Source organism: Phoenix dactylifera, chromosome 15 (assembly GCF_009389715.1).
Source record: "Phoenix dactylifera cultivar Barhee BC4 chromosome 15, palm_55x_up_171113_PBpolish2nd_filt_p, whole genome shotgun sequence".
Taxonomy (NCBI): domain Eukaryota; kingdom Viridiplantae; phylum Streptophyta; class Magnoliopsida; order Arecales; family Arecaceae; genus Phoenix; species Phoenix dactylifera.
In genome coordinates this window covers 10,359,665-10,496,546 of record NC_052406.1, presented here as the reverse complement: position 1 = coordinate 10,496,546, position 136,882 = coordinate 10,359,665, and the positions used below count along the sequence as shown (strand labels likewise).

Sequence of the window (136,882 nt, the reverse complement as noted above, 5' to 3'; positions counted from 1 at the left end):
AAATCAAGGCTAGCGTTTGACGCACTGTCCTTAATACAGATTTCGTCCTCCACACAGGTGTTTTAGATCACTTGAGCATCTGCCTTTCAGGATACAATGATCTTCACAAACAAAAGAAGCACACTAATTTATTTGTACGGTGAACCAAAAATTGAGTTTTTGTATTCTCTTTGAATGAACTCACTAATGCTATCTAAGAACTCTAGAATGAGAGAACTAGATGAATCGAAATTCGGTGCATAAAATGGTGGGAAGAAGGCTCTATTTATAGAGTTCATGGTGACTTTTCAGAACAGACACTAAGTGAAGAGACAGATCTTTTCTATTCAAATGAATAGACGCATCCCTTCGAATAGTCATGTCTTTCATACTAACAGTCATGTCTTTTAAATAAAAAGACGCATCCATACAAAGATGCAATGAAAAGATGCAACCATACAAATGAATAGATATATATCTTTTGATGCAACTCTTTTGAAGAGACACACCTCTTCTAAAAAGCAACCTTTCAAATGGGTCACTCTGAGCCTATTTCCTCATTTACCTCTTATTGTCTAACAAGTAATACTCCTAAGAGCATAGTAAAATATTGATGTTTCTATAAATTTTCGTATAGATATGTCTGTAAGTTCACAAATATATTCAATCAAAAATCACAGAGATCGTCCGGTAAAGACATAAGAAAATGACCCGGTGTCGAAATGGCGATTGATGATCGGACTAAGACTTGAGAGGGTCATCGCTGGGTTTGTCATTGTCATTGTTAGTAGCTGTCCTGTAAATGTTGGGTTAAAAACAAATGATGTGGGCCTGTTTCGATCCCTGAGTCGGCTAAAAACGCGACACTGATCGGAGACTCTAATGGGCATTGGCATGGAACTAAGCAGCGCTTGTTTATCATTTTTCTATTACCCATAAAATTTATGTTCAAAATTTTCACCCCATTCAGGGCACAAGATTAAGGTTAGAAAACTTGATTGGTAACCTTTTTTTAGGTGCATAGCTAATAGCTAGTGATAAAATCCCATGACGTATCTTGCGCCTGCATGGTTTGTGATCATGTTCTCCGTCATCTTCAGCAATAAATCCAATTCAATTTCCCTGAGATGAAATAATATCTAATAGCTAATAGCCAGTTGCTATTTGCCTGGCTTATTCTATTGCATATTTAGCATCCAGAACTAGAAAATGATTCGAAATAATAAGGGATGAGATTTCACAAGATCCTTGTATTGGTTAATCGATTTTCCTCATGTTATCATTCTGAAACTTTGTGCAAAAATGCCTGCACTCGAGGAAGCAACAAAACAAGATTAATTTAGAAATTAGCACCCCACTCATTCAATAAGAATCATCTCATGCATAGAAAAATAATATAACAACGCCACCTAACGAAAAAAAATGGCCTCTCTTTTGTTTCTTACATCAGTTATCGTGTATGTTGAGAAATATATGGTGGGCCATGCATACCTAAGTACAAGCTTGATATCTGATATATTATACTGCTGCAGATTAATATTCCATATGGGCATCCTTCTGAGATTTTAATTCGATGTTCTATTGGGGCTGAATATCTCTTAAAGACAGGTTCCACTTCACCTGCTACTTATTGTTCTGTTTCTTTATATCCCAAACATTCTAAATATCACAGTATTCCTGGACTTATTCAGGAGACGTTATCGTGATGGGCGGGCTTATTCATGATGGGCAGGCATTGGCCTTCTATTTCATTCAAAAAAAAAAAATAAAAAAAAAGCATGCATGATATACAATCTTAATTGCTGAATAAAAATGAAGGCTTGTTTGAAATCTATGGCCTGAAATGTACTTCTTCAGATTATCAACACATCTTCCAAAATCTACTGCACCCGGCTGATGTAAAATCAAATACCAGGACTCTAGATGAACAAATGATTACTCTGGGATAATAGCCAAAGTTGCGCATTTGTTATTTAAGGGGTAGCATGTTCATCTCAGTTTAGCCTTCCCTTTTCTGTGCAACTTGCTTATTGGTTTTGGGTCCATGCATTGTATCTGCACTTTGTTCCAGTGGAGTGTAAATCTATACTTATTTTTTATACCGGTTCATTACTGATATTCGATACTGGTGGTGTACCGACACTCGATACACCAAAAAAATTTCACACCATACCATACTGATACCGTGCTAATATGGTACCAATATGGAATATGGTACTAAGATAGCGAGTCTTGATTGCAATTATATCCATTTCAGATGGACCCTGTCATCTAAGCATCTCAAACCTCTAAGTGCACAAATTCTTCCGCAACTAAAAATGATTAACAACAAAATGACCATCACCATCCACCTCCTCCTCCGTTCTTACCTCCCATGCCATACCCACTCCACTTCTTGAGCCCTTGCCCCAGTGGAAAGAGGCGAAGCAGTAAAAAAGTAATTAAGAAAATCATCCTTTTGGATTCAAGTCGTTAAATTATAAGAAAACCAAAACATAAAACTGGTACAAGAGGCTGTAATCATGATTGGTGAGAGTTAAGATGGGTGGATTGAAAGTTCAATCCAAATAGATGTGATGGGAGGCAAAATGGACCGTCCTACTCTAGCGTGGAGCCACTCAATTCCGGTCACGCAGTCCTCAGAGCCGAGCAGGCTAGACCTCGGTCCCGCTAAGAACTAGACCGGCCTCAGACCCTGCCGAAGGCCGAGTCGACTTCGGCTAGAGGCCGAACCGACTTCGGCCTTGTCAATCTTGATTCCATCGAAGATCCCGCAGATTCTTAGAATCTATATTCAAACAAATATGGAAAGTTATTTCCCGAATCCTCCACCCGCAGGATTGATCTCCATGATTCGCGCTGCCTCAGCTAATGGCCAACTAATCACAGCTTGGTCCGAGATTTCAGGTAACGAACGAGACCCTCACCCTATAAAAAAGGGTAGGGAAAGGCTCTCGATAAGCTATTAAAAAGTAATTCAAAACACTCAGAAATCTCTCCAAAAATACTGCTAATTTAACCATCAGAGGAACTTTGCCGGAATTCCCGACCAAGGCTTTGTGCAGGTACACCAGAGCGCAGGAGGTGGCTCTTTTTCTCCGTCTCAACCAACGGCTTCTCGGCTTCCTCCGGCGTGATCATCCTCAGGCCAAATTTCAACCACAACAAGATGTGTTCCCATCATCTCTTTAAAATTTGAGCTAGGTCTTTGCTGCTACCACCAAGCAAGACTTCTTTGGTAAGCTAAGCCGGCAGCTTCAAAGATTATGATCATTGAATTTGTTGAGTGAAACCTATTTAGGGTCATAAGTATGGACAAATAGTATTACAAACCCAAATAGCACGCTGGGACTAGAATATCGATCGTACGAAGGCGGCCATCTCGATATCATTGATTTGGGTGCGTGTCTCTAGCTAACCAAAAAAAAAACAGATCTATAATTCATGCATGCACCAAACCCAGGTGCATTAGGTCCAAGTCTTTGGTAAATATTAAAAAATAGAAAAAGGGACGATTCGTATCAAGACTAAAAGACAGACTTTATGACTAGACAAAGGTGGCATTTTTTTAAGGTAATATTTGTGATTCAAATCCTACTCGAGGTAAAGATAGCAATTTACTTGGTCCGGCTGCCCGATCTGATCAAACCCTAATAAAATGAATTTTATCCAATCTATTGAGATTCGATGGTGGGTATCCGATTTTAAAAATGGCAACTAATTCTTTGCCTTGGTCACTTCAATTGCCCATATTTTTTAAAATTCATCTACATCCCGACGAAGTAGCACAATTCAACCTCGAATATTATAATAATAAATAGAGAACAAAGTATTATGATTGATCGCGAAAGTGATAGAACATGTGAAAGGCTACATGCTAGCATTTGGCTTTCTAAAAAATTATATTTTTGTTTTTTATATTTTCATTATTATGAAAAATTTAGTTTGTTATATTTTATGCTCTAAACTTTGATTTTCTTTAATATTAAGGTTTATGTTTATATTCTATTTATTTTTTTGGTTTATATATAGAAAATATTTTTTAGCTTTATTCAAGCCAATCGATTTAAGCCTACCCACCCACATTTTCCTACGAGAGGGGTACAAATATATAATTCCCAATTGTAAGATAGATGTAAGTAATAACCTATCCGATTCATGTCTTATCTATTGCTATCTCTAATTTAGGAAGAAATTCTTAATAATGAGATGCACCATGTCAATAGTTCGTGACTTACAACTTAAATTTTTATTAAATAAATTAAAAAATAATTAAATTCGATTTATTTATTAAATAAGCAATAAATCACAAACCGTAGAACTTGTTTACTAGAATATGTAGAGTTGAGTTTGGGTTTATAATGATATGTTAACTTGATGTCACGTTGATACCTACAGTCTCAAATCGGTTCAAAACAAGTTAGTAGGTTATACTATCAGCTATTAAAATGATCAAATTAAATTTGACATGCCAAAAGTCTAAATATAAATATAATCCATTTGATGAACAAAGTAGTTATATTCTTACGATACAAACTGATGTACACCAAACCCAAACTTGTTCACTTAGGTAGGGCATATAAATATATATATATATATATTAGATTGACAGGTTATCAGTGACAAGATAGGTGGCCTTGACATTTTTCCGTTCAATTATCGCTGCCTAATCCATTACATCAACGGGTCACATGTGGGCCAAGCTGACTTCAGAAATCGTGCTTGGTGCACGATTTATCCATCATATTAAATTAAATATGTTAGATTATATATTAATTTATTAATTTTTAAAAATTATTTATTTTAAAAAATGATTAAAAAAGAAAATTAAATTTTATTTTATTGGTTGCTGAAAAAATTACTTACAAAAATAGCAACCATATAATTACTATATTTGGTTGAACACAGTCTTATATAAAAATATTACTAATTTTTAATAATGTTTTTGAATAAATAATTTAAATAATATTTTTTTAATTCTTTTATGGCCCAATATGAGATATTTGAGCATTAAAATAGATTTACTCATCTAATGGGAGAAATGAATTTGAGAGATTTACCAAAAAATGGTTAGCTAGTATTATATTTTGAGTTGGAAATGTTATGGTTTAATAATATTAAAAGAAAGGGTATTTGCAAGTTCTAGATGTTTCCATCAACTAACAATTATTTTAGTTTTTCTTCAATAATCGTAAATGGAAAAAAATATCACCTTCGTATTTGTCTCAATTTTTTTCTCAATAAAGTAGCAGAAAAACTCATCACTTATTTTATAATAAAGTACCATTGGCGGCGATGGATCTCGTATAGCTTACCGATCACCGAGAGGAGGCAACGTTCACTCCCAGGCTTGCCAATTGTCCATAACTTTTAGAAACTGGGTGACGTGGCAGATAAATAGCAGTTCACTATTTTAACTCGTACAAGAGCTAAGACACTGGATCCAAATAGGACAGAAGCGACTCTCGCCGCCTGCGGGGACCACCGTGCTTCTGCCCCTCGTCGTTGCCACGCGTCCCCTGACACTCCCTCTGGTTCCCACCCATCTCTTGCGCTCTTCTTCTATAATAAGCGCCAGCATCGCATTCTTTTCACCACCTTCCCCGCCCGGGCAAAATTTTGGTCATTTTTTCCCCTCTAAATTCCAATTAATGGCGATGTGGAGGACGGCAAAGCACGCGATTCGGTCCCTGGCTTCAACGGTTCCCGATGTCTCTCCTTTCGTGAGACAGCTCCATGTAATCCTTTTAAAAGTTTCCTTTTTTTTTAAATTTTTTTTTTAGCTATTAATCGGACTTGTTTTTGGTGATTTCTTTTTGATCTCACTGTTTGAAGTGTTTCAACGAGTTCCAGTGTTTTCGATTCACTTCTCTTTGTGCCTTAAATCTTGTTTGAAAATCAAGTTTTTAGTTATTTTGTAAAAATAATCCATAAATTTTCCATTTTTTTAATTGGTTTGAAGAGCTACTTGCAGGAAGTTTCGGGTCATTTGCTTCAATTCTCGCGATATAGAGTTATTTGGAGTGTTAGATGTTTTTGATTTATCTTGCTATTTCTTTATTATGATACTACTAGTTACTTTTTTCTTAAAAACATGTTCCTTTGGCTTTAAGTAGTGCATTTTTTTTTTGTAGAAGTTAAACTGCGAGTTTTCCATCTGCAGTGATTCAGAGGAGTTCTAAGCGTTTTTTTCATTTTCTTTGCTAATTTTCTAAAATAATACTGCAGAGAGTGCTAAAGTTAAGTTTTTATTCTTAATGATGCTCTTCAATTTGTATATAAAGCGATCTGCTAGGTTATGTTTCCTTCTTTTGCTCTCTGGCTTTCTCTCTATTTCCTTTCCCTGTTTTCTAGAAAAAGAGAACGGAAAACTTTGGAGTTATACTGAGTATGGTCTTGATGGATGGAATTTTTTCTTTCGTGTGTCATGTTTATGGAATCGAAGAATTTGGTTTGTTGGGAAAAAAATTTAGCCAAAATCATTCTCTCCTAACTAAATATGTAACTTGTAATTTTCTAAAACAGTTTCCTGTCTTAAATCTTGTCACTGCCACTACGTTTCCTGGGATTTGAAGTGAACTTCTTGGATCATTTTTAGCCATTTGATCACCATATTGCCTCAAAGTACAGAATTGGTTTTTGATTTCTTAATATCATGCAGGCTTCCCCTGGGAGCAAAAAGATTGTTGGGGTGTTCTACAAGGCCAATGAGCATGCGGCGATGAATCCTAACTTCTTAGGCTGCGCTGAAGGAAGCCTGGGCATTCGGGAGTGGCTGGAATCTCAGGGCCACCAGTACATTGTAACTGATGACAAAGAAGGCCCGAACTGTGGTTGGTATATGACGATTTACTGATTCTATATATAAGCTTTAGATTTTAATGTTTAGAAGTTAGTTGAGTGATATTATGCATCAAGATCAACAAATCATTCCTTTATGAATAAATTTAAGCATAACAAGCATTTTTCTGTTCAAATCAATGCATGGATAAATTTGTCAAATACTACTTAGTAGAGCTAGTTACATGGAAGATCAGAAGAGAGCTAGACTTGGAAAGGGGCCCGCATGGATGTCTGTGATAGGGTCCGTGAGCTGGATGGATACATAAGAAAACCATATTGATGCAGGAAAGACTTGACAAACTAGGGTTTGATCATGGATTTAACTCTGGATAGTTGATAAGTGAAAACGGTACAAAAGAATTCACCAAATTGACTAAAGTTCATGGCCAGGGCGTTTGATTGTCACATGGATAAAGATAAAATCATATAGGGATGCTGTAGCTCCCTTAGCTAGTATGCACTGTTTAGCTTGTTTGGATTCACTCAATTATGAGCGAGCACATTTTTTTTTGGGTTTGAAATTGCCTCAGAGTTCTGCTGCACTGGACTGCTTACTTCGATTGTATTACCTTCCCGAAGAAGTAACACTGTTAAACAAAAAAAAAAAAAGAAAAAGAGGGAAAAAAGAAACCATTGACTCTCTCATTGGTTTATGTTCTTTTGCAATAATCTTCTGCAGTTTGTACTACAAATATAATATGTCGACTTTGAATTTTACTCTTTATTCAGGCGAATTTGGTGTATTCATGAAACATTTTACAATGTAAAAACAAAAGTGAAATTCAAACCTTACAAACATTATATGTGGTTCCAAATATTCATGAATGATACATTGTTTTAGTTTCATCTTTTTTGTGATTTTTTATTGAGTTATACGTTTCGTTTTCAAGTCATAAAATTATATATATGTATTTATAATTATTAATCCAAAGTTCTCTTTGATCGGATATTACAATACTAAAATTTTTGTATTTTCTTACCCAGAGCTTGACAAACATATCCCTGATCTGCACGTTTTGATATCCACCCCATTCCATCCAGCCTATGTTACGGCAGAGAGGATCAAGAAGGCCAAGAACTTGCAACTTCTTCTCACTGCTGGGATTGGCTCTGACCACATTGATTTGAAAGCAGCAGCTGAAGCTGGACTGACTGTTGCTGAGGTCACTGGAAGCAATGTGGTCTCGGTTGCAGAAGATGAGCTCATGCGAATTCTCATTCTTGTTCGGAATTTTTTACCTGGTTATCATCAGGTGGTTAAAGGTGAATGGAATGTTGCAGCCATCGCATATAGGGCATATGACCTTGAAGGCAAGACCGTTGGGACAGTTGGGGCTGGCCGCATTGGAAAGCTTTTGCTCCAGCGTCTGAAACCTTTCAACTGCAATCTACTGTACCATGATCGCCTCAAAATGGAACCTGAACTGGAGAAGGAGACTGGAGCAAAATTTGAAGAAGACCTTGATGCTATGCTTCCTAAGTGTGACATTGTTGTTATCAACATGCCTCTTACTGAGAAAACGAGGTATGTTTTTCTTCATCTATCTAGATTTCTTTATTATGAATTTATTTTTTTCAATGTTATTTACTCAGAATCCTTAAGGTTTCTATGCAAAAGTGACAACTTAAAATTAAGTCTGTTCAATATGAAATGGTCCATGTCTCTAGAAAAATTGTTTTGACATAGATTGCTCAGGAAAAAATTACTCTAGAGTCAATTTATCATAAATGGTAGCTTTCTAGAAGCATATGTAGGAATTATAAAGTTATAAAAAGTGGCTAAGATTACTTCTTGGTTGTTATGGAACTGTAAATAGCACTAACCAGGATGCTGGTTGCCATATCTTTCGTATAACTTGAGTTATATACTTCATGACATTAGCTTTTCTCACTTAGTTTTATGGTGACAATGAATCACGCGACTGAAAGATATGGTATGCTGTTTATTTTATATCTACAGTTTTCATTTTCCATTTGGCTTCCACAAAGTGCTACTCAGGGTGATGTTGTTATCCATTTTCATGCTGGAACTCGTGTCTTTATCAGCATAGGAGCATCTATCTCTGCATTTTTTAAGGTTTTCAGAGCAAAGGTATTAAAATTTGCCTGCAGTTGAAGTTCCAAAAATATTAAACTTTTCCTCAACAACAAGGTGTCAGGATAACCATTCATGTAATTTTTGCAACTCCTCAAGTACACTATTGGTATGGATATTACCTATTCAAGATGCTTTATTAAGAAAAAATAATTAATGCTACTCTGTTCAGGTAAGGTTCAATCTCACAGTGCCGATTGAGATTGAACTTGTTAAAATTATAACAGAATGGCGATGATCATAAAATGGAGCTGCAAATTTAGTGTCACCAGGTGTAGCAAGGCTGTGATCATTGAACTTTAGCTATTTTGCATCGTCTGTCCATTGATCAGGATATAGACTTGTTCACAATCTTTTGAAAATCTGTTTACACATATCCTATTCTATTAAATCTTCATCTTCTTCACTATGTAACTATTCTTTGTTCCAGAGGAATGTTTGACAAAGATAGAATTGCAAAGATGAAGAAGGGAGTACTTATTGTAAATAATGCCCGAGGAGCAATAATGGATACTCAAGCAGTTGCAGATGCTTGCTCCAGTGGCCACATTGCAGGTATTTTTACTAGTTATCTGCCGGTTTTGCATGAGGAACAATTGAATCTCCATCTGAAATTCTGCTTCTCATCTGTGAACATTTACTTCTTGTTCATTATGGACACCTGATATGGTCTTTTATGATACTCAATCCCAGTTTGGATCTGGATGTTTGACGCATAGCTTTTAAGTGGAGTACTTATATAATCTTTCTAATAATGCAAGGTAAGATTAGGAGTGTAGAAATTTATGGAGGATTTAAGTTACAATGATCAGAGCACTTCAAATTGTTATTCCTGCACATGAATGAGTCTGTCTTAGTAGTTCATTGAAAAACCACTTTACTGTGGCCATGTGGTCTTTGAAGCCGGACCAAGCTGGTTTTGCTTGTTAAATCTTCGTTGTTTAATTTTGCACTGAGGTTGCTGTCATAAACTGATAACACAGCTTGTCTAATCATTATATTGCTTATTTTAACTAAAAGTGAAATTTGGTTGGTCTTGTATGCTACAAACACCTTAAATTGTTGGGTAGAATGAAATTAACTGGAAACAATAGGTTAAATTATGAAGAGATGATGTGAAATTATATGCGGATCTGTCTGTGAATTATAGACAAGCAAGTGTGAATATGGGATGGTCCATTAATAGGTGTCAAGAATGATAATCAAGTCTCATGACAAGGATTTTGAGACCAAACTAAATTTGATGTGAATAAAACGATAATGCTTGGCCTCAAAGCTGTAGAGATGTGAAGGCAGCAATGCATAGATAGAGGCCTATTATCTGGTGCAATGATATGGCCTAAAATATTTGTCAAGCATGTGAAGTAAAATCAATTGATGTGATTTCGTTAGGGCTGCAACTTGGGCAGGTTAGGTCAGGTTGAGGGCAAACCCAAACCCAACCCGACCTCTAAAACACCAATCAAACCCAACCCAGTCTCAGGTTGGGATTTTTCTAATTCAGCCCAAGCCAAGCCATCTTAAGCTAAATTGAGGCCTCAATAATTGGTAAATTTGAATAGTACACTTAAACATAATATAACAATATTAAAGATATAATTATATAAATATATAAGTAATATATATGAAATATAAATACAAATTATTTGTTTATCGGGATGGGTCAGGTTAAGTCAGGTTCAGGTTACGTTGAAGGTCGACCCTAACCAATCCTTCTTGAGGTTAGGCTGGATTTTTGAGTACAAGCCGAACTCAAATTTATTTTACCCAATAAGCAGGTTGGGTAGGCAGGTTCGGGTTGAGCCCAACCCAAGTTGCACCTCTATATTTCATGAGTAAAGCAGTGATTTCTTGAGCAGAGAACAATTCAAACATCTATAAAGGATGCTTTACAATGAATTTACAAGGTAATGCCGTGATGCATCTGATATAACAACAAATCCAAGCAAGGAATGTCGGAAGTTAAAAAAGGAACATATTAGATTGCTAAATCACCTAGCAAAAGAGCATGTAGGGTCAGAGGAAAAAAAAAACTCGAGAGATGATGGGGGCTAAAGTTGAAGCTTTTGAGTTAGGGCATGGAAAAAAATGATGTTTGTAGAATGTACCATAAGTGCTCAATATAATGCATAGAACAAGAATTGAATGTCCAGAAGGGGATGCGATTGAGTTTCAAAGTTCGAAAATAAAACAAGAAGAAAGGGGTTGCAACAGTTTGTCACAATCCAAATCAAGGAGTAAGCCTGAAACTATCAAACTAATACAAAAAGATCTATAGTTCGCTGGAAGAAGGGGTGGGGGTGTGGCAATGGGAGAGAGTAGAGAGAGGCTCAAGCTCCAGGGTCATTAAGAACCACCAATGAAGCCATGTTTTGATCGCAAATGTAATTTCCAAAGCAAAAGAATATGGAAGACCCTACTCAAATAAGTTTTGGCTGACATGTTTCCTATTGACTGATTGGTTGAGAAAAAGAATCTCAATAATTACAGAAGGATTGTTAATCAAATTTTAAGAGGTAAGTAATTAAAAATCAACTTGATTTCTTGATCCCCAGTAAGAGTTCCCTTTTAGTAAGGATTATGTCGAAGTGACCCTACACACTGAAAATAGTGCTCGATTTGCATGATTATAGTGGCCGACTGGTGATTAAATAGTGGATGTGCACTCCTCCCAACAAAAAACACGGTAAATATTAATAGTTTGACCTGGTTCTAGCAACCCGCAAGGGAGGCTCAACCAAGATTCTAAACCCTGGTAATGGACCCATCTTGGTTTGCTTCTAGGATGGTGTGGAGTTGGGACGGATGGACTGAAATAGTCAGTAACAACAAGAATAAGAGGAAAAATAATAAAGAAAAAACTGCATCCCATCTGCCCTCATCAGGGTGCACCCCACGTATCGCGACACAACTGGGACTTACGACCTGTTAATGGACTGATGTCCAGCAGGTGTCCCAGGTGCCAGTTTTCTATCAGAACAGTATAGTACTGTTGGTTTCATCCTCTTCCATTGAGATCTAAATCCTTTTCAACTGAAAGTAAGACCTGTTAAAAATTTCTGCATGACTTATTCTAAAGTTTCAATTCAGTCTATTCTTTTTTTCAGAAATTAATATAATGAAATGGTGCTCTGAGTTACTATTTTTTTTTTTAAATCTTCAGGTTACGGTGGTGATGTGTGGTACCCCCAGCCAGCTCCAAAGGATCACCCATGGCGATACATGCCCAACCATGCAATGACGCCTCATATTTCAGGAACTACCATTGATGCCCAAGTATGCCATTTGATATTAGCTACGTATACTTCTGCTCTTTTACTCTTTCTGATGGATGGCCTGATTACTAAATTTAAACTGAAATCATGCAGCTGAGGTATGCTGCTGGAGTGAAGGACATGTTGGATAAATACTTCAAGGGAGAGGACTTCCCTCCACAAAACTACATCGTCAAGGAAGGTAAACTGGCGAGTCAGTACCTCTAATCACACTTCTCTTTCATTCCTGAAGAGGGACTTCTTTTGTATGAATCTGCGAGCTGTTCTGTCAGAAATCGAAATAAATCCTACAGTTCGCTGTATGGATCTGTTCACAAGTCTTCTGTTGAAAGTAATGATGTTGTCATTACACTATGTTGGCTAGCAATAAAATTTTCTTTCAGCTGGTTGTGCGTTGCGGATGAACGCGACAAATTGATTCATATCATGGTTGCTTTGTTTGCATCAGTGGTGTGTTTTTCAGCAGTCTGGTTGAGTTTCTTGGTAGGAGTTTGATATCATTTGTTTTAAAATTCGGGAATATTGTACCATGTGCATGGAGAGGAAAGGATCGGCAGAGATCATGTTGGTAGATATTATCCATTCATAAAATCCAATAACCTACTGCCTCACTGAAACTTTGATGAGCTAATCTGGAGATGACACTTTAAACCTCATGGCTGATGAAGTTGCTTGTGAGAAATTGCAGGAACATCCCTGGCAAATATAACATTCCATGCGTTTATGAGAAATAATGATACAATCAAGGTTCACCGTCTCGGTACTGGCCTTCATATCGGTGCCACTCTAGTATAGTGTTAGTATGGTATGGCACAGAAATTTTTTTTACGTATCGAGTGCTGGTACGCCATCCGAATCAAGTATCGGTACCGAATTGGTATGGTAAATTATGTATTCTACTGTTTGGTTCGGACCAGTACGACGTACTTTGGATATAATAGTAGTATTGTTAGGTGCTTAACTAAAATCAATCGAAGTGAAGCTTCTTAGATGTGGTAATGAGAGGCAGCTAATTGACTCTCAAAGCAAGGCATTGATGTCATTGGTCATCTCCAACTGGTTAATTTTCCCTGGCCCTTCATCTTGGCTCAAATTGGTTGTTTTTGACCGTTTGATTAGTGCAAGCATGCAGCCTGTTGCATTCTTGAAGAGAGGGAGATTCACATAAGCATGAAGTGTCATATTGTGTGCGCGTGCGTGCATGCACGTGCGTGTGCACGCTTGGAAAAATCCCTTATTTCTACATGTACCATGGTACTTACGCGACATGATTTAGGTTCTATATAGATGCATATTGTGAGGACCTGTGCGGGCATGTGTTTAGTCCCACATCAGTTATTCGCTGGGTAGATCTTGAGTACTTATACAGGATCAAGGAACCCAAATAATAACTTTCGGCTAGCCATTTTGGGTGAGATCCTGGGTTGTTACAATGGTATCAGAGCGGACCCGGCCCATAACTTATGTGAACTAGGGGACACTGCAGCACGGATCCATTGGGATTGACCACGGACCGATCGTAATGTTTGTGATTAGATTTGAATGGATTTGAACCCTTAGCCTGACGAGGACGTCAGGGCTTGAACGGGGGGAGTATGTGACGACCCGTGCGGGCGGGTGTTTAGTCCCACATCAGTTATTCGCTGGATAGATCTTGGGTACTTATACAGGATCAAGGAACCCGAACAATACCTTACGGCTAGCCATTTTGGGTGAGGTCCTGGGTTGTTACAAATGGTATCAGAGCGGACCCGGCCCATAACCTATGTGGACTAGGTAACACTGCAGCACGGATCCATTGGGGCTGACCATGGGCCAATCATGGTGTTTGTGATTTGATTTGAATAGATATGAATCTTTAGCCTGACGAGGACGTCAGGGCTTGAACGGGGGAGTATGTGAGGATCCGTGCGGGCGTGTGTTTAGTTCCACATCGGTTATTCGCTGGGTAGATCTTGAGTACTTATATAGGATCAAGGAACCCAAATAATACCTTCTGGCTAGCCATTTTGGGTGAGGTCCTGGGTTGTTATACATATTGAAAGCTATTAGATTTTAATGGGACATTGTCTTGGCATTTCGAGAGACTTCATCTTCTCTGACCATCGTATCGCAAGAAGCATACTAAATAAGATTTGAACTTTAACAGGTCTCACTCCATGAAAGGAAAAAGAAGCATGGAAGGACAAAAAACAGATTGTGTTAGTTTTGAACTTGTAGGGGGTATCATTGAATAAGATTCATTTGAAAAAGAATTAGGCTCCAGCTCAGCTTGCATGCCAGAGAAATAAGGCTGTCTGGCAAGCCAAGTTAGCAGGGTTAAGCTGAATATATTGGAGGAAGAATGGAGTGTTTGAACTATTTTATCCTTTCAAGCGTATAAACCGTTCTTGTGTTAAATTGAGCAATTAGGAATTTAGAATAGAAAGATAAAAGTGAAGCATTTATCAATTAGCCGAGAAGTCACTAGTCGAGAAGCCAATTAGTCAAAGAGAACAATCAGCACGTATCGACAAAAACTAACAGACACCTTTGACAGTCCGCAATTATGGCAACACCACAGCCTGCGTCCAACTAGTGCTGCATTTCGCCCATGCGGACTGGTTCCTATGCCACGACCGTACTACCACTGTTGCTTGGCCATTAGTGTATACCACATCAGCTCAGGTAATAACAAAATGAGCAACTTTATATAAAAGGGCAGCTCAGTGGACCTCAAATATGACGATGATGAGATTCATTCCTCATAGAGAGCTACACTGTACCGAACTCTCTCTCTCTTACACACTGTTGCCACTTTATTCTGACTTAGACATCAAAAGATCTCCACTAGAAATTTTTCCGCAAACGGACTTTTTGCAGGCTATCCTTGGAGGAGACCAGTACCTGACGTCTCAACCAGCATGCTTAACTTATCTCCATTTGACCTCAAGTCATCCAAGCTACGTTCCGACCTTGATCTGAATTCTACAAACATTCTGCTTTTGAAGCACCTGCAGCCTATAATGAGAAAAATGAGTGAAGTTTGAGCTTTGAACGAAGCATGGAGCTCAAGTTGCAGTTAAAAACAGACCATGATTCCATTTGGGCATAGCTTGACACTACAGCTATTTTCTATATGCAAACTATCAGTCATCAAACAGATTTTGTTGTTTCCAAAAAATAAATTATAAATTAATAATATATATTTGTATTATAGAAAACATAAAATTATAAAATTAGCACCAAACATACCTTCTAGGAAGAAAAGGGTCACGCTTGGTACAATCATGTAACTAACTCAAATTTGGAGGGCAATCATGTACTAGGAATGAAAGCACTCATTCGCTCGTCACAGCCAGGTGTACGGCTATGATCTTCTCAGATCGGACGGCTATAAACTAGTCTCCGATCTCTCAAAAGCCGAGCTTCCCCTAAAGTCTCCGTCTCTCAGATCTCCCCCTCTCTCCAGAAAAGGAAGAAAAAAAAAGATCGCGAAAGGGGAAAGGGGAAAGAAACGCACCGTAAGCATTAGAATCCCTGGTTACTCCGATCATAGCCATTCTCTTCCAATCCGATGTTTCAGTTCGCTGTCGAATCCTATCGCTCATGTTCTCCAGCCGCGTCGTAATTACTTCCCTTTTGCGACGATTTAGGGCTTCCGTTTGTTCTCCGTTTTTTTTTTCAAATTATCGGTGTCATATTTGTGGAGCCAAGGATTGTTATTGTTTATCTGTGGATTTGGACGAGAGATTATATTTGGATTTGCTTCTGTTTAATTATGAGATATGTTTGGTTGCGATTTTGCTTTTTCTTAGGGCTTTCTTTGTGCGGATTTGTTGATTGCGTGTGAAATCCTAAAAAGTGACGAAATGGCGATTCAGTATTTATGTTGTTGATTCTAAAATTGTTTATCGTGATTGGATCGGAAGTGGTCTGAATTGGATCAATGGAGTTGGTATAAATTGTTTATCATTTTTTTGCCGTGATTGTCGAACAAATTGAGAGGAATAGGTAATGGAGTTTCCTTTGGGGTTCGTTTTATTTATGGTAGTGTGGTTCGTTTCATTTATGGTAGTGTGGTTCGTTTAAAAACAATAAAGGGAAAAAAGATCTAGCTTTATGTCTATAATTCAAAATGCTTCATCATATGATCTGAAAGAATGGTACTGTATAGCAGCTATTGTAGCTTTATAATGGCCTTACAGTTCCTTGTTATGTCATAAATATAATCATTAATTATTGCTTTATGACCATTTCTATGACATTCATGGTCTTGTGATTTAACGATATCACTGTTCAGAGAGCTTAATTTTGTTTGTTATGAATATCATTAGCATTTTCAAGACTATATTTTATTACCACTTTTCAAATGAAAAATTTTACTATTCAAATGCGACATACTTAGATAGCTGTTATGTTTCCTGTTGTTATAGGTTACGTGCCATTTACAGGAAAAACTTTTGGAAAATTAGCCAAATAACAACCTACTGTAATGTTATTATGGATGATATTGTTTCAGCTTTTGGCCATTATATACCTATAACAACGTTAAACCCATCATTTTGAGAGGCAGTTCTGCTTATTATATTGTAAAAGGTTCAGACTGTCCCATGGTGATTTGTTGTTTTTTTGTCATCAACCATGAAAACCCTCTGTAATGAAGATGGTTGTTCTTCCAATCCAGGTGTTTTTCAGAAATGGCCGAATCAAAGCCCGGATTGAGAAAACCTGTGTTTATCAAGGTTGATCAGCTTCGACCTGGCACCAGTGGGCATACCCTGACAGTGAAGGTGGTGGACTCAAAGATGGTCTTGCAGAAAGGGCGCCCTGATGGGCCTCAAGTTCGACAGATGCGTATTGCTGAATGTTTGGTTGGGGATGAAACTGGAATGATAGTTTTTACAGCCAGGAATGAGCAAGGTAAGTATTACCTCAAATAAAACATATTAGGTAATGTTTTATTAGTGGATTGTAGATTGAATTCTTTCAACTTTTTTTTGTTTGTTAATATTTGTTTGTATGGTACACATGGAATACATGTATGATTTAATTGTAGATTGAAATGTCTAAATTTGTAATCATGATGGTACTATGATATTCGGATCTCTCTTTTTACATAGATAGTGTGCATTTATCCTTTTAAGAGTTTCATTTGAGCTTTTCCCCTCTGTTTATGATTCGTCATGATGCTGCCTTTGCTCCAAAATGCCAAACATTTTACTGGTGGATGATAGAACCTAGAAGAAAAGAAAATGGCTGGCTTCAGAGAAGCGATAATTAATCAAAACTATTAGGGGGAAAAACTTCATTTTCTCATGAACTCATTACTTAGCATAGTGAAACAGACCAGAGTGATGCAGCCAGGTTTTAGAAGGATCAAGTATCTTGCCATTTTGTCTAGTACACGTGATCTTAGCTATTCTGAGGAAATGTTTTGAAATCTAGAAATATCATTAAAAAACTGTTATAGATCTTGAAGTTGTTATTTAGCTTGAGGTCAGCTTCTAAGAAAGCTGATTGACATCAGATCATCATTTTTGTAGACAGAACCAGATGAACGTCCTTGTCCTATCTATCTCAAATGGAATGCTTTTATTGACAAGAAAAGATTGATCAAATGTGAGAAGGTGCAGTTTCTGCATGTTGTTATCATTGGAAGCTATTCCCTTCCACCGTCTGTAGTACTTGCTTCTCCTCATTTTTCTCAAACGAATAGGGGAATAATTTTCCATTTTCTGTCACTAATACTAAACCAAAATAATTTACTCATCATATTTAATTTGTTGTTTTGATTATTGCATCATACCATGACTTCATCTTTAGTGTCTGCTAATCAACATTTAGAATATATGCATTCTTAGATTGCTGAGATCGTTTATATAAGTTGTTTTATGCTTCCATGTCTTTCTCGCATATGTTGCTTCACTTCTGGTTGAACGCTAAAGGTCTTGCTGGAGGCATTCACCTCATCAAGTTGCCGGAAGCATTTACAGAGGCTACATTGTTTACATTTTGGTCGATTGTCAATGTTTTGGCTTAAAGGATCAATGATTCATCTCCCTTCGTCTCATTTTTCTATTCTATTTGCCCATATCTGAAACCATGGTCCTGGTTTCTGAAGTCCTATTCATCATTATTCGTAATTATAAGCAAACGCACATATGCACTGTCACGTTCACCCTCCTAGATGACCAAAAGAGTTCTATAGACATCTATTTGTGCGCTCATAGACATGGATGATATGCACATACAAATATTAAATGTATCTACATGCATCTATTACAATTTATACTTTCATTTGTAAAATGTCTAGATGTGTATTGTATGCTTCTGTCTTTATCAATGTCTGTATTTTCATGTGCATGTGCACACACTCATGCACAGAAACCATTTTTTAGAAGTTCTTGTTGGAATATTGACTTGATTGTTGAGTGCCGTATATTTGTTTTCTTTTATCTTTTTGATTTACTTTACCATGATGTCTTTGTGAAGCACTACTACCCTTTGCTCTCAATCTGCTAGGTGCTCCTTCCTGCAGCCTACTTTTACAAGTAATTTTTCTTTTGTTCTTTTTGTACATAATTCTCATGTATAGTGATCTGTGACTGTATGCTGCATTCTGAAACATGCACTTATATATTAGTCATCCCATTCCAGGGATTTTGTATGGTTCAACTAATCAATTTGTTAATAAATTATTTTAAAATTTTAAAATTTATGGTTAATCTTCATGTTCATGCATGCATGCAGTTACTAATGCCTTCCTCTAAATGTGACATGTATATAATTTTTCGCAGACAGTTTTATGAAGCCGGCATGCTTGTACTCATATCAAATTGATTTATTGAAATTGCATGAGCTTATTATGTAGATTTCCTTTTATGCCTGCCACATGTGCACTTGGGATTCAAACTGGACTTTTAGTCCGCATCATGGGAGTAACTGACTCCAAAAAATGCACATATGTATTCCTCTCTACCCATACATATTGCAGGTCTTTGTGCAATCTTAAGTGCTTATAGATCTGATCAAGTAGCTACATACTAGGTAGACCGAACCGGGCCTGTACTGCGCCGATCTGGTGGGAAACCAAGTCGGTTTGCCTATTGGAATTGGTTCTGGCTCCGAACCGATCAGAATCAACCGAAAAATGCCCGAACCAGACCGAATCGGCCGGTTCTGTTCGAACTCAGTGCAAACTGTCTGGTTCACACCAAGTCGACCCAGTTTGGAATTGGGCTCTCTCCCCCTCCGTTTCTTTTTTTAAAATGAATTGTTGGGATTCCCAACAGTTTTTTTTATGAAGTGTGTTTAGCCTTGAGATGGCTAAACGACTTCCTCTTCTCTCCAATTTGCGAAATCATACTGATTCAACGCGATTGAAGGAAGATTTAAGTCTAAATAAGGTGTGCTTCGTCTTTTCTATCTCATTTTCTCTATTTTTTTCTTGAAAAAATAGCTCAAAATTTGCAAAATAAAGAGAGATCATGCCAAAATTTTTGATTTGGTATTGATTTTATTATATGTTGTGGATCTATGGATGATCTACACGATAACATAAAATTTTTAATTTTTGGATTATGTATAATTTTTAACAATTAAAAATATATTTTTGGATTAAAAAATAAAGAAATAAAAAAAGTAAAATTCAAAAAAAAGTAAAATCATAAATATATTTAGGGGCATGCAAGCTACTCTTCAACAAATTTTAATGTCCATTTATTCAAGTTTTGATGGATTATGCGCATAGTGGCCTAGGCCTAAATTTGAAAAAAATTAAAGAATAAGTAGCCTTTGATGCATGCCCATGGGCCTAGAAAAATATATGTAGCATTCATTGTTGGATTTTACATGGATCTCAGCTGAAATTAACTTTTTTAAATATTTATATTTAAAAATTATTTTTAAATTTAAAAAATAATTAAAATATAATTAATACCAAAAATTATGAAAAATTAGTAGTATGTATTATCCATTGTTGGTTTTTACATGGAACTCAGCTCAAATTAACTTTTCTAAATAGTTATATTTAAAAATTGTTTTTAAATTTAAAAATAATTAAAAAATATAATTAATATAAAAAATATGAAAAATTAGTAGTATGTATTAAAATATATAATTATTTATAGCCATAGTAGAGCCGGTTACTACATGACTTCTTGTCCGAGACATCTTTTCAGAGATATGATCAAGAGATATTTAGACGAGGCCACTATGCTACCTGGTTAACTCGGTCAGGAGGGCGACACATTCTTCCAATATAGCCAAATAGAGACAGGCATGAAGGATAAGCAGGCAGAGAGTAGTACGAAAGATAAGCGGGCAGCGAGTGGCACGAAGGGTAAGCGGACAACGAGTGGCACGAAGGGTAAGCGGACAACGAGTGGCATGAAGGGTAAGCGGATGGCGAGTGGCACGAAGGGTAAGCAAACATTTTGTTGCCCTATGCAGCTCGGAACATCTTACATGTCAGATTTTGTTGCTGGCTTATTCGGATGGTCCTCTTCACAGTCGTTTTATCAGTCAGTTTATCGGTCAGAGGACACTTCTCAGAATTAGAGCTTTAGTGAGAGATCCGAGAGTACTTATAATCCGAAGCGCATTCATTATGGGATAAACATATAAGACTACAACGCCACTTGGTTAGAGGGGTGGGCTGATGTGTTTTCTGACTATGCTAGTGATCTAGATATCTACAAGAGGTATTGCCACTCGACAAAATTTTAGATATCGATATGTATGTTGTACTTTAAATATCTGTAATTGATTATTTTATTTTATATTTTCTACCTCATTACTTGATTTGAGGATATTTCATTGCATCTATTATCTCATTAATTATTTTATGTCAAGGTTCACCGTCTCAATACCGGACCCCGTATCAGTGCCACACTAGCACAGTGTTGGTACGGTATGGTACGAAATTTTTTTAGCATACCGAGTATCGGTATGTCATTCGTATCGGGTACTGGTATCGAACCAGTATGGTACAGTACGTTCCTTACCACCTGGTTTGGGCCGATACGACATACTATGTTTTATGTTTTGTATCATTTTAAAATAATAAGATGCATCATTTAGGTTACTGAGATCATAGAAACATCAAAAAATATCAAATTAGACTTAAAATCATTAAAAAAGTTTAAAAAGATTGATACTAATTAAATCAACTTGAAAAACTCTAACAAAAAAAAAATCGGGCAAGCATACCATATCGGTACGATACCGATCCGGTACCGTACCAACCCGTCTGCCGACTGATACGGGTCCCGTTACCGGTTCGGCGGACCATGCTACATAGTCCACTCGAAGCTTTTCAATTTCATGTATCAGATGAAACCAATCTTGATCACTAGTTATGTCCATGCATATGATCTTTGTTTCTTATGTTCTTGTGACAATGTTAATTGCATTTTATAACACAGCTGTCTGCTTATTCCTTGTCCATTGGCCTGATCTCTGTTCTCTGCCTTTTATGTGTTGATATATAATTAATTGCTTTTCTCTCGATCAACACTAGACCTCAGCTGTCCATGCACTTCATCAGATATTCCCTCCCAAGTGCAGCAAGTTCTTGTTTCTCTTCTTTCCCTCCTCTTGGTCTTCCATGGACTTGATTTTATCTTCTTTTTCCTGTGGTTACATTTTTCTGTGCTCTCCCTTAATTGTATTTATCCATTGACTGATCATCAAGCACTATGTAGCCCACTGCGTAGGACTAGTGCGCAAATACATGTGTGTGTGTGTGTGTGTGTGTTGGGGGGGGGGGGGGGTGCTGTTTGCAAAACTAAATTGTCTTATAACTTGTTCCATTTCAAATATCTTAAGATTTAGTTTATTGAGATGTTTCTAATAAGAAGCTACTTATGTTCTAACTCCTGTCATTGATATTTAAGACACGTTATACCTAAGCATGTCTTAATTTTTTCTCAACTATATACTAATTGTCATAGCATGAAACTTGCACTTACATCTTGATCGTACTATCTTTGAAACACTTTCTACTGATATAGGTGAATAATTTTATGAATATAGTTAACTTTGTAACTAAGCCTTAATATCTTATCATCATTTTTCCCTTAGCATCTCTACATGCTCTTCGACACCTTTTTCTAGCAAACTATGCTTTCTTACAAAATGTTGCAAGAAGTCTCTGTGCTAGTTCATTTGAATCAAAATTTTCACATAGTGCATAAGCTTAACTTGTTTCATGCCTGTTATATATGCATATTTGCATCAAATGAACTTTTTTATGCTCACGGAATATTTGACCAATTTTTCCAAATGTTATGCTTTCCTGAATTCAATTATTATGAGCTTAATCATGATTAGAGCTAGTTTTATTATTTATCTCCACTTCACATTTGTATTCTACACGTGTACAAACTCCAAACACTATACAGATGGCATCAGCAGTACAAAGTAGCATAACAATCTATGGTTCTATTATCCCCTCTCTTTTTTTCAGTCATGTTCTATCTCCATCCATAACTTGTCGATTTCCAGTGGACTTGATGAAGCCAGGGATAACTGTCATACTTCGAAATGCAAGGATCGACATGTTTAAGGGATCCATGAGGCTTGCCGTGGACAAATGGGGCCGTGTGGAAGTCACTGATCCAGCTGATTTCACTGTTAAAGAGGATAACAACCTGTCTTTGGTGGAATATGAGCTGGTGAACGTCGTTGAAGAGTGACCAGTTGCTACAGGGCCAATATGATACCCAAGCAACGAACAAATCAGGCTTGATGTGGTATTGTTTGTTTTCGGAGATTGGCAAATGGTATTTCCGTTCCCCCAAGCAGCTTCAACTCATGGAGCTGCCCAGAAATGTGGTTACGATTGCAAAGAATCTACAAGCAGGAATCTAGTTGAACCTTGCTACACTGCAGCTTGTTGAAGCCTCCAGCCAGCAAGATGATGGTGATTGCACCTCATAGGTTCATTATGTAGACTTTGTTTGGGTTTTTAAGAGTTTCTCGTAGTGTTTTTTAATGTTTAATTAAGTATCGAGAATGTTTATCTGGTCTTTGCTCCTGGGCTATAAAACATTAAAATATGTCAATAAGTTTCTCTATTTTTATACTGCAAGATTTTAATCTGCAACCTTTTAAAGTCCTGTACATAATGCTAGTTTTAACATTTTTCTGCTTCGAGAAGTCCTAAACAGATCCATGTTTTTTTCAGAATTTTTTTTTCTATATATAGAATAGACACAGATATTTTTTTTTTTTTTGCTGCATTCTCAAGGTACAACGTGAGAGTTGATTGGGGTATCCCAGCCAGGTATTATGTGGGGCCTCCAAGAAGAAATTATACCCTGCACTGCAGCCATGTTACCGTGCACACCATTTGCAGCTGCTCATTCTCGTGGGCTTCATTCATCGAGCGCTCATCGTAATGCACCACTGCAGGAATGAGTGGCTGGGATTATTGGCTTCGTGTTGGAATTTCTTGCCTCCAAGAGGAAAAAACCGCACGGTATAAGATTTTCAGTTTGCATTCAGAAAGAATTACAATGTCAACGTAGGGTTTTCTTTTTAAATACAATTGGAGGTAGAGACGAAGACATTCTGCCGTGATTTTAAAATCACTTTTTTAAATGAGGCTGCTAATATGAACTGATGAGATCATTTTAAAGTGAGGTTGCTAATCGTAAACTGCTTGTTTCGTTATTTATATCAGCTGGAACTCATCAATTGAGCGTGCAAGTGTTATTAAGAACATAGCACCCTTGATTTCTGAAATAAATCTTTTAAGTAATACTAAGGGCCTGTTTAGCATGGTAGTTGTTTTTCTATTTTTTGTTTCTCTACAAATCAGTAATGTATCATGCGGAAAATGATGTGGAAGATAGCACTTACATCAGAACTTCTGCTATTCCATTCATTTTTTTTTCACTTATTTTTGAAAGCAACAAATTGTTACTACCGAAAGCTCTGTTAGTTTTACAAATGATTTTTTTTTTTTTTGAAAAATTGAGTTTTTCATCATATATGGTGTTCGGTTAGCTCATTTTTCTTCATGGGTTTTTGGATATAAAAGCAGAATACGAGCTATACCAAAAGGTCCCCAAGTTAAAGATGTGTTTCCAATTGTTACTTTGAAGGGTGTGCTAAGCTCGTGTATGGTGAAAAATAAGAAAAAGCCTCCTATATATAGGGCTTGTTTGTTTCGCGGAAAGCATTTTTTTCTCCTAAAAATATAATTTCTGGAAACATATTTCTGAGAAGAGGATGTCTGATAAAGTACTTTTGGCATGTTTGGTTGACAATGGAAAAATGACAGATTTTCAGAGTGCTTATGTTTGAGTGACCATCCACTTTTCTAAGAAAGTTATGTGTAATTTTTATTATATCCTTAATAAAAATTAGATCTTTAATGCTTTTTTAATGCTGAAGGATTTTTTGAAAAAAAATAAAAATGGAGTGATTTCTAGCTCACGGAAAAGTAACTCTCCCATATTTTTCATGGGAAAAACATCCCATGAAACGTGGAAATCATATTTCCATGATAATATAACTTTTTTGTATTTTTTTTTAAAAAACTCAAATTAAATAAGAGGCATCTCATTACTTTTTTATTGACTATACTTTTTTCTCTTTTTTTTTTCATGAACCAAACGAGCGCGTAGTGTTAACTACCAAAGCCCTTTATTGATACGAGTCCTTTCCCTATTACTCCATTAAATGCACCTGAGACCTGGGTAATTAGGACAGTCAAGATTGAAAATGAAATGCTTAAAAAGGATTTGATGGGTATTGCAAGTTAATAGATATTGATGTTGGAGGGAGACCCGACTGCACCATAACTATCTAGATCCATATTTTTCGAGATGAGCCATCCAAGAATCAAACCCACAATTTTGACTGCTAAGTAGAGAGTTGCGATCATTGGGGCAAAATCTCTACTATTATAATGCAAATTATTTAGGGTCTGTAGGAATACTCGTAGTTCGTCATTCTACACAAAAAACAAAAGGAAAAAAAAAAATCTCAAATAACTTGCTGTGCACATTCTTTGAACATCCTCCTAGTTTTGTGCACATCATATGATAATTGAGACATCCCATTGTATTCAATCTAAAATGAGCAAGGATGAGAAAGAATACACAGAGAGTAAATAGATAGAGCTAGTCAAAATTTTGATGGTTTTTTTTTTTATGAATACCTTTCTAAAAACTCAAATTTATGTGAATACTCTCTTAAAATTTATATTTATTTCTGTACCCTTATAAAATACTATTTTTGCAAAAATGCTCCTAATATAACCGTTTTTCTAACACCGGCAATAAAAACCATATTTATTTTTATTAAAAATAAAATAGAGTTTTGAAATTACTTTTTTTATCCTTCACCGCAATCACCTTATAAATGTTTCTTATGGCACATATACCCATTAAGAGTATTTTAGTCATTTTAATTTGAAACCGTTAATTTTTTAACGGTGTTAGATGGTAAAATGTAGAATAGCAAAATAAGTATTTGATGAAGGTATACATGCAATTATCAATTTTGGAAGGATATTCATGCAAAATTCAATATTTAAGAGGGTAGTCATGCAAAAAGCCCAATATTGATTAGTGAAATCATGGTCATCCACCAAATGCTCTCATACGCGGCAAATATTAATACCGTTAGTTGACCTATTTATAACAAGATCTAAGGAAATCTCCTATATCTTTATACTAATCTATCGGGCAAGTAACTGGTACAGGGGATGGTGACATATTAAGGTCTCATCTAAAAGTCTTAATGCTATAAAACCATTAAAATGGGAACGCAGGGCTCCAACGTGTGAAAGAGAGGAAGGAACACACACACAAGAAAGGGACACTGAGAGCCAACACGTCTGCCATCAGGAGTGATCTCAACGACCAACCAAAATTTGAATGCAAGGGCTGTGTGCGTGCGTGTGGACTGCAGCAGAATCCACTTACAGAGTCCGAGTGTGTCATCTTTGAATTTTCTTAAGAATGGAGGTCCATCCTATGTCTCTGTCATCCAAAGGTGCACGCGACGAGGTGGAGAGCCGCCCTGTGGGCAAAACTGTTGTTAGTCGAGCAGCAATGAAGTTTTGGTTGAGTTTTCTTAGTTTCTCTCAAAGATGATTACGTATTATGATTTATTTGAAGCGTTCGTCGTGAATCGTAATTTTTCACTCCAGTGTGATTCCATGCATTCATGTAAACCATTAGTTGATGAATTTGTGTTTGTCTCGAATGAACATCGCAATCCATTTTGCAGTCTATTTCTCATTAGTTGTATTTTTTGTTTGGTAAATCAGAAAAAAAAAAAAAAACCATTCTACTATAAATATATTCATGGGAATCAAAAAATAAGATCCTCCATAAGATAGTTCCGTAAGATGCCGTCCAACCTGCTGCACTGTTAACTTTTCTGTGGATATGAGATGCTTCAAAAGAAAGTAAATTGTATCATCCATCGGCAATCTTGTAGAAGAGCACAAGAATTGATCTCTATAGAAGGTGAATCTGATAACTATCCGACAATTAATTTTACCATGTGCTAACCAAACTTTTGCTTTGCCTTAAAAGTATTCGCTTGGTTGTTCCTTAGTCCACATCAATGTGATTTTCTTCAATACCATTTTTGTCGCCTCCTTCAATCATGAGGTGAGAACATGTGCTTCATTCTTCACTGGATTAATTCCCTTCTCCCTACGGTAGAAGCCTTGGAATCTAGCAAACGGTCACTATATTGCTCAATTCATTTCTTGCATTGAGTCTAAATTTAATTGTGTTCCTAAAATAGAAAATAATTTGAATAAATTTATACACTTTCCCGCTTCTTCCTGTTGATCATCTTGCATAAGTTCTCAGTCTTCTCCTGAAAACTTTTCTGAAGCAGATTTTAATCAGCTATCATATGTGGTTTAGTTGAAATAGAAGATCTCGAGAGATATTAAAATTTATGTGAACTATGATGCATGGTCTAGCAAGAGATACATAAAAAAGAAAGGCATCGATATTTAACAAGTTAATCTAAATATAGCATACAATCAAGATTTTATTATAACATCATATTTAGCAATTATATTGACGTATTATCTAATATAATGTCATACTATTTCAAATTGGTAAAAAAAGAAAAGTGAAGATGAGCCTTGGTACAATAGTAAGATTGCAATAGTAGGTTACGAAATCGAAAGCACGTGGGGATAAGACTATATACATCTGGCCTATTTCAGACCCCACAATGATGTTTGTGCATGGAGATGAAGAAAATATATACCCCAACATTTTTGTCTTTTCTTCTTGATGGGAAATGGAGGATATGAATTTCTTCCCCCAGCTTTATTGAGATGAAAGAAAGCCCTAGCATTTTTGTCATTATAAGGGAGGCTGCAACATGTGACATGTCATGTAGAAAATGGCAAGGGTACCTTTCAAACACATGCAAAGATATGTCTTGATGTACATTGGAGAGGCCCTTCCATCACCATGCAAGCTTTATCTTCCTGTACCTGTCTGAGGTCTCATGATTCCCTTGCATGGGTGGAGGGTGTCTTTTCCATTGCACTTTCTGGGCCATCCCAATATCTTTTTCCAGATGGGTTGCCTCCACAGCAGGTTACCTGTCTGTGGCTTGTACTGAGCTCATTCAATTAGTTAATAAGTGGAGCTAAAGTTAAGCTTGGCCAGCTTGAGATCAGGTAAATTAAATTCAAAATATAAATAAATACATTATATGGTATTAAAAAATGACTCAAGTTATACATATGAAATGGTTGAGGAAGCATGACCAAGTTTTGGTGCTCCAATTGATTGGTAGCCCTCTATTACAATGACTTGTATGTATGATGGCTTGTATTTAAGGTCAGTTCCAAATTTGTCATTGCCACATACTTCTGCAGACATTGCAATGCCAATCAATCTGCATAGATTCTTTAACCATATTCGGGTGTGGTACCAAACGACCAATTTTTTCTTTAAATTTTTCGAAGATACAGTTTTATTGAAGATGTAGGATGTTTTGATAGTCTTTTTAGCATTGACCTGTATTATCCTTAAATGATCATTCTAGTCTACCATCTTTCACTTTTTCTACTTAAATCATCAGCCATTTGAGATTATCGCTCTTCTTATGCAGCCAGTTAAATATTATTTGCGATCCAAGATCTTTACTTGCAATCCACAATGAGACCTCCTCTCAGATAAAATGATAATGAGGCCATATGATCATTTTCCACCTTTGATGGTTTTGAGCAGTGGTTTCCTGTATTTCCTTTTCCACATTTTCCTTTGCAGATGTTTTTGTAGTTCTCTTTTTTGATGGAATATAAAGGAAGTGAGAATCTTCTCCCATGTTATATTATTAAAAAGGATATAAAGAACTACATAGAAAGAGAGGTTAGGGAAGTTAGGGACACAACGAGGACAACTTGGATAGGACACCCTTGTGGCTATCCAGCGATTTAGCCGAACAAAAATTATCCCACAAGGCGACATCCTACAATGGTGGTGATCGACTGAACAGAAAGGAGAAGAAAAAAATAATTAAAAAAAAAGCAGGGGAGGCTCTGTTTCTCAAAATTTGGCCATTAGCCGGCTTCAATTGAGCTAGCAATCAATGTCTCAGAGGGCTCGAGAGAGCAGTGAAGGCTAGCCCAATCTAACGACTGGAAACCTACGACGACGGTGGACAGCAAAATAGGAAAAGAAAAAATCCGAAACAGGGCATCCTTCTCACAGCTAAATCCGACGGCTCTAATCAGGCCGTCAATGATGGTCTTGGGGTCAAAAAAGAAAGGAAGAAGAAAGTTAGAGACAAATACCTCAACTCCGGCGAGGTACTTGGCTGCACTCCCCGGTGAGCACGATGGCTGAGATGCAGTAAGGAGGAAGATAATGCGGCGATGGTTGATTAGAACTCGCCGACGAGGTGATTCAAGGGAAGGAGAGAGAGGGTCATCTTGTCATAGTCCTTGCTTGCATTTTATCCATTTAACAGGAGAGTTTGGTTTTGAGGGTAACAATTTATCCTTCCAACCGAAGCTGATCTCGGTTCTACAAGCCCAACGACTTCTTAAGAAAGGTTGTGAAGGATTCCTAGCTTCTATGATTGAAACCCAGCAAAAGGAGCTTAAGTTAGAGAGCATTCCTATTGTGAAGGAATTTCCTAATGTGATTTTTGATGATTTGCTAGAGCTACATCCTAATAGAAAATGAGTTCTTCATTAATTTGATTCTTGGTACTAGTCCAATTTCTAAGGCTCCGTACTAGATGGCTCTTGGTGAACTGAAAGACCTGAAAAAGCAATTGTAGGAGTGGTTAGACAAGGAGTTTATCAGGTCTAGTATGTTTCTTTGGGGTGCTCCTGTATTATTTGTAAAAAGAAAGGATGGTAGTCTTCGGCTATGTATAGACTACCGGAAATTAAACAAGGTGACAATATTGAATAAATATCCTTTACCAAAAATTGATGATTTGTTTGATCAATTGCAAGGGGCCTAAGTTTTCTCAAAAACCGATCTTCGTTTCGGCTATCACAAATTGAAGTTAAAAGTTGAAGATGTACCAAAAACAACATTCAGAACCAAGTATGGACATTATGAATTCTTGGTTATGCCTTTTAGATTGATGAATACGTCGGCTGCTCTTATGGATTTTATGAATCGAGTATTCAAACCCTATTTGGATCAGTTTGTAGTAGTGTTCATTGATGATATTTTGATCGATTCAAAGAGCTCACAAAAACATAAGAAACATCTAAGGGTAGCTCTATGCTGAGCTATCAAAGTGTGAGTTATGGTTGGACAATGTTACCTTTTCCAAACATGTGATCTCCAAAAAAGATGTTTTCGTGGACCCAAAAAAAGTGGAGGCTCTAGTTGAGTGAAAAAAGAGCTTCCAATGTATATGGGGTATGCAACTTCTTAGGAATAGCGGATTATGACCCAAGATTTATTGAGGGATTCTCTCCTATTGCCCTGCCTTTATCTCTCTTGACTCAGAAACGAATAAAGTTTGAATAGGCAGATGACGGAGAGCAGAGTTTTCAAGAGCTAAAAAGATGGTTGGTGATAGCTCCAGTACTAATTATGCCATCTGGAATAGAAGACTTTACCATCTATAATGATGCATCTCGTGAGGGACGTGGGTGTGTTTTGATGCCGAATGGGAAGGTGATAGCTTATGTCTCTAGGCAGTTAAAGTCTTACGAGTAGAACTATCCTACACATGATTTGGAGTTAGCAGTTGTAGTTTTTGCTCTGAAGCTACAGAGGTATTATTTGTATGAAGAACACTGCGAGGTTTTTACAGACCATAAGAGTTTGAAATATATGTTTATCTAAAAGGAGTTGAACTTGAGACAAAAAAGATAGCTGGAACTATTAAAAGATTATGACTTAACTATCAGTTACTGTAAGAGCCATTGATGCCATAAGAGTAGCGAGTGAATCCAACCACACCATTTAAGAAGATTTGAATTTATGGAGTGACGAAGAGGGTGACGTAGCAAATTTCTATTTGTATATCATTTAAAGAATTTCTCTTTCCACGTGCGCCTAAACTTTGTCCCCCTCTACTTCTCATCTACCACACAAGTTTGCAATTGCTCCATGTGCTCAATGTTTTATTATTTTTATTACATTTCGTAAGTTGCTTGTGGTTCTGGGAGTTGATACTTTTTTTTTTCCCATTCTTGTATACATCCTAAAACCGCTTGGTGGTATGAGAATTTTTTACACATTGCGCTGTATAACCTAGTCGGCATACTCTATCAACTAATCCTTAACATTTTTAATGATTACTTATCATGTTCTCATCAAGCGACAACTACTAGTTTCACAGAGCTCCAGTATTAATTATTCTTTCTTTCCATGGCAATTTAGGGTTGCTACCTTAATCCTCTATAAAAGCATTGCTTTATATGATTTGGACCTTTTTCAAGTATCTGACCAAATTGATTCTGATCTAGGCCACCCTCAATACAATATCATGCACGACGACCAAATGACCATTTTTTTTTTATATATCACTAGCGAATTTAAAGAATTTGGTACACGGAATTTTTCTATCTATCAAAATCGAAGCGACGATGATGATTGGGTGTTTTTTTTGTCCACATTGAGGAACAAAAATTAGGTGAAAAAACTAGGTTTGTTGGTTAATTTAAAGCACGAACCCCATCTCGCTCCATGCTGATTTTGTGATTGCACCATGTGATCGATATCGTATATTTCTTTTCTTGATTTGCTTGGAGTCATAGGTACTGTTTTATATTTCAATCCTTTTCTACACACAACAACAACGTGAGGGAATATGAAATTTTCTATGTACTTAGCCTTGTATAAGCCCTAGGGATATGCTACCGTCCACGCCCAGCAACCAACAATTACATCCATGCATGGAAGCCAAGCCTTTGACTATTCTTTGTTTCTAGCACGAGCTTAGGCTGAAGGGCTTACCCTTTTGTTTTTTGGCACATATATTACCTATTTTTTTTCTTGTATACAAGCAAAATTTTAAATAAGCTAGGCCTTTTGCAACCGACAGCCAGCTGACGTAGTTGGGTCTGAACTAGGCTTGGCATTAGCATGATTTGGTTCGTAGACTCGTAGTTTTATTACTTCCTAAATTGATAGCAAATTGGAAGTCCGTCGTAATCTAATTAAACAAGTGAATTAGGAGTATCAATAATTCCTTAAGGTAATACTTAAATTGTGTCTTATATAGTTTTTTTTTTATTTTTTTCTCTCAAAGTCTTTTTTAGAGGAAAAAGTTGCATTTATTCTAGAGCAGTGTGGGCAGCCGATGTACCAATAATAATAATAATAAAAAGGGTAAAGTATGTAATGGATTATTGACTTGAGAGCCCAAACTAAATGAGCTAAAAGGCCAAGCAGCTATGGATGTTAGCAGAATAAAGGAAGGAACAATACAAGGGAGGCCAAGAGAACCGAGATGCCTTCTATCTCTAACCAAAATTGAGTCATGCCATTATCCAAGTAACAAGGAATGACACCATTCGATTATTTATAGCCCTATTCTTAGCCACAGGAAAAAAAAGCACCTGGATTGGTCTCCTCCCACGGCCAGGGCTAAAAAATTGAAGGCGTGGTCGGTGTAAGCGTAGGAAAGAAGGGGATGGCACCGTTCGTCGTTACTCAGTAATAGCCGCCTTGTCATCGGAGATGGTGCGCGTTTCCTCCGGTAAGGATAAGTTTGGTCACACTAGCTCCTCCGTCCGGGTCCCACACGTAGACGCGGTTCATTTTGCTCTTTATATACGCGAAGGCCGTTGCTCTATCGGCCACCCAAGACAAAGCCTCACCTCCTACTCCTTTGCTTTAACCTTCCATTGTGTGGTTCCAACCCTTTGAGCAGTGGCTTTCTCCTCCTCCCTCCATGAAGAGTTCTAGTGGTGGCTCAGCAGCTAAGATGGAGAGGAAGACAGTGGAGAAGAACAGGAGAATGCACATGAAAAGCCTCTGCATGAAGCTCGCCTCTCTCATCCCAAAAGAACACATAAGCACCTCCAAGGTACCATCACATCTTATGATTCCAAATTCTCTGTTCTTTTCCCTTCTTCCCACCTTGTTTTCAGGGTATTGCACCTTATTTGAAGTTATAGACACGGATTGCTATAATTCTGATATCAGCTTCATGCTATTGGCATCTGGTTCCATCCGGTTAATTAATTCGGTGAAAGAGTGAAGCTGGAATCGCTGGCTTTTACTCTCTAATCATTGCATGAATACAGGTCTCCATATTGTTCAATAGATTGGGCAGGTAGGATGAATTGCCAGGAGCTTCTTATTGTCCCCCCTTTGATCTATACATTGGGGACTATTTGCAGTATTTTTTTTTTTTTAGCATCTACGTTTCTATCAAGACCTTCCTTAATTATTTATTGTTTTCAGGTCTTTTCGTTTTAGTTTTCATTTGAATAACATAATAATAAATCCAATAAATTGAGATTTTTTTATACTAAATTCCAAATCCCCACGTGATGTGCTCTATCATTGAGCTTGGCTTCTTTTTTTTTTTCAAAAAAAAAAAAACTTTTCAAATAGCTAATAAAAACATCCCACATGGCATGTATGTTGGCGTCGGACCAAGAAGTAATAAAGAATTCAGTTGGAGATTCGGAGAGATCTTAGTAAGAAAAAAAAATATAGTCGTGCTCATCTGTGATGCGAGACATCTGTTATTTTTATTTGACGATAAGGTTTTTGTGCATCTGAGTGGGCCAAAGTGTGAGCAATTGGGTCGAGCATGTCCTTTAACAGGTCATCACCTTAACTTCATGCAGATGGTTCTGGCTTGTGTCCAAATTGTGACGTGGACTCCAATTAGGTCAGGTTTAGACAGCACAGAATTGCATCAAACACGGCCGGACTCGGATCAAACCTGATAAAAATATGCTAGAGCGAATCAAAAGCACCGGCCGAGAGCACCTAGATTGGATCGAATTTTAAAACATTTTCTACATTGATCATAGTGATCCTCTTCCAGTAATAAAAGCCTAAAAAATATCGGCCTTAAGTTTCATGAATTAATTATGTCTAAAAGCACCTTTAGCTTTTACCACCATTTGAGTGGGTCATACCGAGCAACACTCTGGAGATGCTCTTTGAAATTTCTCAAGTTCTTCTTCAAGAAAAATCTGAAAACAAAGTGGGATGCTTAATGATTCAATAAATGATGCATATAATTACATAATATATTTCCATAATATTGTGAAAGCATTTACACAATATATCTCGCATTCATACCAACTTTTGGTTGTGTTGTAAAATCTTACAACATGTTCATAAATTCTTTTGAGAAGCATCATGAGAAAGCGATTAGATGGCAAGAGAAGCAATCTGCATACTAGCTAGAAGTTTTCAGAATCGAATCTTTCTGCTAGATATTACTAAATCTTCTCTCTTGACCTTTTGACTTGTTTAGGATGTTTTGACACAACAAGATCACTTGGATGTGGCCACATCGTACATTAAAAAGCTTCAAGATAGGATTGAAAACTTGAAGCAAAGGAGGGAATTGCGAACAAGCATCGATGGAATCAACAACGATATGAGCAGTGGGATGACGATAGGCATTAGGCTGCCCGTGATTGAAGTAAGACATCAAGATTCGAACTTGGAGGTCGTTTTGATAAGTGGGCTTGACAAGAGGTTCATGTTCCATGAGGTGATCAGTATCCTTGAGGAAGAAGGCGCAGAAGTTGTCAGTGCAAGCTTCTCTGCTGTTGGTGACAAGATCTTTCACGTAATTCACTCCAAGGTAATCTATCATAAGTTGCCTTCTTTCTCCTTATTTGTCACTTTAATGGAAACCTTTGCAGACCTATGAAGGAATAATAATAATAATAAAAGCCAAAGAAAAGAAAAGAACCCTCCACATAATAGTAATTTGCAAATGCGTCTCATGGATTTTATGCACTGCACAAATCATAAGGCAACCACATGCCAGGATCGAAGAGATCCGTATGCCTTATGATTCGTGCAATAATACTTGGATCCACTTGCAGCACCAAGATAGGCTCTACCCTAAATGTTAGAATGTTTTGAATTGGCCATCTTTGTTTTTGCTCAATTAAGTACCCGTATGGGCGTCGTTAGCCCACCAACTCCTTCGGTAGGTAATGATCAAGGCATTTAATCAGGAAGCAAATTTAAGAGTCTTGCTGAGTTAAACTTGGTTTCTAGTAGCCATACCTGCATGAGTTGAATCTGACAAGCCTCAGAATGTGCCCATGGGCTTTAATTCAGAATTTAAACAAAAAGAAAAAAAAGAAAAAAACAGAGAAATGGGGGCAGAAGAACAAAAAAAAATCCAGAGGATGGTTATAATTTTCTTTTATGGTTTTGCCTAAAATACACATAATGAGTGCAGATATAATGAAGGTATTCTTGGTTTGTGCAGGCAGTTAGCTCTAGAATCGGCTTGGAGGTTTCAAGGGTATCTGAGAGACTAAAGGAGTTGGTTCAATGATCAATTGTAGATCCTCAAGAAGCTGCAACCCTAGAAACCAGATCGAAAAGCAAATTCGATAAAAGGGGAAGGAACACATTGAACAGAGTTATGAGTTATAATTTCCCTTGAAGCATGATTCTGATGGCGAAATGGGAAAAGATCGTTGACAACTGCAGTCAATAGCATAGAACATAGAGAAGGGATTACTCTCTTGTATTGGTAGCTGTGGCTTTGATGATGCTCAAAAAAACTTCTCTTTTCGCTCTTTAGTACATGGGTATACTAGGAGGTTTGTACCTTGCTCTGGAGCAGCAATGGGTATTAAGAAGCTCGAGATATAATGCCAACTTTGAAGCTCTTTAACTATGGATATGGCATGATAGATAAATTGTTAAAGCAATTGCTTCAATTGGACATGGAGAATGATCATGTCGTAATGTATGCATTAGCTGAGGCATATAAAATTATGTCCATGAAACTTATATTGGAGATCAATAACATACACTCGCATGTGTGCAAGTAACAAGCTTTTCCATGTTGATGTTGTTATCTACGTGTGAAGTAATGGCTTTTGTGCAACGTCGAAAGGGTCTTATGTAGTAGGATCGTTCGGATTGTTACAACCTCTAGCAGATGGTTTGAAATTGATTCTAAAAGAACCTATTTCACCAAGTAGTGTTAATTTCTCCCTTTTTAGAATGGCTCCAGTGGCGACATTTATGTTAAGTCTGGTCGCTTGGGCCGTTGTACCTTTTGATTATGATTTGGTATTGTCGGTTACTTTATCTGTTTGCCATATCTTCGTTAGGTGTTTAAGAAATTATTACAGTAGGTCGGTCTATAATTAGCGGGGGCAGCAGTTCGGTCACCTATAATTGGCGGACCAATTAGTCAAAAATGGGTTTGTGCCTTTCGATAGAGGATAGGGCATATCCATAATCTTAATCATTTCCACCCAGGCTCTTAGGCTCTTCTCTTGGTTAACATGAACTTCTTACTTTAAGGCCATGACTAACAACTTTGTTTTATTAAGAAATGTAATATTCATGCCATTTATAATTGTGAGCGCTAGGAACACATTGTGTGGTAGGGTCAACCTGATTTATGCTTTGACTTATATTAGTTCGACTCCATTCAATAATTCTCATGTTGGACTAGGAGGCATCTAATTTCATAGAGTAAGGTCTATATTCCATGATAGATTAGGTCCACTTTAATCGATATGTTCCCTTGGATTTGGTCTTGGAGGCTAGTCGATTGGGTTGAAATTGAGCTCCAGCTGGCTTTGCATGCGATGACAAATGTCTCATCCTCTTATATTACAAATTATTGTTAACAGATAAAATAAAATTAGGAAAAAAGAAAAAGATGATATGTTACTTTTAAGATGCTATTGTTGCTGAAATTAACCTAGAACACTTTGTTAAATATATGTAAACTCTTTTTTTTATACGACTCACAAGAAGGTTAGGATGCTGGTATGTAAAAGGCTTTAGGTTGCCACAAGCGGCTAGAGAAACCCTCATACGGTCATCCTTTGTGTATGTCACCTTACTTACTCGAGGAATTGATAAGATGCATGGTGTGCATTGGATGAGATCCACATTCCTCGATCTTTTTTCTATCATTTGATTACAATTGTCAATTTTGGTGATCTAAATCACTTTTGTTAATTTGCAACCAAGACACTAATTTCAACCATTGTGGCTCCTAAAACATTAAGATTTGCAGCCTCCTACGGAAATACAATATTTTTCTTAAGACAATTATTGTTATTGAGAAGAATCCTTAGGATAGTATATCACAATCTTGTCATTTAATGAGATTTTAAGCCAAAATGGATTGCAGAAAAAATTATTTCAAGGAAAACCAAAGAGTCTATAAGCTGTGCCGGGGCCGGTCATGGACATCCGGAGACGTTCTCACATATTTCTTCGTGGACGAAAAGGCCCCTGTCTTTGTTTCCACGGACCTTCCAACGCTGGAGGGCTTTTCCGTCATTTTATTCTAATCCGTTTCGCTTGGAGAAAATTCGACCGTTGCTGCCCCAACGTTCCAATTTTGCAAACCTTAAAACGCTTTCCTTCTTGCTCCCCTTCCATGCTTAGAGTCGATCAACTCTCTCTCGCGCGCGGGCGCACCCATTCCTTTCTCCTCTCTTCCGGCGATATTTAGCGAAGTACGGAATTCTCAATCGAAGTCTCCTTGGTTTCCTATTCGTTCTTCTCCCCGGGTTCTCGCTTCTTTTGAGGATTTCTTTTTCGCTGTAACTACTTGATCAAGGTTTCATGGCCTTTCTGGTGGGTACTTGAGCCGGGTTTTTGATCTCTATCAAGAACTCAAGAAATTAGGTAGCTTTAGGTTCGTGGATCGAGAACAGGGGAAATCGGCTCGCGTTCAGTATATATGTAGATGGATCTTCTTTGTTCTTGGTATTTATTTATCGTTTCAGATCTTATCTCTCGAAGAGTCAGAGCCAGAATAGTCCATTCGACGAGTTTTTCCGAACTCTCTTTCTTGTGGGATTTTCAAACTCTTTTTCTGATGGTACTTGGACACCCCATCGGAATTTTGTCCGATCTGGTTAATAGCAACCATCACCTTTCTGACAAAAATTCACGATTCTGGATTTTAATCTACTTCATATTATGCTATAATTATTCTCAGATTGATAGTTTTTTGGGGGATTTTCTTGATTGTTCTTCTCCAATTCTACTGTGCTTTGCTCACACCGTTTTCTTGATAGGCTAATCTTTTGCTTCATATTGCATCAGCTTCGATTTTATTAATTTGCATCTAAATGCTGGAAATGAGAGGATTTTCTTGCATTCTGATGGTTGTTTGATTCTTCTCGTCTTCTCCAGGCGCGCGATGGCGACACTGGCACCAGGGATTCTATTGAAGCTTCTCGATGGCATGAACACCGGAAAAGCTGCCAAACTAACCGGGGAGCACCGAAATGCTCTCTTGCAGGTGACCGACATCGTCCCAGCGGACCTCGATGAGAAGGATCTCTGGCCGAGGCACGGATTCTTCATCAAAGTATCAGATTCCTGCCACTCCATCTATGTCAGCCTGCCATCCGATCAAGATGACCTTGTGCTCAGCAACAAGCTGCAGCTTGGCCAGTTCGTCTATGCCGGCAGCTTAGAGCCAGGATCACCGGTTCCAGTTATCATGGGAGTGAAGCCGCTCCCCGGAAGACACCCTCTGGTGGGCACGCCGGAACCCGTCGTCGCAGCGAAAGGCAGCCACCGCCAAAGAGGCTCATGGGGGCCGGACCAAAACCGGACCGGCGGTGCTCCCTCACCGGAGGTCGTCAAGCCGACCGCACTGGTATCCGCCGGGAAAACCCCTGTTAAGGATCGGGCACGAAGTACTCAGGTTTCGCCGCTGGTTAGCGGAAGAGTGGCCCCAAGATCGTCAGTAAGCGGAGCGCTTCTGTCCAAGATGGCAGACTTAAAGGAAGCAAGCTCAGCTTCACTAAGGAAAAGCTGCGTCTTCTCCAAGTCCTCGAGGAGCAAGACCCTGTGCGAGCGCAATCCTAAAATCCCGAAGAGTCTCTTCCCCACTGTAGGTATTTGAACCAAACCCCGGTTTCCAAAAATTTTGTGAAGTTTATCATCCGACTATATAACAAGTTCTCTTTTATAGGAGAAGAATGCAACAACTTTCACAACTAGATTGAGAAGCGCTGCTAAAGCTGAAGATTTCTCCTCAGCGTCTGATGAGCAACAAGAAGACAATTCAGTGACATCTAACCAAGAAAGCTCGGGAAATCGCTTGCAATTACCTAGAAAGCTCAGCACACTAGGAAAGGTGAAGTGCTTGACCTCCTACTGCAAGCTAATTGAAGTTGTTTTTATATGTTCTAGTTCTTGAAAAAGGTTGCATGCATTTTGAATCCTTCAGGAGGCGATTCAGCGCAAAGAAGCAGCTGGGAAGGTAGCTCTTCAAGCGCTGCGAGATGCTTCTGCCACAGAAACTATAGTTCGGATCCTCAAGTAAGCTGATGAAGACTACTACTTTTGAGACCCAAGTTCATACTGTGTGCACTCTTTCCTTTTGAGGGGGCAGAGGTTTCAGATTTTTTTTTTTTTCTTGGCTGCTTGCAGGATGTTCTCAGACTTGAGCACTGCTGCGAGACCAGAAGCTCCAGCTGCTTGCTTCGATCGGTTCCTAAGCTTTCATCAAGAGATTGTGCAGGCAATGACTGACCTGGAGACGATTCGAGCAGCTACTTCAATTAGCGAGACAAATAAGGAGTCGACAGCAGTGAAACCAAGCGAGAAGGATGATCAAGCCATAATCCTGCAAGAGAGAGCACATAATTCAATCAACGGAGATGGGCAGGAAAATATGAAATCCAAGAGAAGAGCAGTTGTTTCTAATTCAGTTTCATTTGGCCCTGAAACAAGTGAGTTAAAAGTAAGCCTCGTCAAGCACCGGAGATCGAGTGGGAACCAAAAGACTTCTTCAGGTAGGAAAGGAGTGGATGATGGCATCGATAAAGATGAGAACAAAGCACCGTCTCCTAGCTTGGGTGGCTCGATAAAGTTGGCGAAGAATATACGAGATGAAGCTGCACTTTGGTTTATGGAGTTCCTGGAGGCGGCATTGGAATCAGGCCTGAAGAAAACAAGAGGTTCTATGGGTGTTGGTGGACGGAAGTCTGGATGCTGCCCGCAGTCATTGATACTGAGGGTAATCAACTGGGTAGAGGTGGAGCTTCCCAAGAATCCAGTCCATCCTAGAGTAACACAGATAGCAAGAAAACTAAGGATAAAAGCAAAGAATCCTTGATTCAAACGCAATTGTTATGCAGAGTGGAATAGGTCTCCTAGATCCCACTGTTGATTATGTAATGATTTGAGCCTATATGTATATATGTGTATGTTGTGTGTACATTTCATTCGTGTGTAGAATGGATACTAGCAGTTCTTTTACGATTGTCATAAAAATTAAAATTTTAAATTCTGTAGAATGGAGGTGTCGCAAATGAGATGCCCCACTATCCTGTCCTATCCCAGCAACGGTTCCAAACCTACATTCTAGTAGGTATCCTCCATCTTTCTCCCGCTTATTCTTTTCTTTCCTTCTTTTTTTTATCCTTCTTTTTTTTTCTTTTCTTATCTTTATCCCTTCCTTTCTTTCTTGTTTCATTTTTCTTCTTTTTCTTTCCTTTCTTTCTTCTTTCCTTTCTCCTTTTCTTTTTCTTCTTTCTTTTTTTCTTTCATTTTTCTGCTTATTCTTTTCTTTCACTCTTTCCTCATGTTTCCTTCTTCTTTTTTTTCTCTTTCTACTTCTCCCCCCACATAGATGGATTTTTTTGGAGTCCTAACCCTATCCCGGTTCCATTTTCTTACAAGAACGAGATGGGATGTCAAGACGCCCTCCATTCCATCGGAATTTAAAACTCTGGTAAAAATTATTTGTTAACTGTTCGAAACCTAATTTTCGAAAAGAAAGTGGGCAAAATAGTGCATAAACTTTTTAATCAAAAATGAAGATGCAAAGGGCAAACTTGTGCAAAAAAAGAATATTTGAGTTCAAGATGGTTTCCTCAAAAAAAGAAAAAAAGTTCAGGATGGATTTTTTGATTAATATTATTAGTATAGGACCTATTTGTTATCACCGTTGTTTTTGTGTTTCTGTTCCGATGCAAAATAATGAAATATCATACAAACATAGTATTTATACAAAATTTCTACCATTTGTTCCTTTTATTTTGATTTTTTAAAACAACAAAACTTTGCTACCAAAAGCTCTAAATTTTATTAATGATTTTGAGAAAAATAAGAAAGTTTTATGATACATGTTTTTTCTTCACTCTAGTTCACTCTTCTAGTATTTTTGAAAACAACAATGAAAAAAAAAAACAGGCCCTATACTAAAAAAAAAAAACAACAACAACAATGAAAAAGAAAGGTAATGCCAAACCGCCCCATACTTTTTACCTTATTGGAGTTTTAAGTAGAAGGTTATAAAATACTGAAATCACCATAATCTTCATGATGATTTTATTGACAGCTTTTTTTTATGAAGGTTGTGATATTTATGACTAGTAGTAGATTTTAAAGCCAATTTTGAACGCACACAAAAAAAAATAACTAAAAATTTCTGAAAATTGTTCTCATATTTCTTTTTCTTCTTCTTGATTATCATCATCCAGTTCTTATCGATCACAAGTCCGTTAGATTGAGCAAAATTTAGCAACCAACTACGAACTTGACATCCATCATCTAATAAGACATACATATCACTGTAGTTGTTGCTAGCATGCGTTTAGACTTGCATCGGTTATATATTGAGAAGATTTAATCTTAGATATTTATAAAAACTAAGAATCCTAAATAATAACTTTCTATATAATTTTTTGCATAAAGTCCTAGACTATTACAATGATAAAGTCAATTAGAGTTCGAACGGGTCGCTAGGTAATCAAGACTATGGTAGAAGTATTACCAGCTTTGCGAAATTTGGCAATCTACATATAAAAATGGTAAAAAAAATAATAATCTGATATCGAACCTGAGATACATGGAAAAAGTCCTGTTATTTTTGTAATGGTCTAAAACTTCATCCAAAAAATTAAGCTTGAAACTCGTGTACTTCAATAAAATGTAAATCTAGCTATATTTAAAGAACTAATATAAAATTATTAAATAAGAGAGTTAGCATTTTAAATATTTCACAAAATAAAAAAACAGTTAGCAATCTATAATAAAAGGTCTAAATTTTTAAAGCTACTAAAATTATAAAAACAAAGGAGATGAGGACGTAATGGAAACAATCACAGCCAATTACTCCACTCGTTTACCAAAATGAATATTCTTGGGCGATGATGGTAGTGATAGGGGTGACTGTGAGATTAGCGGCAGCCACGATGGTGGCCACGATCACCCTTGTTTCTCAATGTATTATAATGGATTTTCTTTTTTTTTTTTCAGGCTACAAAAGTGGTGTCTGATAATGGACATTGTTTTTTATTTTATTTTAGTAGCTAATTTTCAAGAGAATTTTTTCCCTCCATAATATTCTCTGACTTCCCAACTCTCATATCATTGAATCCTAAAGTAACAACTTCTTGAAGTAATGGGCTGCTGCATCAGCTGATCGCTAGAGAATCTTCCTTCTCTAGAAATTTTCTTCTCTTGCTTATATGAGTTTTTCCAATACTTCCATGTTAGGATTAATTACTAGTTCTAATTTGATACAAATTCATATTTTTTGGGAACTAGTGGGAATGTGTTCATATTTATTAATAGGGTTTTGGTTCACACGGCCGCAAGTGCTTGTCAAATACCCAGGCAGGGTCTAAACCTCGTCTTTTTGATTATGCTGAACATCCATCTTCATATCTCCAATTGTCACCTGAACCTTGGCACAAACATCTCAAGCCACAAAGGAAGAACAGGTAACAAGAAAAGAGTGCAACCATGTAACGAAATTCTTTTGCTCCATCTTTCCTCTAAGTGTCCTAAAAAAATATATACAACTGAAGAATCTTAACTTGTAATCAATGACAGTGATTCTTCCTTAAATGCACTCTGGAATAAATCTATTGCCATCTATTAAGCATCCAAAAGATGTGATATTCAGCTTAATTTCAAGCATAGTTGGCTCAGCTGATGTATTTCGTTCAAGTTTCCATCTAAACATTGACAAGAAATGGGGCATGGAACAGTTTCATGTGTGGATAGTTATTGCACCAGAAGTCTGATCACTGGAGGAGATTGAGGCATTCCATTAGGGCATCCGTGTGCTCAGGTTTTCCCACAGAAACACGAACATAGCCCTTTAATTCCTTGTTATTGTAGTGGCGAATCATCACACCCATCTGGGCAAGGTCTTCCTGAAAGAACTTCAAGAAATGGTAAGGGCACGGACAGAGCGAAAAGGAAAAGAAGGAACATAAAAATGATAATCTTTCCCTTTCATAGTTTAACATGTGAAGACTTTTGTGAATGCTATTTCCAACAACTACCGACATTCAAGATAAAATGGATTTGTCAAATTTATCATGTGCAATAAAACATATATTGAAGTATGCTTGATGCCAAATTGAAACATCATCTGGTAGGTTATCTTCATGACTACATGTACAAACATTAAAAAAAACTCCACTGCATCCAGTAAACAAGGAAGAATGATATCTCATCTTGAAACAAAAGGATTGTGCCAGAAAGCAGATCATGAGAGTTTCCTAAGATGATTTTATTCTAAAAATTACTAAAAACATGTTTCCATATTTTCAGATATAGTACTTCTATAATCCTACACCCACCTACTTTGAGTGTGAGTCCCGCACCTATATATATATTAAAATAATATTTCATAACAACTCAAAAGGAAGCTAGATCATATCGAGGACATGCATACTTCAAAAAAGCTAGGATCACCATGTCCAATGAAGCAGAAATAAACAGAAAAGTTCACACATAAACCTTTAATATGATTGCACCTTCATTATGGGCTGAAGGCTTTTGTCAATATAGATATCTAACACTTCTTATATATGATATAGAAGATCCGAAATTATTTGTGGTCTGAATTTTCTATGCACTTAAATGCTAAACTGGTAAATAGTGAAAAAGTTATATTCAAGAGTTTGGTCCTACCATCCCATCTCTACTTATTAATCCTTTTCCAGCCACAGATGACCACCATGTCTGCCAGGAAGGAAAGAAATCTTCTCATAGTTGACTAGTACAGATCTTTCCGTATCTTGAGTCCCTTCTCACTTCTCATACCATCCACAAATATAATTCTTACAGCTCTATAAAATATAATATTCAAGTACTTTTGACTGAGTAGGTCTTGACTGTGAATAGTGATGTATTTCATCAGCAGCTGAAAATGTGGCAAGCTCATTAAACCAAAGAAATATGTGCCTGCTCTTTAGAGGTTCTGCTCTGCTTGCAGAATCCACAAAGTATCTAACCTAGATCTGTGGCAAAGATGTTTCTTCTGTTTTGCAGAAATCGCACAAAATCTAGCCCATATTCATACTGTAAGGACTAACTGTTCAAGGTATTTTTGTTTGTTGATTCTAACAACATTTTCACGTCCTCCCATTTTCCATGTGAAGTTGCATTTCTTTTTCCGTCTACCTAATTTTGTGATTTTTATTATCTGAAAGTCCTCCATAATCCCAGTTTAATGCTCAAACATTTATGCAGTCTTATGATTGTACTCTGAACAAAATATTATGATCCATTTCTATCTATACATAATCAGATGTTGATATAAATTATATACAAAATTGAATTCAGATTATATATCCATTATCTAGAGTTTTATCCATGCAAGATAAAGCAAAATAAAAGCCAAATATTTATATTTCTTTAACCCATTCTGATTACAATAATCGACAGCTCTAATTTATATTTCACAAGCTCCACTTCTATTTATTTGGACATTGGTGAAAACATCAACCAGAGTTCTCGTTTAACCTTTCTCTCTTCACGAAGCCTATATTAGACTAATTATATTCTCAACAGACATGAATATTTCTAATATTCAATGCACAAATAGTTATTTTTAATATCCACTAACATCCATCTTCTATTCATATCTATCAAATGAGGAGAAGATACAGATATAATCATACACATAATCTGTACCAATACACCCACTACATGAAATTTACGGGCCTCCTCTCATGGTAAAGACTTCAATCATCAGGAATCCCACAATGTATCATAATGTAAGTTGTGCACTTGTTGTACGCTCCTAATACATGTCTTGAAAATTGTCCTAAGTCCCGTTCTACATCCCTTTCTCATCATCCACCATATAAGATATCGGTACTTTATCATTAGCTTTTTACAAATTGCCTTTTTTACAAATTGCCTAAACCATGTTTAGGTCATTTTCTACTCTTTTCTTTTTCCTATAATTGCCTAAGCACCATGTAGAACCTGGTTATCTAAAGAAGCATTTATTGTCCTGTGCAAAGTGACAAGATCCATTGAATACCCAAACAGCCATCTTATGTAGCATATGCAAGGCATCAAGTTAACCAGCCAAAATAATGTAAACAATTTAGGCCCAAAAATTCAATACCACACAAAGAGATAAAGAGAAAGATTTAATTTAAGTAGCCACTAGTATGAACATGAAACATTTTCTAGCAAAATTAGCGGTCAATAATTGCTAGTGCACAACTATTGGGCAATTGATATCTATTCGCATGCCAGACAGAAATGAAGTATCAACATTATAAAGGAAAATACCATCCAGATAGCTGACACATCCACGCACACACACATATACATATATATGCATATGCATATGTATATGTATTTGCATATATAAACATCGAAGACATGCATCATATTATCGTTAAATCAGATAAGATGTCTCCAAAAAGTTTATGATAAGTTGAGGAGTAGAAGTTCATGTATGCTGTATGTTATAGTTACAATCTAAAAGGGAAAAATGGTTGCTAAGATTGTCCGTTTCAATTAAAATGGCATTTATCTCGTCAAAATGGCACTGTCTCTAATGAGCCAATTTTTCCATGTCTTCAACTTGGTGTCTTTAGAAAACAGAACTGTGAAAATCAGAGAACTGACTAACATAACTAACAAAAAAGTTGTATTGCTATGTACCAACTGAACAACTTTTAAAGATTTCACATCAACTTGTAAATAGATAGGGAAAAGCAACAATTAGCTAGCAACTATTAGTGTAAAACTTGTTTCAAAGATAAATTACCTTCAGTTTCTTAGCATCCTTTCCAGATGTAACCTCACAAAGAATGAAATTTGAATAACTTGGATATGGCTTCAGGAAGGGTACTCCTTTCAGAAGATTATACAACCTTTGCCTTTCTTGCACAAGAGAATTCTTCACTCTCTGGAGAAAAAGTTGAGATGGAATATTGATAGCATGGAGGATTAGGCATAGTCACACTTTCAGGATAAGATCAAATAAGAAAGTACAAGAGATATTTCATAGGACAAAAGTACCTCCAAGTAACCAGGGTTCTGCAGAGCCGCACATGCAGCGACTTCTGCTGCCACGGACACATTATACGGCTGCTTTGCCCGCCACAGATATTCAATAATGCTAAGAGGAAATGCTCCATATCCAACACGAAGTCCAGCTAAGCCTGTTTCAATTTCAAGCACAAACTACATCTTTTCACAGTTTTGGCTAATGAAAAAAAAAAGGTAAGGAGAACTATCGCTGCTGAGGTCTTAACCAGAGCAAGAATCTCATGTCCTCTGTAGCACAGACATCACTTTAGGCAACAAAAAAATTTAGGAACTTTCATAAATCATAATAACCATTGAGCATGTATTCATGCTGAATCATATACATTTTTAATTTGATCATTCCATTTAAGTGCTCCCTTCAGAAGGACATTAAGAAACACATATATGACCTTTCTTCCCCCCCACTGAAGCGACAACAGAACAAGCAAAAGCCTTTATAACCTTACAGCCATTTGCCCGTAATATGCACTATATGTCTGAATCATCTAGCCATCCCAGCAGGCGCTCTTACTGAGCCAAAAAAAATTCCAGCTTTTAATATCAGTAAAATGAATTATTTTGGGGATCTAAAATTTTCATTTTCCTACAACCTTCGCTTTGATAAACAATTTAAAGGCATACTATTTTTACTTCAGTAATTATTTTACCTTAGTCTGCACCTGCAATTATATTTCACACTATTTTACCCCTCTTGCACTCTTATTCTTTTCTTCTCTGTCAAATCCATAGTCCAGAAAATAGTTACAAGCACGACCTCTTTTAATGGAATTCAGCCCCCTGATCACACACTCCAGTACACTCTCACAGTACCATTGATATTCTTACTTATCATGTATTTGTATATACAAATTGTATTCATGGACACTTGAAATCTAAACACTTGAATCTCATATCAGGTGGCCAAGCAACATTACAGCGAACCTTCATACTTTCTTAACCACTTCACCCCATCTGCCTTAGTCTCCACCTGCAATTATATTTCACAATATTTTACTTCCCTTGTCCCTTATTCCATTCTTCTCGGTCAAATCCATAGTCCAGAAAACAGTTAGATGCACTCAATATCATTTATTGGAATTTTCCCCCCAAGAACACACTCCAATACACACACTCTCATAATCTCATTGATATTCCTCATTCTCATGGTTTGCCATACCAGCCCTAGCCAGGCGGTACGGAGCGTATCGTACCGATTCAGTACTGGTATCCGGTATGGAAGGCGTACCGATACTCGATATGCCAAAAAGACTCCGTACCGTACCGATTCAGTGCTAGTGTGGCACCGATACGGAGTCCGGTGCCGGGACGGTGAACTTTACTCATTCTCATGTATAAAAATCCTCCATCCTCCATATAATAAATGTTCACAATTTGTTTAAGAAGTCTCTGATGTCCAACTACAAACAAGAGCACAAACAATAAGGTCTAAGGTTGGAACTATACAATTTCAAATCCTTAGCTTAAAAAGTAATTGGAGGAATAAAAAAAAGAAGAGATAGTAAGATATTTTCTTCTTTTGCTATTTTATTATTATGAACAGCCGCTCGATGATATCTTTCACGTTTCCTGCCTTCCGTCAAAATTTCAGATCTATCAGCATCTCAGAATGGGGATCTAGCTACTTTTATACGTCTCAGTCCAAGCTCATGTCCTTTGCAAGTCATTCAAAGATCACAGTGCTTGCTAGGTCTCCACTTTAACGAACCAAATTGATAACATGAAACTCATCTCAAACAAAGCAGAAACATTTTCAAGCCATCCACTCCAAAGTCCAAAGCTGTCTCCAATTGACTCTCTGTAGTCATCAAGTAAACATATCCTCCATCCTACATCTCAACCATGGGTCTTGCCAGAAAAATTGTTTTGACTGCATAGACCTAAAGATATACATAATTCCACTTTTGTTTGTCCGCAGCTGATTGCAGATCATTCACAATGAAAGATCTATAATAAGTTCCTGGTAATACCAATCCCAACAAGTTAATGAATGCCAAGTTGGTCAAGTGTTCAAGCCATTGTTTTTAACAGATTTTGTAACTTTATCGGCTTTCCACATGTCCTAAATCTATTGTTTTCTACCTTACAGTACAGAACATACATTAAACATAATGCAACAAGGAAAACCCACAGAGGATTACAGATACTTGGACTACATAAGAAACTACTGACTGAAGCATTCCAGAGTTAATGGAAGAAGAAATACAATTCAGATATGTAACAATTATGACTGTGGTATTAAGACGCCATAAGAAACAAGCCCATCTAAAATAATAAAAGAACATAAATACTAATGTCCCATCAAAGAAAATGAAAGTTCTAAACCACTGGTAACATTCAGATTTTTTTTACATATATATAATATACAATATGAGCAGCATGCATGCATATTTTCAACAGGCACGCATGCCAAGATCAAGGACAATGATAAGCAACATACAATCTCCAATAGATAAAAGTGTGCAAGAATTGGATATTGAAAAGTACACAAAGCATTTGAGGAAAATAGGTTAGAACAAGAGAGTGAAGATGTCAAACGTATTGCATCCACACCACAGCATATGAAGCCCTAGATAGAAATAAGAAGCAAAGAAAAACATTTGCATACCTGCTCGTTTGCTAAATGTTCGGAGAACAATCAAATTCTCATGCTTCTTTACCCAATCCATCCTCGATTTCATACCAGAGAATTCAATATATGCTTCATCCAGCACAACCAGTATAGGCAAATTAAGAATCTCTAGGAGAGCCTCGTCATTGATTATACTGATACAGAAGATACACGATGACAAGGAAATAACATTAGATGTTCTGAAGAAAATGTTTATGCCTCAAGCATTTCAGGAAAAAGGAAAGTTGCATATAAGTTTCTAATAAATCAGACTATGCAATTTCAACCAAAAGTTCAAGATGAGTTTCTCATAACTTCTCAGTATATATACTGGTTTCTTTCATTGCTGATGACGATATATTATGAATCAGGAAAGGGAAAATACCTTCCATCTGGATTGTTTGGAGAAGTCAGGAAAATGCATTTTGGCTTTTCTTGTTCCACCACTTCAACTATCCGAGGGATATCCAAAGTAAAATCTGACAGCCTTGGGACTGCAATGCAGGAATGGCAATGCACATCTCAGAATATTTTAATAGTCAAAAGATGAAATTTGTAGAAGATCAAGTAACAGTGGTTTATCTTTTGTTTGGACACAGAATTATCCAGCAAAACTAGTCAAATATTAAGAACAAGAAGACTTGACAGATAATAGACAATGCTTGATAAATGAAGTGGAGTATACAAGTCTTTTAAGAAAAACAGCGGTTAAATAAAAGAAGCCAGTGGTATACCCTTAATGACTAGAGCCCCATTCACTGCTGCATCAAACTCATACATTGTAAATGTTGGAGGGCAGTCCACGATTTTGTCACCTGGATCAAGTACACATCTGTAGGAATGTTACAGAATAAACAAAACATCAAATGTGCTGATATCCCTTAAAGGTAAAGGAAACATCTCTATATTCATAAAATAAAAATAAAAATAAAATAAGAAACTGGAGTTTCAAGTTTTAACCTCATGATTAAGTCAATGAGCTCATCTGCACCACACCCAGCAAGTATATAATCAGAATCTAGGCCTGAATCTTCAGCAAGAGCAGCACGTAAACGGCGACTCTGAGGGTCAGGGTATACATAAGGAAATCTTAAAGCTCCCAAAGCATCAAGTACCTATAAAATATCTGGAGTACATAGTTAGATCTTTATACTGTTAATAGCTCTGAGCAAAATATATGGTTCTAATAAATGGTAAAATCCTTTTCCCCCTATTTTTGCACTGTTTACAATTCATTGGTGTACTAAAATAAAAGGTTGCAGTGCCAGTAACGAAGATCAAGTAACATGCCATCAACTTATGGACTATTATATGTTTTCAGTGGAAAAGGATTACAATCCTTATCATTAGAGAAAACAGAATAAAGAAGGAAAAAAAGGAGCTTTAGGTGTCAGGTCCAGCATGCCTGCACCAACACAATTTGAATGTTTATGACTGCACATTTCGCATAATGAATTATGATGCCACTCAAGTAAACTAAGAATGGCCTGAAGTTAATTATTGAGAAGCAAACTAAACTTCATGCCGAATGCAATTTTTTATACTTCAGCATGGTAAACTTCACACGAAAATTTGGGTCCGCATACGGCATCAAACCAGAATATAAGAATATATCAACTCATCCCCTCTATTTGGTTGTGCAAACATGCAGAGCTTAACTTGCACTCCATCCATATATGCCATAAGGTGTGACTTCGGTTGATAACGCATGCACCTCATATGAACCTTCTAATGTGATAAACTTCAGGTCATAGAGTCTCACCAATAAGCCTTAAGGCAATAAAGAGTTTTGGAGAACCTCGCCTCAAGGTTTGAAGGAAGGTGAGACAAGCCTCAAATAACAAGTGAGAAATAATTGCAGTGAGACTGGTGAATCTACTTATGGTATGCCTACTACATGGTAGTCCATAAGTAAGTACTCAAGTGAGGAGAAAAAAAGCCTGAACTTGCCTCTGGAGGTGGACCATATGGATTTTCATTAGCATCGAGCTTGATTATGTCCTCGGGTTTTCTTCCAAGGCGTGTAGATAATACCTGTAAACAAATACAAATTTCATGCATGCTAGTCCCACAAATAGACTTGGAAACTATACATCATAAATGGTTTAACTAGTGAGGATAAAACATTGTGATAACTTTTTACATATCCCAAAATTTACACATACATTCACGCACATAAGTAGTGAGAGCATACATTATTAAACATATTAAGCACTTCCAAATCCACACTAAGTTCAGTCAAGACAAGATTATGTGACATGCATAACATGCATAGCTACTCACAAAACATTGACCAAATATAAGACGAAGGAACTGAATCATGCTAAGTTTTGATTAATAGAAGTACAGCCCGCTAACCATCATCAATAAAACACTGTATCATCAACTCATTGAATTTCTTTATTGTTAAAAGTCAACGACAACACTTATCAAAAGCTCCCTTCAGAACTGAAGGGGGTAGACCCAAAATTTAATATTCGCTGCACCTTTAGCGCCAAAACTACAGAACAAGTTCCCTGAAAAGGAAAATCTAACAAACACTTCACACGTACCCAACAAAGTTACCGACTTTCTTCACCAACTTACACTTGAAAGGACAGGAGACATTGTGGAACTTCAGATAGTTATGTCAAATGGCAGGACTAGGGTGATAATCTAACAAACACTTCACGTGCACAATAAAGATCCCGACTTTTTCGAAGTAGCGCCACTAGAAAGACGCCGAGTTACTTCAAATGCTTACCTCAAAAGGCAGGATTGGCTGGTAGGGAGATAGCTTCTTGAGGTGAAGACGGATGAAGGAATCGCCCGTCACCCGATTCCGGGTTCCGTCGACTTGCTCCGTCGGCAGAGAAGCAGCCATGAAACGCCCCGAGTTTCTTTTGGAAGACCGGAATCCGTGATGGATTGTGGCGATCGACGGAGAAGGGCTGGCGGCGATTCGAATCACACCCATCAACACCTGCAAGAGCGAACACCAAAGAACCGCATTCATCAAAAACGAAGGAAAGAAAAGGGCAAAGATAACGATTACTACTAGACTTCTTCTTACACTTACCCTTTCTCTCTTCGGATGCTGCCCTGGAAGCGCGAGAGGAAAGGGAAGGACGGAAGAACAGAGGGGAGGGGAGAAGGTGGCAGAGAATGGGATGCAAAGAACCCTAACGGTCAATGAGGTCAAATTTTTCTATTTATTACTGTGAATAGCCGTTGCTCCCCGTCTCCCCTAGACTAGAGACCGTTTGTGTCGGACCGAGCGCAATTGGCTCAAGTGGTGGGGCCACGCCATGTGTGTTTATTTTTGCAACCGGAAAGATGGTTTTTTTAGGAAAAAAAGAAGTGGCAATACTATGTTGATATCGTTCTGATTTGCAGCTATTTATTTTAAAAAAAAAATCATCCATGCTACAATTATTTCAGTAATGGAAATTACGAATGGTAGAATTATTCATAGAAAATCTATTCATGCATATCATTGATTAGTTCGGTTTCTATGATTAAGTTACTTTAATATACTATAGTGTCACTATATAATTAATATTATTTATAAATTTAGTATAATTTATATAATAATATTATTGTAAATATTGATATTACAATTGATTATTATGGTGGAAAATAATGCAAATAATTATAAATGTAAATTATATTTGATAGGAAAAAAATCATAATAATGTTTTACTGTATGATAAGATAATAATATTTGTCAATAATATATTATAAAATAGAATATATTGGTGATATAATATATAATATTAAATACTAATACTAACAATATAGTAATAATAATTATTATGAATGTATTATATACGTAATATCGATATAATTTCATATTATAAATAATATTAACATCGTATAATATATGTGATATCATGATATCTAAAATAAAATAAGTTATGGTAATATATTTTCAATAAACTAACTAATTAATAATATAAAGTATATAAACTATTATTATTTGGGTACGATGTTCTAGATTGGAGAAAAGGATACCCAAGCTCTTCTTGGGGTATGGTTTTATCGTTGGTTAGTGTGATTGGTCGGGACCATTTCGATTCCCTTTAAGAAATGTTCCACCGAGAAAGAAAATTAATGAAGAAAAAATAAAGTTGAATGAGAATTTAGAATATTATAAAGATTTAAGATTCTTTATTCAAATTGGGATATAAAAAATAAAATAAAAAAGTACCGTGTTCTCTTAAAATTTTTATTTTTTCCACAATCTCATGTTATGCTTCTTATAAATGAATGAAAAAAGTTTTGTTTTGTTTTTTTATGGATATCTACAAGCGTTATGATCATGTTCAAAGTTTCAGATAGTAACGCCCCTCTAAATTTCAATATTAGAATTATCTATTCTTATGGATATTTCCTCCATGCATCCATTCTCAAATACAAAGTGAAATAAAAGTCTATCTTTTTCTTTTAATAATTTATGATCAATTCTTTCCAAACAAAACTATACCTCATCCCTCTTCTGGATACCTTACTTATAACTGTCTTCTTTTCATTCAACTTTTGCATTCATGCATGCATGCAGCATGGTCTCCAAACGTAGCTAGAAATTGTAATGGTTTCACACATGATGACTGATGGTCATTGTTTCCCAGCCATCAAGAACAATCAGCATGCAACATGATGATGGACTAAATAGTAGTCGTCCATATGTATGTGCATAACTTGGAAAACGTTGTGCGAAAAATATGCCTCTACATAAGAATAAGATTGGAATATCATTTAGCGATCAAGTACGTAAAGCAGTAAATAAATGGCGAGGTTGATTTTCTAAAATTAAGCAGCCCACGAGTATCAGTCCACGGCTCACAAAGTAGAAAGCGGAGGAGCGAACGCAAAGCTTCATTAAAATTTTATATTTACGTGCCCTCCGCCATGAGCTTATCATTCCAAGGCAAGCAACCACCTTCCGAAATCAAAGGAGTAGGGATATATCAGAGAAACTTGCTCTCGAGTCTTGTGACGATGCGCTCGAAAAGTGTTCCGTAAATAGATAGAGACCAGAGAGAGAGCAGTTCCATAAAAGATTTGATTGGAGAGAGAGGGAGGACAGAGATCCATGTCGTCATATGGATCATAGAAGAGAGAGAAACAGGGGAAGGGATGAGGAGGGGAAGGGATGAGAAGGAAACAAGGAGCGAGGGGGAGAGGAGCGCTAAAAGCATTCACGATAAATAGACAAGGAGAGGGGACAAGTATAAATAGGCGAAGAACGGAAGAGACGAGCAGAGGAGAAACCCGCCAAAGACTCTACCTTTTCCCTACTTGCTCTTGTCCTCTTTAAGCCAGAGACAGAGAAAGAGAGAGACAGAGAGAGAGGCCAACGACACCACCTTTTTAGCTTCCGTTTCTTGAGCTTTCTCTTGAAGCAGAGTGAGTGCGGGAGAGCCGAGAGATGAGGGAAGGAAGGGGAGATGGGTTCGTTCGGGCGGACCAGATCGATCTCAAGAGCCTGGACGAGCATCTGGAGAGGCATCTAAGCCGGGCATGGACGATGGAGAAGAAGAAGAAGGGGGAGAGGGAGAGGGAGCGAGAGGAGTGGGAGATCGACACCTCGAGGCTAGTTATAAAGGGGGTCATCGCCCGGGGAGCCTTCGGCACCGTCCACCGTGGGGTCTATGATGGCCAGGACGTCGCAGGTGAGCCCGAGACGACGAGAAGGGGTTTTGGATGCCCTTCTGTGTTCTCTTCTTGAATTATAATGCCTTTTGGTTTGGTTTTAATGCCGGGAAATCCCTTCTTTCTTCTATTTTAAGAGACCCACTTGCGTTCCTTTGTCATTGAGAGGTAGCTTCTTAAAAATCTCCTCCTTTATTTTGTTGTAGAATTGGATTTCTCTTGATTGTACCAAAGGGAGTTGAGGGAGGAAAAAGTAGAAAAAGGAATCCTTTTTTGCTAACGAGATGAGGAGGGATAGTTTTTTAATTTCTTTTGCATCTGTTCTTGATGAACATTTGGTCCTTTTTAGGTGCTCTTGTTTTAGGCGAGGAAAATTAATTAATTTCTTTCTTTCGTTCTTTCTTTTTTTAATGGCCATTCAATTTTTATCATAATTCATCTGCTTGTTGTGTGCTCAAGATGTGGAAATATATATTCTTGTATCCTTTAATTTTATGTGTGATCACTTCAAAGTCTCTTTGCTTTTGTTTCGGTTTAATTTTCTCTGCACATATTGGTTCCTCCAGAAAAAAAGAAAAGGATTTTTGTTAAAAAAAATCCCTGATGTGAATGCTACCAACTGTCGTTCTTCCAAGTCATCTAATACTACGCTCCTTTGCTCTTGATGACCTGTATGCTATTTGTGCTGAACTGGTTGGAAGTTTTGAAATAGGAAAGTTGGTGCAGTCCCCCGGTAAACGGTCTATTGGTCTATCCATTATTACTTTCTGATTTGTGTCTGCAATAACTTTGACCTTATTTTTTTCCGGAAGGCGGCACTTTCAAGGCGTCCGTTAATCACTGCAAGACCTACTTGAGGCACTTGAGGGGTTTCGGGCCTAAGAAATTCAGGGAGAGCCAAGCCTGCGCAGGAAGCAAACAAACTTGTGCGAAGGACGTTTTCTTCTCTGCCCTATCCTCTCTTATGGAAACTAAATACAAGTTGACTCCTGTCTATTGGTTGGGACACCCTGCATTCAGTCGGTAGACAAAAGGGCTTCCCATATCCCTTCAGCCGAAACTTTCCCATTTTGCGAAAAAATATCGGACAAATTTGAGATATTCCATGATATATAATGCACGCACTTCATTTAGATTTGAGTACATTCCAGTTGCAGTTATTAATGGTCTTATCTCTTTGATATATCCTGATGGAGGCCCGTGAGTTTCACAGGTTCAGTAAAGTCGTTTCCATGACATTTGGAGTAGCCTTCTTTCCCTTGAACTTTCATGTGATCCCAACTAACCATCTATTGAGATGTAGTGTGTCGCCATCATTTGTCTTGTGATATCTTTAAGTTGAAGGATGGAAAGCAAGAATGTTACTGAAAAAGCACAAACTAGTTGCAAAAAGTCGCATCTAACTTCTAAGGGGAAACAGGGGAAAGGGGGGGGGGGGGGGGGGGGGGGGGGGGGGGCGCAGGGCGTTAACAAAAAGTTAGGCATTTGTATCTGCCTAACAATTAATATCTTTGTTCTAGATAACAATTAAAAACAATTATTTTTTTCTAGATAATATCTTTGTATCTGCTCCTGAGGTTAAAGCCGTCGTGATCTGATTCTGAGTGGGAAAGTTGCGACTCAAAAGTCAAAATTACTCGCTGAACCCATCATCTTTGAAGCATCTTTATTGTTAAATATCATTATTTGACCTAACATTTGTTATGTCGAAACATGCACATTAAAAAGCAATTAACTCTTTCTAGATAACATCTGCTCCTTAGGTTAAAGCCATCATCTTCATGATCTGATTCTGAGTGGGAAAGCTGCGATTCAAAAGTCAAAATTACTAGTTGAATCCATCACCTTTGAAGCATCTTTTTTTTTTTTAAATTTACCAAGCAAAGTATGCTAGAGTCTAAGCAGTATAAAATGGTAGGTCATTATAATGCGCATTCTTCTTGAACATGATTGAGGAATTATGTTAGTCACTTGTTCACTTGCTTCTAATATCAATTTGCAACTTAACTATAATTCCTTGCCACTCAGCCATTATGATCACAATTTCTCTGTAACTCTTCTTGTCATCCTGTTGTTATGAAATCATGTATCTATCAGTCAAACTTCATGGGTATCTTGGCCCTACCTTGTAGATGTACAAGCTAAGTCTGAATTTGTTTATCAATCAGATTTGGAAATGTTGTGTGTTCCCTGATATGTAGTTTTATTACCATTGAAGCATCTCATTGTTTGATGCGCAAGCAAACTCCACAGAAAATGATTATGCAAATTGCTGCCATTTTCTTACAATACACTCCTAGTGAGGTAATTAAGCTTGTAGTGCCTTATTCAGACTTTAAAAATTTTTACATATCATATCATTGCATGTACCTGTATTCTCTTGTAAAATAAATAATGGTAAATAGGCATCTACTTCACGCCTAACTTCAACCCTTTTTTCTATGAATTATCAGTGCATTTGTGTGGAATTGCAATATCTACATCATTCTCCTATACCACTTGCACTGAACTTATGATGGTTTACACTAAGTAACAACGTGCAGTTTCTCTTTCTGCCAGTAATTTAAGCTGAAAGCTTCTACATAACGTGTAGTTTCACCTCTTTATATCCACATTCACATGCTTTTCAGATTAATCTACTTGAATCTTCATCTGGTGCCACCATGTTTTCATTAGTATGCTCCATTACCTGTTTACTTGGTTTAAAATGTAGAATGGGTTTTCACCTTTATTTCTACACATGAATAGAACTAGAGGCGGATATTGACACATGCACTATCTTTGATCCTTTTGTATAAGGAAACTTATGGAACTTATGTAAGGATTCATGCGGGCGTGTATTTAGTCCCACATCAGTTATTCGCTGGATAGATTTTGGGTATTTATATAAGATCAAGGAACCCAAATAATATCTTCCGACTAGCCATTTTGGGCGAGATCCTAGGTTGTTGTAAATGGTATTAGAGCGGACCCAGCCCATAAACTATATACATTAGAGGACACTGGAAACAGATTCATTGGGGCTGACCACGGGCCGAGCGTGGTGCTTGTGATTAAATTTGAAGGGATTTGAATCCTTAACTTGACGAGGACATCAAGGCTTAAACAGAGAGAGTATGTGAGGAATTGCGCGGGCATGTGTTTAGTCTCACACCAGTTATTCGCTGGGCAGATCTTGGGTACTTATATAGGATCAAAGAACGTAAATAATATTTTTTGGCTAGCCATTTTAAGTGAGGTCCTGGTTGTTACAACTTACATCCTTTTGGCTTCTTTTTCCCCCCTTAACACAGTTTAATTTGATAGAAGTCTAATTATGTGCAACTTGCACTTGGATTTCTTCTTTTTTTTTTACATTGAGCTATTAGAAGAACTTGTTATATTGAACATGGTATTGCTCTTTTAGGTATCGTTAGCCTCAGACATTTCCTTGTATTGCAGTGAAGTTGCTTAACTGGGCCGAAGGGGGAAATGGGACAGAATCTGAAATTGCTGCACTGCGGGCAGCGTTTACTCAGGAAGTTTCTGTTTGGCATAAGCTTGATCATCCCAACGTAACTAAGGTGCACTTCTTATCACATAAAAGTGTCACTATGTTGTAACTAGATTTCAATCAACATCACTTAGCTCTACCACACAATTGTTTTCTTTGCACTATTTATTGTAATTTTCTCTAGTTGTTATGGAAATTATCATGTTTATGTAGTGAAACAGTTCACTGATGATAGGTGCAATTTGACTTAACATAAAATTCAGTAGTAGGGTAATAAAAAAAAATTGAATGTCGATGACCTTTTGAGTGTTGACTGATCTTTCTCCTTCATCCTTGGTCCATTCAAATCTTGGTTCTGTCAGTTTGATTTAGCAAGTTTCTGAAGCAATTAGAGTCACAATTGACAACATGAGCTTTTTATCTTATGGTGAGTCAACAGCTTTTTGAGTACTGATTGATCTTTCTCCTTGATCCTCAGTCCATTCATATCTTGGTTTTGTCAGTTTGATTTAGCATGTTTATGAAGTAGAGTCACAATTGTCAACTTGAGCTTTTTATCTTATACCATATATATACATCATATATGAAATTGTCTAAGAATCTCTAAAGGTAAAAAGATACTTGTGATTCTGTAAATTGTAGCATCACTACTGGGTCTGCTGGAGAGAAGCTGAACCTTAAATGCTAGACACCTACAATGAGGATCAAAATGTAGATTCTCTAGAAAGCTGTAACAAGTTTACTTTTAGTTATTATTAGTTTCTTTTTACTGCATACCAGCGAGCTATTTTGCTTACTTCACAACTGTTCTTTATAAATTTGGTTCCATATTTAAAGTCTATATTTGATATAATAAGCCAACCTTTGGTTGACCACTTATAGGCACATTCGTGCCTATTTCTTCTCATAAATAGAAAAGGGAACCCACATCAACTAGATAATGAGTCCAAGCAATTTTGCTCTGATTCGGTTGAGCACATCATCCTTTTATCATCATTTCTCTTCCCCATCTATTTGCCACTTTTCTCTTTGGTATCTCACTTAATCTTCAACTTCTTATCTCTTTTCTTTTCTTTTCACTGATTATGCTTTTTCAAGACTGGTTGCTATTCCATTTTGGATTTTATTATGGCATTGTAGCACAAAATATTTTCAAGATCGGTTGCTACTCCACACCTTGGAATTGGTCTATCTTCAACCTTGTTGCTCCTGTATTGTTCAACATCTCTCTCTTCTTTTTAGATTGAACCAACAAATTTTTCGTTGTCAAGTCTGCAGCCTTCTGCTTTTTCCCAGTATCGTGTGGAGTCCACATGGATCTAATGGTCCTTTACTCAATAACCTTATCTTGATTCTGGAAGTACGAGTACTGTTGAGAGGATTTTTTCGTTCTCATTCATGTGGGATGTGTTTCCCTTGCTATTACCATTGAAATATGTGATTCTCTGGTTGAAAATACTGCTATACATGCTTTACTATTTATATGATTTTTGTTGTTGAACATATTAATGCATTTGGTACAAAGAGGGGCCACCGTCCATTGTAATAATAATTATCGTTGTCCTTCTCATAAACCAATCTTGAGATAATTCTGCCTGCACCATTTTAAATGTTCATTATTAGACTTAAGCCTTGTAACTTCTTATTAGGCAAGGATAAGTTATATGCATGATGCATATTGAATAGATATTTGCAAGATATTCTTGGTTCAAGGGATAAAGACAAAAATCTTTTTGCTTTCTTTACTCTTTAATTTTTTCAATCTGGAAAGGTTGTTTAGTTTCCAAATCATAAAGTAATTTTGTGGAGTATAATAAACTCAACTCTTTGTACTCCTTTTGGAGGTTAGCTTAATTTCTAAAATTATTGGCTGTTCTTTTTAAAGTTCATCTTGCTAATTGAGCCCGTCTACAAATGTGTTGATAGTTGATACGTTTCAATACAACTGGTCTGGTGATTATTATTTTTTTTTTTTGGCATACACTTCGCTTAGTATTCATTAACTCCATAGCTCCAACCTATTTTCAGATCTTCACCGCTCAAGTTGGAGGTATCTTGTTATGTTTAACTTATGATAACTGAATCATCGCCCACAGCTTTGAGATTTCAACTTTGGTGTAATACCTGCATATTTAAAGCCAACATCTTGACAAGCTTGTTTCAAACTAGTTATGGATCTGAATATTAGAGAAATTTGGGAAAGCCATGACATGTGCATTAAGAACTTATAATAATTATAAAAAAAAAGAGCTGATGTATCATCGTGTCCAAGAGTTCTGTTATGTTCTCTCTGCACGACGCACATTTGTGGAATGGTCTTTAAGAATTTTACTGCTATTGCAAATATAAAGGTTAATCTTTTGATACCACAAACTATGAATTTTGAACAAAAAGGCATCCAATGCCTGCATTAGTTTTTTCCCCAAATTTGAATACATAATGTCAATATCTGCTTTTGCTTATTCCTTGACCATGCTTCTACATGTTCGGTAATGTTTTTACTACATTTTCTTAAACAGAACTATTAACATTGCTTTCATACTTCTTTTGCAGTTTATAGGGGCGAAGATGGGTGCAAGAGATCTAACTGTGCAAACAGAAAATGGTCAACTTGGCATGCCAACTAGTGAATGCTGTGTTGTTGTTGAATATCTTCCTGGTGGTGCATTGAAGTCATATCTGATAAGAAATTCGAGAAAAAAGCTAGACTTTAAAGTTGTTGTCCAGCTGGCTCTTGATCTTGCACGTGGGTAAGCATTGTGTTATTATTTCTTCAAGAAGTGCTGTTTCATGAAGTACGTATTTATTTAAATTTCATTCGCACTTCTGAGTTCAAAGCTTTTTGGTTTCTAATTACCTTGTTGGGATTTCAGCCTTCCAGAGGCTGTTTGCTAGCTAACCACTTTTAAGCGATGTTCTTTTATTTCTGTAGGTTGAGTTATCTTCATTCAAAGAAGATTGTTCACAGAGATGTGAAGACAGAGAATGTGCTTCTTGATCGGACAAGGACTGTAAAAATTGCTGATTTTGGTGTTGCTCGTGTGGAAGCTCAAAACCCTAATGACATGACGGGTGAGACAGGAACCCTTGGTTACATGGCACCAGAGGTATACAATCCTCTTTTTTAATGTGGAAGTATATTGCGATTATTATACCTTTTCTTCCCCTGCTCTTTTATTTTTAACACATTTTTTCAGCAGCTTAAGTTGTTTGTTCTTCATGATTTACAAACTTTTACTTTCTAATGTCATTGATTTGCACAGATATTTCCTTCCTTGATATCACATGCACAACGATATTTCCTTCCTTGATATCACATGCACATCCTTTTACTTTAATTTGCAATAGATCTTTTTCTTAAGATGCTGACCTTGGTAGTCAAAAATTAATAAAATCACTTTCTTTTGTAATGATAATAGTAATAAATGCCTTGATGTATGGCATAACAAATAGTTGCTCATAAAGGATTTTTGTTGCTAGAAAATGGAGCTTAGCAGATGGCAGATGACTGCCAGATGAGTCCATGAAGTTGGTTTTTCATTGAACATATCGAATATAGGTAGAGATAGATATTGATTGCCTGCTGGAGAGGGGAATTACCTTTGAAAGTTCAATAAATGAAAATGGTTCTGGTCCGGTTGTAAAGAGCCTCTCCTGTAGAGGAATGGTGGTTCGAATTCTACTGTGTCTGTGTTAACTTTTAAAAGAATAATGTTTGAAAAAAAAGAGAAAAAAAATCTTCTGCTAAGTCTTCCCTAGGCTGGTACAACTTATAATTAGTATAAGTTAGTGTCAGAGTCTATCAAGAATGAAACGTAGTCTTTCTTTAAGATGTCAACTTGGGGTCCTCGTGATCTCTGCAAAAAGCGACTCAGGTCACTGGCTTTGATAGGTTGCATAAGTTATCATCTGGCTAGGTCCTAGAACATCAATTTCTACTACAATCAACAGCTAACGATGTCTGTCCAAACTAATTGCAGGTGCTCAATGGCAATCCTTACAACAGAAAATGTGATGTATATAGTTTTGGCATCTGCTTATGGGAGATATACTGTTGTGATATGCCCTATCCAGATCTCAGCTTCTCAGAGATTACATCTGCAGTTGTGCGGCAGGTACATGATTTCTTAATACAACAGCTAGGATAAGAGCATCACAAGAGGAAAAATTGAGCTTTTTCTATGAAATTGCAGAACTTGAGGCCTGAGATACCACGGTGTTGTCCAAGCTCTTTCGCCAATGTGATGAGGAGATGCTGGGATGCAAACCCTGACAAGCGACCTGAGATGGATGAGGTGGTGGTGATGTTGGAAGCAATTGACACAACAAAGGGTGGAGCTATGATACCTCTCGGTGAGCCTCAAGGATGTCTTGGGTGCTTCCGCAGGTACCGCGGCCCTTGATAAGTCAAAATTATCCCGGACTAATGCTGCCAAGATGTTTTCAAAAGAACATAAAGCCCAAAAGATAGGAACTTGTTTTAAGGAATTTGAAAACATGTAGTAGTGCTGAGATATAATGGTCATACATCAATCAAAGAGCTCTCCATATTTTTCTCTGTTTATAGGGCAATGTAAAGATCCTCAATTTCATCTGTGATAGGGGACTAGTCAGGTGTTGGATTAACTGGTCTTCACCTGTCTCTTAGATGACCCTTATGTTTATTTGGTATATCTCATTGTTATCTCTATACATGAATGCTTGAAATGTTCCAGTGGAGCTATTCATCAGTGATGGAGCAAATATAATGGGGTAAATAGCTACATGTCTATTAGTACTCTGAATCAAATTAACAGGCAGATTGTCACGCCCCCGCCTCTGCGAGGCACGTGAGGCACCTAGTGCCCACGTGGGGGCCACATGAGGGGGGAACACGGGGCTCTCCTGCCAGATATTGTCCGGTTCTGGGGCTTCACGCAAGCGTCCTTCACCCCTCCCCAGTTTTGTTTTCCACCCAAAACGCGTCTGCAGGATTAGGAGACACCCGCCTCATATGCCCAGGTTCTGGAACGAGTCTTTCCGATGTGGGACTATTGGGCCTCACACACATACCTTGAAAATAATCTACTATAAAATATCACTCATTAGGATTTAATGCTCTATAGTGTGCAATGTGAACCTGTTTAGGCCACAATGTGTTGTGATTGATTTTTTTTCCCCAGTGAGCTGATGGGGTCTCTGAATCTTATTCACCGAGGCCAGTTGCTGCAATGCTCCTGAGGTGCACATTGTGGAATTTGCACAAGATGCAGGGAGCCTTTTGATCTTACACTACATCCCTGTCAGCCATTGATGGTTACATTGCATTTACAATATATTGTCATCCAAACAGGTTCCATGCCCGGTGTCGCTCCTTCATAGGAACATTCACTCTTGTTTGTTGTCTTTAATCCAGGGTTTGGGAGGTCAGCATATTTCGGGGGAGGCTATGGTCTTTAGACTCCTTTCTGTCCATTAAAAATAATATAGACATCTTTTCAAGTTTAAGTGAAAAATAAATGGATCTCGAATTTTTAAAAACGGTTAATTCGATATTATAATTTTTGTTCTACTACAATATCGTCCAGCTCTCTATTTTTATTAGAAATCGTTATCATATTTTCATCATGTGTGTGAGAACCCGTGCGAGCGTGTGTTTAGTCCCACATTGGTTATTTGCTGGGTAGATTTTGGGTACTTATACAGGATCAAGGAACTCAAATAATACCTTCCGGCTAGCCATTTTGGGTGAGGTACTGGATTGTTACAAATGGTATCAGAGCAGATCCGGCCCATAACCTATGTGGACTAGGGGACACTGCAGCACGGATCCATTGGGGCTAACCACGGACTGATCGTGGTGCTTGTGATTAGATTTGAATGGATTTGTACCCTTAGCCTGACGAGGACGTCATGGCTTGAAGGGGGGAGTATATGAGAACCCGTGCGGGCGTGTGTTTAATCCCACATCGGTTATTTGACGGCAGCCACGGTGGCCCACGACCGCCGCCACCGTCGCTGCCAGTGGCCAGCCGCCGTTGTCGCCGCCGACGAGAGGGAAAGGGGAAAAGGAAGGAGAAGATGGAGTCACGAGGAAGAAGACCTCGGATCCATCACTCCCCTTCTCCAATAAACCCTAGAAAATCCCTCTCCGACCTCCCACAGTCCCGATTCAACCCAACTGCCATGGATCCCGGCCAACCCGGCGGCCGGCGGCCGGCGGCGGTGGCAAAATCCGAAAAAGAGAAGCCGAAACAAGGTACCCCTGTTTCGGATCCTTCTCCGACGGTCTCACCAGCCAAATCCCCACCATCACAGCCCTAAATCCAGGAAATGAAGCACAAGGGGCTTACCTCAGTCCGACGGGATGCTCCAGCGACCTTTCCGGCGAGAAATTGGAGGAGAAAATTCACGAGCAACTCGGACCAACGCGCACGGATCCAAAGCTTCTTCTCCCGATTTGTGGGGGATCTTCACCGAAGAGAGGAGAGGCTTTATGGTTTCCTCCACCACAGGCCGGCGCTTGGAATCGCCTCTCCTCGGCACTCAAACCCCTCCGGCGAATCAACTCACGCCCCCCCCCCCCCCCCCCCCCCTCTTCCCGTTTCTTCTCCCACAATCGTGCCTAGGGCACGACCGTAAATGGTGGATGGGCCCGGTCTTTTCGGGCCGGCCCGTCAACCTTTTTTTTTTCCGAGGTATTACAATGTGATAATAGAACAGATGTATAATTTTATTAATACACTTCTTACTAAATTAGCAAGGAGTATTTAGCTTTCGCCAGAGGTGACAAAAAAGAAAAAGGGGGAAAGGAGAGCAGAGGGAGGGAGAGAAACCTGGAAAGTGTGGATTCGAGCATAACTTCAGTACTCTCTTGAATATTAATATTCCCATGTGACGCTCGGTTCTACTGCTCCAAAAACCACAAGGCTCGTCGCTAGCGCCATCACAAGAAGTGGCGCCGTGGAGCTGGAGGAGGAGAAGACCACCTCATGCCGATCCCTGGAAAGAGAGAAGGTAGCGGCAGATGCCTTCCCAACAATAACAGTAAGATGATGCACCTAACACGCTCCTAAGAAACATCCTGACAACTTCATCTAATTCTTTTAACAAATACTAGGATAGTCAAATATTCAATAATACAAGGGCAGGGCTTTTTTGCTACTTCTCAAAAATAAATGAATAATGGGGCTTGAATTCGCATTTCACCCATCATAGCAGAACATGGAAATTAGCATCTGCACAAATGCTTAATCAGAGACAACTAAAAAAAAAAAGAGCAGATCAATGGAATGGTTTTATGAGCAGCTATAAAGCTTCATTAGTTTTAAACATCCCATATACACTGACTGTACATATTCCTATCAGGATTTTCACTTTACAAACTATATCTCGTGAGGATGGAAGCCAAAAAGCCATCCCAACCAAATCTAGCAAAGGAGAAAAAAGGTGCAATCAAGTTACTCAACCGGCTCAGCGATGGCTGTCAATCATATTTATGCTGCAGCTTCGCTCAATTCTATTACAACACAATCATGAGCAGAGACACCAAAGAGAATTAGTTTTGCAGCTTTTATCAAACATGTTCACATCATTTCCTCTATAAGCTTTGACCCAGCTCCATATACATGGGTGGTTACGCTTATGCCAAGCGGCTAATTTGTCCGACCACAATGGACTCATGCAGCAACTGTTGCTCAACTGTATGATCCACATTCTCCAAGAGCAATATTGCCACGCCCACTGTTTTCTTCCAACAAGGGGGAGCCCAGTGAGAAGACATCAGCGGAAGGGAGAGTTCATGGTCCTAGAATCTTTGGATTGTTAAGTCCATAGGCCTCACCCATTCCTGTACATAAGCCCTGCCCCATATCCCTACCCTGGGAATTATCCCGGGATCCAGTAATTGGGCATCCAAAGCAGAACCAAAGGTTCAAAGCATTGCTGGCAGTCATCTTCACAGTTCAGGGGAACTACCAGAGGATGTTGCTGGCTCGATTCTGCCATTCTCCATCTTAGCGCTCTCAAATACTTCAAGAAGCAGATCCCGTATACGCTTTCTCAAGCCAGAAGCATCTTCAGGTTGAAACCACTTTCTACCAAACTATTAAAACAATGGGATCAATAAATGAAATAACTGAAGGACATTAAATTCTAACGCTTTATGAATAGTCGGTTTCCTAACCATGGCTAGATCTTTCTTTCTAAGTCTTTCAGGAGCCTCTTCAATAAATCGCTCCATGAAGTAAAGTACAAATAGGCCACAATCGTACTCATTTTTCTGCTGAGGAACCTGGTGGGAGAAGGCAAGTAGTATCGCGTATAAGTATTTTATCACCACAGTAGTAAATTTCATAATTAGAGAAAAGCATGATGAAATGTGATTGCATTTGCACTTTGAATCACCTATTGAAGAAGGAAAAACTTTACAAAATTTGATGAGTTCATGTAACTTATAAAGGAACAAGCATTCAAACCATTAGATTATGGATAATTGTGCCAACCAACCAAACCATGTCCCGCTAATCAAACCATTAATTGCAGCTTTCTAACATAATTGATGATATAGCCTTTTTTGTCCATGACCATGTAGCACTGCTGAAGTTGGTCACAGAGAGGAAAAAACATATACAGTTCATATACAGTTAACAGCAGGTCAGAAGAGGTGCTGAGCATAAAATAAAAGCCAACCCCAAATAGATTGTATGTGGATCTTTTGTTAGTGTGGTAGTGTGTTCTTCTCATATGGACAATAAAAGCTTTTCTGACATATGTGGCAGCTTATATTGGTACCCAGACCTCTAGATATCCAACAGAGTTGTAAAATTGCATTAGAATATCATGCCTATGTCATGTAACACCTGCATGCCAAGCCCAGATGAAATAGGTAGGGACAGAGAGCTGATTGTAGGAAAACTGTTAAATGAAAGCTAATCAATAATGGACAACAAAGCCTTGAAGGTAGTTGTATATATTTACGTATCGACAAACAACCTTGCAGATATTTGAGCTAGCTAAAGTTACTAATCATAACCCAAGCAATGATACAAGGTTAAGCCCAAAGTACCAGATGATTAATCTCAACTAGCCATTGCACCTTAACATTTAAAATACTGAACCTTAAATTACAATGTCAAAGTTAACCTGCAGCCGCTGATACAAAACCTCTTTTAAACTTCTTTTACATTTTCTCTGGTAAAGAAAAGCCTGTCAGCTTATTCCTTCTACCCTCCTATCTAAATGAATATGTAACACTCTCAGTATAAGGTGATCAAGTGGTTTTGGGATGCCACTTCCCAGGATGGACCCCAAAATACAGTAGGTTAGTAACTTTGAGAAAAGCCATCCATCTTATAAGAACCTTGTAAAATAATTCAGCCTAGCATTTGGAAGCAACTGCCAAAGCTGTTTTCCCACCTAGATGATGATTTATGCATTCCTTCAAAAATAAACTTATTCACAGTATGACCCTTAATGATCTTCTCGAAGGTAAGTATACAACTGCCAGCACCAAAACAAGTCTTTCCAAAAGAAGAACTTGATCATTCATTATTAAAAATAATTTTATATTTAGAACAGGAGACTTTACAAGATTAATAAGTTACTTCTATAAACTAGATGGCAATGAAAAACATGATGTTCTATAAATTACAAGTAGTTGCCTTCTGATAGAATGCTGATTAGATGCCTTTTGTGAGCATTCAAAGAAAATCATATAGCATTAAGAAATCGTCGCCAGAAGACTATTGATAAATACATGCATGGATTAGCATAGAAACTTACATTAATTTTTTTCTTCTCAATCCTTCGGGGAAGATATTTCCATATCCTTTCTGAAATTGGAACATCTGGAGGATAAGCATTTTGATTTATGTAGTTCCATTCCTCTTTTAAATATCTACAAGGAACAAGTACAACTCAGGTTTACGTAGAAGGTTTGAAAAGTTCATTTTACTGAGAACAAGGAAATAATAATATAATATACTAAAATATAGAAACAAAACAACAATATGAAATAATGCAATTTACAGCATAAACTGATCTAACTTGGGAATATATTTTTCCTAAACAGCATGTTTTCTGCACATGGGATGGTATAACAATGACAAACATGTCAAGCATGGCACTGCCCCAGTGGATATAGTTTCAATCAACTCCGTCAATAAATTTTTCCATTAAAAAAACTACATCAGTAAATTTAGATTCTTGTGTATTACAATAATATGCAACATGGCCTTGTTTCTAAGACATCAAGAAAATGCTACATGATCTTCAGATATTACCAGCAGAAGGTGCACATCATGCTTGATGCTTGAGCCATAAAACAATACTAATATTTTAGCTGAACCAATATTATATTGATAGCCTCAGTCTCATGTCAACCATATCATTTGACCTAATCAAGAGGGGTGATAATATGAATCAAGAACTTCAAGCCAATTGATTCATTAACTTCTATAAAATGCCTAACTTTTCCCTAAAAAAAAACCTCATATAACTAATTTTATGTATTAACCTCGTGGCCTCAATTGGCCAGGTTGGATCATGAAGGTCAACTTGTCTAGGGAACACAGCTTGCTAAAATTGACAAGAGGATCACATGACTTTTTATTACTTACATGCATATGCAAGCTTGTCTTAATCGATTGTTAGAGTTCCAACGAGGGCGGTCAAATTTGGTTTGGAACTTTGGATCATAAATCTTTTAGTCCATTACTCCATTTAGTTAAAAGCTTAACATATAAGTCGAATATGTTGGGACAATGGATGAAATTGATTGAGCAAGATTTGTATCAAGCAGGTAAGTTAAGATTGCTTGAACAATAACTACTAGAAGGATGAGATCACTGAATGTTGATACACCGAACTGCACCAGTGCTCCATTGATAGCAGGTCAGATTAGCATTCCATCAAGCTTCTAAAGAAACATGTCTTGAAAAGCACTTGGTGAGTTAACTATTTTTTAGTAATTGAGTTAAATGTTTTTAAGACTTGATCATTTCATTTTTTTATTTGAGAATTTATCTCTTTCTTGGTACGTACTTTGAGATATTGAAACATGGGAAGTGCATTGATCAAGCAGGAAATAATCAATTCATGCGTGGGAGCTTCGAACAAAGAACTGATAAATGAATGGCACTAATATCAAGTTGCAGCAAATCAGAAGAATTGAACCAACAAATGCCTGTTTAATTTAACAAAATATAAATAGTATATGTATGTAATAACATTATACATACATACATATGTATACACGTATGAACAAAAGCAAGTGCACAAATATAAAAATAGAAGTTCACAATGATAATAACTGCAAACTTCTAAGGCATATTACCTTCCAACAACATCAAAAACTGAATTACTACTGTGAATCCCCAACGAGTCCAAATGAAGTATAATGGGACCAGATTCATCTTCTTTTGCTGGTATAGAAATAATCACCAAGCTCCAGTGCCAACTGATTATACAAAACCACAAAGTTTACCAAAGAAGTCAGCCAAAATAAAAACAACAATACTTCTGTCAAAGAGGAAAGTGGATATTTTCTAATTAGAGAAACAGAGGTGGCTTTATGCCAGGAAAGTCAATTAGAAAACATTTAATTAGAGGCCTGATGGAGTACTTCAAATCAAAGGGGAAGGCTAAGCAGAGATAATCAAAAGCTTTAATAAACAATGAGGATGAAAGGGATATAGAATGGGTATGATAACAATGTTGAAGACATGTACATGAGACTAATATGCCTAGAAATACTTGTGGAGAGATTAATAGTATTCTAACCAGCAATGAGTCATCAGGGTCAACTTCGATTAACCATACTTATGTTACACAAGTTCTTTATGCATTAATTTTTTTATTCCCAAGAGGAGGCAACTTGCTGTTTGTAAATGACAACATGCTAGTGACGAGATGGATAAGGGGCGACAATGAAATGCAGTTACAGAGAATCATAGTTGGGTGCTCAAAATGCAGTGAGAACTGGGGATGCTGAAGGGCAAGAATGTTAATAGTGAAGAAGGTTCAACAGATAAGGCAAGGATTGGTTAAGGACTTTGGGTCGTAGGAACCTGAAATAATGCAGGGAGTTTGATATATGACATAATCAATTGTTAAGATGGCTTTAATTTCAAAATTTCCTAGGAATAAACAAAGTAAAGAAGGAGCATGACCATTTCAAGAAAATGACAATGCTGCTGTTCAGCATCATTCTGCATATGTATGATGCGATTACAAAACAGAGACACAGGATGGCATAAATTAAGAGATGATGGTTTGGGGAAAAAATCATCAGTTAGAAGTATATATAGGTTCATCAATTAGAAATTCTACTAAGCCTAAATCTCATGCTAAAGGTGTCACTGCTTTAGCCTGAGTAGCAAATTTTCATTGAAGAAAGAAAGAAACCGAGAAGCTTAAGATCTGTCACATGCACAATAAGCCCAGGCAGCAACATGATGTATAGTGCATTGCACGCATGAGATGAGATGAACAAGTATCCTATTTTGCAAAGTGGCATCTAGCATTTAAGAGGCCTTTCAAGAAAATCTTCATAAGTTGTACAAATAGAGTTACTTGCTGAAGGAGACTGGGCAAAATTTGTACTTATCGTTGCGGGCATCTCTTGTGATAAGACCATGGTATGCCATACTGTGCCGAATTGGACGATACAGAGCACATCGTACCATTTTGGTTCGGTACTAATACACGATTCGGAGGGCATATTAATACTCGGTAAGCCGAACTGGCCCGTACCGAGCATAACGATATAGTATTTACAGGGTGGCACCAGTACGGCGCCCAGTACCGAGACAGCATACCTTGGATAAGATAGTTTGAAATATAGGCTAGGAGGCATGCAATCCCCACCACAACCTATGTAAGTTTGACAATACTCCCTCATATAGCAAGGAGTGGGTTATATTCTGATGGCATCTAATTGGTAACCAGGTCATCCAGCACACAAGAAGTTATCATGAACTCAAGGAAACATCATGTAAATTATACTATCTTTTAGTAAAATCAATATCTATTTGTAGCAATGGCATTCAATTTCTTGAATTTCTTATTAAAAATTTTCATGAGAATTGGGATGCATCAAGCAAAATCAAGAATAAAGTCTAGACAACTCCATCTTTTAACCTAATTAATCATATTGCAATCTTTAGTTATGTTGTATTAGGCCACCAACATGGAAAATACTTCAAGCTCAGAGTAATTAGGAGAAACACCCTTCGAACTCTTCAGGAATCCTCGTGATAATTTTTCTAATTCATTTATTAATCTATTCTCATATACCTTGCCAAGTTATTAAAATAAAAAAAAAACAAGCATGTTATAAGGTATGAATTTTTAGAACAATAGAATACGATGTTTCATTTTCATATTTATAAATAAAAAGGGAACTTACTCTCCATGTATTGGCAAGAAAATATACGCCTTTTGAAATATATTTACGCCTTTCCACCACCTCCTCAATTTCAAGAAACATGAATTCCTATCACCCTACAAATTACAAAACCACAGAATTAGAAATATATCAGGATTAAATTTGCTTTGATTATTGTAATAATATTGAAATGGAAAAAGAAGGCTGGGAGTGATAAGTCACATAAATTAAGACAAGGGCAGTTATGGGAAACTAAAGAAGAAAAAAATCAAGGCACCAAATTCTAGGTGGTACAGGTTTATATCTTTTGAAAAATCTTTTAATCAGAAAAGCAATTTATGATTCCTACTACTGCTGCTAAATAAAACAGACTCATTATCACCTCAATGCATCGATTTTATATTACCTTGCATGACAGAGCTTCCTCAAGTTTCCTATAAAAGTATGTGTTGAAAAAATAGTATTCCCCTCTTGGTCTACCCATCGGGGAAACTGGCCTTTGGAGGTACCTATAGAACAAGGCATTAGTTAAATAAACAGAAATATGCATGTACATGCACACATGCTTGTCAGCATCTAAGATATAGTGACAGTTCCATTAATAAACATATCAAATGCAAATGTAAATAATGGACAACTTACTAAAGTAGGCACCAAGTCAAGTAATGACCAGCGAATATAGTAAGACTGGAAATGAGCATCTTCTTGTAATATTAGATCAGTCAAACGATACAGGATAACCATCTCGGAATTTAACAGTAACAGTAATTAGTCTAACTATAGAGCTGTACCCATAAAGTTTCACATTCTCACCACTTATCAATAAAATGGTGCAGGCAGATCACATGCAAGGATCCATGTCAAATTATGCTGGAATATGTGAACTTTATCTCATCTATAATATACAGAGAAAATCTAATAAAGAAATTGAAAAAGTTTAAGCCTTTGGTTCATTCTGTAATCAAACATAACAATGAAGTTTTTTAGCACTTTTTTTGTATCACAGGCAACATAATGTTGCTAGTGTAACAAAGAAACATAACAATGAAGAACACAAACAGAAGGCAGAGAAAACAGGGGGCAGGTTAAAACTAGCTGAGGGCATAGAATGACAAAAAAGGGGACAGGCACAAGGTTACATTATTGGCATCCATGATTTTATTGTCTGATATCTTCAACTTAATCCTCAGCCATTCACTCTGTTAAAATTAAGAATATTGCCACATTTTTCTTGGATTTTTTCCTTTTCAATTATTCCAGCCTAAGAGGCTCTTAGTTTGGATAATTTGTGTTTCTGTCAAAGAATAGAGAAAAACTTCATAATGGTTCCACAGTTATAGACTGGCAACAGCCTTAAATCTGGGTGTTATTCTCTGAGTCTAAAGAATACAGGTGGCATACTCCCAATCATGTGCACTTTGCTAAAAAGGAAAGAGGGGACCATGGAAAAAATTATACTCCATTCCATTATCTCCAACAATATTTGACAAATCTTCTGCTGTTTTAAAATAAAATTTGGTCCCATAACATTAACATCCTAAATTTTTTCCAACAATGTGGTTCCAGATTTCTGCAATAAATTGTTCTGTTATTCTTAGTGGGATATAAAATGAGAAAAGATTGTCGAACATAAAAAAATGTTGACAGAAAGTTGTGTAAAAGCACACTACTACGATATGTAGTAATGAAGCTTTCCAAAAATGTTTTGAGTGAAGACATCTTTTTGTGTATGGGGGCCACTCTTTTAGCTTTAAGGCTGAACCTTACTTTTGAATGCATAAAACAGGAAAAAAGTAAGAAAGAAAGAAGCAAGTTCCACCTCATCATACTTCTAGCATAACTGTACAAGTTGGCTTAATTTCAACCATAACTTTTGGAAGTGCAAACTAAACGATACTTACTGAATGTAAAAGTTCATTATGGGTGATGATAAATATGATTCAGGTTCAAGACATTTTAAGTCTGCATAAGAAATCTCAACAGATTCAGGATCATCCCTGTCCAAAAGATACAGAAATAGATCTAAATATGTTAGAATCTGGAGCTGCTATTGAGATCATTAATCAGTAACGACTCCAATTTTGGTGAAGATGTACCTCAAAGGATAATAGATTTTTGCCTCCTTCCTAGGACAAGGACAACATTCATCAATGAAAAAGCCAGATCTCAAAAAGATAACCAACATTATATATATATTATATATAGAGAGAGAGAGAGAGTGAGAGAGAGAGAATTGAGCTACAATATGCAGACAGAAGACAGCATGCTACTCTGGATAGTTTGGTTACCATTTATCAGGGTCATCTATTTGCATTGGCTGTACAGGTTGTACTTCTTCATCCAAGAGAACTACCTCCTGAACCTGTCTTACATTTTCAAAATGATACAATCAAACTAAAAGTAACAATAATTCCACATATAAGTTGAACTATTAATGACCATGATACAAGTAAATCAACCCACAGATGCAAGAGAACCTATTTACTTTTTGTCCGAGTTAAACTAACAATAAACCTATATCAGCTACAGCCAGAAGCCTAGAGCAATAGCCATTATATCTTCGTAACTGGTTCAATGAAAATTAGGAAATGAAATAAGAATAGAAATGGGAAAAAATTGAAATGTATCAGCTATACTTGATTTATTGTCCAAAATGGTGTCTCAAAGTCTGTTTTAGTGTTTATTCTTCATATGTTCTTTTCCTTCCAAAAGAGATCGAGAAACACCATTAAGAGAATCATAAGTCTGCACTCTGTAGAGATCCATGAATAAAAACTGATGCAACACTTAGAATTAATAGCAGGGGTCCATTCATAAACATAATGTCATTGAAGGATAGTTGAAAAAATCTGATCAAGCTGATAGCAAAGTTGTAAGTTGTGGAAAAACGTATACTTTAACAAAAGCTGGATTTCTCAGCCCCATGACCACTTTTGCCATAGAGGCACTTGCATTGTGCTTGTAAGAAAATTGTTCTTGCAATTGACAAATGCATGACCCCTATTGATGGCTACAAGCTTCATATATTCTGAATCTTAGTAGACTCTGTTGAAACTATCTGGAAGGCAGATTGCATTTACCAATCCACAAATAAGAAATATCAGAAGTAAATAAATTATCCATGATATTTGGTCATTGGAGTTGGAGGCCAACGCTTTATAAAAGTAGCGATATGCAAGTTACATGGAAACAAAACACAGAAACAACCATGCAAACAAAAAGTTCAGCAGTGCTTTATGCATTTGCAAGGGCGGAACCAGAATTTTTCAATTTCAGAGGCCAGAGCTTAACAACATATTTTACTAAAAAAAAATTTATAACTAGATAACAATATGTCTTATTGTAAATATTATGGTTTCTCATTTATAACTAAATAATGTAAAATATATCAAAATTGTTCACAGTTTAGGTATAGAAAAATATTTCTTATGGAATTTACCATAGTTGCAGAATGCAGATTAAACTCATTATGGTGAATAAAGAATATAATAATAGATGGAACAAGTACCAAAGGAACATCGGTGACCTAGTTATTGAACAGAACTTTGTTGAAAAGGAAAATTAACACTTTTGTTTCAAGTTTTTTAAGCATATAAACTGATACATCTTTTTTTTCTTGTTTTAAGAGCTTACAGGTAGCAAAAATTAAAATCACAACTTTGATTTCAAAACGAGGTCATAGATGCATATGTATTCAGCACACATGCACATGCTTAAAAAAAAGAGCCAAAAAATATCAAACCAAGGCATTTTATATGTATAAAATAATAATGATAATAAAATAAAGATGGTAGAACAAATTACCTTTGTAACTCTAATATTAATATTAACATAAACAATTGAAATAAATAAATCACGGTACCATTAAATCTTTGCAAAGAAGAAAAGAAAGCATCCATGAAGCACAAGAATTTGGCACTCACCTTTCCCCTGGTGGAGATTTGAGATTTGTTTTGGGGGTAGTAAGGCTTTGAGAGATTTTAGTAGGCCGTTAGCCTCTGTATTTCTTAACAAAATTCAGATGCACTCAAGGAGAAACATAGACAGCTATGGTCTCCCCTGTAACTAAATCTTTCCTGTTATCATTTATGGAACTTGATAAATTCGTTCCACTTTTATTTAATAAACTCTTCTGTTTTCTTTCCTCAAAGTATGGGTCAAATTATATAGCAGGGCGTATTTAGCAAAGCTAGAGCAAAGACAAGATAAAAACATGAAAAGTGGGCCATGAGATATGGAGTCTGGAGTTGGTACAGGACAGGAGGTGGTTGGATCGTGATAGATGTGGGAAGTTTGAATAGCATAATAATTTGAGAGGATAGAAAATTCTCCCTTTTTTTATTTGAAATAAATAAGATTATTATCCACAATTTTAGGAAGGAAGAAAGGGAGCAATTTTTTAGCGTGGGATTCCTTTTTTCGGGGGAGGGGAGGGGGAGCATGGCCTCCACCACTTCCCCTGGTTCTGCCTCCATGCATCTTAACATGGACATATTTAGTTGTGACCTGTGATATTGTGATATGGTATGTGTAGGTCCAATCCCTCGTGCACATGTTAAACATTACTGAGCCCATACTGGATTGCAGAGGAGAGACAGCATGTGGGATTGGTTGAAAGTAAGGTTATAGGATAAGTGATATTGTTTGTAAGTGCGTACGTACATGCATGCATATACAGAGACATATATGTGCATACACATGTATGCAAGCATATAGGAACTAATATACATAAAAAACAATAAAAATACTTTCTACTTCAGAGATATCTTCAAAAAAAAAAAAGGAAAAAAAAGAAATGCCAACTAATTCACAAGCTTAAAAAATCAAATAACATTGTTCGGATTGCCTTATCTGGATAAGGCTCCAAATATTGCCTTGGTACAAATATGGAGTGTCCAATAAAGTTGTCAACGGATAATTAACAAACATGAGTGCCTAGACAGCATCACACATATGTCAACCAAATGATAGGTCATGCCCCAAAACCAACCATTAGAATTAGCACATATGTGATAGTGGTAAGGCAACATTTTGTACCAGCGACATAAATGTACACCTACATACAGCTAACAGTGATATAATCAGATTGATATAAAACCCAAGGTTTGCGAGAGACAGCAAATCTATAGATAGAGCTATAGCATGAAGCAAGACTCAAATAGAGTTCAGATATGTTCAATCAAGTAAGAATGGATTTAGGCCACAGGTGAAAACCCTTTTTTTTTTAAACAAGATATAGAGATCAATATATTCCAAAGCAATACAAAAATATTTCATCCCACAACAGCCATAACAGAATACTATCTATGGAATACATTAGTGAATATTATAAATGCAAAGTATCGCAATGAATATTACAATAAAACAAGTTTGAAACACAATAACTACATGATCAACAGGAATGAAATAAAATATAATTGAGCACATCTTAAAATATCATACCCACCTTTTTTGACTTCAATTCCAATGAATCTCTAGTATCAGAAGCTCTCCTCCTACAAAGAAAAAAACATGTCGGAGAAATATCACAATAAGCCATAATGGAGACTAACTGGGTACTGAATGGCATATGTAATACAACACAACATCATTTTGTCAACGACGTTCATGCAACATATGATCTCAAGAATTAACAAATAAATAAATATCAGGTATGCCTGACCATAATTGATTATAACATCAAGGTTCAAAATGCCGAGGATCAATGCCGTATTGACAAGGGTGGGTACCGCATGTGCCATATCAGGATCATGTCAACAAACTGTATCAATGGTACTGCATAGATTTGCCCTATACACCCTTGGCACAGTCTTTTTTTGGCCTCCATACTCTAGTTTTGCATTTTCTATCATAATTTCTTGTTTAAATACTATACTTTTGCAAGAAAGAAGGTGAGAGTACCAAGTTAAGAACCCTAATCAAGGATTTTTTTGCATATGAAGTCACTAACATGCATAAAAATCATATAAAATCACATAGATTACAACATAAAGTACATCGAAAACATATATATGTTGAGATTAGCAATTAAAATGCAAATAAACAAGAAATAATATATTTTTAATAACATTTAACAATAGTAGCACCTGCAATTCAATGTCACTCAAATGATTACTACTGTCATCAATTATCACATACCTGGCCTCTCGCTGGATTGATTTAAAATTATAATATTTTTGGCCTCTCGCACTGATGGATCTTGTGCACACCATTGCACCATTGTATAGATATTTTGGTAGCACATGCACGTCAACAATGCAAGCATGCTCTATTTTTATGAAAATTGATTTAAAAATGTTTAATAGCCCACAAAAGTTATTCCAATGGGATTGCAAATGTCCCTTCTCAACAACATATTCGAAAATCAACTTGACACTGATTGCCCTGATTGTTTTTTTAATTTAAATGAATTTTGCTTTGCATTGTGGAGATCAAGTCAAAAAATCCAAAATCTATCAATTTTGATCTTAGATTCAAACTCTAAAATATGAATATGTTGATCAAATAAGGTTTAATCTCGATTCTGACAAAGTTTCCCCTTAATTTTTCTGATTAGTCATGTATTAGTGGTTGAATTACCAAATGAAATTTTAAAAAAGAAAAGGTGTAAGGAAGAACATTACCTAGTTAAAATTATTTCTAGCTCAGAAAACGGTAGTGTGAAAACCCCTATAGCAGCTTGTCTCCTATTCCTTCCTCTTGTTTCCACCGACAAGTGGTAGACAATAAGAGAGAATCACCCTTTTTAACCCACTTCCCAGCGGTACCCAAACATACCACTCAGTTTGGGAGCAATCCAAGGTTGGTTCAGGGTGAACTAACCTTGACTGCCATCAATCTGCTCGATCTGCCCTTGATTTGGTGGTGGTTCAGGTAGTTTCAAACCTTTATATATAGGGTTTTTCACATATATGTCCCTGGAATAGTCTTGATTTGTGGATCAATATCTCCATACTTTACACTTATAAGTCTCAAACTCGTCTTTACCTTTCTCAATATAGCTTGTATTACCTTGGATGAGCATCACAATTAGACATGGAACATTGTTACAGTTCCTGGCTACACATTTTATTCCAATGGTGGAATGGTACCCAGCTTACCTTCTATAGCAGATAACATAATAAGCAGAGAGGCTTATGAAGCTCAAATGGAACTGCGTACTCTTAAGGAAGATCCTACAAGAATGCGAACACTTATAACTGCTAGAGCTGTCACTGTGATCCAACAAGCCATGGTAGTCATATTAATAGTATACCCACTAAATAAAAAATAAAACTAATACAGTAGATAGACAAAAGCATCGTCAACACATTTCATATGTCTATCTAATGTTAGCCTTGTACTTCTAATCAAGGGTTATTTTCAAAACCTCTATAACCTGTCAATTTTTTTTATACATTTCCGCTCTTCTCTGAACATTCTGCACAAATTTTGACCTTCATAGTGGGGTCATTGCCTATCGTGCACCCACTTGTACATCTCAATCGGTTTGCCATTACTTAATCCACTCAAAAATTCCTCTAACAGTTATTTCTAAGTGTTTCGTTATTTTATACAAACCATCGCAACAAAACAGGAAAATAGATTAGCTAACAAATGCCTTTATAAAAAACAGCACATAATGGTAAACCCAAAATCTAAACCTTTTTAAAAAGGTTCTACAACAATCATAAGGATACCACAGAAAGAAAGAATCATGCAAAACAAAATGTCATAAAAGCATAATGCGGCAAGGAGAACCTTGTTACATCCTGCTCTGGAAACATAAGAACAAAACCTCTTTCTATAGAGGTATTAGAAAGCCCAGACCTTAAATACCAAAAAGATAACCATCATGATCTAACAAGCAATGATAAAATTAACCATGAATTACCAGACCCTTTCCCTGATTAAAGTATGCCATCTATCATATAAGTTCCTTATTAAATCTGAAGCTACTGTCTAGCGGGCAATTTCCACTTTCATAGGAACAGAAATCTCACATTTTCATATAACTATATGAAATTCAAGTAATCAGTAAGAATGCTAGAACAACATGTGTAAGAGTTTCCATTTATTCTACATCAATATAAGGAAAAACACAGAAGTATGAAATTAGTAAATCCAATTCGCAGAGCATTACCAATAAGGAAGTGAAAAGGAGTGTTAAATCCTATTCACATGCACATCTTATTTTAACGCTATAAATAAGAAAACACAGCAAACAATGTTAAGTTACATTTGAAAAGCCAACAATCAGTTCACCCACATATTCGAAATTACAGTTATGTAGAAAAAGCTAGAGATCTAAATATACTTGATTATTGTATCAGGAATCAAATAGGATAAGTTTGTATGGACAATGAAAGAAAGCATTTAAAGAGAAATCAAACAACAGCTAGAAACCTAAGACTCACTTTCTAGAAGAAAGGTTGGAAAGCTTTTCCCCCAAATGGGAAGTGCTAAAAGATTCCAAAGACTTGAGATCACCATTTGAAGATCTTTGTTCATCTTTGCTGGCAAGGGTGCTAGCACACAGGAAAGGTGAATCTCTGGAAGACATTCTAGCTGGTTGTGATGATATCCTAATTGGCTGTCTTCTCTCATGCACTGGGCATTCAACTTCCCTTGAACTTCCACACTTGTTTAGACTAATATCTCTCAAGTTCTTGTTAGGTGCAGCATCTGCCTGAAGAAAAGAAAGAGAAAACACCTTCACCAGCAGAACTAGAAATATTAATTCTTTAAGCAAAGATAACCTTTTTACCTTGCTCTGTAATTTATGGAGAAACTGAGATGCAAATGAGGGCTGTGAATGTGATTCAGATATTGTAAGGTTTTCATTGGAATCTTTAATTGTACCTGAGAGTAAGAGACACCAGCAATTTGTATTATAAAGCAAAATATATGATCATTATCGATAGTATTTGGTGAAAGTTAAAAAATAACATTTCCCTTTTCAGCAAACATGATAGAACTTAAAGAAGAAACTTATTGCCAATAGTAAAGGCAGTGATCTCTCTTTTCCATCTATGTACTTTTCTCATGCACGTAATGCAATCCTGTTAAGGCAATAAACTTGGGCTGAAAGATCACTTTGCCCTCCTTAGTTAACTTATTTAGTAGAATTGGAGCAATGGTAAGGTTACTCCACTGTGACCTGAAGATCATGGGTTCGAAACATGGAAAGAAACTCTCCGCACGCAGTGATCTGCATAAATCTGACATTCCCTAGACCTCGCAATGGTGGGAGCCTCATCCATGGACCACAATGTTTTTCTAGTTCACTTATTCAGTAGATGATCTATTTACTTATTTAACATATGACCACATCCTCATGTTTGAGCTTTTTAAGGTTGTCATTCAAATTCTTGGCACATGTAAAAACTTACCACATTTGTCTTGCATCTAGGTACACTGTCTTCACCACACCTGTAGCCGAGTCCATGTAACATGGATGTCAAGATATTTAGCGATGAACTCAGCACAAACTTGACAAAGGAGAGAAGCAAAACTAGAAAGCATGTCAACATGACAAGTCCAAGAAAATGGCAACTCGGTCAAAAAGCTAACAACATGACAAATTGAAGAGATTGATGAAAGTGATCGATGCAGCAAAAAGACAGTTCTTACATGAAGGACATCCAATAAAGTACCTCAACAAATACATGACAAGTTTTTCTTTTGTATAACTTATTTAAGTCTATATAACGCAGCAAAGAGAATTTCCTAATATCAGCGCTCACCCTTGTATTGCATTTTGATGGTTGTGAAGGCAGCGATTTTATTTAAAAAAAAAAAAAAATCAAACATGCAGCAGGAAACACCACCATCTATTAGGGTTCGCTCTCCCCCCTCCTTTCCTTCCCCCTCATTTCATCCATTTTTCCAGTTAAACCAGGAGGTAAAATCAACTTCAAAATGAGTTAGCCTCTGTTTCAAAAGGATGCCTATAAAGCATTGCTACAGTAATACTATTTCCGCATTTATTATCCAATAATGTGCCCTCTATTAATACACGTTCCCTTGAATGATTTTCATAAATTAATCCAGATCCCTTAATGCAAGAGATTGTTTCTGGACTTTGTTAAAAATAGGGCTGCAAACAATAGCTATTCGTGAACAATTCGGGCTCAGCTTGCAAATAGGTTCATCTCATTCGTCTAGGAAATGAGCCAAGTTCCATCAACTTTTGAAGCTAACCTCAGAAAAAAGCTGATCTTGAACACTTCAGCCTTACAAAAATAAACAGAAGCTCACTTTGGCTTGGATCAGCTGGATAACAATCTCTTTCAAACCCAGTTCAATTTACAAATGAGTCCTTGCTTGAAAATATATTGTCAAACTCTACTTGAGCTCAACTACGCCTTTCATGTAATGAGCCAAGATGAGCAAATTAGTACTTCACTTGGCTCAGATCTTGCACCCCTAGTTATAGTAAGTAAAGCACTTCATAATGCAAAAGGTAATCTGGTGTCTTTTGTTTGTCAACATCCTGAGTTCCTCATGATGTACAACAATGTTTGTCATAAATCTTCTACAACATCGTCCTCTTCTCTAAGAGCTTAATTATAAGAGATGATTGAGGGCGGAGCAAAGGAAATTCTCCAATTTTATTGTAGAACTTAATGCTGGTTTGCAATTGCCCAACTCTACAACATACAAAGACAAAATTATTGCTACCATCCACATATAAGTTGCTAATTTGAGACCCCTACTTAGGGTTGCAATTGGGTCAAGTGGGTCTAGCTCTAGCTTAAGTCAGATCTAACATGAGTTAGCTTCACATCTAAGATCCAAATCCCCATATCACCCATCCAGTTGGAGTTTCAGGTTGGTTTAGTGTTGCATCTCTGTTTGTGTCAGGTCCGGGTCATTCTCAGTTAAGAGATCTGGGCCGCGTCTCTGTTTATTGAGTCTAGTTGGTCCATTCAGATCTACCATATCCTTGTCCATTGGCATGATCTATATCCTAAATTAAATGGAGTGTAAGTCTTAGATTGGTTTAAAACCCATGAGTCTGAACTTCAGTATGGGCCATGTCCAATTCAAGTATGAACCAGATTTGGGTCTTTCCAGACCATCTGTACCTCTAACCATGTCTGAATGAAAAGTTAAACATAACACAACTACCATTTGTGCTTCATCACATATCTAATTAAACTTCTAGCCACCAGCATAAAAAGATGGGAGAGAGAATATCTCCTTAAACCATACTAAAATCAGAACATCTATGCAAGTCTCTTCAATAAAGATTAAGAAGAAGGTTATCCTGATGTAGTTTTAACTTTTAAGTTCACATATCCCAATTTTGGGCAGAAACATTGTCAGAAGATATATGGGCGGCATCTCCTTGTTGAACATCACACTAGCCTTTGCCTAGTCCATTTTGCAAATAAAACCCTAAAAGCTACTTCTATTTCCAATTCGGATACACTAACAGTCCAGAATAAAAATGATTCAACACTGCCTGCCATTTAAGAGCAATTTTGGCTGTAAAAGATCAACTTCCTAAGCACCTTTCTTAATCGGGTTACAAAGATTATCAAGAAAATATTGTACACCCTATTTGGTACACTTATTGACTTAAAATCGAAATGCACTCCAGTTCCTTGCTATGGATGAAATCTGGAAATTTGTTGGATTCGATTACTTAACAAATAAAATGTAGGGATAGGAAGCTTTCATGCAACCTAAGTATCTCCACAATTACCTCCCAAAATTTCATGATAACAAGGGATATCAATCTAGCACGTGACACTGTCTCTAGCATTGCCATTTTAACTTATTAGTCTTTAAATTCTCTTCCAACTCAGACACCTCTTCCTCCTAAAGTATCAAGGTCCAACCATTTCAAATATCACTCTCCAAAATTAGAATTAATCAATTTTTTTATGCTATTACAGAATTCTGGGCTGTTGAAACTCAAGGGAGTATGCATTGTGTTTTCCAGAATGAACTCCTTAGTAAATTTATCAGAAGTTGTCTTGCAAGGGAAACTCATGATAGCCAGTTTTGCTCTGTCCTAACCAACCTTTAAAAAAAAGACTATAACAGAATATTGTGCAAAAATGCATTCTATAAAAACAATATTTTTCAATATTGAAGATATACTAATAACTTTGTACAATTAATAAGATTCATGATGCTAACACCATTAATTTCTGAATCCCATCATTTATAAATCAAGATCCAATATGAATTTGATGAGTATTTGGAATACTACAATGCCTAGAAGAAATGTCAACTTAAGAAAAATTCAGACATTAACAAAAAGGTAAATAGGACATGCTATTTTAATAAACATGGTAAACAGATAGAAATGCCATTTTTCCATTAATAATCATTAATGATTTTTCAATTTATTGTGGAAATCTCAAAGCCCACCAGATGATTCTGTGGTTATTGACTGCGCAGCCCTGTCGCATTCTCCACCATTCTGAAAGAATGAAGAAGAGGCAACAAAATATCCAGCATTATTGTTCAGAAACTAGAAAGTAAAACAAGGTAAAGCATTTAAAATGAATTTTGATGGTCTATAATATATATAGCAGCTTTGCTCCTAAATAGAATGATCTGGCAAGCTTGTATTTTGTCTCACTTTCTCAGCCTCTCAAGTGATAATCTTGCATGCATCACTAACCCTTCTTATACCAGCTAAAGAGGTTTATTTGCAAGAATATCTCAATCAGGTTTCCTTTCCCCCTATCTTCTTTCTCATTTTGCTCTATTCTTTGCCTATTGTTCGTGTCAATTTCTTTAAGGAATTTGTCTTATTCTCTCAGCCTTTCAAGTAGGATCTTGCATGCGTCACTTAGTCTTCTTCTTCTTATGCCTACTAAAGAGATTTATTCGGAAGAATCCCTCAGTCAGGTTTCCTTCTCCCTATGTTTTAACATTCTCAATTTATTGCATCCTTCTCCTTCGTTCGTGCCAATTTCTTTAAAGATTCATCTCCCATTGCACCCCCCACCCCCCTCAAACTCTATTCCATTTATTGGATTTTCCAATTAAAAGCACTTCTTTTCAAGAATCTCCAGTCCACAATCCTCACTCCCTCAGTAGCTTGTCTTCTCATACCTCCTAAAATCCACAAGATCATCACCTATCCGTCTGGGACACTAGGGTTTCCGTTCTCTCTTCATCTAATCATCGTCCACCTCATTCTTGATCCCTATCTCCATCCCTCCCCTCTCTTCCCTTCAAGCCGATCCAAACCCAAAACCCCAGATCGTAATCCCTGGCAACCAACGCCAAAGTTCCGATCTTTGATCGCCTACCTTGCGGTGCGGGGCGAGCTTCCGGCGGTCGAGCTCGTCATGGAGCTGCCGGAGGTGGGCGCGGAGCTTCACGCCCTTGTCCGGCAGCCGGCCTCCCATCCCCAAGGAGAGAAGACCCACCACCCTCTGGACCTTCTCCTGGATCTGGTGATCGGAGAGCTCCGCCACCAACAACGCCTCCGACTCCCCTCCATCGCAGCCGCCATCTCCGCCGCCGCCCGCAGCCATCTCCGCCGCCGCCTCCACCTCCGGCATCGGCGCGTCCTCTTTTCCCGGCAGCGGCTCCCTCCGGTCGAGAGGGAGACGCTCCTCCGCCGCCATCTCCGCCAAAAACCAGAGCGATTGGAAGTGAGCGAGAAAATAGAGGGATTTTGGGTTTGCTGGTTCCGGGCACCCGCAGACAGATACAAAATAGCGACGGAAAGGGGATGGGCCTGCGCGTGGGGAACGCTTTCTAAATGTTGATGCGGCTGCCGGGCTCGAGGGCATGACATGTGTTACTTGAGGGCTGTGCCAGTTTGCATGGCTGTATTACCTAAATAAAAAGTATGGGAGCGTATTGTTGATTGTGTCATTTATAAGGGTCTCCAAAATTAGTTTTAAAAATTTCTAAATATGAGTTACAAACAAGCCATATATTTCATTACCATAATTATTAATTAATTCATCGATTGATGCATGGTACTTAGTTTGTAAGATGGATGAAGTTTTATGTGTATACACTTTGTATGGTGTAGAATAGGGCTGATTGAGATCCTCTCCACTTGACCGTCATCGCATGTTTAATTCATAATGGTTCCCCAGTTAAGGCTAAACTTTCAGTAGTGACACAAAATTCTCCAATGAAGAAGAAGAAGAAGAAAGATATAAATAAGCAATTAAGACATCTCAGCTGACCCTGACAAGACAGGAGAATTCACCAGAGATAAACAAGACATATTCTATCACAACTCGTTCCTGCCAAGAAAAAAAGTGCAGCACCAATAAATCCATGAGAGAGTATTTGTAAAAACGGCTCCATCAAGTCCCATGTTGGTTGTAAAACCAATTCCTATAATTATAAAACCCATGTAAGATATAGAGAAATAGATTATTCTCTAATTAAAATTGCATTGATCGAGAGAAATTAAAGTTGCATAGATTATTTGCATTGTTCCAACTATTACCAACCAAGGAGAAAATACAGAATGAGCGTGGGGTAATAATTCCATATTGATCCGAATCAATCCATATGCTCTTATTTCTAATAAGATTCTAGCTAGAAGTATACATGTACATCGCAAGAATAATAGCTATATCTAACCATACCCTAGATTCTGAAATAATTCTAGAATTTCATAATTTCATGCGACATACCTAGCCAAATGTAACATTGTACATAGTATCCACAGCAAGAAAAAAGGCTTTCCTGGCGAGTTTTGCTAATAACCCTGCAAAAGCTATTAGCAAGAAGCACCTCTCTTTTTTTGACGGACTTCTCAAATATGTCGAAGCTATATCTTAAAATATGATTTTAGTGACAACATACGAAAACCATTGGCAAGAACAATTTTAATGGAATTCAATAAAAGATGTTCCAACTTATATTCAAACCCTTGAGCTTTTGTATCAAATAAAAACTCTTGATCATCGAGATAATATGATATATAATTTTATACTCTATTAAATATATTATGCCATTAAATAATTTGAGAAAGGTGCATCCCTTCCAGTTTCCATGCTTTGATACGTATTCTTTAAATATATTATGTCATTAAATAAAAAATTGTTGATACGTACTCTCATCTTCATCTCTCACGCTTGATCTCCAACACTGATTGTTACCGATTTCCACCACCATCCACCTCTTCCTTGCTATCGAGCTTTGTTGAAGAAACCTCATGTGCTCATTCTCCACCTTTATCAGCATTGGCTGCCATCGTGGTTTCTTTATTGCCCAGCAAATGGGGAAAAACTATGGTGGAAGGGGTGCGAGAAGCATAGTTTTTAAAGTCAAATCGGAGATTGATGCTATCAATTGGATCTAGGATCCACCCGGTCGTTCGTCCAACCATTGGATTAATTAGTTTTGATATAGTGACTTTATCGTAACATTACATGTGGCATTAAACAGGATTGATGAATGAGAACCTAAAAAGCTGATCTCGAGACAATGCTATAAAAATAACATTTGCAATTATGTTATTCCAACCACTCCCGAGGAAATATACCTGTTACGTCATTTGACCATTTTAAAAAGCCATTTTAAGATGAGTACCCCAATGTAGACTAACTCGAAGCACATTCAGCTTGTGGCGAGCAAAACCGTTTGGAGTCTATGCAGAAAAGATCACCTTTATGTGTTTGAAGTTGCCTTGCTTGATTGATAGAAATAAGCGAATATATATATATATATATATATATATATATATATATATATATATATATATATATATATATATATATATATATAAAGACTACGTGTATGCAATTCACTTATTATTACTTTTATTGTTAGGCATGAATGTATTGCATTGTTCTTTATTTTTGAGCCCATAACTTCTTTCTCAGTTCATTATATAAATTACAGTTTATCTTAATTTCATTACGATCCATCTTCTCGCTTTGTTTATGCATGCTTAATATAATGCCAACACAAGGACGGCTTATTCAATATTCACCAACGACGTCGTCGATACGCAAAAGCTCGGATCATCTATGTCTTTCGAGCCAACTCACGTAGGCAACTTCGGTATCATTTATCATATCCACAAATCATATGATGCGTGTGCTGTATCAATGGAGGTCTGTTGACAGTGGATCAAGGATGGTGATCGAGCCGCTATATCATGATAAATTTAGTTTTTTTTTTTTTTTTTTTTTTGATTTTGTATGCGTGCAAGGCGAATGTATTATTTCTGCAAATGTTGAAGGCATACTCAACAATGATCGAAGATATCAGCATAGTAGTATAACAGCATCATCATCATCATCGATCATCATCACCATCCATCCGTGGTGGATGGATGGATGGATGGATGCAGTCGCACATACAGCAGCAGATGTACGTCTTTCAATTGAAACTGATGACCAATTAATGGAGGTGGTGGGAGCACCCTCCATCGCCTTGCAGTTGGCATTCGAACGAAGCGTTCCGGAGAAGACAAGAGAACGGAATTTAGAGTGCAGACTTCAGGCGGCCTCCGACGAGGAGTCCTGCTCTGGGGTGGTCCTGTAGTAGATGGCGTACAGGATCAGCTCTGCCAGCCCGAACACCGCACCCATCTCATTCGGTATCTGCCACGTGGAAGAAAGTTAGTATGGAAAAATTGCACGCAAGGGGGAATAAATCGTTTTGCGTTCTGCTGAGCTTGCGTACGGCGATGAAGATATCGTGGCGGAGGATGGCGTAGGTGGTCCAGCAGACGCCGTTGAGGAAGCCGACCAGGGAGAGGGTGAAGGGCATGTACTCGACGCTCCGGGTCTCGATCACCAGTTTCTGTGCACCCACACAAGACGTGCATGCTTTCAAATTAATGGCGAAAACACCGCGCATCGCCATCATCGACGAGATCATCATCAGAAGTAGTAGCGCATGGTTGTTAATTAGGACTCCTCTCTCGGGCTTACCATGATGCAGAGGGGGGAGGCGTACATGCAGGTGCCGAAGACGACGCAGAGGACGCCGACGATGAGGGAGCGGCGCTCGTGGGTGTGCGCCGTCGTGAGGACCACCGCCATCACCGCCACGATGAAGGCCAGCTCCGCCAGCAAGATCTTGACGACCTTGAGGCGGAGTTGCCTGGGGGAGTAGAGGAAGAAGATGGCGAGGTAGAGGGTCTCGAAGACGACGCCGGCGGCGTTGATGGTGACGACGGGGAGGGCGTTGGGGTGGACCAAGGGGAGGCCGTAGAAGACCCACAACACGCAGTTGAGGAAAGTCGCCAGGTACGGGATCGGGGAGAACTGCTCCACCGCCCTCCTCTGGTATATCGTTATGATCGTTGGCCTGAACCACCGCCATTAATTCCCCATTTCCAGATAAATTCCGGATCAAATCAAATCAAACCCTCGTCGTCATTTTTTTTTGGAAGGATTTCGCTAATTTTCTTTAAAACAATGCGAGAGGAACCGTAGGAAAAAAAATAAATTAAATAGAGAGGAAAACAAATCCGCGCGCACATGCGGAGAGAGAAAGGGATCTTAGTATCTTACAAGGGGGAGAGAAACAAGCCAAAGGAGATGATATTGCCTGAGAAATTAAGATAGAACAACAAAAAAAAAAGAAAAGAAAAATATAATTAGAATCAAGAACTAGAAGAAGAATTAAGCTTTCTGAAATTTGAAATTTTGCCGCATTTGAGGAAAAAAAATGAAAGATTGTGCTCCGAAATTGTAGAAACACACCGATTGGGTGGCGGGAACACAAAAGAAGAGGGAGAGAGAGATTTCAGATTGAGAAATCAGAAATCTGGTAGATATATATATATATTTAACCTTCTAAGTCGAAATAATCACCAAGAAACGGCCCAAAAAAAAAAAGAAGAGAGAGAGATCAGTGAGGGAGAAGGAAGTAAAGGAGTGCAGATCTAGGGTTAGAGCTTGATCGTTAGTCAAGGTACCGAAGATGCCAATGATGTTACAAATCTGGTCTACGTCCATCTTCGACGTCGCTCTCAATCGAAATCCAAAACCCTAAAAATTAAAAAGAAAGAAGGGAGAAGAAAAAAGAGAAACTCATTAGAATGGGATAGCTCGCGATGGGCAATTGGGGAGCGAAATTTTTACCCAAAAAGAAGATGAAATGATCCAAGGATGGGGAATTTCCGCTCTCTCCCCTCCTCCCCTCGCACTCTCTCTCTCTCTCTCGACTCGGCTGATCTGCATGCATGGAAGCAGAGGCGAACGGGGCTTTTATAGAGGAGGGTCCCGCAACGGCCCAGAGGCGGTTAAAGTCGTCCAGCAGAATGCCACCTGATATGGGTTTATTTACGGATCGAATGCCACCGTCTCCGTGCACAAAGGAAGGGTGTCTTTATCCGCACACGCCATTGATTAGTTTGTGGATGTCCGTTTTGGGCCTTAGGTTGGACTCAACAGTGTTGGTTGTATGAACTTGCTTCACTGAGTCAGCTAGTGTCCTGACGTGTCGTCATCTCGTTGGTTAAAAATTTTCATGGCTTGTGGATCTTTCTGAAGTGGAACATAGAAATAATTGCTTCTCCTCCCTTTGGGATTTGGATCAGCTGCTGCGCTGCTATACTTCCAAACACCCCCCACCCAAAAGTTCTAATATCAACAGCAATCCCAAAGATAATCTCTGATTTTCAAGACACTTAAATATAATTGAACAAATATAGATATTTTCATATATTGAAACAAGCAAGATTATTCTTATATTATATAAAATTATATTCTAATTAATTGCATCTTTTATATTTTGCAGATGGAGCGCCAAAAGGGAGGATGCTGTGGAAGATCCTTTGCCCTCTTTTCTTTAAGACATCATTGGACTTGTAACTAATTTATTCATTTTTGAGTACACAAATAAAAATTATAAAAAAAAGTTATTTTTGTCCATTTTTTAAGTATAATACAAGGTGTGCACTAGTAGTAAACAAGAAAGATATAAGAAGAATAAGTATATGCTCAAAAAGCTTCCACCACGAGACATTCTTTTTAAGTTCAATGCTCATCGTAAGAATGTCCAATCATAACCTAGATTTTGAAATAATTTTAGAATTTCATAATTTCATGAGAAATACCTTGCTAAATGCAATATTGTACATAATATCCACCGCAAGAAAAAGAGTCTTTCGTGCCAAATTTTGCTAATAGCCCTGCATGAGCTATTAGCAAGAAGTATTTTTTTGATAGATCTCTTGAATAGATCGAAGCTGTATGTTAAAATATAATTTTAGTACCGACAAACTAGAACCATTGGAAATAAAAATTTTACTAAAATTTAATCTAAAAACTCTTGATCGTCGAGATAATATTGATAACTTTTATAATTTTTTAAATATATTATTTCTATAATAATTTGAGAGAGGTTGCTTCTTTTTACTTCTCCGCTCCTTTAACCCCTATACCCTTCCACTATGCTCCTCCTACTCTCCTTCCGATGACCTCTACCACCATCTAGCATCATTACAGTTGTTATGGTTGTTGTCTCGCTCGTCCTTCTCCTATCTCTTTCTCTCCCTCCATGAGTCTGTTACTTTGGTACGCACTGATCCCCTCTCCATCTCTCACGCTTGCTCTCCAACCCTCATTGATACCCATCCAATTTCCACCATCATCTACCTCTTCCTTGCTATCGAACATCGTTGAAGAAACCCTTAGTGCTCATTCTCCACCTCTATCAACAATGGCTGATCTGAAGATGAGTGATATTGTAAAGTATTAGAAAAATCAATGATAATGTGTTTTTTGTTTGTTGTTTCTACAAAGAAATATAGATGCATACATGTATAGATACATGAAGTGCCAAAAATGTGCAACCTATGCTTGATTTATGATACTGATTCTTACCGGGCTATGCATGGTCTATTGAAATTATTCACTTGGTTGACTCCGGCTAAATTTGGTTTTAGCCCTAATTTGTATAATACGGGCAAAAACTATCCATATCTCAAGATTTACGCTAACCACAAACAATTTGTACAAAAAGATCCTGGATGATATGTGTTGCTGGAATTTAGACTCGGGGGCGACCAACGGCTGAGAAGGAGGAGCTCCGGCGTGAGATGGCGGGTGGCGGTCCGTCGGCCGATGGCGTTCTCCGGAGGACCTGCAAAAAGCCGGTGGCCGAGATTTCCTGCGCCAGCCCTCCGATGCTTAAGTCAGAGGGGGTAAATGTGTAGAGGGAGAGAAAATGTATCCCAGAGTTTCAGAGTCCCTCCTCTAAAATGGAGGGGTTTTTCTTTTATAGAGGGATACGGATGTACCTGTGATGTGAGGGGGCGAACGGGTTACCGTCATGATTGAGCATGATCGTATGAATTAATGCACGATCGTATGAATTAATGCATTGCCGTGGAAGATCCGGCCGAAGCCAGTGAGTCATCGTGGCTGATCGGACGTAGCTGGGTGGGTCAACTGTTTGCCGTGGAGGGCTTGAGATCCGTAGATAGCGTGCGCATTGATTGTGGAATGTGCTGGAGATCAACGGAGATCATGCGCATTGATTGTGGAGTGAGCCGGAGATCTGCAGAGGTCATGCGCGTTAATTGTTGAGTGAGCCGGAGATCTGCGGAGGCCATGCGCCTTAATTATTGCAGGGCATGGTCCCCGGTCGAGCTGCAGAAGGATGTGACCGTAACGGGTGGATAGTGAGGTCGAGCGCCTCCAGGTTGGGCGCCTCCAGTCACGTGCTGGCAATGCGCTCACGTGTTTCGGGGCGATTCATTTTTTTTCCAATTTTCTCCCAACACTACCCCCTACTTTCCTCGTCCGAGCTCGCCGACCTGAAAGCGCCGACCTGGAGGCGTCCGACCTGGAGGCGCCCGACCTGAAGGCGTCCGACCTGGAGGCGTCCGACCTGGAGGCGCTCGACCTCACTATCCACACATTTGTCCCCTCTGACTTAAGCATTGGAGGGCCGGCGCCGAAAACTCCGGCCACCGGCTTTTTGCAGGTCCCCCGGAGGACGCTGCCCGCCGACGGACTGCCACCCACCATCTCACGCCGGAGCTTCTCCTTCTCAGTCGTTGGTCGCCCCCGGGTCTAAATTCCAGCAACAATATATAAAAAGGTTTAAAGAGTAATATCCAAAATAGATACATAATCACTATTTTGACATATTTTTTTAATAGTATCCATTTTCAAGTATTTTAATATTTTAATTATAATCTGCTCTAACTAATTAACCAATGGTTGGACTAATGAACAGGCGACCAAGACCCTTGACGGACTCAGTCTCCAGAATTACCTATAAAACCTGTACTTCTCATACCACTTCCACCATAGTTTCTCTCCATCCTCTAGGTAGTGAAGGATCAGGTGGAACTTAGAAAGACACAAGTGTACGATAAGTTTGCTTGAGGGTTCTATATATGCAAGGGCTTAACAAATATTTTTCTGGTCATCATAATGTTTTTAAGAGGTATGTTGTAAATAGGAGAGTATTTTTATCGCTGTCTTTTTTTTATTATTATTATTCTTCAACTCCAAGCAATATCTAAGGGAAGAGTTTGCTTTTTTGGTTCACCAAAAAAAAAAAAAAAAAAAAAAAAAAAAACCTATACCTCAATTAACATGGATGGATCTAGATTTCCCATTACAAAACAGATGCTTAGAGTCACTGTCTGCCTTTCTTTCGTCTTTTAGGTCCCAATTTTCTTTTCTAAGCACGCTTGGGTCCTTGTAGCTTCTTTTCCTCCGCCGCTCTTCGATTTGCAGCACAGACTTCCCCCTAAACTCGAGCAGTTGGACCTCTCTCTGCTCTGGCTGAAGTCACATAATGGAAAAGTATGTGATGAGACGATGATGTATGATGTATTAATTAAGGTGGCATACCAAGTTTCCGTCTGCAGATAAGAATTGGCTGTAATTCCTGCAGCACATTGGAGAGTTCTCCATCATTTCTCTGTGGCATATGTGTGAGGATCCGTGCGGGCGTGTGTTTAATCCCACATCGGTTATTCGCTGGGTAGATCTTGGGTATTTATACAGGATCAAGGAACCCAAATAGTAACTTCCAGCTAACCATTTTGGGTGAAGTCTTGGGTTGTTACAATATGATCAGGGACTAAAATGCAGTACTGCATCCTGCATCTTGCTTTTATTCTTAGCATCAAATGAAAGAAAAAAATAACGACAGTAATTTCCTTCCGTGGAAGATTTTGATTTATTTGTTGTTTTAAAGTGCAATTATTATGTATGTAACTCATCCTATCTGAGTTTAAGAGGCCTCTCTGTGGCCAATTCTAGTCCAATTCGCTGTTTTTCTCAAAAAGATCATGAAGGGAGTTGGGAAGAGGAGATAGTTTGAGACTCGAAGTAACCAAAAAAAATGCCGTACCAGAACTATGAACGTTGAAGAAGATCGAAATCAGTAGCTTCCATGGCTATATTTACAGTTAGATTCGGTTCATAATGGTCCATCATGAAATAATTAGAATAAGAATGTATAGGATAGGAATAGAAATATACCATATGGTATTATCAGAATAACACACACGCAATAGTACAAGACCGACGGGTTACAACCAAGCGCTCTCAATTGCCGTCTAATAAAAATATATTTGGCAGTAGGGGCATATATTTTATTATTAGAGACCACAACAGCAGACTTGTGGTGGCCGGAGATTGACGGATCTTTGACAATTTTGTCATTAGAGCTGAGCTTAGAGCTGCATGAGAGAGCATCTCATATGCGACGCATGTTCTAGGTGCGGCTTGCATTCACTTTGAAAGAGACTCGACTACAATGATCGATTGGCTTCGAAATCGGCATAGAGATGCGGGTTGATATAGAGATACAGTTTGGCAGTTGCTGCTCTACGATATTTTGAAACTAGTGAGAGGATGGCCATTCATGTCTACCGGAAATGAACAATGCGACCAACTGAGTAGTCTTCTTTACGGCTCATCATGCTGGAGGTTTTCTTTGGAAGAACCAAGCATATGTTCCTTCTTCTCTCTGTCAGCTTTTTTTTTTTTTTATTTTGTTGGCTGCACTCATACACGTTGTGTGTGAGATGCCGTTGTACCAAAAAATAAAAAAATAAAAAAAATATTTGAAAACAATCACAAGTACACCATCCCACTTCATTCGTCGGCCACATTTGCCTTGAAATGGCAATAATCCAAGAGCATATCCAAGTGCAAACAGGGAAAATTCAAACATTAGGAGTGAAGTCATAAGCACCAGAAGGTCTGAAGAAAAGGACTAGGAAACTTAACTGCATGCACATAAAAGAATCAAAAAATAGCGCAAGTTTGCTATCATCGGCAGCAAAATATCAAAAACTTATTTTTGACTCGAAGATCCCCCATGATTCTCTCCAGGAACGTAAGGATTCTGCAGAATCTCCGAGTCCGGGTCCCCCCGACTCACCCCGGACCAAGAAGGAAGTTCCGGACTCATAAGTCCTTGCCCAGAATCTCCTAGTTCTGGACCGACCATCTCAGCCTCCATTTCCATCTCCTTATTTCCTAATTGCGACCTAAAAATATAGATTAGATTAGGTTAGACTAGATTTGGGGTATGAGTTGGATCCCCGACCCAATCCGGGATTTTCTACGGAAAGCTTACTTATTTTTATTTTACGAGAAAGAAGAGACAGAAAGCTTACCAAGGGAAATAATAATAATAATAAAAAAATCACTCCTTGAGATGAGTTGGATCACCGATCTAATTCAAGATTTTCTGATGAGCCGGAAATCTTACCAAAAAAAAAACTCACGCTTTGAGATAGAGTTGGATCACCAATCCAACCCAATTAGGAAAGCTTTCCAAAAAAAATACCATACCTTTCCTATTTTTACTTTTCTACAGTTTTATATATTCACGACGTCCGAGGCTGGACATTGCACGAGAAGAGAAATAAGGAGAGGAGAAGAAGTACGTAGAGATCAAGAAAAGAGTTCCATGGAGAAGGAAGGAGTACTTGGTCCAGGCTCGCCCCTGCATACAGGAGAGTTCATGCATCCTTTCGAGCAATACCTTGCAGAGAATCCGCCTTTCTTGGTTGTTTTCGTCATCCAAACTAGTATCAAATCACTTTCAATTAAAATTGTGTATTCTGAATTTTTCATGGTATAACACTGATTTTTTTTTCTCTCTCATATACAGATGCCAACGGATCAACATCGTATGGCGACTGAGAGATCATACTCTGAGATGCCAAGTTATAAAGGAGAAAGAAAGACCACAGAAAATATAGACCACGCTGAAGAAAAGCTATTAAGAAGGTAAACATATATTAAGTGTTTTATTGATATTTATATTTTATAGCTCGGTAAGGCTTCTGTTGATTATTATTAAGCTTACATTAATTTAAAAAACAAGTTCCTTAAGTATGTTATGCTTTTCCTTTTACAGCTTAAAATAGTATCAGTATATTAATTTAATCATAAGGCTTTTTTTTTATATAAGGAGGGAGGCAAAGTCATCCCGCCTTTATTAGAAAAAAAAAAGGTTTACATAAACTATTTATAAAAAAATTACAAGAAAAAAATATAAAAAAATAATAGAAATTTTTTATAAAAGATAGCGGTATGTAAATAGATCTGTTAAACTATTCGAAGTGGATCAATCTCCTAAGTAATTTAAAAGATTTCTATATCTTCAGTATGCAATTATATAAGCTCCGAGTCAACTTTCTTCTAAAAGGTATATCAATGTCTCTCAACGTAATCATAACGCTTCTAAGTCTATTATATCACATTAAAGAAGTGAGCAGGACTTTCATTCTAATTTGATGCATTCTCTGTCAAGTAGGAAGTTAGCTAATAGGGAATCAGCACGACAATCAAGGCAGAGAGAGCAAGAATTTATTGGTGAGCTTCACGACAAGGTAAGGCTGGCCACTTTTTGTCAACTCATTGATCTTAAACATTCTACCGCTTGTATAAGAAAAGTTATCAAACTCAGGTAACCTATATATATAGTTTATCTTTATTTGATAAAAGCTCTGGGCATAGTATTTCTCATTTTGCCAAGATCGTTGATTTAGAGACTCTTATTGCCTATCTAAATGCTGTTATTGAATACTTTTGATTAGATAAAAGAGGTATACGTCAAGTATGAAGAACTACAAGTGAAGTATGCAGAATTAGCTCAAAAGTATAAACAAGTTCTTGCAGAGAATATGGCATATAAAGCTCAGGTAATTAATGCAACAAACGTACTTTTTTTCATCGGTAAAAATGTTACTTGCATTACTTGCCAAATTCATACATAATGAGTTTATATAACTTTTTGATTAATTTCTGCTAGCTATATCCGATTAATAATTTTATGAACTTGATGCAATTTGCTATTATCAAGGAGTGCGATATTACCTTATAAAATAAAAACTCCCTCTTCTAGGAATATTCGTAATAATTAATTAATTCAGTATTTTATTTTTTATTATATATTAATAAATCAACAAGTATAATTAAAATATTATATGGATAGAAGATTGGCCCAACGCCACAAAATGAATTCGTTATTAATTTTGTAAATTTTCCAAATGCTACGCTTGTAAATGAAGTTTCCAGCATATGAAGATATTTTGATTTAACACATCAAGTGCCACTTTATTGTCTGAGAAGAATAATTTTATGATACTTTATAATCTAAGACAAATCTTTAATATGAATATTGTTCCTGGCCTAAATTGCAATTTCTTAACAAAAATTAAAAACATATCCAATTTTTATGCAATTTACTTTCCACCCCTTCTGGTGCCCGTATTTTTAAGCTCATGCTTTTGTATTTTTGTATATTGTGTTATGAAAATTTCTAAGTTGGATAAGTTTGATGGAACATAATAAGTGGCCTTAAATAAGAATGCTCGGCTAATGAGAATCTAAAAAGCTAATCCTAAATAGTTGAGACAATGCTATATTATAATATATGTAATAATATTATTCCCGTCTCTCCATAAGAAATTAATTTGTTATATCATTACACTATTTTGAAAAGCTATTTTAAGATGGCTTCGTCTTTTTATGGCCGAGCATCAAACGTATACATTTTTAATTTCGTTTGGTTCTTTCAGCATTCATACTTATATAATGACGACTATGCATTGCAAAAACAACCAACTGGACTTTTTAAAATTAAAAAGCAGTGTGCATGCAAATAATAACTATTTGGTAATGCCAGTAATTATACAGATTTGTTATCTTAATTTGGCACTGAGTGTTTTGTATTTTTATCATTTTAAGAAGAAAAATAAACATGGAAAGAAGACGAGTACTCCAATGCAGGCTAACTCGGAACACATTCAGAAATCCACTTGTGGCGAGCAAAGCTATCCGGAGTCTATTCAACAAGATCATCTTGATGCGTTTGAATTTGGAACTGTTGGGGGGAATACGGTTTTCCCCCAGCAATATAGTAACCCCGCCCCTAAGAAGCCGCATAACCACCGACCTTGGACAATCGAAGTCGGCGTCCGACCTCGGAACGTCCGACCCCAGAACCTCCGACCTGGAGAATTCCCGACACCCGAGGTCTATTCTTGTCGACCACCTACTACGGCCATACCCCTCCGAGGTCCGGCCAGGGGCCATATCCTGCCACTGCCCCAGCATTTATTGCGCATGACCTCTGCAAATCCCCGGTTCACTCAACAATTAATGCGGATCTCCGGCCTACTCAACAATTAATGCGGATCTCCAGCCTACTCAACAATTAATGCGAATCTCCGGCTTACTCAACAATTAATGCGCACCTCCGGCTTACTCAACAATTAATGCGCATGGCTCCTGTTATCTACGGACTCACAGCTCTCCACGGCAAATCAGCTCAGCAGAGTCCAGTCAACTGTGATAAGTCCCTGATCTCGGCCTTACCTCCGACATCAATGCAATGATTCACCCGATCGCGTGCCAGCTCGGGTCGTACGACGACCTCATCTCCGACATCAATGCAATGATTCATCCGATCGTGCGCCAGTCCAAACAACATACCGAGCCGTACGACGGTCTCGCCCCATCACATCACAGATAAACCGACCCCCTATAAAAGGGAGCCCTTGCTTCTCAAAGGGGGGTTGGACACAGAAAACTCAAAAAATACTGTTCTCCTCTTTCTCCTTCAAACACAGCTTGCCCCCCCTCTGACTTAAGCATCGGAGGGCTGGCGCAGGAAAACCCGGCCACCGGCTTTTCTGCAGGCACCCCGACGGAGGACGCCGCCCGCCGACGGACCGCCGCTCCCCTGTGTCAACCTGCCGCTCCCCCTCCTCGACCGACGACCGCCCCCGGGTCCAATTTCCAGCAACAGGAACCATGCTTGATTGGTAGAGATAAGCCAATATAAAGAAAGATTACGTGTATATAATGCACTTATTATTAGTTTTATTGTTAGGCATGGAAGTATTGCATTGTTCTTTAATTTAGAGCCTATAACTTCTTTTTCAGTTCATTATATAAACTACAATTTATTTTAATTCCATTACGATCTATATTTCCTTCTTGCCTTTGTATACGTATAATGATTAATGTAATGCCAACATAAGGCCGGCTCGTTCAATATGCACCTACATCGATACATTGAAGCTTGAACCGTCTACATTTTTTGAGCCAACTCATGCATGCAAGATCCATATCATTTACCATATCCATGAATGGCTTCTACTTACGATCAAAAGCCTTGCCACGACTCACGAGTGAGAAGCTAGTGGCGAATCTAGGTACAGATGGAGATCCGTGGAGCCATTTATGGAAGAAAGTCTAGGTACATGTGCGGATGGAAATCTATATGAGCTGACAGCACTCAAAATTGTATTTAGGGAAATAAATCTTTTTTTTGTCCTTTGCATTATATTGAGCTAGCTTATTATGTGATGAAGATATCGAAGTGGAGGTGGGCGTAGGTGGTCCTTCCAACCCTCTTGATTTAATTCACCAAAGGAATCCAATAATGAAAAGAGATGGATGGAAATCTAATATTGCGTGTTATTCTAAATTAGAAAACCCATCCCTAATAAGCCTTCCGCTTTAGTTTATAACTAGTACGTGCTGAGATTTAGTAACCAAGCAAAGCAGGAGTTAGTAATGTCTTACCATAAAACAAAGTCTTTATTTGGAACGAAACATTGCAGCATTTTCCTTTTACCTAGTCTACCGTTATCTCCAAGGCTGATAGCATCCAATATTAATGATTGTAATTGCATTTTCCATGAACAAAAGGTATACTTGCACTACAATTTCCAATATTCCAGCATGTGGAGATGCATCATTCAATATTTAAACTCAAAATTTTTAGGTGCTAAATAGAGCGGTATAACCATTAGGACGAGTCCTAATTCTTGTCGAGCAAGCGCTACTAAGATTGTGTCTTGTTGTTGACAAGAAATGTATTAGTCACTCTTGCATAAACAACGAAAGCTTTATTTTTGGTACATGAAGGCAGTTCTTAAAATTATTTGTTCTATAGTAATGCCAAGTAGAACTGATTATAGGCTAGGTCTCGAAGTCTAAACTCTATTAATTTTTAGTCGAGCTTCGACCCGGGAGTATTCAAAATTTGATAATTTTGATGCCCAACCCTAGCCTACGATCAGCTCCGATGCCAACAACATTGCCAATTGATGCTTCAAATATAATAATTCTTGTTGGTGGAAAAATGGACCACCCCACAAATGCAATTATAGCACCCAAATCCGTCAGCAAGATCGAGCTCATCCAAGTGATCGGGCTCTTCCGCTCTCGAGCTCATCCAAGTGCTCGGGCTCTTCCGCTCTCGAGCTCATCCAAGCGATCGGGCTCTTCCGCTCTCGAGCTCATCTAAGCGATCGGGCTCTTCCGCCCTCGAGCTCATCTAAGTGCTCGGGCTCTTTCGCCCTCGAGCTCATCAAAGTGCTCGGGCTCTTCCGCTCTCGAGCTCAACCCAGTGCTCGGGCTCTTCCGCTCTCGAGCTCAAGTGCTCGAGCTCATAGGCCGAACCGAGCACAGCATGCCGAGACCAGAAGGCCGAGCACAGAAGGCCGAGCACAGCAGGCCGAGCACAGAAGGCCGAGCACAGAAGGCTGTCGAGCACAGCAGGCCGAGCACAGAAGGCCGAGCACAGCAGGCCGAGACCAAAAGGCCGAGCTCAGGAGGCCGAGCACAGCAGGACGAGACCAGAAGGCTGAGCTGACCTCATAAGGCCGACCTCGTCGTCTATATGCTGCGGCCATGCCCTGCAGCAGCCTTACCGCACCATGTTTTACTTGCCGGCCACGCCACGACATATTAATCAAGAACCATACTCTGCTACGACTGTCAACGCCTCATCATTCCCAAGAATGTACTGCACTGCGCGCCTCAAGCAAGCTCTGGCTGCACGCCATCTCCTCCCATGATGGGAACGAGCCATCCACGGCAACTCATTACTTCCACGCCCACGTCCAATCGTGACGGTAACCCATTAATTCGCCCAGTCACATCACAGGTAACCCTGCCACTCTTCCTATAAAAGGGGACCTTCTCCCTCTAAAAGAGGAGGCTTCTTCCTCCCAAGGAGATTTTTCGGACTTCACATACAGTCCCTCTCTCTTCTCCAAAATTAAGCCCCCCTCTGACTTAGGCATCGGAGGGCCGGCGCCGGAAAAGCCCGGCCACCGGCTTCTTGCAGGCCCCCCACGGAGGACGCCGCCCGCCGACGGATCGCCGCCCGCCAGTGTTCGCCGGAGCTCCTCCTCCTCCTCAGTTCGCGGCCGCCCCCGGGTCCAATTTCCAGCAACAGTTGGCACTAGAGGAAGGGCCCGAGTTGCGGTCATGAAACTAAGGAGCAGAGGAGTCTTTAACGCCTCTCAGCATCATGCTCCAAGTCCCAAATGCTCAGTCCAGAATTCACCACCAAGATCTCCGGTAGATCAAGTTCCACAAGTCCAACTCGAGCACTTCGATGCGCTAGTGCAACAAGTCCAAGCGCTAGCCATTGCAGCCCAAAGCCTGCAACAAGTGGAGGCCCCTCCTGTGCCGCCTCCACGGGATCATGTTAAGCAGAGGAAGAAACTTTCTCCCGACTCCCGAGCTATCTCGAATCAGGCATGGCTCCCGCTGCAACGACGTATGTGGGGGCAACCAGTGAGAAGTAGTAGTCTAAGTCTCACGTCAACGAGTTGGGGGGAAAGAGAAATAAAAGCTGAGGTCTGGAGAAGGAGAGTTATGGAGCTTTAAAATGAGATTGTAAGCCTCTGTGACAAAGGGTACAGCCCCATTAAATTCCATTGTCTTTCCAAGTCTTCTGTCTTCCGGCAGCAAGCAAGAAACCAGCATGTACTCCCTCCTCACGGGCGTAAGTCCTTAGGATAGCGCCCGCGACGTTGCTCCCCTTCAGAGCGTCGCCATCACAGAAGCCCCCGCCGAGCTCATACAGGCCGAGCTCATGCAGACCGAGCTCAGAAGACCGAGCTCATGCAGGCTGCTAAGCTCAGAAGGCCGCCGAGCTCATCCAGGCCGAGCTCATGCAGGCTGCCGAGGTCAGAATGCCAAGCTCAGCAGGCCGTCGAGCTCAGAAGCCTGAGCGCAGAACACCCCAGAAAATCGAGCCAAAGAAGGCCGGTGCTGAGCCAAGTCCCGAGGGACTTTGGAGCTCAGGAGCCATCAAAATATCTCCAAAAGGTACAGGACGCCACTTTGGCTTCAAATAATTTCAATATTTTATCTATTTTCAGGTCGGAGAATCCAAAAAACGACCTACGGGTATCTCTATCTCCAACGTCGCCCCGCTTCGAATAAGGGCGCACGATCGCCAACGAATGAAGTCCATCTCCCGTATATCTCCAAGATCGGATTCCCGACCAAGCTCGGATCCCCCAGTTAAAGGATTAACGTCATGCTACATCAACAATCGAGCTCGGCTCGATCTCCATCGGCTAATCGAGCTCGGCTCGATCTCCATCGGCTAATCGAGCTCGGCTCGATCTCCATCGGCTAATCGAGCTCGGCTCGATCTCCATCGGCTAATCGAGCTCGGCTCGATCTCCATCGGCTAATCGAGCTCTGCTCGATCTCCATCGACTATCGGAGCTCGGCTCGATCTCCATCGACTATCGAGCTCGGCTCGATCTCCATCGACTATTCGAGCTCGGCTCGATCTCCATCGACTATTCGAGCTCGGCTCGATCTCCATCGACTATCGAGCTCGGCTCGATCTCCATCGACTATTCGAGCTCGGCTCGATCTCCATCGACTAATCGAGCTCGGCTCGATCTCCGTCGACTATCGAGCTCGGCTTGATCGCCAACAGACAAGGCCAAAGAAGGCCGCTGAGGCAGCCTGGAGCACTTAACTCCAACTGCATGAGAGGTACACCCTACTTGGCATGTACATCTCTATACATATTTGGCTATATTACAGGATGATCGACGACTGGACTACTTCCTTTGTCCGAGCCAAAAAGCAGCTCGAACTCGGAAGTCGGGGGGTAGTGTTGGTGGAAAAATGGACCACCCCACAAATGCAATTATAGCACCCAAATCCGTCAGCAAGATCGAGCTCATCCAAGTGATCGGGCTCTTCCGCTCTCGAGCTCATCCAAGTAATCGGGCTCTTCCGCTCTCGAGCTCATCTAAGCGATCGGGCTCTTCCGCTCTCGAGCTCATCTAAGCGATCGGGCTCTTCCGCCCTCGAGCTCATCTAAGCGCTCGGGCTCTTCCGCCCTCGAGCTCATCAAAGTGCTCGGGCTCTTCCGCTCTCGAGCTCAACCCAGTGCTCGGGCTCTTCCGCTCTCGAGCTCAAGTGCTCGAGCTCATAGGCCGAGCCGAGCACAGCATGCCGAGACCAGAAGGCCGAGCACAGAAGGCCGAGCACAGAAGGCTGTCGAGCACAGCAGGCCGAGCACAGCAGGCCGAGCACAGAAGGCCGAGCACAGCAGGCCGAGACCAGAAGGCCGAGCTCAGGAGGCCGAGCACAGCAGGACGAGACCAGAAGGCTGAGCTGACCTCATAAGGCCGACCTCGTCGTCTATATGCTGCGGCCATGCCCTGCAGCAGCCTTACCGCACCATGTTTTACTTGCCGGCCACGCCACGACATATTAATCAGGAACCATACTCTGCTATGACTGTCAACGCCTCATCATTCCCAAGAATGTACTGCACTGCGCGCCTCAAGCAAGCTCTGGCTGCACGCCATCTCCTCCCATGATGGGAACGAGCCATCCACGGCAACTCATTACTTCCACGCCCACGTCCAATCGTGACGGTAACCCATTAATTCGCCCAGTCACATCACAGGTAACCCTGCCACTCTCCCTATAAAAGGGGACCTTCTCCCTCTAAAAGAGGAGGCTTCTTCCTCCCAAGGGAATTTTTCGGACTTCACATACAGTCCCTCTCTCTTCTCCAAAATTAAGCCCCCCTCTGACTTAGGCATCGGAGGGCCGGCGCCGGAAAAGCCCGGCCACCGGCTTCTTGCAGGCCCCCCATGGAGGACGCCGCCCGCCGACGGATCGCCGCCCGCCAGTGTTCGCCGGAGCTCCTCCTCCTCCTCAGTTCGCGGCCGCCCTCGGGTCCAATTTCCAGCAACAATTCTATTTGACACACTCGGCCTGCATCAATTTTATACCCAATGGTGAAGACAGATTTCTTTTCACAACAAAGCCATCCTTCTTCCTTTGGTGCGGGCACTGAATAATGAAAAGACAACAATTTCACTCCTCCACCTGTTTGGAAAGGGGAAAAAAAGGGATAAACAAAACAAAAATATATCTCTATTGCATGTGTAATGCTACTCCTATATGTCAGATAGCAAATGTGGATAATTATTCATCACCTTTTCTTGCGATAAACCATCCCATTTGTTATCATGATATTGCTCTTCTAGATTCGTACAAAGATATCCGATTAATTTCGTAATCCTCAAGTGCATAGTTTAAGAAATTCCTTTAATCATCTTTCTCTTTTTTTTTCTCCCTCTCTATAAAATCTCCAAGAATTCTCAATAAAATTTTCATGCCATGGAGAACTGGTATCTACTTGGATCCGAAAGGAAGAAAAGTCTTAGAGGAGAATATTTTGGTCCAAGTGAATCACACCAACACTCTTTATAAAAGAGACTGCATTGACAATCTATGCTAGGTTTAAGAAATTAAGCCGACATGAACAGGTGTGGTCCCCGTGTTGCACATATATGAACATCCATGTATACTAGGCTTAACATTAATCGTAGGTTTCATACCAACAAATATGATCACTCGTGTTCGACCGGTCCAAGCATCATTTTTTATAAATCAAACAATCACATGAACAACTCCAATCCGGCCCACATCTCATTCAAATCAGCTTTCTTCAGACATTCGGATCCTAATAAAATTAATACACATGAAGGACGTAGCTAGCCCCTTTTGCATTCGTAATTACTTTATGCGTAAATGAGATTTATGGATTACGATTTTTTTAGCCAAGCCGGGTCTAGAAGATTTACAACTTAATAGTCCCTGATGTGCTCTAGATCGATGAGACATGAAATGCTCCACAAACTTTTATCCTGGTGCAATCAGCAATACCTTGTTTCAAAACAGTCAACTTTTTGGAATGATTTGATGATTAAAAGGTGGCCAATCCTTCCTTTGTGTTTGAAAACCCTAGTCAGGATATGTTTGAATGGTATGTTATAGTTTATTACAGCATGTGGCAATAGAATGCACCGCCAATTTTGTCCCTTTCAAACAAGTCCAAGAAAACGCGTATACCAACGGGACCCACACGCTGCCAATCCCGTCCATCTATGTAAAAAGAGCCATGGCACAAGTTCTTGGAGGAATTCTATTCTCCCACCATTGGAATACAAAAGCTCATACACTAACTTCTACTGCTCTTTCTATATATCCAGTTTTATAATATATATCTATTTTTCTGACTCCTATGAATGTATATGCTCTCGTTTAATTTAAATCATTCGATTTACCAAAAAAAATTTATATATCTTTAGAACAGTCTTATCAGATTTTTTTTTTTTTAATACTGCTAGGAATAAAGTGGATAATAAAGTGCATCATAAACTACGTACCTCTTGCATGATACACAAAAAATCTGATTTGAGGTATACCCCTTAAGGTATGCCTGGCAGTACTCCTAATGAAACAAAGATAAGTGCATTAAATGAAAGCAATGCATTTTTCAAGCCAAGGCAGCCATGTTCATGAATAGGAGTAGGTTTTAGATTTCAACCAAATTACTTCAGTTCTAAGGTACTTAGATCCAATCAGTTCGGTTGGTGGGGCAGGTCAGGTGTTCTTCCTCTTCAAAAATTGGATTTCTTTTTTAGAGGGTTATATCATTGACTAATATTTATATTGTCTGTTCTAACAATATTATCCATGTTTTGATGTACTTGGATTCATTCCAAGTCCACCCGACTTGATTGGAGCAGTGCTGGGTTCATAAGTGATCAATGGCTGCTCTCATCCTGGCCTATAAAGCTATTAAGATTTCTTTCTTTCTTTTTTACACAAATATTTTTTGGTGAGTTTATAACTACTATGTAGCAAAAGTCCTCGCAATCCGCATGCAGATTGCAATGACCTAAATGCTCAGAGATCTTAGACCTATGTGAAGGTTTAGATTACATAATTGCTTTGAAACCTGACGGCTAGAAACTAGTCTAACTTTCCAACCGGAAACCCAATTAGCAACGTCAGTGATTAATGAGCTGGATTTGGGTCGAATAAATTAAACTTTATGATCAGCTTGTTACAATTGCAATGCTTTTCATGTATGATGGCTAAGGCCCTTCACCTACCATGTCCATGGTACCATTTAAAACAATTGTTACTTGGATAGATGTTAGAGGTTTTCTTATGTATTATTATGGTAAAAGTGAATCGAACTAGAGGATGTGATTGGAGAAGTTATATCCTACGGGCGTGCCCTAAATAACTTCAATCATAACAGTTCGTTTCTATAGACCCTATACTCATCTCAGTGCACCACTACACGAGTAAGAGATTATGATCGGAGAAACCATATTCTACACGGCATGCCCTAAATAGCTTGTTCTAGAGGCTTTCCAATGCACGCTTGAGTTGTTTCATATTATTGGATGCCAATTTAACGTTAGAGATATTTATTAGCAAATTAAATAGATGTAACTATTTCTTTAAAAGCTACAACCTGGCTAAATTTGTAGTTTATAATTTTCCTTTAGCATTTAATAAATAGATGCATGGATTCATATTTATAATAGTAATTTAAAAATTTTATTTATAAATTATAATAAAGAAATATGATTTATTATTATATTTATATTTTGAGCTTAACTATCTAACCACATAAACTCAACTTATTTTTATATGAAATGTATCAATATTTGAAAAAAAATATTATCAATATTTATATTTAACTATGGAATTTAAAACCTTTTTTTTTTATTTCCCTCTCCCACTGGCTTCAAGTAAAAGTTTGAAGTACCAAACTGGCCGGATAGTGACAAATGGCAATGTAGAAGTAAAATAAGTATTAAAAAAAAAGGTCGATCTGGAAATTTGATTGGGAAACTGATAAAGAAAAGATAGAAAAATAAAATAAAATTAAAGGAAAGCAGTAGTATTTATATGCTATTTTGAAACTCGAATATTTATATTCACTAAAAAAAAAAAAAAACTTGAATGTTTGCCACGCAACTGAGCGGATCAATAAGAAGCTACTACGAATTTTAGACATGGACATTAAAAAGGAGGATTAGATTTCGTTACGCGGTGTGAGTGCGCGCGCGCAAAAATGGAGAGGATCAGGAGGTAAGCTCACAGGATGAGTTCTCACATCTTCTTCAGGCAAAATAAAAATATTAGGGTTTTGAGAGATAGGTTTAGTTATATTGGGGTGAATCGGGCGGACATTCGATGGCCTGTAGCAAGCCTAGCTCGGGGTTTCGTTAAATTCTCGCTTCCGTCGCTGACAATGGGACGAGCCGACTAACTTTTCATTACTTTGTAAGATATTCTTATGGAGGGCAGTATAAAAGCTGGTCTTTGTTTTCCCAACAGAGTTCTCATCCTCCCCAAGAACAACCCGGACAGCTCAGTGGTCGTTGTCGCGTTCCCCTTAGAGCCCCGGAGGAAGGTAGGAGAGAGCACGAGAGGTGAAGGAGAAGAGGTTGCGAGGTGTGTCGCTTTTCTTCAGTTCTCGAAAATTTGGATCTTTTTTTTACTGGCATTTGGTCGCATTTGGGCTGGCAGGTTTGGGGAGATCGGTTTGGACTTTTTTATGATCTTGGTTTCTCTAAAGTTTGCATTTTGGCGTGGATTTTCTGAAAAAAGTGGGATCTTGGGGGGTTCTTCAACAAAAAGTTGAGATTTTTGGGGGAAGGGTTCGCCATTTGGCGTCTTAGAATGTGGTGCTGAGTTTTTGTTTGAAGATTTGGGTTTAGTTCAGTTTTGGGTCCTTGAAATCTTCGACAATGGAGTTGTAGTCAGGAAAAAGACAGCTTGAATATTTGGATCTCATCCAGAAAGTTTGATTTCATGAGTTTTTGGACTGTTCCCGATCGGGCCTTGTGGGAAAAAGAGGGGATTTTTTTTTTTTGAGCTTTTAGAAATTTTTGATTCCTGCACTGATTTGGATTATATTTGTAAAGGGAGGTATATTTAGAAGTTTGATTAGATGCCGTAAAGTATTGAGGATCTCTGGGTGCTGCTCATTTTTTGATCTTGTGAAAAGGAGGAAGCTTTGGAGTTTCTTTCTTTGTAAAATGGGAGGATTTTGATTTTGGCCACGGTCTTTTGAGTTCTTTAGGAGTGCTTATGGATCATTTGGGATTTTACTTGAAGGGGAGGAAGTAGGGGCTGAAACTTGGTGGATTATGGCCTCCTTTCCTATACTCTCTCCATCAGTGCTCCCACCATTGCCGCCTGCCTTCGCTCCACCACCGCCTTCTTCCACTTCTCGTCCTCCTGCTGGTTCTCCACCACCGATTTTTCTACCCAATGTCACCTCTGAACCACCGACATCATCAAATGCACCACCTCCGGCGACTTCCCCTCCCCCTCCGCCTGCCTCTTCTCCACCACCGCCTTCTTCCACTTCTCATCCTCCTGCTGGTTCTCCACCACCGAATTTTCTACACAATATCACCTCTGAACCACCGACATCATCGAATGCACCACCTCTGGCGACTTCCCCTCCCCCTGCTTCCACTGCCCCTCCACCTTCCCCTCTTCCTTCGCCGCCGCCATCTCTTCCATCTTCCCCACCGCCAGCTTCCCCTCCACCTGCAGCCTCACCACCCCCGCCTGCTGCCACTTCCCCTCCACCTGCAGCCTCACCACCCCCACCTGCTGCCACTTCCCCTCCACCTGCAGCCTCACCACCCCTACCTGCTGCCGCTTCCCCTCCACCTACTGCTGCTTCCCCTCCACCTGCTGCCGCTACTCCGCCGCCACCGATAGCATCGTCTCCTCCACCTCCTGCTTCTTCCCCACCTCCGACAATATCTCCTCCGCCACCTGCAGCTTCCCCTCCACCAACTTCCTTACCTTCATCTCCTCCACTAACTCCTAATTCACCTCCACCATCTTCCGGCCCTCCACCTGAAATTGTCCCGCCACCATCGCCTTCCAGGTCTCAACCACAACCGCCGCCATCGGATTCATCTCCACCATCCCCATTGGCTAAACCACCCGAGAGTTCACCTTCACCACCAGTTCAACAGTCACCTCCTCCTTCTGGACCCCCAAACCCACGTTCTGATCCATCAGCACCACCACCTAAAGGCCGACCACCTTCTACTCCTTCTCCCTCTTCTCTCCCTTTTCCTCCTCCAGACATTTCTTCTAGTGATGCAAGCCCATCTACCCCGGCTTCACCCTCTCTTCCCGCTCCTCCTGGTAGTTTACACTTACACCCTCCTACTATGCCATTAGAGAAACCCAATCCGAGTTCATCACAAGGGGGTGGCAACTCTGGAGGAGGTGGTGGGATTAAAGCTAGTACTGCAGTACCTATTGCTGTGGTATCCGCTCTTCTGATACTTAGTTTAGTAGTAGCTACTATGTGGTTCATGAGGAAACGTAAAAAGAAGATCGGTGGATATAACGCAGGGCTTGTCCGGCCTTCGCCATTTGAATCTTCAGAAATGTCAGGTAACACCTATAACTTTCCTATGTCATTTTTTAGCATTTTATTTTATTATTGTCCTAGAAGTATTGCTAGAAAACTTACCAAGAAAATGTTTGTGCATTATCATGCCATTATGGCTATTTAATTAGCAGTGTTTACTTACTTTTTCTCATTAGATGCGTCCCATCCAAGATCCCCATCAGCTCCTCTAGTATATCACCATCGTACTGGAAGTCAAGGAGCATTCATAAATTCACCATCTGAAGCAGGGTTGGGCAATTCAAAATCATTTTTCACATATAAAGAACTGTATGAGATAACCAATGGCTTCTCGACCCAGAATATTTTAGGTGAAGGTGGATTTGGTTGTGTTTACAAAGGATGCTTACCAGATGGAAGAGAAGTGGCTGTGAAACAACTCAGAGTTGGTGGTGGACAGGGCGAGCGCGAGTTCAAAGCTGAAGTTGAGATTATCAGTCGTGTGCACCACCGCCATTTGGTTTCACTTGTAGGGTACTGCATAGCAGAGAACCAAAGATTGCTTGTCTATGATTATGTGCCTAATAATACACTTCATTATAATCTTCATGGTAAGATGCAACTTTCGCAGTGTGCTCCTTTTATAAAAGTAACTGATCCTTGTTTGAGATTGATGGAATTTTCATTTCTCACATTATGCAAAAAACTTCTGTTGATTATGAATTTGCATGTGCAGAGGAAGGAAACCCGGTTATGGATTGGTCGACCAGGGTTAAGGTTGCAGCTGGTGCAGCTCGTGGAATAGCATACCTGCATGAGGATTGTAATATTTCCCTAACAATGTGCTTTTGACATATTTACCATCATGAATAGGTATTTATTAATTACTGGTCGCTTGTTTATTTCTCTTGGCCTTTTTATTGTTTTTTGTTAGGTCATCCCCGGATAATTCATAGAGATATAAAGTCCTCGAACATTCTATTGGATAATAGCTTTGAAGCTCAGGTCAGCCTCAATATAAGACTGTGATCTGTGAAATATATTCTTGATACTCATTATACTTTTCTTACTCTTGTGATTAACTCATCTTTATGACCTAGGTTTCTGACTTTGGGCTCGCAAGGTTAGCTATGGATGCTTGTACACATGTTACTACTCGTGTGATGGGAACATTTGGGTAGGTGAAACACGTACAATGGTATTTTTGCTACATGCTGAGTGGAGGAAACCTATTCCATAAAGGTTTCATCTGAATTTTATGATGCTTTTGGCTTAAGACAAACTGAACTTATTTTGTCCTTGCAGGTATTTGGCTCCAGAGTATGCATCGACTGGCAAGTTGACTGAGAAATCTGATGTTTATTCTTTTGGGGTTGTGCTCCTTGAGCTTATTACCGGACGAAAACCTGTTGACTCATCACAGCCTTTGGGTGATGAGAGCCTTGTTGAGTGGGTAAGCTAGAATGGTGAAGTATTGACATTTATCATACCGTATTGTAGAAACACATCGTGCTATGGCCTCATTTTTTGAGAATACATTGGTAATGCCACCACAGAGGTTTGAACCCTAAACCTCTCGCTTGAGCGAAGAGAGGGATGCAGACTACTGGACTAAAGTCATGCTGGCTCATGCTGTGGTTTCGTGAACCCTTGAAATCCACTTAATAAAATGATATTTTTAATATATTTTCACATAAGTTTTATTTGTAGTTTGAACCTAATTAATGTGATTTAGCATCTACGTGTGTCTGGTTTTTTCTAGTAGGGTTATTTTTAACTCTTGATATCAGATCCAAACAATCATTTGATCCTCATTTCCTTCTGTCCGGCCATCTCTCTCTCTCTCTCTCACTCGCTCACCCCCCCCCCCCCCCTTCCCTTCTCCTATTTCTGCTTTTTTCTGTCAATCGCAAGTCAATCTTTCACTTACATATAGATATAATTTAGTTTTTAAGTTCTTCATCAGTGTTATCCTTTGAAAGGTTCGCAAAGTTTCAGCAGATCAACAAGCTCATGTTGGATAAATCCCTTCCCTGGACCTTGAAGAAATTACATAAAATCTATGATCGTAGCCTCATAGGTTGATAGATGACATTAAACTAGTTGTGCATTTCAGAATGTCAGTGAAAGAAGAGAGCATGAGGCTGGCAATGTCCTTGTCTGATTGGATTGACATATTGTTTCCTTGGCACCAAAAATTGAAAAGAATTTTCCTGGGCACCAAAACATGAAATTAAGGAGACTAGGTTCTTGTTCTTGGAAGCAATTAGGATAGTTTTCCAATACCTTTGGGGATGAGGATGAGGACTTTTGTTTTATTTGATGAATGTTAAAGTTTTGATGATGGATGATTAATTTTAGAGTATGCGATGTGAACATTATGGTATTGAATATGGATTGTGGTCTATGTATTTCAGTAATGAGCAATTGATGGATTTCTGGATTTTAATATTATTTTCTGAAGGATGGGCTATTTTACTGTGATAACTCACTATACTTTATGAATGTTCTTTTACTTATATCCATATAATTATATCTATATATCTATATATCTATATATATGTATATATGTATGTTTGTTTGTTTGTATGTGTGTATGTATGTATGCATGTATGTATGGTTGCATCCTATCCGATCTGTAGCATATTTTTTCAAGATTTGCTATATCATCATATTAATATTCTGCTGTATCTATATCCATGTCCATGTTTCATCGGCAATAAGGTTACTAATAAGCTAATCACAGGTATCAACTAACGTTAAGACCATGTAGGAAAATAGTTTGATTGGAGATTAAGATGTGAAATATGATCAGGTAAATCAGCTTATCTGATGTAACTGTATCCTAGGTTGAGATGGAGCTCATAATAGAGGATGAATAAAATTTTCTTACAATTGACATTGGACATTTTCTATAATTTTTGACACCAGGGTCTGCATCACTGGTTTGAAACATAACACTTATAGCTTAGGCTCCGCATCCCACTCGAGAGCTCTGCAGTGTTTTTAGGCTTTTAGCTTTGCAACACCATAAACTATGCATGGATAAAGTTTTTTTTCTTTGTAAATATATATATTTTCTCTTCCTAAGCAGCAAAGTTTGCTACTACAGAAGATGATTGGAATCTTGTAAACTGAGCAAATCTATGGCGGCATGCAATGTTAAAAATCCTTGACACCCATTCTCCACTCCAATGAAAATACTGCCCATAAAAAGTCCTGCCCAAGCATGCCACTTCTCATTCGCACTCTAGTTTCATCAGATTTTCTAGCTTACCATTATTCAAAATGATAGCCTTTGATTAATTAACTGCAAACGCGACATTTCAGGCACGACCGTTGCTGAGCCATGCACTCGAAACTGGAGATTTTGAAGAATTACCTGATCCTAGGCTTGAAAAGAACTATAACCAAAGCGAGATGTTTCGTATGATTGAAGCAGCTGCAGCATGTGTCCGCCACTCAGCAGCAATGAGGCCTCGAATGAGCAAGGTACTAATTTCAATCAACAGAATCAAGATTCTTATTTGTGAGAGGAACATTATATTTACTTCACATGCTATTTTAACCTATTCTTATCTCCAGGTTGTGAGAGCCCTTGATAGCTTAGCTGACATCGACCTTAACAATGGTGTTAAACCGGGTCAAAGTGAACTCTTCAATGCACCACAATCAGCTGAAATCAGACTATTTCAGAGGATGGCATTTGGTAGCCAGGATTACAGCACTGACTTCGGCCAAACTAGTTCCGGCCAAGCTAGTTGGAAGAGTCGATCAGAGTTGTAAACAGGTTACTTTTTGGCCTTACCATCAAGACTAATTTCTTTTTCCTCTTTTTTCCTTTTTGTGTAGTTATTCTTTTATACAGAAATAGGGATCTTTGTCTCATGGATTTGTTCCCTATTCTTTCTATAGTGAAATAAACTATGGCTTTTAAATTTTGATTAAAGTTAGGAGGTGCCTTTAGTGCCTCTATCTATAATCTCTTCTTCAATTCCTGATACTACATTCTGAAAGAGGCAGCTAAGCCTTGTCTGCATGACGTATTGCCGGCTGCAATGCCAGAACTTGAACTAACAGTTTTTGGATCTTACCGCTGTGCTCAATCTTTGGTGTTCGAGTAAAGCGGTTTGAATTCTTCGGCCTGCATGGGAATTTTCAAAGGGTTTTATCAGAAGTTTTGAAGGGTATGCATGCGAATAAGCCCTCAGATTAAGGAAAAAGTTGAATACTCCGGCGTCCTATGAATACTGCTATCGTTTCAATTGGCCGCCGACTCTTCGCTAAAGCGTTCTCCTTTTAGAATTTTTACTGGTTACATTAAAGGTGACCCTGCACTCCTGCCTTACTTTTTTGATATTATTTCTCTTGTTCATGTTTCCATATGGGGCTGCTCGACAGCTTGATCCTCTGCCTCAAAAAATGAATGTGGTTTCCTATGTTAAAATCTTGTTGCATGAGCTTAAAGTGCATAATGTTAAAGATATAGTTCATCATCAACTTTTCTATGTTTCACGGGATTAAATACATGTCCGGACGGATCCTTCTATACTCCTTCGTTCAAGTTCTGACATCCTCGTCAGGCTAAGCATTCAAATTTGATGATAAGCACTATGATCGGTCCGTGGTTAACTTCAATAAGCCTGTGCTGCAGTTTTCCTTAGTTCACGTGGGCTATGGGTTGGGTCCGCTCTGATTTCATTTATAACAACTCAGGATTCCGCCTAAAAAAGGTTAATCAGAAGGTATTTTTTGAATTTCTTAATTTTGTATAAGTATCCAAGATTTCTTTGGTGAATAATCGATATGGAACTAAACACGCCCGCATGAATCCTCACAAAAGGTTTTTCTTTGAGTTTGACTAATAATCTACAATCGGTTTGGGTGGCTAGGCTCGGTGTCTCTTTACCTCAAATGATTAGTGCTAACCCTTCAGCTTAGAATCTCATTCTCGGGATTCCTGCAATCATATGCAAGTATAGACACTGATGGACTTCTATTCACATGACAAATAGGTGTCACTTCTTGCTGTGTTTTGGTATCATTTGGTTGTGGCCCTTGTGGGTTTTGGAGGCCAGAAAAGTGATATGAAAGTAGGCAAAAGGAATGGAATCCTTGCAAGCAACACAACAATAGGCCTTTTGCCTTTGGAGCAACGAAAGCTGATTTCCAGCTTCTCACACAAAAAAGAAAAAGAAAAAAAGAAACACCACACCAACTTTTGCTCTACGAGACTGAGATTGCCAAGCAGCCAAAGAGTTGAAAAAAGAATATTGTGTGATGTCTGAACATTATGAGTAATGCTATGCTCACACTAACCTCCATGATTTTTTCTCAAAACCATTTTACCGTTTGTCGACAATTCTTGTATCCAGGTAATGTACTGCAACCATCGTAGACATGAGGTCCTTCGTGGAAGCTGCATAACATTTTCCCCCTAGAGAAAAGGAAGGTTCGAAACATCCATTGCCGTTTTCTGCCACTGAAACCAAGTCCCCATAGCAAGAAAGCCAAAGCCAGTTAATAACTTCCCCATCCTCACTTGAACTTGGCCTTTGATTTTTTTTGTCATAGGGCTCCCTACCTGAACCTAATATATCTCTAAGGTTGCCAACCTGACCTGACCAAATATGAACAATATTTGCACAATGAAGCTAAACCCAAATGCGAACCTCATTTGACCCAAATCCAACTTGACTCCACCTAACATGGCCAGCCCTATTTGTGCTCAAGTTACACTAGTCTCTGGGTAATTGCGTTCATTTTCCGGTCAAATTGGATCGAGGTCACCGCCGTGGCCGGTTGGACCTTCCGCTATCAAAATTAAGAACATAGGTTGCATCTTGCTGTTCATTGCAAACTCAAAGTCCAATGGTTAGGTTACTGTGATCTCATATCTTCTTTGATCTATTAATTGAACTAACCATTAACAACATCCTTGAAGATTGAGGAAAATTCCACATATTTATCACATCCACACATCATTTTTAGCCTTTTCTGATCTATTGGTAATGCCAAAACACCCCTGATGACAAACAGGTAGGCTTGGAAGTTGGAAGAGTCAAATAAAGCGATACTTTTTTCTGAGGCAACTCAGATGAAGCAATACTTAAAGCCGTGCCACTCTTTCTTAAAGTCACCTCCACAACTAAGCCTTTAGCCTTAAAAAGTTGCGTTCCACCTTAGCACTTTCTGAGCGATGGCTTTCCAGTGTTTCCTTTTTCATTCTTCTTGCTTTCCTTCAGTCTCTCATAACTAATGTCCAACTTTCTAATTTTGTTGGCCGCATCCACACCCGTTATGTATGAGCCGCCATTGCACCCAAAAAAATAAAAATAAAAGAACCAATGTCCAACACCTTCGAGGAGTGCAGCCTCTTTGCCGTGGACTGTGTCGTGGCATGCTGTTGCTGCCATTGCTTGCTCCTCCAAATCATAGCATTCCTCTTCATCGGATTACAGCAGAGATTAATGGCAGTGAAGTGGAAGAAAATCGTGCTGTAAAAGCTCTAAAAGAGATCGAAGAAATATGAATATGTGACTGGAGAGAGAGATGAGTTTGGAGATGGCAGAGGTATTTGGAGTTCGAGACGTGCATGATCTTATTATTGAAGAGAAGCTTTGGGGGGGGGGGGGGGGTTTAATAGGAGCTCTTTCTTTGGAGAGGCTGACAAGATGTGGGAGGAGTTTGTTATTCCCAAATTATTTGAATGAATGAATCCATCGAGAATCCAAGTCCATTTTATGATGAATTTGGAAAACACAGGCATTGAGTTTTGAAGAATTTTCTGACACCTTTGTGATCTTAGTAGCTCAGGAGCATGCATGATCAGGTGCAGATGTGGCATGGTCAGGCATAGTTCAAGTGCGTGATTGGGTGCAACTTGTGGCTTTGTCAGAATCGATTAATACTCATCTAGTGCGACGCATGATCAACCCGGCATGAAAATGATCATAGGATTTGGATCTAGACCTAAGCAGGATAAGCTCAAGGTGGTCTTATAGATCCCTTCTCGCCCTCATATTCGATTCGATATGGTAATATTATTCATGTGGAGCGTCGAACATGAAGTAGAGTTATTAAACCAAAACACGCATCCAAATCATTTCGTGAGAGCATCGAATCCTCTACAATCTTAATCATAAGAAATTCCTCCAATCAAGGTCGATTTTTAATGGACATGCAACATTGAGCCACATCCAAGTTGTGAGCGATATCTTTGTATCACTAGTTGTAAAAAAATTATACATTCAAGGGATATTCTAAATTTTTTATCTGGCTCTACAACTTATATAACTTTGGTCTTCTGTCTAATACTCTAATTCACTCGATATATTGGTCAATTCAAAAAATTAGAAAAAAGAATTCTTAAATAGCTTCTTTTGTGGCTACTTATTTTTGACCTGCTAAAATCTGTGAGGCAGAAGACAACTAAATTAGGCTTACAACTTGCTTTGTAATTGATCAAGTACTTGGGACACTAAGGTTTATCCCAACCAGATTAACTGAGGTACTTCATCCGCAGAACATCGTAACGATCAACTAACATGTTGCCATGTGGCCTTTCCGGTTCATAAAAGACAACCCCCCCCCCCCAACCGCCGCCGCCAATCGTTTCGGCGCCTTCGTGCTCTCCTCCCGATCCGCCCGCGCTCCTCGCCCTCCTCCTCCGACCCTCTCTCAGGTGAGATCTTTTCTCTTCTCCTCTTCTTCTTTCTAAAATAGATTGAGAGTTTGAAACCCTAGTTTTTGCTCATGGATCCATGCAACCGTGGAGCTACACTGCTCCGCTAGCTTTATTCCCGCCACCATCTCCGCCCCCGGCCCCTCCCCGGCCGCCAGTACAGCCGCTATAGGAAGGCCCTTCCCCTCTCAGGAATCGATTCTTGGACAAAGAAGCCGCTCTTTCTTCGTCTGCATGCTTTTCCTCGCCATTGGGAGGAGTATCTGCGGGATTTCTCTTCTAGCACTGCTTTTTCTTTTCTTCTTCTTCTTCTTCTTAGTCTTCTCCTTCTCCTTTTCTTCTTCTTCGTGGATGTATGTCTAGAATTGAGGCGATGATGATGGGTGACGAGTTAAGGGTTCTTCTTGTTCTCCTCCTCCTATTTTTTGCTGTGCGTGTATTCTTTTCTAGCAATAGGCGAGGCAGCTCTGGAATGTCTGCCGTTCCAGAGACAACCGACCTGCAGACATTGCTAGCTGGGCGGGTCATCGGAGAAGAAGAAGACGAAGAAGAATAAGAGAAGCAATGATCTTTCCATCTCATTGAATCAAGAATCCCCTCTGAGCCTTAGAACCTTAGGTCTCCGGCTGGTGTTTTTTTTTTCTTTCTTCACGGTTGGCTGGTGGTCTTCTTCTTCTTCTTGGAGGGTGATGGCCGTGAAGTTGTGCTTCCTTCTCTCATTCTTCTTTTCTTTTTTCTTCTCACTGGATTTTGCTCCTCTTCTTGGTGTCTGGTCCTATATGAGGAGGCTGTGGTGAGGATTTTGCTACATTGTTGCGTGGGAAAATGGCTTTTCTAAACGGTGAGGCAATCTTGGACGGTCGTTTCTTGTTCTTGTGAAGACAACAGTTTGCAGCCGTTTCAATCTGAGCCTCCTCTTCCTCTTCTCTGCTTTTCTAGTTTCTGGTTTTTTTTAAGAAAAAAGAAATCTTGTCATGCTTTCTCTTTTCTCCAGCTGAGCATAGTAACACAACCAGCAATTGGGAAAGCAATTCAAATAACTCACCAGATGTTTTCCTTACTGGTTTGGATAAGAATGGGTGGTTTAGAATTATGATGTTGTTTTTGTGGATTAGAAATGTGCTACTGGTGTTTTTTTCATGTGCATTTACTGTCTTGGGTTGGACCTGGGCAGGGTTTCTTCTGGGCATTGTGTTTTTCCGCCATGACCCTACAAAAAATTGTTGGCTGTACTCGGTAAAATTTTACCTTCTGATGAGAGCCTGTTTGTTGGAGTTAGATGTTATGACCTTCTTATAAATCATATTTAGTTTTAGATATTACAGAAACAACTTAAAATATGCAGGCTTGGTAATTTGATAGAAGTCCATTTAGCCTAGGACATTTGACAGAAGTCCATTTGGCCTAGCCCTATTCAACCCGATAACCTGAACTGAAGTGAATTTCTCGTGTCGGTTTGAATCAATTTTTATAGATGGTTGGTCTGGTTTCAATTATAGGAAATTGATTTAAATCGGTTCGGTTTCAAGAGTAATTCTAAACCGTCCTGCCCCGAACTATGCACATCCCTACTCTCTACCTTCCACTGTTCCATGAGACACCGAGGAACAAAAGTTTTCGAAACCCTAATCTCACAGCTTCCGAGGTAAATCAAACCAATAGGGTTTCTATCACAGTTATATCTTCACTTCACTTCTTATTATCTTCATCTTCTAATGCTTTTCTTAGTTCTAAAATATGATTTTGTCCTTATCATGGTACTAGTGTCATTCGATGAATTGTTTTCTTGTTTTCTCATTTTCTCTACCCTTTCGATGTAATTATTTCTAATGTAGTCTTAGTATTTTTGAATCTTGTGTGATATTATTGTTTTCTTGATTTGATCTTGAGTTTCCAAGATCAGTCATAGACCATTATGTGCTGTTTGTGCTCTGAAATTTTTAATTTTTATACTAAGTTGGTAGAATATTATTTGAATCTGAAAAGTTGCCCATTTTTGTGGTGAGATGTGACTGTTTGAAAATGTTTATCTTGATCTTTAGTGATTTGGCTGAATTAATCCAAGAAATATGTGAGGATTAGACGAATAAGAAAATGTTGCAAATTTCATGCTTTTGAGTATAGCACCAATGATGATACTGATCCTACCGAAAACATTAGGAAGAAATGTTTCATTCCGATGCAGTGGGTGGTTTCTCCCATCATTCGCGGTAGAACTTTCATCTCCAAAATAGTTTCATCCTTATAAAATGCTTTATATGCTACCATATCGTGGTCATTGAATGCCTAGGTTTGCATTTTGCAACATGCTTGCTTCCTTTTTAAACTTATATGCTTATTGTTAGAAGGGTTTTTCATGGATAAATTTTTTTTCTTAGTCTAGCCTCCTTCATGTCACCTTCTCTTTTACATGATTCCTTTCATTGCACCAGAATCCAATTTGTCATTGACGTATATCAATTCCTATTCCTCTCATGTTGGCCACATGTTTAGCCAATGACATTATATCCAGGGATGTGTCATCTACTTATAACTTCCACCAAAACTACATTGATAATGCACATATCACATAGGATGTCAAATAAAGTGTTTTTTATTTATTTAATTCATGTAGTCACGAACCTTGACACCGGTATATCAATTAGAAAGGGGTAGCATGTGGGAATAGGGTAGTCATAATCAGGACATGAGTTCCTCATATGGACAGCCTTTCTTATACAAAACCAAGTTCTCTGTGTACTTCTTAATTGCAAAATTATGAATTTATAAATCCTGTTCTTTTGGATTTTTCTGCATCATGAAGAAGCCAATGATAAGTTCTTTCAGTCTTAGTGTAGCCACTTTGGTGACTGGCGAACCACATCATCCTGAACTAAATCCAGTTAAGTAGTTTGTGCAACTTTTTTGTCCTTTTGGCCCTATGTAGCTTCAGGTAAATATGTAAAAATTCCTTCATCAACATATGAACAGAAAAAATGATCACATCATCTCCATGTTGTACCTAGCTAGAATAACCTACTAGCGAAACAGTTATATGGCTATTTGTACCATGGCCCCCAGAATTAAAATACTAAGAAGACAATGGACCCTCTTGTCACAATCTTCATGCAATCTGAAAAAAACTAGGGGAATTCCATTAATTAACAGGAAACTATGAGCTAATCTGAAGTGACTCCAGAGCCAAGTTTGTCTGCAACAGATAAGAAAGTCCAATTCCGCATAATTATAGGCCTTATTCAAGTCAATTTTAACAAGATGGCCTGCACCTTGTGGATATCGATTCTTAAAGGAAAAGGGCAGTGCAAGATAATTAAGGTTTTGAGGAATTCATGTTGTTGGTCCAACGTAACATTGTTGCAGCCTACTTTTGTTTTCCTTCCCTCATTCTGTGAGCTACCCCATGGGTGTCTGATGAGGGAGGAATTAGTTATGTATTCTTTCCCTCTCTACCTTTGTTCCTGTTTTCTTCTGAATTTATTTATTCTTGGCCTTACTAGGCTGCCCTTCGGGTGTAATCTGTTGACTGTTCTCGATCATATTGAATTTTGATGATCTTACCATCTTTTGCATCAGGGGAAAAAAGAGTTGTCCACACTCTTACCTTTTGCCCCCAAGATTTGACACATCCATACACAAAAAGAATCAAGTGTTTGTTTTCGCTAGAAAAGCACTTTGCTTTAGCATAACTTTATGAAACATTTTAGTAGCAATGTGTCATTTCATTTTTCATGTTCTTCATTCTTGTTGGTTATCCGCTATCTGTGTTCATCTTGGTTCCCAAGTCTTTCTTTCTGTTTATCATTGAAATCTTTTTCTATTTGATATTCATTATTACCTACATGGATTGACTTCTAAGTTTGTTGCATATAAACAGAAATTCACATTTGTGCTATTTATTTTCACTAAATAATCTTGTTTTCTTTTTTCTCAAACTTTGTCCTATGTTTTCTTTTGTGTGGTGGAAAGATCAGAAAATGCCATTGGGATTGATTACGGGGTTAGGGAGGGCAATGCGGAGGAAACGAACTTCATCACTAAATATATTATCTTCAAAAAGAGGGCCTCGAGACTATTACAAGGGAAAGAACTGCAAGCCCACTGGTTTCCACACTCGTAAAGGTTACCACTATCATCTTACTTCATTCCACACTTTATTTACTCGAACTTGTGTGGAAATTGAAGAATTATGCCATATAATTTGCATGCAAACAAACAAGAATGCAAAAAAAAAAAAGGTCTTAAAGAAAACTTGCAGTACGCTTAATGACTGGTCTTCTAGGATTCATTGCATTCCCCTCTTTCCAAAAATTGCCTTGACCAAGTAATTTTGCTCCAGTTCTATAGACTGTTAAAAGGTCAAGTCGTTGGTTAAAAATAGATGAACAATACCAAACGCACTTGGTGGAATTGGCCTCGTTGGCTAGGTTTAACTGGTGTCATAATTTTTTTTAGCAGAAACCTTTTTTAAAATTGTTTTCCTTGTTGTAGTCAGTAGCTTAGTTTGTGACATGAAGTCTGATTTGGAGTGAAATTTGGCAAAATATGATTTTGATTGTTTGCTGTCAATCATATTGGACAGGTGGGTACGTTGTGATGGATGAAAAGTTGCCTCGTTATGTGGTACCAGATTTGACTGACTTTAAGGTAATTTCTACGTTGCTAGCATCATAACTTATAATGGCATTATCATTTTTAAAGCCTGTAATCTGATCAAGCGATCATTTTGGGAAAGGGAAAAATTACTTGTTAGTTATTATATAAAAGCTACTTTGTATGTTATGGTATCCTGTTGTGGCTTTTTAACGTAACATATTGTTTTTGTGTTGTAGTATAATACTATTATCTTGTGTCATGCAGTACATTGAATGCCACGGTGTTGTAACTGTACATACTTGATATGGCATACAGCTAAAGCATTGCATGCAACACCAGTATATTATATCAATATACATTGTGGTGCACCAACAAAATAGCATATTACTTTACAGCACAATCACATAGTGTTCGGTAACACTAATTTAATATCCAGGTTTGAAGCTTTATCTGAAACAGCAGCAGCCCAAACTTGCTTGAGTTATGATATTAGTTTCGGCTAGAATTTTCGACCAAGTTTCTAAGATTTTGGCTGAAATGGAAGGTTTCCTGCTGGTTATTTATGACAAGATTGTACATGCAAAAGTTTTTATCATTTGTAAAAGCATCGTCATCTTGCACACGCACCGATCTCAATTAGTTCAACTTGTGACGAAATTTGGATTACCATTCTTCTTTTTTCCAATTTTTCTAATTTTGGTATATGCATCGGTGCAGCTGAGGCCTTATGTATCGCAGTGCTCGCGGGATGCATCTGCAACTTCCAACTCAGCAGACTCGGCAGGGTCTGCTAAGACAGCCGAGTAAGAGGCACGCCATGTCTGCTGCTTGCCGCTGCAGGTTCTGGGGTCGGTTGTATGAAATCCTGTCCCCACTGGAATATTGCATGGTAATGGCAGAAATTCTTGAATGGGTGGAACTAAAGTTTGAAGGCTTGCTTTTCTCTGTAGAACTAATGAAGCTCTTCAGCATGTTGGATTAGGCTTGAAGAAATTTTTCTTGTAGAATGTTAAATTGATATACTTCAAATGGCCACATGATTGCTTATTTTTAAGCCCCAATAACAATGACATTGATTGATTTAATCGTCAATTTTAGCTGGACGTTCCACCCGAGCAACCTTCTTATTAGTGTTTCGCCTGGATTCTTGGTGCTTCCTGCATTGTGACAATCTAATGCCCCACATTGGTATCAACAAATTGTGATAGGATGACTTGGTGAAAGTTGAAAGTATACACATTGGTGTTAACAAATTGTGATAAGATGACCATGTGAAACTCGAAAGTAGTATGAGACCGACACACAGTCTTTGATTTTGTCGAAGGCCACTAATGTCCAAGAAAAATGCAACGAGATAACCACTAGCATTTAAGAAAAAGGCAATGGTGCTTCGTGTCCCAACCCCCACTCATACCTTCGTGGAACTCACACAACGGTGGGACTAGTACGAGTGTACTATTCAGAATAGCTAATGCAAGAGCACTCAAATGCTGCAACGATCACGGAAAACACATGAGAGCCATCCACAGCAAATATGTCCGAGCATTATGAAACACAGCCCTCTATGAGAGCCGCCATTATCATCATCCCTATTCCCCATGATCATCTCAATATTTAAGAAGCCATCTTCACAGTCTGATAAGCAGTAACAGTTGAAGACCTGAATTACTTAACCATCCAAGAGCTCTGCAGAAATGTAATTTCGATGCATCAAATAACACCAAATTAACAGAGACATCCATGCCTGTCATCTAGACTCCTGCTAGGACACCATCGTAATACCACAAACTAATTGACAAAGCTTAACATTGAAGACCCGAGCAATAAAAAAAAAGGAAAGATTTATATAGGGCCAAGCCCTAGAAGACGATAAGAGTGCCCTTCTCTCAAAATTTTATTCCAACCAGAGAGACAAAGAAGTAATTGCAGCAAATGGTCTGCTAGTAAGTGGTCTTGCTAGTTGCTGCCAATCTCTAGGTTACTTTAAGCTGCTAAAATCTATTGGTTCCCTCAAGAACTTCTCCATTTGTTTTGCCCTTGTCTTGATCGACATGTCAAATACTTTCTGCCCAAATTCAATCACCAGTCCTCCAAGAATGCTAGGATTAATCTGCCAAAAAGCCAATAAATAAAGAAAAATAAGTTTTGTTACGCCATCTAACTCTCAATCATGTGGACCTCAAAGTCACCTGGCTATAGCTAGTAACAATACAGAAACAACAAAAATCAAATCACATCAAAAGATAGAGACAACTGATTCATGGGAAAGCCATAGAAATGACGAGCTCAACAGCCACCAAGGTCATTCATCATCCAATGTCAATGGGGTAATGGCTGCCCCTTTTCTTTTTGAAGTGGTTGCTCTGTTTAGGTCTTTAAGGGAACAATTTCAATGTCCAAGGCACATGCTTTTAAACCTTTAATTTTTCTCTTAAAATAAATAGACGGTAATTTCCTAAAATAATGTGCCACAATTTTCCTTGAGTAAATATGATATGTCATTATATGGGACAATTTTGAAACACAGTCATGCTAAAACATGCACAAATAACAGCAGAGCATGCAATACAGGAAAAACAATAAAAAAAGGAATACTTAAATAATATTTTTTTTCTTTTTTTTAAAAAAAAAGAGAGTTGCAAGCAACGAGGCTAGCAACGCTTGAAGGGAAAAAATGTTGTGTTTACTTTTCAAACAAAAGTCCAATAACCAGTCTTTGAAACTGAAAAAGGCCAACTTGTTCAAAAATTCAGTCAAGCGAATGAGAATACCTTTTGCTCAACTTTAACAGTTTTGCCTTGTCCAAGAATGTCTTGCAATGTTTGCTTCAGTTCCTTTTCCTCTTCAGCAGGAAGTGGCTGGCAGCAAGATGTAAAAAACAATTAACTTAGCTTTTGAACTGCTAAAAGGTATAACTGAAGAGACTACCAAAGCACTTGAACCAATGGCAACTATGCAGTCAGATTCACAATTTAATAAATGATTGACTTGAAGAATCAGTGGAGAGAATTTTTTTCCACTTCTTTTTGTTTAGTAATATTATAACTGTCCATCTTAACCATCCAGGCAGGTCTTGCCTAGGCGATACAGGCTGGCCAGGCACCTAGGAGGATGCCTGTAACAACTATGAATGGGGTGCCATGTGGCATCAAAGGAAAGCATAAATCCTTGGAGGAGAGAAGAAGAAGATGAAAAAGGTATCAAGAAACAAAAACAACTTCATGATATACAAAAGACAGAAAGATGAAGATGCTGAATGAGAAGAAACCAAATTAGCCCCAACAAATTTTACACAAAAGATTGATAAAAAGAAGTAATATCACACCATCCAATCTCCAAAATTCAGAAAACAGAGAAATGAGTTCGGTTTACCCATAGCACAGTCTATCTCATCTCATAAACTGTTCCAAACTGCATTATGCCGGCGCATGTCACTGACCACTCACAATGAGAGAATTTAATGCACCAAATATTTTAACTGAACTTCAACAGAAGTTGGGCCCAGTCCAGACAACATAACAGTAAAGTGAAATCAATCAGCATAGAATGAAGGAAAAATAGGTATAATAAATAATTGGCACAAAATATGCTAATTTGTCACATTCATGAAATGGTTGATGTTACATATGTCTATCATGATTTGGCTAAATTGGTCTGAACACACAAAAGTGCCAGTCTGCTTATACCGTCCATGTCAATACTGCTCTTGAAAAAAGGTACATGTCTCTGAGAAAGTCAAACTGCTAGGGGTGCAAGCTGGTCAGATAGACCCAAAATTAGACATAAATTCAACCTAATCCTGATATCTAACTGATAGGTTCTGGTATGGGCCTCAAGCCAGGATACAGCTGTCCAATTAATTTAGGAACTGGGTAATGCAAAACTATACCCGCATGAGCAACGATCTCATAAAAAATAAATACCCCAGGCTCCTTGGTTAAAAGTTCCTGACAGGCTTGCAATTGACTATGGAGTCATTGGTTGTGCCCCTAGCGTTAGGCTACGCAGCGATACCTAGGACGAGCTAACATGTACACCTATAGTCAGGGGTCAAAGCTCGTGTTCTACCAGAATTTTTTGGTTCCCATCTTAAGAAGAGTTTTGGAGTGTCCTTTCCCATGTTTTGATGGAGTCAAAAGCCCTTTCTCAACCTATGGTAGAGTGAAGTCGCCCCTGAGTGAGTCAGTGCTGGTAGGTAGAAAATGATCCAGGTGATCTGGCCGAATCCAATGGAAAATTGCAACTATGATTCGAGAGCAAAAGGCCTCTAGTCCATCTAGAATATACTCTATTGGTTCAAGCTCAGCTCAATTCTCTTGGTTGGAGGTTTAGCAAGTAATAGATTCTCTGTGAGGAGCGTTCTAGGAGTAGCAATGCCTCTACTTGATCACAAGAGGCTTTTCGAAGGGCTTGGCTTCTTGGTCTCACTTCCCTTCCTCAACCTCACCTGCTGCTTGCCCATAACCTCCTCTTCCCCACACAATGACTCCACAATGAACGTCGTCCTGACTAGCCTTTAGTGAATAAGAAGGTTAAAAACTTCACTACAACTTTTTTTACCATAAAAAAGTCGACTTCAGACAAATGGAGCAATAGATGCAGCTAACTTTAATTCGATTATTCTCAAAAAAATGATGAAGACCATCAAGAATGGCATGAAACATTACCCTTTGCTTTAAGGGCAAATCATATCTCCCTTTCTAGACTCATAGGAGCAAGATCCTTCCCTTTGTTAAGAACAAATGCCATTTTGCATGCTGAGTTGGAGATTACCCCACAACTTCTTCCGTTAGAAGATGAAAATTGTGATGATCAAAAGATGACAATAGGTTAGCACAATTAGGAGGAAACAAGCATTGAATCATTCACAGCAAGGTTTGCCATCTCGATATCGGACCCCGTACCTGTACCATCCTATTATAGTATCAGTATGCAGTTTGATACGATACAACTTGGCGTACTGAGTGCCAGTACAGTATGATATAGGATTATTGGTTCGATACCGGTATGGTACGGTATATCCGGTACAACTTGGTACCAACTAGTATGGTAAATCTTGATTCACAAAGTTACCAAGACCAGATCACGAGACTTTGATTGACCCTACCAAATTCAATAAGTAAAGATGGAATTTGGCCGACAGGCCCAACTCTAACCAGCAAGAACGAAACCTAATTTGCTAGAAAGAAATTGATAAAACTAAATCAAATCTATGTACAAATCCAACATGATATAACCATCCAACTTTTGATTTGAGAGAAGCTGGGTGGCCGTGCTAGGCTTCCCATGCCCTGCCATTGGTAACTAGGGCCAAAAAAATCGAGGGAAGAGAAGGACCTTAGCTCATCCAATTTCTCATCTAAAATTTTGATATATTACAAGTTTACAACTATACTCCCTCTAGCCCTCCCTACTACAGTTCTACCTGCCCCAAGGATCACCCTTCCTCTTCTCCTTTCTATTTGATCTTCTCCTTTCTCTCCCTCCCTTCCAAACCTCTAAATCCTCTCAAATTCTTGACTCATAATCCATGCTTCAAGTTATATGCAGCTCCAACCAGTCAAAATATTAAAAAGAGAAAAACTGATAAACCATGATGGGTGGTTTCTTCTCTCTCAAAAAGAAGGGTGGATGGATGGATTGGGAGGCAAATGTATTCAAGTGATTCAGGCCCTCATCATTCCAAGATTCACCGGAGACTTCTACCTAACGAAACTTCAATCATATTTGCACCATCTTTCATATTCTGAATCCTTTGTTGCATTCACTTTTGGCTTCTCATTTAAGCTCTATTTTTTCCATGCTTTAATTACTCATTCAATCATACTTCAAAAAAACCTTTCGATTTGAATATATATTACTCAAGATTAATTTATCAAATTAAAAAAAAAAATCATTCTTGCAGTGCTCCCAAACAAATGATGCCTTATATAAAACTTCCATAGACCAAAAAATTACATAAAAAAGTAGCTCAAAACATTTAGAAAAAAGGGTCCTCGGCTTCTAATTGATCTTCCTTGGAGACCTTCGAAGCATGTAAAAGAATATCAGTTGATTACTAATAAACACAAAAAATGAAGCAATAGAACTATAAATAGGAAAAGATGAAGGGTTCACCATGTCCAACTCAGCTAGCAAGACAAGATGGGATTATAGCAGTGGTTCGAGTGAGTGGGAGGAATGAGTGATGGGGATCTGTTTATCATGGCTAGATGAGAAAGAACAGGAAGAGAAAAATGGCGAGGAAGAAGAAAAGGAGAGAGGGCACAAGCGTATGTCTGGAAGTTGAGACTCCTTGGAAACATAATCCAGGTAGATCGTTCAGTTTAGTATGGATGTGGGGCATGGGAAAGTAAGCATGGCTCCCTAGCTTTTTCCTTTTGATTTTGATTCTATGAATCATGTCGAGTTCTGACACCCAAGTGCATCCTACACATGCATAATTGTTTGGTACCATGTTTACAAGCTAAGTTTTAACAAATATATTCATGTGAGCAGCAGCCCAAGCCATATGAGAACACTTGAAGATACCTTCCGAAAAGAAAAACAACTGATAATTACAGACAATTTAATAGTACAGCTGGCGTGAAAATCCTCATGTACATCCATATGTATGTGTGTATATTCAAAAGAAATACCTTAGAAGATTCATAAAAAATAGCTTAGAAGCACACATTTTGTTGGATACCTTGTAGCAATAAGCAGCTGTACCAGTGGTGAAAAAAGACAATATGAAAGGACATTTTAAGTCAAAATGCATGTGATTTCTTGCTTTTCCTAATTTTGCTTATAAGCAACAACTACCATACCCATACCCATAATCTCTAGACATATAATCGCATATTTCACCACAATACGATTGTCAGTCAGAGAGTATGTTATTCAAACCAACAATGGCTTGCTAAATAAAGGGTGACGGAAATACTTTATTCATTGACTCATTTTCAGATAGAGTCTGAGCATTTCTGTTTTACCAAGATAAGTGAACTCCACATTAGCTATCATACATATAAACAGTGCATAAACTAAGAAGGTGAACTTACAATAACAGTTGTAACGATAACTTTCACTTCGCCCCTGTGTGCCATTGCCAATTCAGCAAATCTCTTAGATATACGTTCTATGTTTCTAAGTCTCCCATTATCAGCCAAGACAGCTAGCAAATATCAAAACAATGAAATCAAAAAATAGAATGTCAAAATAATGATGTAACAGAGGAGTCAATGCAATTGGGCAGTAAGAATACAGCTTGTGGTGATCAGCCAAAAGGCAACAAAGTAAAACTAATATGCTTGGATGCTCATGAATTTTAGGGGTATATCCAGCTGAGAGATACGATGTTCTACATGATAAAGTAAATACCCCAAAGATCATATAAGCATAATGAGATGCTGACATTACTCATGAGGATATGTAGAATACGAATGTAAAATAAATCAGAACATGTATATATATCACCTACCTATGCATGAAAGAAATATAAATCAATAGAATGATAACAGCATAGAGATACTCATGATGGAGAAAAGCATTTTGTATTTGTAGAGTATTCTAGAAATGATACATAACAAAATGAAGCAGGTAATAAAAAGCTGATACATGTAACCTATAATGAGGCATTTAAAAAAAGGGAAACAGAATGTTACATGACCATGGGTAGTCCATTGCAAAAGGTAAGCTATTGATATACGATAAGATTCTTTTGAGCATCCGGTTTCAAAAAGTACAAATTTTAGAAAATAGTATCCAACAGTTGCAACGGATAATGGTATACTGTATACTCTTCATATGGGCCATGCTCTAATAACATGAACCCCTTCATCTACCCAATTGTTTAAAAGGAACACTTATCAAGCCAGAATAAATTGATCAAGCAGATAAATTCGCAACTACTGCAAGCAATCAATTGACACTTCCATGCATTTGGGAAAAAAAATTATAGTCAACAGTTAGCAGTCTATCATGGTCTTCGGAAATAGGTTAAGCTTTTCTTTGCTTCAGGCAGACATAATTTATGAAACACTATAAGACACATCAATATAATACGATACAAGATCTAAACACATGCACTGGGTGTGTGCCATGCTCAAGATAAGTAGACACAGATAAAAAAAATATCAAAAATATATAAAAACTCATCCAAATATTTTTCCCAGATGAAAAATACACATCCAACAGTGATGCCTAAATGCTGTACACAAAATGTCAGATGCTAGACTGGTAGCAACACATAATTTACAGCTGTGCAGGTAATGTCATCCAAGCGTGCAAAATTAAAGCATCTTTGTAGCATAACACCAGTTAAATGAGCATATCTCACACTATAGGTTTCTTTCTGATGACACACAAATATAAAAGACATTTGCATCCAACAACCTAAATAGTCTACAGAAAAAGCAATTTCGAAAAAAGCACATTTATTTAAAACATACCCAAGAAATTATTAGTGACATCTGAAAAACCAGCTTCAGAAAATACTTCTTTTACAGCCTTTACCCTAGTCCCCCTAGGTACTGACAAATCCTTGATGAACTGTGAAAACAGAGGGCTCTTCTTGGAAGCCTCAACAATGTCAAGAATCTCGGATTCAACCTTGTCAAGCACATTTGCTTTGGAGGCTGCAAGAAACAGAGCAGATGCATAGTTTCCTGAACCACCAAACAATGATAATGGCACCTGTAATTGCATGAGAAAATCAAGAACTGAAATATAAAAGAAAAGGAAACTGCTCAAAACTATCCAAAATCATTAGACTTAAAAATTCAGAGACTATAATACAAATTCACATATTGCAATTCCTTTGATATATTATTGTAATTTGGTTGATCAATTATTGTCAGTCTGTAATCACGAAATGTGGCTGATTAATTCTTGTTATTGCATTTTGCAGTTCTATTAATGATTGACTCTATTTCTTTGTCATTCAGCAAATTAAAGCAGCATTGTTGCTCCAAGCAGGAACAATTTAAAATTGCCTCAACTTCTCAGAAACAAGGCATGAGTCTTATGAGTTCACTTGAAACTAAATAACTCAAAGCACTAGCATGAGCAAAGTGTGATGCCTTCATACTCACATCAGCAATTCCAAGTTACTATCATATATTGTTGAAAAAGGAAAAGGTTAAAAGATTAACTTTTGGTGACTTTTGTTCTCTGCTAAAAGGACAATCTAGGAACTTCCACATCCCAACTCTATGAAAGCTACATCTGTCAGCTCCTGCACCAAAGTCCACTTTCGCACTCACCCTTGTTTTGAGCACATGACTGAAGTGGTAGACTGTACCCTTAAGGAACCCTTCTTAATCCACCATATCACATATTCTCCAAAATTCAGATATACCCTTGAATACTGATGCCTTAATGTGTAGTCAAGAATTCATCTATGATATATAATACTTGGAGGATAGCAAATTGGTTATTGCTCACAATAATGTCAAGCAACCATATACTGTAGTCAAAGAGTAAAATCATAAATAGCCAATTTGAAAGTTTCTGATAATTGGGGAAATGTATTTGACAGCACTGCTTTCTTTTAAAACGCATGAGGAAAGCAAGTCAAATGCTTTACTATGCAGGTCTGAGATGGAAAGCCATGAAACATCAGCAATAATATTCTCTCTGTCCGAGTTGATTTGACAAGAAAGCAACCGGTCTACTTCATGGACCTTTTCACTCTTCAAAAACATTATGACCTCTGAATCCCATCCTAAGAGAAATGCCTGATCAGCTGCTTCTTATTCATCTGAAAGAATCTGAGAACAGATTAACCATATCTAGCCTACCCTGATGATACTCCTTCATACCTCCTTGGTTACTTTACATACATACATACACACACAATACAAAGTGCCGAATAATTCTACATACTAAATCAGAAAAAACAATTCAATCCACGAAACATGTTTTATACATGTTCTTTTGTAAAGTAAATACACACATAACAGAAAATTTGATTAGAAAGCTGAACAGAAGTATTTCATACTCTTCAATCTCAGAATATAAGGGATGTCCTAAAGAATCTCCTTTACCTTAACGTTAGCTTCGCTTGATTTTGGCTGAGTCGCAAAATTCCTCAAACACTGCAACAGGGGAATGTCATACAGTCAAATTCCACCACACATAACAGAATGAAGGTATCTCAGAACCCAAAATACAAATCGAACTTATAAACCTTCAAATTTCAGAACAAAAGAAGCAATCAAATGATGCGTATTAATCTCAAAACCAAAAGTAAATCAAAGGCATAGATTTCTTCCAGGATTCCAGAACATCAAGAATACATGATAAAAATAAATTCTAAACGGACCTAAAACCTAGAAAAACATTTTTGATCAGATGATAATGATTCCCAAACAGACGAGAAAAAAAAGAAAAGAAAAGAATCGGATGAAAGCAAACAATGGAAAGGAGGAAATGGAAGAGCGAAACAGGATCTGCGATCAAAACCCTCGCGGCTCGATTCACCTGGGAGGTGGCGATGGTTGGGTTTCCGAAGCCTCGATCGGCGGCGGCCCGAAGGGGGCGGGCGGATTCGGCCCTGAGGATCTGCTGGAAGACAGAGAAGCTGGATCTGAACCGCCCCGAAATCGCCATTCGGAGACCCTAGGTCTGTCGCAGCGGGCGGCGAGGGGATAAGAAATGAGGAGAGAAAGCGAGCGCCGGGGATCGGGAAGAGGCGGAACGATGGTGGTATTTTATATAGGTACAGAATTGGCACGTGGCAACGTTCTAATGGACCCCTATCCTCTTCTGTGAATTAAATGCCACGGCTGATCCGTTCCTCGGAGAAAATTATTCGATAGACGGACTCAACATATGACATGTTTATATGACGTATAACACGTGGCGATTTACGGAGTGCCACATTTGTTCGGTTCTATTTGAAGTCAAAATTTCGAGTCCGGTGTCTTCATTTCACCGAGCTGGCAGACGACTCTCAACCAGACCAAATCATAAACCGGTTTGTGTCATGCCATGTTGTTCTATAAAATGTTTGGATATTCATAATTATTAGCATTCAAGCACGTGAAATACACACTTGAGAATAAATAACATAAAATTTTAAATATAACATATAAATTATAAAAACTAAAATAATAACAAAGAGAAAGGATTTTTTTGGTAGGATCTTGCTAAAAAATACTTTTTGTTTATTTATTTATTCATTTATAGTTCATCCTTTTGATACTTTTATTTTATTTTATACCATAATTTTTTTGGCATGACTCTTTCTTTGTATGTTTTCGGCTAGTGTTTCAAATTTTCTTATTTGTTAATAGTTGATTTTTATTTATTGTTGCTAATTGTAATTAGATAGCATATCTTTATTTTTAATATCGAGATTTTAATTTTTTTCTTTATTTGTATAAGTCAAGGTTGTACGGATAATCTGAAAAAAAATAAAAGAGTATTTTTAGTATCAAAAATGATAGATAGAATTTTTAAAAAAAATATTTCAGATTTAAAAACTCATATTTTTAATATAGCATAGAGTAAAAATAATTATCATTTTTTATTTCTACTAGCAATTAGACATGTGCAACACTTGTTTTAAAAAAATAATAAATTATACAAATAATAAATTTTGTTAGCTATATCTAATCGCATTTAAGTTAAAAACTTCAACAAATAGAATCTATTTTGCATACTCATCTCCCCTTCTACAATACAATATCCATAATAAAGATTAAGGATCATAATAAAGCATTACTATCACTATTTGGCCAAATCACCACCTAATGATTTGAATTTTTTTTAATCATTGACTCAATAAATATCAAATTTCTAGATGACGGAAAGAATTGAGATAAAAAATATTTTATTTGGATAATAGAGGAAATATTAATACCATCTATTATTTCAAATTGTGTACATGGCAAAAAAAATAACCGTTAAATAATAATTACTATTCCAAATTTCAACTATGTATGCATTTTATGTCAATTGTAAAAGTGGAAATTTTATTTCCACTTTTAGCCCATCATGTATTAAGCAGTTAGTACAACACAAACCTATGATGGAAGTATTTTTGAATCTCAAAATCTATTAGATGGAAAGCCAACCTGAAAAGAGGATCTAAACCACACTCTTAGCTTAACGTCTAATTCTTATATGTATTTTATATCTATAAACTTATTATTGAGGCATAATCTAAAAAAGTTTCAAGGCAAAAGAACTGCTCTTCAAAATGATATTTGTATAATAATAGTGGAAGTGTAGGAGTGTAGCACAATCTTTGTCCTTTTTTTTTTTTTTTTAATTACCTCTTTCAACCATCAAGCAAGGAAGCATATTATGCTCCAAAGATCTAAAGCTGCAAATAAATGAATATTTGTCTTCAGTGTTATTAAATAGCAAATAGGAACTCCCTCTAAAACAAAATACTTGAACTAATATTTGCTTAATATCTAATAGCGACAAAAAAATCATAGCCTATTGGAAAAATTATCTATTACTATTTATTGCATTTTTAAAATTTAATATTTAAAATAGTATAGAATTAAGTTTTGGTGCTAGCATATTACTTGCCCTAATCACAAATTTAATATCGGCCAAGAATTTAATTAATGGTAAAGATTTAGAATTCAAAAACAATTCAGAACACTACATCAGCTTGAACCATCAAAATTCACAAAATTAATCCTAGTAATCAAGTTCTTATGAGCTATGATGCTTTGTCAATCCTAGTATATGGATGATGGATGGCCAAGTTTGGCATATAAAGAGTAACTTGCCCCTAGATTAGCCTTCAAATTTTCTAAAGACAGGACTTTATCCAACAACTGGAGACCTTTAGCTTAAACCCTAAGTAAAATTTGTCAGTCTCCCGGGGCTCCAAATTGAAAAGAAAATTCCAAAACTAGCCCTAGGTGACACATAGCTCCTCCTTTTGTTGATCCAAATGGAGGGGCCATCAATCAATTGCCTTTTTCTCATTAGATGGCACAAGAGTGACCTCCCATAAATTACCTGAAGAAGTCTTAAAGCAGATTGTTGCCTGGTGGGGCCTGCACACATTGTTTTAGCACACCATTTTGAATCTTTTTTAATGGTTGTATACTTTATTATAGTTTATTTAGCTATTCCCACGAGCTCATGAAGCAATGATGATTTTGACGGCCAGTGTACTTTAACTAGCAATGGTTATCCTCAATCTGACCACAACCATTCTTTACCAACAAGCTTTGCCTAAATTATTTATTTATATTGGCTTTTATGAATCTTTTTTTTTATAAATGCTTTTATGAATCTTTATTTACCAATATTTCATAATCAGCATAACTCTCAGCTTTTCCAAACTCTTCCTCTCTAACAATTCTTGCAGGACTTGAATGTGGTTAGTGTTCTTTCATGCTTCCATCTCTCTAGAGAGTGATTCAAATAGGAAAAAGAAAAGGGAAGACACCCATCAATTTTCCAGTTCCCCCTTTTTACTTCCTTAGCATCTAAGAAGAATCTTCCTCTGGGGAGGAAAAGCTTAGTATCCGACAGACCGTTCCACCTCTTTCTGGGTACACAAACGCAACCCCTTATCAGCATGCATTTCTTTTTTTCTTTCCATGTTGTTCTCCACTCAGTCACAAAAGCTGGCTCCTTAACCTTTTGCTTTACAAAACCCATCCTCCAAGCCTCTTGACACTACAATTGTTCCCCTCTCCCCATCTAAGCCTCCCCCCCCTCTCTTGCTCCATTTTTTGACAACTTAACAATGGCTTCGACGACGACGACGACACCGACGCCACCATTGCCGGACTCTGAGGAGTCCATGCCTGCAGGGCCTCAACACGGCTCAGGATCGATTGCACCATTCTTCGCAGCCATGTCAGTGATACTAGTCCTCACAGTGCTAGCCTGCATCTTTGGCCGGGCGTGCGCAGCACGTGCTGCCGGCCCCGACGCATGGTACGATTGCATGGGGTGGTGGCGGCGGCGACGCACCTTGCGCCGCAACACTGTAAGAGAAGCCAACGCGGCGGTGGCGGCGGACTTGGAAGCAAAGCCGAAGGAGAACAACGGTTCATCACCGCCGCTGCCATAGCCATGAGGTCGTCTCGGTCACGGGTTCATTCTTTGATCCTTCTTGGTTTGGATGTCGATGTTTGCAAGAGAGTTATAAGAGAGGCTCTGTAAAGTGGCTTGAACGTTTGAGGCTTTTATACGCTTGAAAAGTAGTGTTTCTGGGGATGGATGGACTGGCCTTTTGCAATTTAGAATAAGATTGCAGTGTTTGGGCTCATTAGATTGATCATCTGAGCTATCTTTGGCTCAAAGGAACCATGTTCTTTTAGATCGTCCGCACATCATGAATCAAGTTTCGTCTGAATTTGCCTTCAGTCTTAGCAACTGTGCTGGTTTGCATGACTTTGCAGCTGAAGCATCCAATGGCTGTGGAGAGTTGGATGTGGGGTTGGAGGAAGTTCTCCGAGTAACCATCACTGTCCTCGTAGGAAGCAACCAGCTTGGCTAGTTTCCCGGTTTTTTCTTCTTCTTCATTTTTTTTTTTTGCCTTTTCTTTTAATTTGTTGAAGAGAAGCTGGTTACCAATGGCCGCTTCTCCCATGGAACTTTCTAAACAAAGCTGCTTGTGGTACGAAGGCTTGGATATGTAAGGGCTCAACTATGAAGTTTAGCATGCAAGTCTAAATGATAGCTATAACAGTCCAGTTAAATACATTGAATGGTCATAAAGAACCCAAATCCAGTCCTTTCAAAAAATCGAAAAAGAAAATCTTGATCAGCAGAGTAATAGATCCCAGTGTTCAGATGACACGTTTATTTTCGGAACATACGAAATTAATAGCCTCACAGGTATCAGCAAGGAACATATCAGTGTTTCTGACATTAAAATCCATTCCCACAATTACGTTATCATCATTAAAATATCCATTTTAGGAGTTTATTGTTTCTGTTGCTGGAAATTGGACCCGGGGGCTGCCGCGAAGCCGGGAAAGGTGGAGCTCCGCTGCAGCCTGCAGGGACGGTGGTCGGCGGCGCGCCGACTGGTGGCGTCCTCCTGGGGGGCGCAGGTCCTGCAAGAGAGTCGGTGGCCGGGCTCCCCGGCGCCGGCCCTCCGATGCTTAAGTCAGAGGGGGCAGATATGTGGAGAGAGCAAGGAGGAGAGTATATGGAGAAGACAGCAAGAATATTTGGATAAGATAAAGAAGATGAAGAGGATGATGTCCTCAATTGTGTCTGTGCTGTTTACTTCTTTTCACCCGGTCCATGAGAGTTCTGCCCAGGGTCCCCCTTTTGGGTTCTCTCGCCTCCCTCCTCCCTTTTCCCCCCAGGTTTCCTTTTATAGAAGGATTTTTGTTACCTGGGAGGTGACAGGAGGTTTGTCCTGTTTTGTAATAATTGGGCACGATTTGGCCCATTAATGGCGTAGTGGGGAACGGGACCGAATCAGACCGGAACCAGGGAGTTGTCACGGTTGATCGGACCTGTT

General features: G+C 38.3%; 12 protein-coding genes across 17 annotated transcripts; 8 read left to right on the top strand and 4 right to left on the bottom strand.

The window, feature by feature from the left end:
- Positions 1–5,548: 5,548 nt before the first annotated feature.
- LOC103705850 (formate dehydrogenase, mitochondrial) lies at positions 5,549–12,614 on the top strand. The gene is made up of 6 exons (XM_008789733.4): positions 5,549–5,717; positions 6,641–6,812; positions 7,807–8,347; positions 9,348–9,472; positions 12,081–12,193; positions 12,286–12,614. Exons 1-6 carry the CDS (start codon positions 5,631–5,633, stop codon positions 12,397–12,399), a joined length of 1,152 nt encoding a protein of 383 aa, XP_008787955.2. The 5' UTR covers positions 5,549–5,630; the 3' UTR covers positions 12,400–12,614.
- A 2,976-nt stretch (positions 12,615–15,590) lies between these two features.
- On the top strand, positions 15,591–23,342 carry LOC120113302 (uncharacterized protein At4g28440-like). Of its 2 annotated transcripts, none has more exons than XM_039134404.1 (3): positions 15,591–15,695; positions 16,859–17,094; positions 22,681–23,342. In XM_039134404.1, exons 2-3 carry the CDS (start codon positions 16,872–16,874, stop codon positions 22,869–22,871), a joined length of 414 nt encoding a protein of 137 aa, XP_038990332.1. In that variant the 5' UTR covers positions 15,591–15,695; positions 16,859–16,871; the 3' UTR covers positions 22,872–23,342. The 2 variants fall into 2 exon arrangements, with proteins under 2 accessions (XP_038990332.1, XP_038990331.1); XM_039134403.1 differs by having other exon boundaries at positions 15,624–15,798.
- A 9,102-nt stretch (positions 23,343–32,444) lies between these two features.
- LOC103705848 (transcription factor bHLH162) lies at positions 32,445–35,650 on the top strand. Its single transcript, XM_008789729.4, has 3 exons — positions 32,445–32,685; positions 34,099–34,434; positions 35,077–35,650. Exons 1-3 carry the CDS (start codon positions 32,551–32,553, stop codon positions 35,143–35,145), a joined length of 540 nt encoding a protein of 179 aa, XP_008787951.1. The 5' UTR covers positions 32,445–32,550; the 3' UTR covers positions 35,146–35,650.
- An 11-nt stretch (positions 35,651–35,661) lies between these two features.
- On the top strand, positions 35,662–36,033 carry LOC108511046 (NADH-ubiquinone oxidoreductase chain 1). The gene is given in 3 exon segments (XM_039134402.1): positions 35,662–35,716; positions 35,719–35,902; positions 35,904–36,033. Coding segments are annotated over 3 exon segments (354 nt in total). The 3' UTR covers positions 36,019–36,033.
- Positions 36,034–37,214: 1,181 nt separating this feature from the next.
- LOC120113301 lies at positions 37,215–40,068 on the top strand. The gene is made up of 5 exons (XM_039134401.1): positions 37,215–37,306; positions 37,992–38,700; positions 38,782–38,946; positions 39,040–39,131; positions 39,243–40,068. The coding sequence occupies exons 2-5, from the start codon at positions 37,999–38,001 to the stop codon at positions 39,928–39,930; spliced, it is 1,647 nt and encodes a 548-aa protein (XP_038990329.1). The 5' UTR covers positions 37,215–37,306; positions 37,992–37,998; the 3' UTR covers positions 39,931–40,068.
- A 2,477-nt stretch (positions 40,069–42,545) lies between these two features.
- On the bottom strand, positions 42,546–51,953 carry LOC103705847 (histidinol-phosphate aminotransferase, chloroplastic-like). Its single transcript, XM_008789728.4, has 10 exons — positions 51,800–51,953; positions 51,485–51,703; positions 50,692–50,775; positions 49,702–49,856; positions 49,476–49,573; positions 49,127–49,235; positions 48,739–48,896; positions 46,104–46,246; positions 45,850–45,990; positions 42,546–42,982 (listed from the first exon to the last, which is right to left on the bottom strand). Exons 2-10 carry the CDS (start codon positions 51,695–51,697, stop codon positions 42,851–42,853), a joined length of 1,233 nt encoding a protein of 410 aa, XP_008787950.2. The 5' UTR covers positions 51,698–51,703; positions 51,800–51,953; the 3' UTR covers positions 42,546–42,850.
- Positions 51,954–53,625: 1,672 nt separating this feature from the next.
- Positions 53,626–62,580, top strand: LOC103705846 (serine/threonine-protein kinase STY13-like). Its single transcript, XM_008789727.4, has 6 exons — positions 53,626–54,395; positions 57,817–57,938; positions 60,422–60,618; positions 60,801–60,975; positions 61,849–61,983; positions 62,062–62,580. The coding sequence occupies exons 1-6, from the start codon at positions 54,152–54,154 to the stop codon at positions 62,269–62,271; spliced, it is 1,083 nt and encodes a 360-aa protein (XP_008787949.2). The 5' UTR covers positions 53,626–54,151; the 3' UTR covers positions 62,272–62,580.
- Positions 62,581–65,128: 2,548 nt separating this feature from the next.
- On the bottom strand, positions 65,129–84,935 carry LOC103705845 (ubiquitin-like-specific protease 1D). 4 transcript variants are annotated; one of them, XM_026804178.2, is made up of 14 exons: positions 84,494–84,935; positions 83,601–83,652; positions 79,981–80,075; positions 79,631–79,926; positions 76,681–76,729; positions 73,523–73,596; positions 73,331–73,360; positions 73,136–73,231; positions 71,641–71,743; positions 71,256–71,350; positions 69,183–69,305; positions 67,631–67,745; positions 66,033–66,140; positions 65,129–65,951 (listed from the first exon to the last, which is right to left on the bottom strand). In XM_026804178.2, the coding sequence occupies exons 1-14, from the start codon at positions 84,812–84,814 to the stop codon at positions 65,805–65,807; spliced, it is 1,704 nt and encodes a 567-aa protein (XP_026659979.2). In that variant the 5' UTR covers positions 84,815–84,935; the 3' UTR covers positions 65,129–65,804. The 4 variants fall into 4 exon arrangements, with proteins under 4 accessions (XP_026659979.2, XP_008787948.2, XP_026659980.2 ...); XM_008789726.4 differs by having other exon boundaries at positions 79,631–79,902; positions 84,494–84,934; XM_026804179.2 differs by lacking the exon at positions 84,494–84,935 and adding an exon at positions 80,606–80,645 and having other exon boundaries at positions 83,601–83,640.
- Positions 84,936–87,460: 2,525 nt separating this feature from the next.
- LOC103705875 (bidirectional sugar transporter SWEET5-like) lies at positions 87,461–90,799 on the bottom strand. The gene is made up of 5 exons (XM_039134494.1): positions 90,694–90,799; positions 88,688–88,724; positions 88,103–88,481; positions 87,852–87,971; positions 87,461–87,769 (listed from the first exon to the last, which is right to left on the bottom strand). Exons 1-5 carry the CDS (start codon positions 90,797–90,799, stop codon positions 87,665–87,667), a joined length of 747 nt encoding a protein of 248 aa, XP_038990422.1. The 3' UTR covers positions 87,461–87,664.
- Positions 90,800–106,924: 16,125 nt separating this feature from the next.
- LOC103705844 (proline-rich receptor-like protein kinase PERK9) lies at positions 106,925–113,142 on the top strand. The gene is made up of 8 exons (XM_008789725.4): positions 106,925–109,204; positions 109,358–109,771; positions 109,897–109,983; positions 110,095–110,165; positions 110,261–110,337; positions 110,466–110,613; positions 112,491–112,652; positions 112,746–113,142. The coding sequence occupies exons 1-8, from the start codon at positions 107,926–107,928 to the stop codon at positions 112,944–112,946; spliced, it is 2,439 nt and encodes an 812-aa protein (XP_008787947.1). The 5' UTR covers positions 106,925–107,925; the 3' UTR covers positions 112,947–113,142.
- A 3,611-nt stretch (positions 113,143–116,753) lies between these two features.
- On the top strand, positions 116,754–122,547 carry LOC103705843 (39S ribosomal protein L41-B, mitochondrial-like). 2 transcript variants are annotated; one of them, XM_008789724.3, is made up of 4 exons: positions 116,754–116,844; positions 120,811–120,963; positions 121,424–121,488; positions 122,155–122,547. In XM_008789724.3, the coding sequence occupies exons 2-4, from the start codon at positions 120,819–120,821 to the stop codon at positions 122,242–122,244; spliced, it is 300 nt and encodes a 99-aa protein (XP_008787946.2). In that variant the 5' UTR covers positions 116,754–116,844; positions 120,811–120,818; the 3' UTR covers positions 122,245–122,547. The 2 variants fall into 2 exon arrangements, with proteins under 2 accessions (XP_008787946.2, XP_017697930.2); XM_017842441.3 differs by having other exon boundaries at positions 116,755–116,844; positions 120,816–120,963.
- A 526-nt stretch (positions 122,548–123,073) lies between these two features.
- On the bottom strand, positions 123,074–132,106 carry LOC103705842 (ATP synthase subunit O, mitochondrial). Its single transcript, XM_008789722.4, has 6 exons — positions 131,902–132,106; positions 131,466–131,516; positions 129,870–130,113; positions 128,481–128,593; positions 124,209–124,295; positions 123,074–123,547 (listed from the first exon to the last, which is right to left on the bottom strand). The coding sequence occupies exons 1-6, from the start codon at positions 132,028–132,030 to the stop codon at positions 123,416–123,418; spliced, it is 756 nt and encodes a 251-aa protein (XP_008787944.2). The 5' UTR covers positions 132,031–132,106; the 3' UTR covers positions 123,074–123,415.
- Positions 132,107–136,882: the final 4,776 nt, after the last annotated feature.

What these genes read in the sequence shown, in the direction of transcription:
- LOC103705850 (XM_008789733.4), top strand. Translation starts at nt 5,631, where the DNA reads ATGGCGATGTGGAGGACGGCAAAGCACGCGATTCGGTCCCTGGCTTCA. An exon ending in CAAAGAAGGCCCGAACTGTG is followed by an intron (nt 6,813 to 7,806) that starts GTTGGTATATGA and finishes TTTCTTACCCAG; the next exon opens with AGCTTGACAAACATATCCCT. An exon ending in GAACTACCATTGATGCCCAA is followed by an intron (nt 12,194 to 12,285) that starts GTATGCCATTTG and finishes GAAATCATGCAG; the next exon opens with CTGAGGTATGCTGCTGGAGT.
- LOC120113302 (XM_039134403.1), top strand. Translation starts at nt 15,749, where the DNA reads ATGTTTCAGTTCGCTGTCGAATCCTATCGCTCATGTTCTCCAGCCGCG. An exon ending in TCATGTTCTCCAGCCGCGTC is followed by an intron (nt 15,799 to 16,858) that starts GTAATTACTTCC and finishes CTTCCAATCCAG; the next exon opens with GTGTTTTTCAGAAATGGCCG. An exon ending in TACAGCCAGGAATGAGCAAG is followed by an intron (nt 17,095 to 22,680) that starts GTAAGTATTACC and finishes GTCGATTTCCAG; the next exon opens with TGGACTTGATGAAGCCAGGG.
- LOC103705848 (XM_008789729.4), top strand. Translation starts at nt 32,551, where the DNA reads ATGAAGAGTTCTAGTGGTGGCTCAGCAGCTAAGATGGAGAGGAAGACA. An exon ending in AACACATAAGCACCTCCAAG is followed by an intron (nt 32,686 to 34,098) that starts GTACCATCACAT and finishes TGACTTGTTTAG; the next exon opens with GATGTTTTGACACAACAAGA. An exon ending in TTCACGTAATTCACTCCAAG is followed by an intron (nt 34,435 to 35,076) that starts GTAATCTATCAT and finishes TGGTTTGTGCAG; the next exon opens with GCAGTTAGCTCTAGAATCGG.
- LOC120113301 (XM_039134401.1), top strand. Translation starts at nt 37,999, where the DNA reads ATGGCGACACTGGCACCAGGGATTCTATTGAAGCTTCTCGATGGCATG. An exon ending in AGCTCAGCACACTAGGAAAG is followed by an intron (nt 38,947 to 39,039) that starts GTGAAGTGCTTG and finishes TGAATCCTTCAG; the next exon opens with GAGGCGATTCAGCGCAAAGA. An exon ending in ACTATAGTTCGGATCCTCAA is followed by an intron (nt 39,132 to 39,242) that starts GTAAGCTGATGA and finishes GGCTGCTTGCAG; the next exon opens with GATGTTCTCAGACTTGAGCA.
- LOC103705847 (XM_008789728.4), bottom strand. Translation starts at nt 51,697, where the DNA reads ATGGGTGTGATTCGAATCGCCGCCAGCCCTTCTCCGTCGATCGCCACA. An exon ending in AGAACCCTGGTTACTTGGAG is followed by an intron (nt 45,991 to 46,103) that starts GTACTTTTGTCC and finishes CTTTTTCTCCAG; the next exon opens with AGAGTGAAGAATTCTCTTGT. An exon ending in AGGATGCTAAGAAACTGAAG is followed by an intron (nt 42,983 to 45,849) that starts GTAATTTATCTT and finishes AAGTTCTTTCAG; the next exon opens with GAAGACCTTGCCCAGATGGG.
- LOC103705846 (XM_008789727.4), top strand. Translation starts at nt 54,152, where the DNA reads ATGAGGGAAGGAAGGGGAGATGGGTTCGTTCGGGCGGACCAGATCGAT. An exon ending in TGATGGCCAGGACGTCGCAG is followed by an intron (nt 54,396 to 57,816) that starts GTGAGCCCGAGA and finishes CTTGTATTGCAG; the next exon opens with TGAAGTTGCTTAACTGGGCC. An exon ending in TTGGTTACATGGCACCAGAG is followed by an intron (nt 60,976 to 61,848) that starts GTATACAATCCT and finishes AACTAATTGCAG; the next exon opens with GTGCTCAATGGCAATCCTTA.
- LOC103705845 (XM_026804178.2), bottom strand. Translation starts at nt 84,814, where the DNA reads ATGGCGGCGGAGGAGCGTCTCCCTCTCGACCGGAGGGAGCCGCTGCCG. An exon ending in TCCAACCTTTCTTCTAGAAA is followed by an intron (nt 76,730 to 79,630) that starts GTGAGTCTTAGG and finishes TTTTCTTTGTAG; the next exon opens with GAGGAGAGCTTCTGATACTA. An exon ending in TTCTTGCCAATACATGGAGA is followed by an intron (nt 69,306 to 71,255) that starts GTAAGTTCCCTT and finishes TTGTATAATCAG; the next exon opens with TTGGCACTGGAGCTTGGTGA.
- LOC103705875 (XM_039134494.1), bottom strand. Translation starts at nt 90,799, where the DNA reads ATGTTCGATAGCAAGGAAGAGGTAGATGATGGTGGAAATTGGATGGGT. An exon ending in GGGGATCAGTGCGTACCAAA is followed by an intron (nt 88,725 to 90,693) that starts GTAACAGACTCA and finishes TTAATTTCTCAG; the next exon opens with GCAATATCATCTCCTTTGGC. An exon ending in GGCTTGTTTCTCTCCCCCTT is followed by an intron (nt 88,482 to 88,687) that starts GTAAGATACTAA and finishes GCGGTGGTTCAG; the next exon opens with GCCAACGATCATAACGATAT.
- LOC103705844 (XM_008789725.4), top strand. Translation starts at nt 107,926, where the DNA reads ATGGCCTCCTTTCCTATACTCTCTCCATCAGTGCTCCCACCATTGCCG. An exon ending in AGCATACCTGCATGAGGATT is followed by an intron (nt 109,984 to 110,094) that starts GTAATATTTCCC and finishes GTTTTTTGTTAG; the next exon opens with GTCATCCCCGGATAATTCAT. An exon ending in ATAATAGCTTTGAAGCTCAG is followed by an intron (nt 110,166 to 110,260) that starts GTCAGCCTCAAT and finishes TTTATGACCTAG; the next exon opens with GTTTCTGACTTTGGGCTCGC.
- LOC103705843 (XM_008789724.3), top strand. Translation starts at nt 120,819, where the DNA reads ATGCCATTGGGATTGATTACGGGGTTAGGGAGGGCAATGCGGAGGAAA. An exon ending in TGGTTTCCACACTCGTAAAG is followed by an intron (nt 120,964 to 121,423) that starts GTTACCACTATC and finishes CATATTGGACAG; the next exon opens with GTGGGTACGTTGTGATGGAT. An exon ending in CAGATTTGACTGACTTTAAG is followed by an intron (nt 121,489 to 122,154) that starts GTAATTTCTACG and finishes GCATCGGTGCAG; the next exon opens with CTGAGGCCTTATGTATCGCA.
- LOC103705842 (XM_008789722.4), bottom strand. Translation starts at nt 132,030, where the DNA reads ATGGCGATTTCGGGGCGGTTCAGATCCAGCTTCTCTGTCTTCCAGCAG. An exon ending in TTATCGTTACAACTGTTATT is followed by an intron (nt 124,296 to 128,480) that starts GTAAGTTCACCT and finishes TCTTGCTGCCAG; the next exon opens with CCACTTCCTGCTGAAGAGGA. An exon ending in CTGTTAAAGTTGAGCAAAAG is followed by an intron (nt 123,548 to 124,208) that starts GTATTCTCATTC and finishes GCTTTTTGGCAG; the next exon opens with ATTAATCCTAGCATTCTTGG.